Genomic DNA, 120,965 nt, shown 5'->3' with positions numbered 1-120,965 from the left:
AAGGCTTCTGAGAAATCAAAAAAATGTAGTTATTGAAAAAAAAAGACCATTAGATATGGCCATTAAAAATCAGTGATAATTTAGGATAGAGCTGAAACTAAATTATGGATGATTTAAAACATATTAAAAGGAGTGGAAATTGAAGTACTCATAGTAGATAACTTTCTTAAGGAGTTTATAGGGCAATTACCAGACTAATAGAATTTTTTTTTTAAGCATGGACTAGATATAGGCCTGTTTTTAGTGTCAACCCTGAGAACAAATGACCAAAATGTCACAGATGTTTTGCAGCTAATGTTAACAAACCACTCTCCTGAAACTCAGCAACAACAACAAAAACCTAGAGCGTTTATACTGTTAACTCCCAAAACCAAACCAAACCAAATCAAAGAACTAACAGTGGTTATAAGCAAAAAACTTTTTTTTTTTTAAACATTTTTTCCTTTTTTAAAAAAATTAAATTTAGTGGCAGCTAGATGACACAGTGTATAGAACACTGGTGCTGGAATCAAGAGGACCTGAGTTTGAATCCAGCCTCAGACACTTAAAATTTATTAACTGTGTGACCCTGGGCAAGTCACTTGACCCCAGTTGCCCCCCCCCCCCAATTTAAAAGTTAAATAGAAATAGAAAAAAAAAAGGCAGAAAAAGAGAGGAAAAAAGCATTCTCATGTGCAAAGCAGAACATGAGAGGATTCAGAACATGTAAGAATAAATTTCCACTTCAAGAAAGCATACATAATAATAGAACACATTATATTCAAAACTGTGCATATTCTCTTAGCTTCTTTGTAGATTTTCTTTTGCTCTCTGCTATGTATTTTTTACTGTACTTTTTCCCCTTTTCCTCTCTTCTTCTATACAGACTACTGTTGCACTTGAATATATTGTTCACATAAATAATAAAATATATCTACAAATACATACATATATACACACATACATAAATATATACACATATAGACATTATCTCTTTTTTCCTATTCCTACTAACTCTACTTTACTTCTACCATTAGCTTGCCTTCCTATTACTCCTCCACTCCTAATCTCCCAGAATCCCTCCCCTATTATCTCCCCACCTTTAGTCTACACAATTTATCCTACTCCTGTTAATTTACATACCCTTCTATACTCCACTTGGATATCCTTTTCCCTCCTCTCATTTCTTTATAGATTCTAGAGGGTGTTATACCAATTTGTGTATATGTGGGTGTGTCTATTTCCCTCTTTAACTCATTTCCAAAGTGAATAGGATCTCAGAATCACCAGCCCTTCTTCCCTAATTCTCTGTGTTCAGTCTTATTCTCAAATCTCATTTGTATAGCATACTACTGTTTTTATCTTTTCCTATGTTGTGTCACAGTTTCTCCAGCATTACACCTACAGCATCTTGCTTTTTAGAATCACCTTTATGATTCCAATGATAGCTTCAGAATATTTGAATTTTGTATGCCAAAAAAACTGAGCAAGACAGAGATTAGAGATCAATTCAATGGTTTATTAAATGGAGAGAGATACTGAGACCAATGGATCCATGGTTGGTCCCAGGGCTGGACAAGACTATCATCTCAAAGAATCCAGCCCTGAAGTACTCAGAGGGCAAGCCTTTTATGGGATAACAAGAACAACGACACAATGGGGGAGGTACCTGGGTGGCGATAACCTAATGGGGGGAGGCCCCTAGGATGACACAATGGAGGGAGGTTACTGTTATTCTAATGACATCTAAAATGGATAAAGGTTTATCCTGTCAAACATTAAGAAGGAATGTCTATAACCTAAAGATATAAAACCTTTATCTCATCAACCATTTAAGAGGGAAAGGTTATAACATGAGACAATTGTCCTAAATAGGACAATTGGAGAAACTGGGTCATGACATTAAAAGGGAATTTTGGTACAACAGTAAAATTTTCTCTTTGATCTGGGGTTTTTGAAATTTAGCAATGATGTTCCTGTATGTTTTTCCTTGTTAGGCTCTCTTTCAGGTGATGATTTGTGGATTTTTCCTATTTCTATTCCCCTCTTATTCTATCACTTCAGGACATTTTTCTTTAATTATTTCTTGTATTATTGTGTCAAGATTTTTTTTCTGGCCATAGCTTTCAAGAAGTGCAATTATTCTTGTTTTCTCTTTTTCATTTGTTCTCCAGCTCTGTTGTTTTTCTTATGAGATGTTTTACATTCCTTTCTATTTTTTCATTCTTTATATTTTGTTTTATTATTTTTTGGCCTCTTATAACTTCCCTGACTTCCTCTTGCCTAACTCTAATTTTCAAAGAGTCATTTTCTTCCTTAAGAGTCTGGATCTCCTTTCTACTTGGTTGACTTTCTTTTCATAATCTCCTTGTTTTTCTTGGATGGTGGTTCTTTTTTTTTTTTTTTTTAATTTTTCATCAATCTTTCTAATTTTTTTTCCTAATGTATAAAACAATTTAAAAAAAATTATACATGTACATTCTTTTTTTAAAAAACATTTCCTTATAAGTAATATTGGGAAAGAAAAATCAGAACAAAAAGGAAAAAGCATGAGGAAAAAAACAAGAAAAAGGAAAAAAGTGAACATGTAGGTTTAGATAAGTCTCTATTGTTTTCTCTGTGGAGATGGATGACATTTTCCATCTAAAGTTTATTAGAATTGTCTTAGAACACTGAACCACTAAGAAGAATCAAGTCTGTCATAACTGATCATCACATAATCTTACTGTTGCTGTGTACAGTGTTTTCCTGGTCCTGCTTATTTTGCTCAGCATCAGTTTTTTTTTTTTTTTTTTTTTTTAATAGCCTTTTATTTACAGGATATATGCATGGGTAACTTTACAGCATTAACAATTGCCAAACCTCTTGTTCCAATTTTTTACCTCTTACCCCCCCAACCCCTCCCCTAGATGGCAGGATGATCAGTAGATATTAAATATATTAAAATATAAATTAGATACACAATAAGTATACATGACCAAAACATTATTTTGCTGTACAAAAAGAACCAGACTCTGAAATATTGTACAATTAGCTTGTGAAGGAAATCAAAAATGCAGGTGGGCATAAATATAGGGATTGGGAATTCAATGTAATGGTTTTTAGTCATCTCCCAGAGTTCTTTTTCTGGGCATAGCTGGTTCAGTTCATTACTGCTCCATTGGAAATGATTTGGTTGATCTCGTTGCTGAGGATGGCCTGGTCCATCAGAACTGGTCATCATCTAGTATTGTTGTTGAAGTATATAATGATCTCCTGGTCCTGCTCATTTCACTCAGCATCAGTTCGTGTAAGTCTCTCCAGGCCTTTCTGAAATCATCCTGTTGGTCATTTCTTACAGAACAGTAATATTCCATGATATTCATATACCACAATTTATTCAGCCATTCTCCAACTGATGGGCATCCATTCAGTTCCCAGTTTTTAGCCACTACAAAAAGGGCTGCCACAAATATTTGTGCACATACAGGTCCCTTTCCCTTCTTTATAATCTCTTTGGGATATAATCCCAGTAGTAACACTTCAGCATCAGTTTTGAACTCTTTTGAAGATTTCTATGAATTCTTTTTGGATAGGTAACCATTTAATGTTACTCTCTGGAGTAGGAGAGATTTTTTTTTTTTAAATTTCACTACCCCCCTTTGAAGATGTTGAACTTCCCTATTCCCATTGTAGCTTTCTTTTGTTAAACTTTTTTCTTCTTTGCCAGCTTGTTTTTCTGTTTATTTTCTTTTGTTTTGAATAAGAGCCTATTAGTGTAATCACAACTAGTTCTGGGGTGGAAGAAATGGTGCCTCTAGCTTCAGATCTTCTTTCTGTTCTCCACTTTGGTTTGGAATTTCAACCAAGAACTTCACCCTTTTGTAAATGTCTGAAGCCAACCCTTGGAGGAAATCAGCAGAGCCTGGAATTTTCCAGTCTACTCTACCATCTTTTTAGAATCCTAAAGTCTAATCAAAAACTTTCTTTATTCATTTGAAGAAGGAACTGGACTACATGAACCAGAGCCTCTTCTGGGAGAGATCATTTTAGAGTGAGAATATTTCAATACATATAGTTTGCACAGTTATAAACCTGATAATGAGGGGCAAAAGCAACAATGAAACAAGTGTGATTCATAGCAAAACTTCACGATAGGAACATGAATAATAATACCTGCTTGTCTAAATTCAGACACTACCTGGTTCCGGTGTGAAGCAATTCTGGGGTTTTGTTATGACTGTTTTCATCTGGAGGGTGAGTACAAAGGATGGTTGCCCAGCTCAGGTTGCTTGCTGGAGAACAGGTTAGTTAAATAGTTAAAAGACTAACTAAAAAATAGTTAAAAGAGAGGAGTAAAAAAAAAAAAAAAAAAAAAAAAAAAAAAAAAAAAAAGAGGGTCGTTTAGATATAGGGATCCTGAGAAGTAAAGGAGCCAACTTATAGGGAGAGACTGAAAAAAAGTGAATGGAAATAACAGCGCAAAAAATCCGCCTCGAGTGGATGAGTTCAACGCTGGAATATAAAGGGTTTCCTTCTGCGTGGAGGAGAGCCATCTCCCTCTGTGAGAACTGAGTAAGTAAATAGCACAACTGAGTCATCTTTCAGTGACTGAGAAACGAGAAAAAGGGGAGGTTGTGCGAGTTTCAAGGTCCAACACCAACGCGGATCTTCTTCCTCCGAAGTTAGCGTTTTTGGTATTAGTTTGTCATTCTATGTAATGAACGCTTGTTGAGCTGAAGGGAATGGGGCTCTGACTCACAGCAACCTAGATGGTTGTATCGAGTGCTAATCAAGTTACCCCCTTCTCTGGGTTAATTGGCTTTTGGTAGGATGGAAGGAGGGCAAGATTGAAGCGTGAGGATGCTGTACAACCTTGGGCAAGTGACATTGCCAATCTAAGTCACACGAGAAGCTTGATAAGGAAAGCAAGGGAAGGGAAAGGCGAGCCGGAAGAGAGCATGCGCCAAAGCAGGTGTCGCCTTTTCCCAGCATTCTTCCTGGGTGTGTCTCTCTCCAGACGTTGCCCAACTCTTTGGTCTGGGGGGGGGGGCCGAGGGCTCGCGCCTCTCTCCCACGCACTTCGCAGGGTAGTAGCTCCTCGCCGGGTGCAAGGGCTGCTGGGAGCGAGCCTCTGGGGTCTCGGGGAGGGGGCGCCGGGCGGCCGCCATTTTGGATTGCGAATCCGTCAGGCGAGCGAGCTTTCCGCCGGGGGGGGACGAGCGCCGCTGCAGTCGGCTAGGGCGTCAGTAGCGACATAACGAGCAGCCGAGCGTGGAACCTGGCTTTTCGATGGGTAAGGGGCAGTGACGGGGCTACTCATTTCAGGGTTTGGGCCTTCTCCGGCTGGGGGAGCTGGGAATACTTCCCTGGAGCTTCGGAGGCGATTGGGGCAGCTCCGGGTTGACTGGAAAACCCTGCGGGGGTGGGGGTGGGGGGGTGTATGTGTAAGGGAGAATCCTCGGGTGCCCCCTTGTCCTTGGTCTTGAGGACGCTCGTCCCCCCTCCCCCCGCTTCCCCCGCGGGGTCGTGGCCTTTCGGCATCCTCCCCATCCCAACTCTGGAGTTAACCCGCGGGGGGTCCTCCTTTTCTCTTCCTCCCTTTCTACGGGCTTTTCTCTGGTTAGGGGAGGTGAGTGGGGGGCGGGGCGGGGCAGGCCGTGGCCTTAAGCACCCTCAGAGGCGGGGCGTTTGAGTAACAAATCTCTCTTTTCCTGCCCCTAGTTTTCGCTGTCACTGAAAACGCTCTGGTTTAAATCGATTTCTGATTTAATGCCAGTCGAGACCCTTAGGATTAGACCTTCCCTAGCTAGCTCCGATTGCTTGCCGGCCCTGTCCTACGATAAGATTCTTACGTGGGTAATTTAAATTGAAAAGTCTTAAAATGAGGGAAGGAGCGAGCATTTACTAAGCGACTGCTATGTGCCACTTAGTAGGTTAAGAACTTTACAAACGCATAGTGTGCTAAAAGAATACATGACATAAGATTCTGTACTAGATTGAAATTGCTTGTTACAACCGTAACAATTGATCTTCCAGTAGGATCGTTAAATTTCCTCGTTGGTAAACAAGAAGTTTAGCAGTGGAAAGGGGTTTATTATGTCTCATTTATGTCCAGGATAGTCATTTTAAGTATTGCTTCATTAGCTAATGGTAGGCTTACTTTTTTTCTAGCTATTTATATCTGCTTATACTGCTGAGTTAAATAGAAAGGGAAATTGTAATTTTATTGATATCATTAAATCAGTAGCAGAATTAGGATTTTTTTAAATCTAGTCTTTTCTAGGATCTAAATCCTTAGCTGTGTTTTAGAATTTTTTTTTTCCCCGAGTAAGAATGGAGTAAACAGAAAATAAGTACATTTGTTGGACAAAAAGGGAATAAATCTTATATAAAACAGACTTAAGGTACTTGATTATCATTCCTGGCATTTAAAAATGACTGTTTTATGAGTCATCAGGCTTTAAAGTACAGCCTCTCTAAAAGTTATATTACTACAAATGAAATTGCATCATTGAAATGAGTCATGCTCAGAGAGGATTTAGAGAAGCTGAATGATGTTAGTTTTTTTGATAAGATAGAGGATTGCAAACATGGATCAGTTAGTCCGGAAAGAGGAAAACGAGTAAACTGTTCTTTTCTTTTCTTTTTCTATTAATATCTTTATGTAGAAAGATCTTACCACAACTTAAAAATTTGTGTATAATTAGTGTTTTGAAAAAGGATACAATGAAATCTTCATTTCTGAAAAATTATTTACTATTTATTGAACCCATAACTATTAATTTATTTTACAATTATAAGATATCATTTTTACCCTCCATGCTGTTATGGTATTGTTAGAGATATAGGATCTGTACGTATGAAATAAATTGAGGATGACAATGTTTCCACTAAGAGTTTATATGTGTTTTGAATAATAATGTGGGTCCATGCACTATTGCTAAATACTATTACAACATGATTAGTGGAGATAGCACTGGAGTTGAAGTCACTAGAAATTTGGCTTTGAATCACATCATGACAGTAGGGATGTTACTGTGGATGAATCAAATCACTTAACTTCAGTTGAATTTCTTCACCTGTAAAATGAAGACAGTGGTGCCTCAAGTTGCTGTAATGCAAACCATATCAAAATCCTTAACAAACTGAAAGGTGTTGTATATGTTTGTTCTTAGAAGAATTCAACATAATTTACAATATAAATGGGCATATTTAATTTAGGTGAGATTTCACATGCATAAAGTAGCATTTGAATACCAGCTGTAGTAATAATAATTACCACTTAGATTGAACTTTAAGGGTTGTTAAAGCACTTTAATCGTGTTAAACTCATTTTGATGCTCATGATCCTAAAAGGGAGATCCTCTAAATTATCCCTTTTACAGATATGGAAACTCAAGAGAGGTTTACGGATTTCTTTCCAGGGTCACATAACTATAAGTATCTGAGGTAGGATTTAAACTCGTCTTCCTGATTCCAAATTCAGTACTCTATCCTGTTGCCTACCTTTCTCTATTCAGATGGTTAGTAATCAGGATGGCAGATCAAATGTCTTAAATATTTGATCTCTTATTCCCAAAATATTTGATTATATTAATCTAATTTTTGCACTGAGGGGAAAGCCATTGTTCTTGATGCAAACTTTTTATACAATGATTTTGTTGGACAGTTTAAACTTAAATATAACATCTCATTGTCTGGAGTTTCATCTTTGTGATTGAACTTTTTCTTCTACTAGATGCCATGGCAAGCCCAGGGAAAGATAACTATAGAATGAAAAGTTACAAGAATAAAGCATTAAATCCTCAAGAAATGCGTAGACGAAGAGAAGAAGAAGGAATTCAGCTTCGAAAACAAAAAAGGGAAGAACAGGTAGGTTTCTTTGATATTTACTTGTGATTTATCATGTAAACATTATTGTGTGTTGTGGGGAATTTTACTACTCATTTGAAGATGATTGATTTTGTATTTATTAAATGTAAGGATTATGCCTGCTTAACTTGATTACATTCTATACAGTCTCTTGGCAAACTAAGAATATGTTTAGAGTCTTTGTCCTTAACAAAGGAAAGGAAAGGGATGGCAGGATTGTTTAATCAAATCTCACAAACTTTCAGACTAAATGCATCAATAGAGAGAATTTCCACATCAAGAATTTCCTGTGTTCTTGAAATCATTTCTCCAGACTGCCATATCTTCTCTCCCTTTCCACAAAATGACTTGGCCAGTCTGAAATACAGAATATTTTAAAAGAAGTGAAGTTGTAAATTTTTTTTAACCTCAACACTTAATATAATTTTTTTTTTCACATTCACTATTCTTTTGTGTTACAAAGAATACAGATAAAGTCTGTACTTTCAAGGAGTTTGCCTTCATGTGGGGGAGAAAAGTACATCTGTGTGTCTGTAAAGAACAAATATATAAAAAGTAGTTTTGAGCTAGCTTAAGAAGGAAAGAGTTCATGTAGAAGCTAGGGTTTGAATTGTGTCTTGAAGGAAGAAGATTTGTAAATGAGAAATAAAGAGTGTATTCTAGACATATATGACAGATAAGTACCAAAACTTGGATATGGAAAATGGAATGTCTTGATGGAAAAACAGAGAAAAGGTCAGTTTGGTTTGATCACAGAGTGCAGGAAGACAAAAAGTGTCAGTGAGATTGGCAAGATAAGTTAGGCAAGGTTGTTAAGATCTTTAAAGTTTAAATTTCATTCTAGAGTCAGAAGAGAGCCACTAGAATTTATTAAACATAAAACTGAGCTAATCAGATCTGTCCTTAATTAAAATAACTTTGGCAACACAATGGAGAATGAACTGGAATGGGGGAAAGACTTGGTTCAAGGAGACCAATTCAGTGTTTTAATAATCTAAAAAGTAGTGAGAGTCAGAACTAAGATAGTGATCTGGTAAGTAGAGAGGAAAGGTTAGATAGAAACTGAAAAATTAAGCAGCTGATTGTATTTGTGAAGGGAGGATAGAGTTTGGGGGAGAGGGAAGAAAAGAGTGAGAAACCCAGGGTGATGCCAGCATTACAAATTTGAGAGATGGGAAGAATGGTGGTGCCTTCAACAGAAATGATTGATAGGCTTTTCTTCATTCTTGAAGAGGATCAAATAACAACACTCTATAAAAGCCAAGTTGCAATGTGTCTGATTAACTGATAGGAGACCAAGATGAACTTAGAATGCTCTACTACTACAGGGTGGACACAAATAGTCCATGTGAACATTTGATGTGGATTCTACATCTTGCATTTCTTTTGAATTTCTTCAGTTCTGCTTTGCTTATAGAGCATAGCATCTTCTATGATGAAAGCTTGCCATATTGGGCAGTCCTTTGTCAGTGTTTCCCATGTCATGCAATTGATTCCAATTGGTTCTTCTTTCTATAGCATTCTCTGTCTTCTTTCTTTTTAAAAATTCTTCTTAAAGTTTTTATTTTCAAAATATACATATGGATAATTTTTCTACTTTGACTTTTGCAAAATCTTGTGTTCCAAATTTTCCCACCTTTCCCCCCATCTCCTCCCCTAGATGTTTGCCTTGTTTTTACCCAGCCTTAATCGCCGATTAGGTGTTGCCTGAATCAGACTGAGATCTGTTAAAGACCTTAGCTTAAAAAGGCCAAGCTCTCCCACTGCATCCAGAGCCATGTTTAAACTCCTGTGCATATTTTATCATTGGACCCTGAGGACTCCAGAGGAGGAAGTGAGTCTGATGACTTTGCATAATCCTCCCCCACTTAAATCCAATTCACTTGCATGTATGGCATCACCTCTTTGAGACTGAAAGACAAGGGCTGGATATAAATTTGGGAATTATTGGCAATAGAAGTGAGCATTAAATCTAAGTGAACTGATGAGGCTTAAGAGAATATATAGAGATAGAGTAGTAATGATCTAGGATATGATGTTGGGGAATACCCTCAATTAGGGGATATGAGTTGGATAATGGACTAGTAAAGGAGCTTGAGAAAGAGCATTCATCCAGGTAAGAAAACCAGAGAGAATGGTGATATAAAAGCCCAGAGAGAAGAAAGTATCTTGAATGAAAGGATGGTCTGCACTGTCAGGATTCAATAGTACTGATAATTTGTGAGTTATCATTAGTAATTGGAGGGAGAGCAATTTTAGCTCATTGATAAGATTGGGAGCTAGATTGCTAAGAGTGTAGGAGTGAGGGAGAAGAAAGGAAGTAGAAGCAATAAATGTAGAGAGCTTTTTCTTAGTTGGCTGACAAAGGAGAAAACTAGGAGGATCATTTGAAGGGATGAGAATTGCCTGAGATATATGGAGTTTATTCAGAAACATTCTCTATTAACCCCCCTGCTCATTCCTTTCGGTACTGATTTTGTTGCTCTTGAGTCATATCAGTCTTGTCTGACTTCTCATGACCCCAGTTGGGGGAAACATTGGAATAGTTTGCCATTTCCTTCACCAGTTCATTTTATAGATGCGGAATAAGTGCTCTATTCACTTCACCATCTAGCTACCCTGTTTTTACAAGTAGTAGGCATATAAATAAATGTTGAATTGAACCACTTGAATTGAGCCAATGTTTACCAAATTACATTCGTTTTTTTTTTCCTTTGGCTTCATTTAGCTGAGTTCTAAGCCTCAGTCAAAAGGAGAACTTTGCTCATTTATTCCTATTCTCTTATACTTAGCAACACAATAACTTGGGGGTCAGTAGTGATGCCATTTGCCTAGACCTCCTTCCCCTTCCTTATTCTTTATTTCACATTGACTAGATGTCTTTAGGTCTCTGTATGCTGATGAATAGCAAATTTACTTATCCAGGTCTAACTTCTCTGCTGGCTCTCACTTCTCCAACTGGATGCTCTCAAGACATCTTAAACTCACCATGTCCATAACTGAAATTGTCTTTTCCCCTAAACCTTCCCTCCTTCCAAACTTCCCTGTTATTATCTACTTTTCCCTATCTCCCAGGCTTGAAACCCCAGACTTGGAACCTACATGTTATTCTTGATTCTTCACTATGTTCTCCTCTTTCCCTTCTTCCCATATCTAATCCGTTGTCAAGACTTGTCAGTTTTACCTTTGTGACATTTCTGAAATGTGCCCTCTTTTCCCTGTTCCTGCTACCGTCCTCATGTGGGCCCTCTTCTCACTTGTGGAGTACTGCAATAATTTTCCCAGTTAGTTTGCTTGCTTCAAACCTTTTCCCACTTCAGTCTATCCTCCACTTAGCTGCCAAAGTGATTTTCCTAAAGTGAAGGTCTGACATACAGTACTTCATTGTACGTACCAACAAAGTGCATTGGCTCTCTGTCCCCTCTAGGATTAAATATAAAATCTTCTGTTTTCACATTCAAAGCCCTTCTTTAACTTAGCACTTTCTTTCTTTTCCCCTTCACAATTCTTAAATTTTATATCATTCTTCCTTCCTCCACTTCATTCCAGTGACACAGACCTTGCTTGGACAAGATTGCAGAATCCTGACTGGCCATCCCTGAGTTCAAGTTCCAACTAAAATCCCACCTTTTAAAAGAAACCCTTCCTAATCCTTCCTTCTACTTCCTTCTCTCTGTTGATTATTTCCTGTTTATCTATTTATGGTTTGTTTATACATAGTTTTCATGTTATCTTTCTCATTAGACTGTGAATTCCTTAAGGGCTGAGACTGTCTTTTGCCTTTCTTTGTATCCTCTATACTTAGTCTAGCATCTGGCTCTGTGTAGGTATTAATTAATTAATGGTACTATCAGCTCTTCCTTATCAATAGTACTTAGTTGGATGGAGATTACTTAAAGAAAGAAAAGATCCAAAATTATATACACATAATTAAGGATGTTTGACAGTGATTATCTGACACTTCATTCCTTTATTTTATAACATGATCTAGTATTGAAAAATCATAAGTAGAAAGTGATCAGAAATATGACTGTCCTGTCTAGCTTTTTTAGTCTCATAATATTAGATTAGGTTCTACAAGGCTCTACAAAGCCCATTTAACTCCAATGTATATCTATCCTTTTTTACATATAATCAATTTGAGAAGATGATGTGTCACAGTAGTTCATTTACAATTTTGATTTTTCGAAGATTGTAGTGTGGCACTATTTGTAACCATACAGAATTGGTACAAGATTTAAGTGGAAAAGATGTATCTCTCCTCCTTTCTTCCCCTGTAAACCCTCCCCCCCCGCCCCCGCCCTTTTTTGGCTTCAGATCATTAAAAATACTATGCAGTTTACCAAATGTTATTCAGCCTATTTTGTTCCTCTTAATTGAATCTTACCCTGATTCATTCTTCATATTTAGCTCCAGTTCCAGATATATGAAATGAATAACTAAATATCATGGTTACATAATCAGAATAATAATCATTTTTCATCAATTCAGTTTTTTTCTCACCACACCTATTGTAATTTTCTGATCTTTTCTATCTCATCTCTTTATCTCATTGGTCTGCTTATATTGTTGAAGAAAATTTTAAAAATTTAAATTTAAATTTTTTTTTAGATGTAATCCAAGTAATTACCTAAAATAAGTTAATATTGTTCCATCCCAAAGTAGAGTTGTTCTTTTCTAATTTTTAATGAATTTAACAGATAAATTCTCTTTGAGAAACAACAACTTTGACATAAATTCTCTTTGACAAACAACAACTTCTGTTAATAAATTATCAAGCTGCTTCCTGATGGCACAGCTTCTCTGGCTACTTTTTCCAGTATTGGTTGCACTTAAATTCATACATCTGGGACTCACTGAGGATGTTGAGATATTCTTTGCTCCTCATTGTCACTTCCAGGATCTCCCTCTTACCATTATCACTCAATAATCTTTTAAAAATATATATATATTTTTAATATTCAATCTGTATCACCTAGTCAAGATTCTGATAGCTATTATTGACAGACCTCTAGGATATTTTCCTCCCAGGAAACATTAGGCCTACTGTTAGCTTGGCTCTTGTATCCATTATTGAGGTGAGGAATCATTGAAGATAGGGGCCCCATCCTATCTTCCGCATCAGTATAAGCAACAATTGTTGACCATCTGCCACCAACAGTCACATAGGCACAGAAACCCTGAGAGTCAGCACTCTCATACTAATCGTCCTTCCAGCAGAACCATTATCTGGGGAAGAAACTCATGTGGAGAAGGGGCCAGTCATCCCCACCAGTTGTCAATCAGCTGCCATGTACAGATCAGATAACTTGGATGAAGAAACAGTGCACACTGAGTCAGGAACAGAAAGCATTATGGGCCAGACAAGTCATATTTCTGCCACCATCTTGACCGTCATCTCTCCTTTGACCTTGATAGAAACAGCCCAGGACTTTGAATTCAGTAGCCTGAGGAGTAGCATTATTTGTCTTTGAGGGGAAATTAATATGTATGACTTTTCCATCTTATTTGCAACTTAAACCTTCCATATATGTTGTCTATCCCATTATAATAGGAGCTGCTTGACATTAGATACTGTCTAGCTTTTCTGTTTCTATCTCTAGTTCTTAGCTTAGTATTTTGTACATATTTTGTGCTTAAAAGATGCTTATTTCATTCATTCTTTCCTCAAAAAGTTTAGTGCTTGACTCACTGTCTTTATCTTTTCCCAATTCCTGCTCTTATATTAAATTATTTCATCACACATACTAATTTTCCCTCAAATACCCTAATCTTTTACTCAATTTATACATTTCCCATGACCTCATTTCAACTGTACACATTTGCCACCACCAACAGTTGTTCCACTTAAAAGTTCATGAATTTTGAGATTCTTTATCTGATCATATTCTCCTGTTGTTTTACCTCTTCCCCTGTCTTGCAACCACCAACCCTGTTCTTTATTTTCCAGTCCCTCTACCTCCATTTCTTTTCACCCTGCCCTAGCTACATTTTCTTAACTTGCTCAAGTCTTCGATGAACTATTTCAATTCTATATTATCCTTTTCTCTTAAATATCTTGCTTCCTTATTACTGGCCAAATCATAGTCTTGTATTAATTCCATAATCTTCTGCCTCATGCTGAATGAAGCTAGAGAAAATCATGAAACTGCTGACTGGATACAAATTTATGTAACATAATCTCATCTGGGTTCTCGTTATAGGAAGGCAATCCTTTTAGAAGCTCTGATATACTTACTATTCTACTTGCCCACAGGGCTTTTCTAAATTTTTTTTAACCTTTCTTAGGTCTCCCATGGCTCTCACTCTACCAACTTTTTAATGTTAATGAAAAAAATTTAACTAATTGACTAAAACCTCCTTCTCTTCATTTCAATTCATATGTCTTCCACCACTATTTTCTCCTTCATTAATGTCTTATATAAAAAAGTGCCTTTCTCTTTGCCATGGCAATATCTAGGAAAGGGAAGGGAAGTAACGAAAAAAAAAAAAAAAAAAAGGGGAGGGCTCAATTCATGTACAGGTGATTCCATGCAATATTGATTTCTCCTATTGTTTCCACTCTTAATAATCTTCATTCTCTTCCTGTTTGCTGATTTTCTTCCCATATTTGAAGAACATTTACTGTCCTTTTACTGTTCTCCTTGAGAACACTATCTGTAGTAGACCTTTATTTCCTTTCCTCTCACTCTCTTAATACTGTAATTTGACTTCCAGCCTCATCATTAGAATGAAAACTACTCTTTCCAAAGATGCCAATGATCTTATCTGGCCTTTTTTCAGTCCTCTTCATATCTGACCTCTCTGAAGCCTTTCATCCTATCAGTTGTCCTTCACCAAGGTTGTACTCACAAACTGTAGATGTCCTCCAGGATCTTTCTTGGATCCTCTTTTCTTCTCCCACTATGCTATTTCATTCGTGATCTCATTAACTCCCATGGATTCAGTTATCAGCTATGAAGGTGATTTCTGAATCTACCCAAACTTAACTCCTTTCTTCACCTTTATTCTGGAATTTCCAACTGTCTGTTGGACATTTTGAATTGAATGCCCTGCAGATTTCTTAAACTTACCATGTCCAAAATTAAATTCATCTTTCCCCACCAAAGCTCCCTTCCTCTTTTGAACTTTTCTCTTACTGTTAATGGAACCAATAATCCTCTAAATTTGTAATCTCTTAAGTGTCATTCTTGACTCCTCACTCTTATTTGCTTCCCCTTTCCCAATCCAATTCTTGCCAAATCTTGTCTTTTTTATCTTTGCAATGTCTTGTAATATCTTTTGCATCTCCGTCTTTCTTCCAATACTGCTACTACCATGGTGCAGGCCCTTATATACCATCTCTCATATGCACCTCCTTCTCTCCTTTACAACTGCAGGCTTTCATCACTTCATTCCTGGATTATTGGAATAGCCTGCTGGTACATCTCCCTGCCTCAAGTTTCTATTCTCTCCAGTCCATCCTTCACTCATCTCTCAAATTGATCTTCCTGAAGCACAGGTCTGACTATGTCCTCATGTTATATAAACTCCAGTGTTTTCTTATTACTCTTCCCCTCCCCCCCACATCAAATATAAAATTCCCTATCATTTAAAGATCTTTATAACCTGACCTCTTCCTTTTGAGTTTTTGTACACATATACTTTGATTCAATGGGATTGACCTCATTGCTGTCTCTTGGTCAATAGGCTCAATCTCCCAACTCTGAGCACTTTCACTAGTTGTCTCCTTTGCTTAGAGATTGGTATGAATTCTTCTTCATACCAATCTCTTAAAGACTCAGCTAAAATCCCACCTTCAAAAAGTTTTCCCCAATCTCCCTTTTGCTTACTGCCTTCCTTCTTTGATTATATCTAATTTGTCCTTTCTCTAATACATTGGTACATGGTAGTTTGCTTATTTTCTCCATTTATTTAGACTGAAGTACTGGAAAGGAAGAATTGTTCCTTGCCTTTCTTTGTATCCCTAGTGCTTAGCAAAGTGGGTGAAACATAGTAGACATCTAATAAATGCCAGCTGACATGATTTAACTATAAACATAATTTAGGATGTCAGAGTTATACCTCTACCTCTTTCATGAAAATGATGCATGGTGGAGGTGTATTGATATAGTGATTAGGTAGGAATGGCAAATTATGGGAAATATTTGGTAACTGAATAATGTCTAACAGAAGAATGACAACTGGCAGTGGTCATTTAGATGGGAGATTTAGTTATCAGTGTTCTTACCTGGTTTTGATTTGAGAGGAAGAGAATGTGTATACCTCTCTTCCCTAGTGCCCCATTATAGGATTTCTTTTAGGTCTGCCCTCTGTTATTATCTTATATTTCCTATCTTGCCCATTGTATCCTTCTTACTTGAGTGCATAATAATCACAAATTATCTTTTATCTCTGGGTCTCAGTCTGTTCTTTGTTAATTTGATAATCCACTTATTTTAATTGGTTGCAAAATATTAGTTTTTCAATATTTTTATGGGGAATTTTAAGGCAACTAGATGGTATAGTGCAGGGGTCCTCACACTATGGCCCGGGCCAGATGTGTGGCAGCTGAAGACGATTATCCCCCTCACCTAGGGATATGAAGTTTCTTTATTTAAAGGCCCACAAAACAAAGTTTTTGTTTTTATAATAGTCCGGCCCTCCAATAGTCTGAGGGACAATGAACTGGCTCCCTATTTAAAAAGTTTGAGGACCCCTAGTATAGTGGATAGAGCACTGGGCCTGGATTGAGGAAGACCTGAGTTAAAGTCTGACCTTAGGCACTTAACTAACTGATCTTGGTCAAGTTATTTATCTTCTGTTTGCCCTGGTTTCTTCATCTGTAAAAGATGATAATACATTTTTAAATTTTTGTGAGAAACACGTGTTATTTATAAAATCCTGACAATAGTAGGTGCTATATAAATATTAGCTGTTATTAGCTATTATTATTATTTTTATTATTACTCTTAAGACCTTATTGAAGATAATTTCTAGTATGTGAATTTTTGAGCCCCATAAAGTCATGTCATGTGGTTCCCCTGTCTACCTATAGGATTGATTCCTTGATTGAAGGGAGTGTGGGGAGAAGTAACTTTATCTTTTCAGAGAAGGAGCCAGAGCCACAAAATAATTTTGACTTCCTTTAAAATACTAATTCTTTTAAAAAATATTGAGACCTATCCTGGTACTCCCTGTCTTGTATACTTAGGGTTTTATTCTGGCACACTATTTGAGGATTAGTGTGATGGATCTATATTTTCATTGACATGCAGGTATTCTCTACAATATTGCAACCTTGCCTTCATCTTCTCATCCTGTGAACCTCTCCTTTTTTCACTCAGAAATCTTTGACAATTTGTCAACCCAATGTGCTGCGTGTCAGCCTCTAAATCTGGTGACATGTCATGTATACGAGTAGAATAGGGAAACGTTATTGATTATCCCTTTCACTAACTATATGACTAGTCTGCTTCATTTTTCAGTTATGCTGCTTTCTCTCATATGAAAAGTAATAATTTTAAATTGTAAAAATTGTGAAAGTGATACCTGTTTATTTCATTCTTCTTCAATGTTTTAGTGTGGTAGAACAAATTATTAGTATCAAGAACTTTCATGTCCCAGATGATGGTGATGGTGATAGTTTTTGCGTGTGTTTTTTTTTTTTTTTTTGCAGTTATTCAAACGTAGAAATGTCTCCCTTCCAGCAAATGATGACTCTATGCTTGAAAGTCCTATCCAAGATCCAGATATCAGCTCTACAGTACCAGTTCCTGAGGTAGATAACACAAAAGTATATTTTAAATCATTATTTACAGTATGTCGATGAAAACAAAATGTTAAGTAGAATGACAAGAGAAAAATACAAATGTTAAATATGCCATATTTTGTGTATTTTTAGGAAGAAGTTATTACTGCTGATATGGTGCAAATGATTTTCTCTGATGATGCTGACCAACAGCTTACAGCAACACAGAAGTTTCGAAAGCTGCTTTCTAAAGGCAAGCCTTTCTTTCCATAAAATATTCTATTGCTATTTCAGCTTTAAAGAGGTTTATATTTAGGCTTTGTATATTTATTTTTATATTTCTTTTCAGTATTTTTGTCTTATAAATAACATTTTAGTGTGGCTTTACTATTTTTGTATAGTTCAGTCATTAAAAATAAGCAATTTGTATCATAGCCTATTCAAACAGTCATAGTTCAAACATATTTTATCCTCCTTATTGAAAAGAAATAAATGTGGTTTTTAATTATGAGGTGTCAGCAGAATGATTAAGTTGTAAATTTATGTTTGTGTTACAACTAACAAATTCCTATCTCTCTTCTCTTTGAATTTTTGGAGTGTTTTACTTCATATCATATCTCCCCAAACAAATGATTAAGAGTCTTAAGTTAAGAGGGGGTCATAGTTAACAAGGTCATGGTGAAAGTCAGAAAGGACCATGGTAGTCATTTAATCCAGCAACCTCCTTTTACAAATAGGAAAAATGGGCCCAAAGAGACAAAATGGCTTGGTCTAACTCTATAGGTATTAAGTAATACAGCTTAATATCTATATATTTTCATACTGATTTCTCCAATTAACTGTCTTTTGTTTAGCTCAGGAACTTACAGTTTGAAAAAATTGTAACTCTCTACATTTTTTTCCTCAATAGTATTTTATTTTTCTAAATACACATAAGGATAGTTTTCAACATTCAATTTTGTAAAACTTTGTGTTCCTGATTTTTTCCCTCCCTCCTTTGTCTTCCCTCCCCAAGGCAGCAAACAATCTGATATAGGTTAAATATGCTATCCTTTTCAACATTTCCATATTTGTCTTGTTGTTTAAGAAAAAGGGAAAAAAAGAAAAAAAAACACATGAAAGAAAACAAAAACAGACAAGGTGAAAATACTGTTTCGATCCACATTCATTCTCCATAATTTTCTCTGGTTGTGGTAGGCATTTTCCATCCCAAGTCTGTTGGATTTGCCTTAAAGCAGTACATTGTTGAAAAGAGCTGAGTCCATCATATAATCTTATTGTGTACAATGTTCTCCTGGTTCTGCTCACTTCACTCAGCATCACTTTATGTAGTTCTTTCAGGCTTTTTCTGAAATAAGCCTGCTCATTATTTCTTATAAAACAATAATATTCCATTATTTTCATTAAATTTTTTTTTTTTTGAAATAAGTGGAAAGTGGAAGTAATATTCTTAATATGTGTTTATAACGTCTTACCCTTTGTTCACAATAGGGAAAAAACCTTGTTCAAAAAAGTGAGATGTTTCATGATCTCTTAATAGATTTCTTATTTGTTTTTACTTTTGGGGGAAAATTTTTTTTGTACTTTGAGGTTATTAAATATTGCTACAGTTTTTATCACGAAGATTTTTTTTTTTAAAGCATTTTTTAGTCATATTAAAATTTTACGACTATATATTATATATAACTATATAGGATCATAGATTTAGACCCAGAACGACTTCCTAAGCTGTGATTTCACAGGTGTGAACCAGAGCAGAGGGACAATGAAGGGCAGAAGGCGTAAAAAGGATTATCAGAATCAAAAGATTTTAATAAAGGAAAATGAAAAGATAGTTGGAGACTACAGCTTTAAGTAGCATCGGTATTTAATTCCAAGTTAAACAGTTTATTAAACACTTACTATATGCAACCATTGCTTATGGATATAAAATTGATAATAGATGCCTCATTCATAATGTATTGACAGGATGGGACAGGCACACAAATGAATGTAAACCAAGTAGAATATAATAGGAAAAAAGGTTTTTCTTTCTTTCCCCCCTCTCTCCCCCCCCCCCTTTTTTTTTTTTTTTTTTTTTTTTAAAACCGTGAGGCAATTGGAGTTAAGTAACTTGCCCAGGGTCACACAGCTAGGAAAGATTAAGTGTTCCAGTCCAGATTTGAAATCAAGCCCTCCTGATTTCGGTGCTAGTGCTTTATCCACTGCATCAAATAGCTGCCCCATGATAGGGAAAGTTGAGCAAGAAGAGAATATTTTTAGTAATAATAATTGTAACTCATAATAAAAACATGAAGATCTAGTTTTACATGATTGGATTCATTCTTGGGTGTTTTTCTTTAAGTAATTCTTTGCCTAGTACCCCCAACATAGCTTTTTTTTTTTCCCCCAAGAACATCTGTGTGCTAAAGAAATGACTACTGATCTATCTAAATCTTTTGTTTTCAAAAACTTACATGTATTCTATTGGAAGATATTTCTTCCCAAAGGAAGATATTTTATTGTTAAAGGTTAATAGGAAAAAAAATTGCTTTCAAATTAACTTTCATGATGATACTTATCTATTTTGCAAAGCAAGAGAAACCTGATCATTTTTTTCCTTACTGAAACTTATGACCATAATTTTGAGGATTTTTAGGAGTTGGCCAATGAAGACTTTCCTTGCTTTAGTGAAAAGGGACCAGAAATGACTTTTAAGATAATCTAATAGAAATAAATCAATTATAAAATTTCAGAACCTAATCCACCTATTGATGAAGTTATACAAAAGCCAGGAGTTGTACAAAGATTTGTGAAGTTTCTTGAAAGAAATGAAAACTGTACTTTACAGGTAAGTTTTCCTGTTATTTTTCTTTTTATATTTTTTGAGATGACTGTAGACTTATATTAATATAATCTCAATAATAACATAATTATATAGTGCTTTAACATTTAAAAAGGGCTGTCCTCACAGCAGCCTTGTGAGGTAATAATAGTAGTATCGTATAGTGCCTTAAAATTTTTGAAGTGCTAAGCAATTTTGTCTCATTTGATTTTTCACAATAATCTTATTATTTTCTCCATTTTAAGGAGAAAATGAGGCACAGAGCAGCAGTTAACTTACCTAGGATCATACAGATGAGAATTATTTGATGTAGTGTTTGAACTTGTTTTCCTAATTTGAAGTTCTGTACCTACTCTGACCTCTAATTGCCTCTAAATAGTCCAAGTACTGTTATCTCTTCATTTTACATATTCAAAAACAAGTTTTGAGAAGGTAAATTTGGATTAAAAATCAACAGTAGATAATATTAGACCTTGTAATGTACTTAAATAAGATTAAGTTTTAGTTCTGTGAGAATACAGCAATACCTACTTCCAGGAAAATGTAAACTTGAAGACGCTAACTTTCATTTTTATTTTAATATGCTTTATATCTTTCTTTAGTGCATGGTATCTACTTTACCATGCAGAGTGGTTTATCTTGATGAAAGGATTGTTGAAATAAAGAGATTGATGGAAAAAAGTAGAAATGATCTTTAATAATAGATGATGGGAAAGCCCTGACTATTAAAGAGTTTTTAAGGAAAATATTGTTTGGAAAATTTTCTCTTAGGTTTATACATGTTTCTTTACCTTCTTAGTAGATTTTACTTTTTAAAAATTTACTAAATCACACTATACAAAATTGTTCATCTCTCTTAGTGACATTAGAGTTTCTTAAAAGAAAATAATTGCTTTCCCATAATATCATCCTAAATAAGTCCTATTTAGATCCTAAAGATCTCATGATCTTTGAACTGTTGAATCTTATATAAAACACTTTCAGCTTATCTTCTTCTTGGCAAATCAGTGTTTTATTTATTCTAACATTACCCTTTCAAATTTTAAAGTTTCATCTTATTCTAAAACTCATGGACTTAAGTAAATAATTCCACATTCACCCTATTAGAACTATTCATAATTTTATAAATTTTGGTCACATCCTTCCTCATTTTTTGTTTTTCCAGGCATAACAATCTTTTTTTTTTTTTGGCCTTTCATAAATGGAATGTGTTTGATACCATTGACCCTTTTAAGTTGAATTTTTCTGGTTTCCTTGTTGTCTAAAACTTTTATCTCAAATTTTATTCTTTCTTAGTTTGAAGCTGCATGGGCCTTAACCAATATAGCATCTGGAACCTTTCTTCACACCAAGGTGGTAATTGAAACTGGAGCTGTTCCAATTTTTATCAAACTCCTCAATTCGGAACATGAAGATGTTCAGGAACAGGTAATTTTTCTTAAATTATTTGTATTCATTGTGTTCTGTAAATTTTCTTTGAAAAGTTTAGTTTTCTATGATTGTATTCAGTTTTGGTTTTTAATCACAGCTGTTTCTATTATAAAATTAGAGGACCAAATCTTGACTTTCTTAAGCCTCAAAATAGTCATGGATTAATGGTACAGTTTCATATAATGCTAAAGAATTTAATTAAACTTTTATGGCCACAAATAAATACTACAGTCTATAATGCTCTTAAGTAAAATTAAATTGGGTTAATTTTGTATGTATGTAAATTTGTTTATTTTTGTAATTATTTCAATGCCGTAATTGGAATTAGAAAAGTAGTAAAGTTTACGATTGTGAACATTTTCAAAGTTTATGATAATTAGAATAGATAATTTTACTTTTTTAGTTAGGTGAACACTTGTTTTCCAATGATAATCTTTTTTCTAAAATTAATCTGTGCTATATTTAATTAATAAACTTTTTGGTAAATGTTTTTTCCTATTAAGATAAGTGCTATAAATTAAATTTTGCTCTAATAACTAAAAAAAATCAGAATAAAGTTTTTTTCTGATAGTTAAATCAAGTTTTTAAATTTATAATTTATGCTTGTAAAAGACAGAGCACAAGGAGGTTAATGTTATAGTTTAATGTGACCAGGAATATAATTATTCAGGAGGTACAATTTTGCCATTTTGCTTTATTTTTTGTGAGTTTTTAATTAGCTATTTAGTCTATTAGTCTATTAATGTAAGCTGTCATATAACATTATTAGTACTTTATCACTATTAAGTTTATTTCTTCTTTTAAAGAAGTTGAAGTATGAGATTTCCTTGCCCATTATTTCCATAACACTAAAACATTAAATTTGGGTACAGAAGAAAACTAAAGTAGTTTTGGAAAGTGTTTTTTCTTGTCTAATTTGGCAAAAGACATTTAATCTGTAATTTTGATATTTTCTCTTACATTTTCTGTTTATGGCAATTTCAAATACTTTTTAAATTACTAAAACTATTTCAACTACATGTAACTTGATAGGTTGTACTGAAGCACAGATCTAACATGTCTAGTTTTTATTATTAGAAATTCTAAAATGGTCAATTCAATCTATGGTTGGGAATTGCAGTAAATATTGTCTTCATATTACCCACCTTTTTTCTTATATTCCTAATTTCTTTTCCTCATTCTGATCAGTCTCTTCCTTTTCCCTACTTCATCACACACAGTCCCTTTTATTTTCCCTCTGAATAGTAATTCACAAATTATTTTTGTCCTCTTTTCTTCCTTTGAGTATTCCAAGTGAGTTTAACTGTGTAAGTATGTGTGAACATTAGTGAGCCTTGAACTGGATTGTATTGGCCAAATCATATTCTGTACTGTTCGTTGCCAGCACACTTATAAAGTTCTTTAGTATAGTTTCAAAATTAAGGTGTCCTTTGTTATGAAAAGTTGCTTTTTTCTTTGTTTTTGTTTGTTTGTTTCTCTCTTTCTCTTTCTTCTCCCTCTTTTTCTCTCCTTTCCTCCCTCCCTTTTTCCCTCTTCCCTCCTTCTCTCCCTCCCTCCCTCGGCCATCTGGAAGCAAGTAGAGAAATGACTTAAGAAGTTTGCAATTATATTAATAATATTCAGATGAAAGTTATATTGTATTTATGTGCCTTGTGTTGGCTAAAATGAATCTAAAGTGTTATACCATTTTGGGTCCATTGTTATCAGAACATTGACAATTCAGTTTGTGAATGGTAATAGAATCACAAAATTCCAGAGTTTGAAGAAACTCCAGAAATCATTTAGTTCATTTCCTAATAGGAAGACTGCATTATCACTCTGAAAAGCCGTTATTAAGTGTATGCTTAAATCTCTCAAAAAAATGTTGAAGAAATCCTGAAGCACCCTATTCTGTTTTGAGGCACTTTAAAGCTTCTATTAATTTGAAATCTGTTGTTCCTATAGATTCCATATATTTGTTTTAGTTTTGCGTTCTAGAGCCAAGTTAAATAAATAATTTCTTGTACATGAAAGACCTTTAAATGCTTGAAAAAAGCAACCAGATTTCTACTTAGTGGTCTTGCATCTGAGTGAAATTTGATACACACTTTCAAATTTGGAAGGGTTCTCAGAGGCCATCTAATTCACCTCTAAAAATCAATAAGAATCTTTTTGGTAACATTTATGACTCTTAATAATTATTCTGAGTCTTATGGGGCATATTTTAGAAATTCCTTTATCACTTAAGACACTTTGTGATGTATAGTGTTTTTGTCATTGTTTTTTATGACATCTTTCCCAGAAGTGAACATAATAAGCAGATGTATTATGATGATGGCAGAATACACAAGAACTATCATTGCATTGGGTCTTGATATCATGGTTCTGTTAATACAGGCTAATATCACTTTTACTCTTTCTTTCTATGCAGTTGTTTCATATTAAGCTTATAGTCTAAAATCATACTTTTTTTTTTTTTACTGGCTAGCCTTATTAGGTCTTTTCAATCCTTTAAGCAGTTATTTTTTTAAACAAAATGTAGGACTTTACATTCATTCCTGTGAAATAGAACCTCATTAAATTTGGCCTACTTTAAAAAATTTTTTTGACCTATTTTATCCAGCTTTGAGGAAGATTTTTATATCTCATTTCTGTCATCAATTGTATTAATTATCTTTTCTCACTTTTTATTATCTTAAAATTTGATAACCACATTTCCTCCTGTTTACATCATTGATTAAAAACATTGAACTAGAAGGAACCTTGAATACTATACTATACTATAGACTTCCCACTAGGTTTGCATCAGTCCATTAAGTAACAAATTTTGTGTCTTGCCCTTCAACTGGTTGTAAATCCTTCCTATTTTACTATTATGTAATTTCTCTTTGATCCTTAATGAAAGGATGCCAGATATTTTGCTAAAATCCAGGTATACCATTTCTGTGACATATTTTACCAATCTGATAATTTTGTTAAGAGTAAATAGGCTTAGGCTGTCATGGCTTCCTCTTATTAAGTGTAAGCTGATTTGTATACCCTGCTGTTTCCCTTTTTAAGTTTTCATAAACTAACTCTTAATAATAGCATTCTAGAGTTTTGCCAGGGATTGAAGTTAAATGCACTCATAATTTTAGAAATCCTTCCTTTTGTTTGAAAATTTGGATGTTTGCCCAGTCTCTAGGCTCTTCTTTTATTCACCTTGATTTTTCATAGTTCAGCATTGCATTCACAAGCTTTCTGTACCCTGGGATTTATAATTTATCTTAACCAGATGACTTGGACTCTAAGAATATAAGGAGCTCTTTTACTATATCTTATCATCAGTATTAACATGCACATCTTTTATTCTATTTTGATTTCAGGGTATTTTGATATATAGCAAATGGGGGAGGGGAAAACTTTATCTTTTACCCTCTTTCTATCTCAAGCAGAGACCTATTCTTTCATTTTTTTTAGTCCTCATGTGGATAAATAACAGCATTTGCTTCTGCTTAGACAGAGCATTGCCATTCTTCAGAATTTTTCATTGATTGTATGTCCTTGTTACCATCTTTCTGAAGTCACAAAATCATATCAACCTATCTAGCTATCTTACATTTATTTCCTATCAGACTTACTTTAAACTTTCCATCTTAAGAAAACTTCCTTTTTTGAAGTCTTAGTCCAAAACATTGTACTAAACTTGAAAAATCTGTTCTAAATATAAGATTCTTGTGAGATTATACCCAGCATTTCCATTCTTTTGTTGTTGTTGTTTAGTAATTTCAGTTGTGTTCTACTGTGACCCTATTTTTTTTTCTCTTGGTAAACATACTAGAATGGTTTTCCATTTCCTTTTCTGGTTCATTTTACAGATGAGGAAATTGGAGGCAAACAGAATCTTGCACAGGTCATACATATTAAGTGTTTGAGGCCAGAGGAGTCTTCTAGACTCTATGCCTAGTACTCTATCCGCTGTATCACCTATCTGCCTTTCTTTATCAATTAACAAACATTTATAAATTGTCTACTAATGTGTCAGGCACAGTACTATAGCACTGGCAATACAAAAACAAAAAAGAAAGTTATGATTAAGGAGCTCTAGACAACATAATTTCCACCTAAGAATGTATAGAATAAATATATGGTAGTTAAGAATGTAGGGCATATCAAGGAAGTGAGGGTTCAGGGAAGTGATAATAGGGAATACATTCTAGGTATGGGAGACAGCCAATATAATGACATGGAGGTGGGAGATTGTGACTCATGTGTAACAGAGAGACAAGGTTATGTTGTTGGAACTTGGATGCAAAAAAGGGAGTAATATATAATGAAACTTGAAAATAGGGTAGGGTCAAGTTATAAAGGACTTAAAGCAAAACAGAGAAGTTTATGTTTCACCCTAACTGCATTAGAGAAGCCTCTGAAGTTTAAGTAGGGAAATGAGATGATCACATCTGTGCTTAAGGATAATCACTTTGATGGGGCTCAGTGGAGGATGGATTCAAGCTGGGTTTAGGAGAGACTGGAGAAAGGGCAAATAGACCCAATCAGGAGATCATTGCAATAGTTCGGGCAGCCTAAATTGAGGGTCTTAACTAAAGAGATTCCCATTGTGAATAGAGAAAAGGAGTCATGCAATAGTTAGATATGTGAGGTGTAAGAAGAATGAGAGTAGTGTTTAAGCCTGAGAGACTTGGGATAGATCATAAGGTTTTGGGAAAAATTATTGAACTCAGTTTTGGACATGTTGAGTTTGAGCTGTTTGAGTGACATTAAGTTTGAAATACTCAGGGGAGAAAATTGGGGCTGGATATATCAATCTGCATTGATGTCTGCACAGAGCTGACAATTAAGCCCATGTTAGTTGGTGAAGTTACTAAGAGAATGTATGTAGAAAGAATAGTAGGGGACTTAGGACAAAGCCTTGGGGGTATACTCAGCATTTAGAGAGCATGATATGATTGATGAATTAATAGTCTGCAGTCAGACAGATATGGGAAGAACCCAGGATAGAGTAGTTGAATAAGAAACTAAAGGGAAAAGAATATCAAGAAAAGGTCACCAGCAGTGTTAAAAGTTACAGAGAGTTCAGGAAGAAAGAAAACTGAGATAAGAGCATCATATTTGGCAGTTAAAAGATTTGTGAAAACTTTTGAGAGAGCAGTTTCAGTTAAGTGATGCCATATTTAAAGAAGTTGAAGAGGGATTGAGAAAGAGGCACTTGAGAAAAGAAATGTAGATAGCTTTTCTAGAAATTTGAGAAAAATGGGAAAAGATAGGGCTTAAATAGATGGTAGTGTCTAGTGTGTTAAGAAAGGGGATATTTAAGAGATCTTTGAAGGCAACAGGGAAGAAATTGGTAGATAAGAAGAGATGAAAAGAGAAATGAGGGAGCAAACAATCTCCTGGTGAAAATAGAAGGAATTGGTACAAGGGACATACTGCACAGATGACATGGGACAGTTTTTTCTAAGGTTTTTGTTATTTCTACTTCACTTACCCAACTCTTTTTTGTGGGATAGTAGAACTAGTCCCAAAGAGGAATTCAGTTTATTGATACTCTCTTTTTCAGTGACCACATCAACTCCTAAAAGTTTAATTATCATCTCTATGTAGATGAGACTCTAGTTGTAAGAATATGTTCATTGTCTCTTCCTTTTACTTAGGCTTTCCCATTCTCCATTTCATAGTATAGCCAGAGAAGGGTGCCTTTTTCCTCTTTCTTCCCTTTCCTCAGATCTCATCTGGGATGACTGAATGGGAAGGTTTGGATAACCCTGGGAATTAGCAACTACAATTCTTCTGGTGAGGAAGATTTCAGGGCCTTACCTTTGTCCTGTTTCTGCTTCCTGAGTCTTCTGGGTCTTATTATCTGCTCTGCCTCTACACCCTGCAGATTCCCATGCCTTGCCTTCTGACCTACCTATATACGCTGACTATTGAACTTTGCCGTTCCAGGCCTTTCATTGACCCCTGCAGTTGAACTTTTTATATATGTTGCCTCCCTCAATTAGAATGTGAGCTCTTTGAGAGTAGGAATTATTTTGCTTTTTCCATTTGGATTTTTAGCACTTAGCATGGTGTTTGCTACATAGTAAATGCTTTTTTCATTCATGCTTTTTCCAAGGGTTCTAAAAAGTATCACTCATCCTTGTGATGATGAGCCCCAGGTCTAGAACTTTATGCCAGAAGAATACAAGTTCAGATAGGTGGTTCTATTCATCCTGAAAAGTTGCAACTTAGAGACACAATGATAGACTTTGTTACTATTCAAGGACCAGAACAGAAGATTCTTACCAAAAATGTGGTCATTGGTTGGTGAAAACTTTTTGGTCATAATACCCCATGAAAAAGGAATTAAAGAAACTTCTCTTTCCAATGTTACTTCCTTTTGCTTCTGCCCTGACCATGCAGAAAAGTGTATAAAAATGTTTAAAACATCAACAAACATTCATATAATTGTTAAGTATTCTTAATTTGCAAACTTTGTCCAGTGAGCTGATGGATACTCTACCAGAGGAACTGAATCACATCCATATTGATGGCCTCTTTTATATATGAAACCAAGAGACACAAAAAAATTATAGTTAAATGAAGAGGAGTTTCTTAGATTATTCCAAGTAAAGGAATTTAATTTCATAAGGCAAGTATAGCAATAAGAAACATTTCAATGGGATACTTAATCGTCTTGCTATCTCTGATGAGCGTAAGAAAACAGGGCACCATGAAGTAATTCCTGTTTACATAATATAGTGTAGAGCATTGAATCTAGTATCAGAAGATAATAGGTTTAAATCCTGGCTCTGCAACTTATTGCTCATTTAACCTCTCTGGGTCTTAGTTTCCTCATTCAAAAAAAGAGGGGGTTGAACTTGATTCCTAAGGTCCCTTCCAGCTCTAAATCTATGATATATGATCTGTTGCAGAGGTTGAAGAAGTTGATAAGATCCTTCAAACTAAGTCAGCATCTACATTAATACTGAATAACTTGTTGAAGGTGGGCACAGGGGAGGACAGTGAAAAAACTATGTTGGAAAATACAGTTTGGGATCAAGAAATGAAAGAGACCGAAGGCTTGTCTTAAACCAGTACATCATGAATACTTTGTTCAAGAAGAAAGTCTGCAGGCCCTGGATATGGTGAGCAACAAAAACATATAGCAAAACATGAAACTGATTTTATCTTAAACAGATAGAATGATTAGTTACTGATTTGAGTGTCATTTCAGATGTTTGTGTGCAAACACTCAGATCATTAGCTGGTTAGAACAAAAATCAAAACTCATACTGAACTGTAAGAAAGGATAAGCATAAGAAGAAACTGTAGGCAGTAGTTCTTATAGTATAAACTATCTGTCAGTTCCAAAATATGGGAAATAAACAAAAGTAAAGACATTGACTCTCTCACCAGTTCTTAGTGAACTAGAACTACTGCAAAATGGTCATCACAACAAGGAGACAGTATGAGTCCCAAAACTGCCTCAGGTAGCAGATATTTGCTCTTACTAAGTGGAGCAACAACATGGCAGCCAAGGTCAGTACTGTTTTTAGAGTACGAACTAATTTGTAAAACCTGGAGGAGGAGGATGGAATATTGTAAATTGTATCACTTCACGAAAATCTAAAAAGCTCTTCAGGGGAAAATGAGCTTGCAGAGAACTTGGTGTTAGAGCCATCTAAGCCAGACCCTTTCAAGGCCATTTGTAGGTGAAACCAGGAATGAGGGCAACAAATGGATGTGAAATGGATTATATCCACTGATGTTCCTGTAAGAGTCTATTCTCATCACTGACAATAAGTTGAATTGCTGCATTTGGATTCTACAAACTGTAGTAAATGTACTTTGTGAGGAAGTGGCAGTAGCATTTGGGACCAAGAAGTTGGGAAGAATGGCTGCACCTAATTGAAGAAGAAATCTGCTGAAGGTAATAGACTTATATTATAGATTAAGTGCTAGGGGAGATCTTATAGGTCATTTAGTCTTAACCTTCTTATTTTATGAAGAAACTTGAGCCTCAGAGAAGTGAAGAGTATTATTACCCAGGATCACACAGAGTCAGTGGCAAAACCAGCATTTGAACCCAGAATTTCTTATTCCAAAGTCAACTTCTTTCCCCTGTACTAATTGCCTCAAGGGAACATAATTATTCATTTATCTGGCATTTAAAAAAATAAATTCCCAAGATGGAGAGATTCCAAAAGAATGAAAGCGTGTACAGATAGTAATTTTCATATATACAAAAGGCAAATGAGAAATACTGACCCCACATGCCTATTTCTTATCTTTGAAATTTTTAGTGGTCTTAGCATTTGTTAAGAGAATCCTTTATGAAAACATGAGAATGTTTCATAAATAATTTTCTATAGCAAACTACATCTTTATAATCACATATGTGATTGCTCTGTGTGGTGGTTCATTTTCTCTCCTTCCTTTCTTTCTCCCACCTCCCCCAAAAAGGAAAAACAGTTAAATAAAAAAAAAAAAAAAAGATTAAAAACTCCTTTCCAATAAAGAATATTCACACATGTGAAAAAATGTTATTCTGTGACAGATAATTTGACCAAGTTTTCTGTTGAGTAATAACATTAAGTGAGATATAAGTAAGTATACCCAACTAAAGTGTTTACCAGCATTATTAAAGCTTTCTTTCATGAAGTTCAGATGATTCCCTCTCTGGCAAAGTTCTCTAGAGACTCTTCTTTCAGGATGACACACTGATTGTATCTAATCCTGGAACCTTTCAGGTACAATGGTTCTTTGATAAAATCTACCATCCTGAAATAGAGATTGATTTAATTATCCATTGAAAAGAGCATGGATGAAAAATGCATACTGCTCAGATTGACATTCAGTTGGATATACATATACTTAGGTTTATAAGTAATCATAGATTTTGAACTAGATTCACATCAAAATGAGAGAGAATCAGGTAAGATTGCAGGTAGGAAGTTGTGTTCTCAGAAATCCCCCTTTTAATTAGTAACATCCTTTTAGTGATGGTAGTTGTAATTGTAAATCTTGGAGTACAGTGAAGTCAGAAAAAATCAGAATTATAAAGTGATCCAAAAGAATTGCATAGTAATGATAGACTAAAGCACCTTACAATTATTGATTTGAATGAAAGAAGTTGAAGTTAAATGGTGCTAACAAGGATGTGAATAATGAGACAAGGAGATTGGCTAGGCATGTAGCAAGAAATAAAATGAATGCTTACTGATAACCAGGAAATAATTAAGAGGACAGGACATTCTCCATTGTATATATCTCTGGTGGATTTATAGAAAGGATGATTTAAGATTAGGTAGTCTTAATTGGTATAATATGAACTGGTGGAGAAATTAGCAAGATCATTGAAATCTCTGATTTCATCAGTTTATTAATGTGTTAAATTCTAGCGCCTATCTAGTTGAGCTTTTTTTTTTAAAACAAAATTACCTTTTTTTTTGTTTTTTGGAGTCATGAGCTCTATGTACTTCCTTTTTCCATTTTACCAATTCTGTTTTTTTAAAGGAACTATTTTACTTGGTAAATTTTTGTATATCTTCTCCCATGCTATTGTTTCTTCATAATTCTCTTGCATTACTTTCATTTCTTTTTCCAGTTTTTCTTCTATTTTTCTAATTTGTTCCTTTTTAAGCTGTTTCAGGAAATTTTTGGGCCTCAGACTAAATTACATGTTTCTTTGAGGGTTTACATATAGCCATTTTGACACTCTGGCCCTCTTAATACATTTATGCCTTGATCTTCCCTTTCGGATTGATTAAATTTTTTTTTTTTTTTGACTAGGTAAAGGAGACCATTCTTTGTCTCATTTTAAAAAATTATTATTATAGCTTTTTTATTTACAAGATAAATGCATAGGTAATTTTTCAGCATTGACAATTGCAAATCCTTTTGTTCCAACTTTTTCCCTACTTCCTCCCACCCCTTCCCCCAAATGGCAGGTTGACCAATACATGTTAAATATGTTAAGGTATAAGTTAAATACAATATATGTATACATATCCAAACAGTTATTTTGCTGTATAAAAAGAGTTGGGCTTTGAAATAGTGTACAATTAGCCTGTGAAGGAAACACAAAATGAAGGCAGACAAAAATAGAGGGATTGGGAATTCTATGTAGTGGTTCATAGTCATCTTCCAGAGTTCTGTCTCTGGGTGTAGCTGGTTCAGTTCATTACTACTCTATTGGAACTGATTTGGTTCATCTCATTGTTGAAGAGGGCCATATCCATCAGAATTGATCATCATATAGTATTGTTGTTAAAGTATATAATGATCTTCTGGTCCTGCCCATTTCACTCCGCATCAGTTCATGGAAGTCTCTCCAGGCCTTCCTGAAATCATCCTGCTGGTCATTTCTTACCGAACAATAATATTCCATAATATTCATATACCACAATTTATTCAGCCATTCTCCAGTTGATGGGCATCCACTCAGTTTCGCTGTCACAAATATTCTTGCACATACGAGTCCCTTTCCCTTCTTTAAAATCTCTTTGGGCTATAAGCCCAGTAGTAACACTGTTGGGTCAAAGGGTATGCACAGTTTGATAACTTTTTGAGCATAGTTCCAAATTGCTCTCCAGAATGGCTGGATGTATTCACAATTCCACCAACAATGTATCAGTGATCGTTTTCCCACATCCCTTCCAACATTGAGCATTATCTTTCCCTGTCATTCTAGCCAATCTGACAGGTGTGTAGTGGAATCTCAGAGTTGTCTTAATTTGCATTTCTCTGATTAATAATGTCTTTGTCTCATTTTTAACTAACTTTAATTACTGAAAGAGCAAACTCTGAGACATGGGAAAGACCTTAGCCTTGGGATCATTTCCTGTTATTCTGATCTGTATATCTGGATCTATTGCATCCAAATGGCTCTAAAGGGGTGAGTAAGTCTGGTGACTTGCACAGTCCTTCCTTACTTAAATCCATTTCACTTGCAAGTCATGACATCACCTCCCTAATGTTATGGTCCTTCTTTGAGAACAAAGACCAACAACAACAATCAAACCTATTTGATGTGCTTAAGGAAATACTAATGTGTTTTGTCTGAAGAAGATTTAAGAAATACTAATAGCTGTCATCAATGATTTGAAGGGTCATCATAAAGAATGTGAAGTAGAAGGCAGAACTAGGTTAGATTGATTTACAGAAAGGGAGGTTTTAGTTTAAGAAACAATTTTTTTTTAAGCTTTTTATTTTCAAAACATATGTATGGATAATTTTTTGTTTTTTGTTGTTGTTGTTAAGGCAATTGGGGTTAAGTGACTTACCCGGGGTTACAGCTAGGAAGTGTTAAGTGTCTGAGGACAGATTTGAACTCAGGTTCCCCTGACTTCAGGGATGGTGCTCTTTCCACTGTGTCACCTAGTTGCCCCTGCACAGATAATTTTTCAACATTGACCTTGCATAGCCTTTTGTTTCTTATTTTCCCCTCCTTTCCCTACACCCTCCCCTAGATGGTAAGCAATCCAATATATGTTATACATGTTAAAATATATGTTAAACCCAATATCTGTAAACATATTCATATAATTCTCTTATTGCACAAGAAAATCAAAAAGGAAAGAAAATGAGTAAGAAAACAAAATGCAAGCGAACACCCACAAAAAGAGTGAGAATGTTATATTGTAATCCACATTTAGTTCCTACAGTCCTCTCTGGGTGTAGATGGCTCTCTTCATCACAAGATCATTGGAACTGGCATCAATCATCTCATTGTTGAAAAGAGCCACGAAGAAACAACTTTTTATTTTCGGCCATCTGTCGGTAGAATAGTCTGCTATTGAGGTATTCGGTCTCATTGGAAGTATTTATGTAAAGGCTGTAAGGTCATCAGTGATGTAGAAATTTTTTGTACTGGATGAGTGGATGAACTAGATCTGTGAAGTCTCAAATCTTAAATTCTGTGATGTCCCAAATATAGTAAGTGGTTCTGCATTTTTTGAGATTCAAAAATTACATTGATTTTATATACTTGATTATCACTTTTCCCAGCAAGTAATAGCATTTTTCTTGAATTCCTATATTTCTGCGTTCTCTACTATTCTCTTCCTTTCCTAACTTCTTGTTTACTCTCCTATCATAATACTCGATTCACATCATTAGTCCTAGCATATTGCAGATTTCTCAGTTAACATATTTAAAAGACTTTTAAATTTGGGGTACAGGGCTTGGGAAATAAGGCTGTTCATTTGAGAAGTAATTAAAAAAAACAGTTGACATTGTGATTAAAAAGCTAGCTATTGATTAGTATCTAAAAGAATATAGTTTAATTTTAGGGCTAAATATCACTTGATTTTCATTAACTAGTGAAAAGAATCTGTAAATGGATTGCATTAATACCAAAAATAAATTTAGAACATCTTCAAACATTATCTCATTTAATCTTTATTAATCTTGTAAGGAAGATATTGTTGTTGAATCTTGCCTTTCTCATAGTCTTCCATTATTGCAGAATAATTTGAAGGAAATCTAACATTTTAAGTATTTTAACTCTGGTTGATAGCTGTACAATAAAAGCCTCATATTACAAAGGTAAAATTCTTCCTTCTCCCAGAAATACATGACAACTTATTCACTAAGTCACCTATCTATCTTTTAACCCCTTGATTCAGGCTTTGTTCTTCCCTAAATGTCAGTCAAACCTAGATATTCTTAATTATTGTTTATCTTCATTATGCACCTTTAACATTATACTATGACTATCTAGAGTTCTAGATCTTATCTTTTGTCTCTTGGTAGTAGCTTTAATTCTTCTTCCTTATCATTTTTTTCTTCCTAATATCTGTTCTGTTTCCTAGGTAATGAACCATAAATCCTAAAATGTATTTTAACAGGCAAGGATTAGGAAGGAGAACAGAAGAATAACCTTCAAAGTTTCACTTAAGTGATCATGTGCATTTATCAGACTTTGAATTGGAAAAGTTTTTGCCAGGTCTTGATCAACCCAGTCCTAGTCGTTTAAATCCTTGCTTATATAATCTTTATAGAAGTTTTTCTGGACAAAGAAACTGAGAAACTTAAGGTTCACTTGCTGGGGAGAGAGTTTGGGAGGTAAGGATTCAGAGACAGAGTTATTGGTAAAACCAGATTGAAACAGGTTTCCTCATTCTTTGCTTTAGCCACCATACATGGTAATTATTTACTTTAGTAGCTACCTTATTATATTTGCTTTTCTGCTATGTAAAATCATGTGGAGACAAAAAACGGATTATAGGTAATTTTTAAGTATAGGCTATTCATGGAATTTTTAGTGCCAGAGTTAAATTTTTTTTTTCTTTCTTTTTCCTTTTTTTTCTGTTGTTCTATCATTTGAAAAAGGCAGTCATCTGCTGCTGACAGTCTATTCAGGCAATGCAAATTTAATCAATACCTTTTATTTTCTTTAAACATATATTTACTGTCTCCCAAGTGGGTATTAAATAATCTTGGTATCAATAATTGGAATATTGATTCTTGAGGTGATAATAATAGAATTTAACCTGTCTAACTCAAGACTGGGAAAAAACTCATTAACTATAACAAAATGAAATTATTTGTTAAGTTATAAACAAGTAAAAGGTACCAATTCATTTTGGGAATAATTTTCTTTTAAAAAATTCCATTTATTGTAGCTTTATCAAAAGAATAATGGTTAAAAAAAACTTAGGTTTGTATTTATTTTGTTTTAAAGTACTGTTCTTACGAGAGTTTCTGCAAGTAGTCAGATGGTAATTGGGATTGTAATTGGTTGATAATATGTAGCTAGTATAGAAATATTGATCTAAATCAATTTTTTATTCTGTTTTTAAGGCAGTATGGGCACTTGGTAATATTGCTGGTGACAATGCAGAATGCAGAGACTTTGTTTTGAATTGTGGAATACTCCCCCCTCTCTTAGAGTAAGTATTTTTATTTAATTTTTTATTATAGGTAAACATCTCATAAAGAAAATCCATGTTCCTTACTCTGGTAAATTTGTTTTTTATGTGTGTGTTTTTATAAGCTGCTTTTAAACTTAGGTGTTTAGGTTCTCTTACAGTTTGAAATAGAGTAATGAAAGTTGTATATTGGCGATTGATTTTTTAATGATTGTTGTTTATAAAATAAAAAAACTTAAAACATTTATCTTTAAAAATCTTATGGTTCATCATTGTGGGTACTCCTTTCAGCACATTTCCCTTACTTTTACTCCTCTCTTCTCCTTCCCCCATCTTAGTGATGTTTTCATCTGGCCAAAAAAAGAATAAAAGAATTCAGTATTAAGTGTTTAAAATTAATATTTTTAAATTATGGAGTTTCTTGACTATCTGGCCATGAAAAGCCTACTGGTAATTATGTTTTGCTGGCATAAAAGTAACCTTGGAGAATCCCAGTGTCATGATGCTAGCCACCTTAATTTGATGTCAGGAAAAAGTGTTTTGGATTTGGAGTAAAGACCTGGCTTCAAATCCGCATCTTATTATTTGTGTGACAAATTGTTTCATTTCTGTGGTTTGTAGTTGGCTCATCATGAAAATGAAAAGATTGAATTAGATTATCTCTAATGTTCTCTCTAAATCTGTGATCCTTTCCTTTATTGAAGGAATGGTGACTTTATGAAAATAAAAGTTCTAGATGAAAGACCATGTACAAAGGAAACTGAAAGGGGGATGGGGTGGAAAAAGAAGGTGATTGCTTCAAGGGCATGATGGAGAAATCCAGAGGAGTACAGCCAGGTGGGGAACAGTAGAGATGGCTATCTATATCTGTCATGTTGTGAAAGAAGAAAGAACAAAAGGGGAAAGCCACAAAAACAAACAAAAAATTATATCCTTCAATCTGCATTTATACATCATAGTTTTTTCTTTGAATATGGGTAGCATCTTCCATCATAAATCTTTTTTGAATTGTCTTAGATCATTGTATTGTTTAGAAGAGCTAAGTCAATTATAGTTGATCATCACCATGTTACTGTTAACTGTGTACAATATAAACCCAACTTTTACAATTTATTCTTTAGTATATAATACTATCTCATGTTCTTAAATATTAATTTTTTTTCAGTCTAGTTGCTACTATACTGCAAATTGGTCCATAATAAGTCCCTCAAAATTCATTTCATTTCATTGCATAAAGTAGGTAGTTAATAAAGATGAGAATTAAAAAAAATGATACCTGCTTTCAAAGAGTGTATGTTGTAGTTATTGAGTGAGGAAAACATACCTCAAATACTTACGAGATCAGTTAAGTACTAAGCTTCATAGTTGACCCTAATTGGAATTAGAATTCAAAAAAGGAGAAATCCTTATAGATTTTCAAGAATTGGCTATTATAAACCTCGTAACAGAAACACCATGAGGAAATTATCATATAAATAAGATGTTTGGGTATGTTAAAAGCAATGTAATAGGTGCTTGTTAACATTTTTACTTTAAGGTAATTTCTCTGCCATATTCTTGTGCTTTTATTGATTTGGAATATAACATTAAATGCATTTTTATGTGCCTTTATTTGATGTGAATGTCAAATGCTGAAAAATATTGTGTTAATGATTTCTTGACAGTAGTATGATTTTTTTATGTTTTTAATTCTACTGCAAGAAAATCCTATAACAAAATCACTTGTAGAACAAAGACACCTTTTAATTGTAATCTTGAGTATGTTCATCATAAATTACTTAACAAAATACAGAAAGTAGAGAATCCTGGTAAAATGAAACAAGAGCCACTTTAGATAAAGATCAGATGCTTCTCCTCATATTCTGTTTAAAATATGAGGTATTTTCCAGCTTTATCAGAGTTTTTTCTAAAGTCACTTTGTCCATAGAAATTCATTTTGGTTCTTAACTCCAACAATGTGCATATTGCCAAACCCTGTTTCCTAGACCCTTTATACCTTCTATGTGTCTGAACGCCAACAATGTGCATATTGCCAAACCCTGTTTCCTAGATCCTTTACCTTCTATGTGTCAGATGTAGAGAAGAAAAATAGGCATACTATATTTTCCATGTGTCAGGTTCAAATCAAACCAAATGAAAAGAGCATAGAATAGTATTTTACGTTTTTTTTTCCTAGTTTACTTTTTCTCCTTACTCTAATTTATTTAAGGCTTTGACTTTATCTGGATATTTGTTTTCATGATTAGAAGTAATTGTAGCACTTTAAACATTGTTAATTCAGAAATAACTGGATTGATTTCAGTAATCAGAAGTTTAGTTTAAATGTGCTTTATGCTTTTCATTATCAGTCTTTCAGAATCAATGAAATAATTAAAACTAAAATAGCTTTATATTTCAGAAAGTCTTGTAGTTGTAAGTAGGGATTGTTTTGTTCTTTGTACTTATATCCTTAGGACTAAGAGTACCTGGAGGGCTCTTAATAAACGTTGATCAAACAGAAGCCGCTACACCCAAAGAAAGAACACTGGGAAATGAATGTAAACTGCTTGCATTTTTGTCTTTCTTCCCAGGTTATTTTTTACCTTCTGAATCCAATTCTTCATGTGCAACAAGTGAACTGTTTGGTTCTGCACACATATATTGTATCTAGGATACACTATGACATATTTAACTTGTATAGGACTGCTTGCCATCTGGGAGAGGGGGTGAAGGGAGGGAGGGGAGAAGTCGGAACAGAAATGAGTGCAAAGGATAATGTTGTAAAAAAACTACCCAGGCATGGGCTCTGCCAATAAAAAGTTATAATAAAAAAAATAACAACAACAAAAAAAATGTTGATCAAGTGATAGATTCCCTTTCTCAGAAACAATCTAAATCTCTTTCCCCAGATGTGTTCAAGAATTATTGTTAAAGGATACAATTCCTTTTTGTCTTTGCCAGATTACTGACAAATTCAAACAGACTCACGACAACTCGAAATGCTGTATGGGCTCTTTCAAATTTATGTAGAGGCAAGAATCCACCTCCAGATTTCAGCAAGGTATGACTGATATAGACAGATTGATAAATGTGTCTTGGACTTTAAGGGAAAATGTACGAGATTGAAAATATGAACAGGAGTTCCATTCTTCTCATGGTAGAAATAAGGAAATTAAGGCTTAGAATGGGCCTATAAACTCAAATTCACAGAGCTAATTCAACATTTTGAAAATAAGAAATCCTGTAAGAGTCTATCAACTCTTATTCTGTGATACTTCATGTCTGTCCTATTCTGTAGTTTGCTGTTCTCATTCTAATTTTTCTTTTTAAAGTGTTACCTATATCATACAGTAGAATAACATTGCTGAATATTTTGACATTCAACAAAAGGACAACCAGCCCCTATGAAGACAAGTTATTTTTTTCCTCTACCTCTTCACATTTAGATTATTGGTGTCAGTGTTATATAATATCTCAAAAGAAGGAAAAATCATATCCTGTGAGTTTGAAAGTGTTTAGGGGGTATCTGGAAAGTTAAAAACCATATTTTTCCTCATAGTAGACCTATATGAAGGACTGTATAGGGTACATTTCATGAGTAAATGACCTATATGAGAATTTTTTAGAAAATTGCCAAGGCAGTAGATAAAGTTTTTTAAAGTTTAAATTGCATGTAATTGCAGGGAGGTATTAGTCCAATTGTATTCTGCCATGGTTAGATCAATTCTGGAATATTGTGTTGAGTTCTAAGCCCTATGTTACTAAGACAGTAAAAAGAAGAGTACCCATGATCAATGTACATAGTGGGGTGGAGTACCTGAAATTAATGCTGTATGAGAATTGGATGAAGGAAGCAGAAATAGTTACTCTGGAAAAGAGATCATGTGGGGGGGAGAATATGATACCTATTTTCAATAATTTGAAATTATTTCACAAGAAAGAAAAATTAGACCTATGCTTGACTCTAAAGGCTCAAACTGGAAGCAATAATAGGAACTTACAGAGGCAAACTGGCTTGATTTGAGAAAAATCTTAGAAATAGAGAGCTTTTAAAAAGTAGAATGGATTACCTTAGCAAGTCATGAGTTTTTCCATCTCCTCCTTTACCCCTCTTTTCTCTCTTCTCTTCTCTCTCCCCTTCCCCCCCCTTTAAGCAAAAGTTGCATGATTACTTATTAGGGATGCTTATGGCAGGGATTCTTTTTTAGGTATAGTTTGGATTAGATGGCCACTGAGACCCCTTCTATTTCTGAATTCTGTAATAACAGAGGAATTATTAAAATTTCTGGTTCTTTTTTTCTCCAGGTATCACCTTGCTTAAATGTTTTATCAAGGTTACTATTTAGCAGTGACCCAGATGTATTAGCAGATGCTTGTTGGGCCCTTTCTTATCTTTCTGATGGACCCAATGACAAAATCCAAGCAGTCATTGACTCTGGAGTCTGTCGAAGACTGGTAGAACTTTTGATGTAAGTATAATTGTATGATTAAGAAAGATAATAATTATACATTAATTTAGCCCTTGCTGTAGTGTAACAATAATAATTATACCTCAGATACATATATATAACATTTTGAGAGTTAGAAAAAGCTTTATATATTTACAAAGTTTATGTAGCATTTTGAGATTTACAAAAGATCCACAAGTTGACTTTTAGAGAGTAACCCTGTAAAGTAGGTGCTACTTTTTATCCTTTGTAAAATAAGGAACTGAGCTGAGAGAGGTTGTGACTGACTTATGCAATTAATAAGTATATGAATTTAAACTCAAGTTTTCTTGATAAATTAATAATTCTATCTTTGGCCTTAAACAGATTTGATCTTAGTAATAAAAAATTTTGAATATGAATAATATTATTATTGATAGTAATAATAGATATTTAAATATATGTATGCTATTTCTATATTCTAAAACAAACACAAAAATAAACATTAAAAGTTGAAATAAAAATGCAACACTAAATTTTCTTAATACAAAAACTTTCTCACTAAAATATTAATATTTTTACAGTAATATAATTGAATATGCTTCATCTTTTAAAAATCTTGGATTAAAACTTGGTAATAACAGTGATTTGAAGGACTGGTTCATTTTATTTTGATACTGGGTTTTAATGACTATCTTAGCTGAAAGAGAACATTTTACATTACATATATCCAAATGAAATAAATGCATCTTTGGATATAATCAATAAAAAATTCATTTCTATTCACCAATTATGCAAATACTTGATTGTTGTTCAGTCTTTTCAGTTGTGTCCAACTCTTTGTAACCCATTTTGTGATTTTTCTTGGCAAAGATCCTGCAGTGGTTTGCCATTTCCTTTTCCAGCTTATTCTACAGATGAGGAAACTAAGGCAAACAGGGTTAATTGACTTTCTCAGTCTTGTAAGTGTTTGAGGCTCTGTGAATCTTCCTGACTACAGGTCTGGCACTCTTATTTGTAACAACTCTTCAGGTTATCTGCTGCTATTATCCTCATTTAATAATATTATTATTAGTAATAATAGTAGATGATATTTATATATTACTTACAGTGAGCCAGGCCCTGACACTAAGCTGTTTACAATAATTATTTCATTTGGTCCTTATATAAACCTTATAAAAGTAGGTGCTATTGTTATTCCCATTTTGCAAATTAGAGTGAGTCCTAGGCTGACACAGCCACTAAAGAGTCTTCCTGACTCTAGACCCAGGACTCTTATTTTCTGTGTCATTAGCTGCTTCTACAAGAAATTGTGAATCTCAGTTTCATCCAACTTCCTTTTTAAAAAATGTATGATAAATCCTGCATATTTCAAAACTGCCCTGTTTGTTTCCTTCTGAACTTCTGTGCAATCAAAAAAATCTTATAATGATCCTATTTTTTAAACAATATCTATTGCTATCTCCTCTCATAATTGAAAAGAGAGAAAGAAAAGGGTGGAAACACTCTCACTTTCCTCATAACAAATAAACCAGCTCAATATATTGAACATGCCCAAGAAAGTATGACCTGTATGCTTTGTATGTTAAAATACTAGAAACTCATTGTCTTTGCTTTCATTTTCTTCTTTTTTTAAATTGGTGAGGCAATTGAGGTTAAATGAGTTGGCCAGGGTCACACAGCTAGGAAGTTTTAAGTGTCTGAGGCTAGATGTGAACTCAGGTCCTCCTGACTTAAGGGCTGGTGCTCTATCCACTGTACCACCTAGCTGTCCTGATTTTGTTTTCAGAGAGTTTATTTAGGTGGTATAGTACATAGAATAGAGTTTGGAATCAGGAAAATCTGAGTTTAAATCCAGCCTCAGACATTAGCTTTGTGAGTTACTTAACCTCTAACTCAGTTTCTTCATCTGTAAAAATCACTCTGCATCTGCTGCTTTAATTTCTATGTCACAAACCAGGGTAAGCTCATCACTTCTAATCTCATCATCTTGCAAGATATTTGACAGTGCCCTTACTTTGATTCTTCTCATTAAGCTCCCTTCCACCAGGGAACCCAATCTAGGCCAGAAACCAAATCAGAGCTGGAGCCCTCACAAAGCTCACTTTTTTGACAGTGTTAATCTAGTTTAGTTAAGACTACTTTACAATTTTCCCAGCATTTTTTGTCAGATAAGGAATATTTTCTTGGCCCAGTAATTTTTGTCTTTGAGTTTATTAAACATCACTACTATGTTCTGTTGCTTCTGCATCTTGTGTACCTTATCTACTCCATTGATGAGCTTTTTTTTTTTTTTTTTTTTTTTTACCAGTACTGAGTACTTTATTACTGCTTTGTAGTGTAGTTTGAGATTTAGTACTGCTAACTAAACTTGCTCTTAATTCTCAGTATGACCTCTGGTCACTTTATATCTTCTGTCATCATCTTTCATTTAATAATTATAGTCTTTAACTACTGGTTTCTCTGCAGAGTTAGATGTTGGATTGCTGCCTCCTCAATACTCTCTTCTTCCTGGGCTTTTGTGACATTTTTCTTTTCTGGTTGTCGTAATTGATTGATGTCTCCTAACTCTCCTTTACTGGATTGTCATATATAATTATCGGGCCCACCTCATGTAGAGAGACCCTCCAGATCAGGCCTGGTCCTTTTCTCTTTATGCACTCTTGGAGGACTTCATTTCCCATAAATTTAGTTATATCTGTGATCCTCTGATTCCCAGATAGGCATATCTATCTCTCATCTCTGTCCTGAGCTCCAATTCCATATAACCAGGTGCCTGTTTAAGGCATCTTAAACTCAGCATCTCTAAAACAACTCATTTTCTTTCTTCTTACTTCTGTCTCAGGCATCTCCAGCATTCTATTCACACAGGTTTTACCCCGTAAGTCATCACATTGTCCCTACTCTCTATTTCTCACATGTATCTAATTGATTCCTGAATTTTGTAAACTTTACATAACACCTCTCATATTTGCCTCTCTGAATTACTTTAAGAATCTCCAGATTGATCCCCTTGTTTTTGTTTTTTCCTTTTAATCCATCAGCCTTAAAGTGCCAAGTAGATGGTCCTCAAGGATAAGTTTGACTATCCTTTCTGTTCAAAAAGATTCAGTGGCTCGTTTCTTTCAGGATTAATTAAAAAGTCCCTTATTTGACATTTAGAGCGCTTTAGTCTTTCCAGACTTCATGGTATTTCATGTTATTCTCCATTGCAGATTTATAGGTTCTTATCCAAACTAGCCTACATTTCCATACCTGCAATGCTTTTCTTCATAATCTCCCCGTTAAAATTCTGAAATCCCTTTTAAGCCCAAAGTTCTACCTTGTATAGGAGCCTATTCCACTAGTTACTAATACTTCTCCCTTCCTCTAAATTATTATATTCACTTAGTATATAATTTCTATTTACTTATCCATTTACATGTTATCTGCCCCCAGTAGATTACAAACTTTTAAGAAGATCATTTGTTTTTGTCTTTCTATCCCTATCTCCTTAACACAGGTGTTAGGCACTTGTTCTTGGACATGAGTTGGAATTTGAGGCAGGGATTATTCTGAATCCATTAAAACATGGATTTCCATGTAATAGAAATAATTGAGTATTAATGGATTACATCTGTCAAATTTAGTTAGTATTTGCTTTTTAAGAGAGAGAGAAACAGTTCTTGTTTAGAGACAATAATACAATATTATGTAGTTTTATTTCAGAAATATATAATTGGTCTAGCTTGTTATATGTGAATTAATTTTTTATTGTCTTTAGGCACAATGATTACAAAGTGGTATCACCTGCATTAAGAGCAGTTGGTAATATTGTGACAGGTGATGACATTCAAACACAGGTGAGTTCAGACTTAAATAAGATAACTATTTAAATGGCATTAATAGTGTATAATACAAATTACAAAGTTATTTGTTTCATACTGATGATTCTTTCACATATATTCAATAACTAATCTTTCCATGTGCAAATAGATGTACTCTTGGTGACGTGATTAAATATTTGTTGGGCATTTGACTCGTTTAGTCACTGCATTTTGTTTTGGCGATAATAGATAAAGGACACAGTCCACTGAGGACTGGGACAAGTTCTCAAGAGAAGGAACATTTAAATATTATGGGAAGAGTATGCACATATAAAATATTAGCAATATAAACTATAAATATGCATCATACATGCGTCAGATTTGTGTTACATATGGCCAATTAAATCTATAGCAGGTCAGCAAAGGAAAAAGATGATGGAGCTGGAGAGATTGGGGAACAACTAATGCTAGAACTAGAACTTCATTTAGACTTTATAGGAGAAGTGTCTCATCTAAGATTGTAATGGGTAGTAAGCAGCAAAAGTAAGTAAGCATTTGAATCTAGGTTCTGTAACTCTAAAGTCAGTGCAACTACCTCATTTCTTATATGCTACCTGAGGGGTTCTGAATCAAGTCTTAGTGGAGCAGTAGCAAAGAAATGACATATAGATTGTTAGTCCCATCGTTTAAATGTTGGTGTGTATGCCTCTGCTTTTATCTTCCAAGTAGAGTATTCTCAGTTTGTTAAAGCAAGAAAGATTAAGAGGCTTATGACAGGTGCCTTCTAAGCTTTTTCAAATTTGCTACTTCCATAGACCCTTAACAGTCCGATTTTTTTTTTTTTTCAAGAGGAAATTGATGATTAGCATTTTTGGCAGCATGTTGTGTATACTGTTCTCTCATACTGCTTCCTTTGTCCCCTTTAAACATTTCCTTAAAAGCTTAAAACTTCATATTAATTCCTGATTTTTCTATCCAAATAACAATTGCTACCATGATTTTCAAGTGGAAAAATATCTTCATGAGTTTTAACTTCCATAATATTCTTCCCCCAAATTTACTTGTTAATATTTGTATTTAAAAGATTCTTTCAACCTCTTAACTTTTTATAGGTAATTCTGAATTGCTCTGCATTACCTTGCCTTTTACACTTACTGAGTAGTCCAAAAGAATCAATTAGAAAAGAGGCTTGTTGGACTGTTTCTAACATCACTGCAGGAAATAGAGCACAGATTCAGGTAAGGATCTTTCTATTTAGATATATTTTCCCTTTTTTCCATTGCCTTTAAGGTGCTTATGTTATAGGTCTTTATAGTATAAATAGTGCTAAAAAGCCTAGAAGACGATTGAGTTTTTAGAATAATAGTAGATAAAATTTAAAGACATGAGAAGATTTTGGTAAATTTCTTGTAGTCTGATATAATGATTATCTTATATCTCTTGTATTTCATTGAAATATATTCATTATCTAAATGTTAGTTGTAGTTGCTTACTTTTAAAATGATTGGTTGTTTCCTCTCTTTTAAAATAATATTCTATTAAGTATGCCAGTGTTTTCATTGGTTTTATTGTTTTGAAATGGGCAATTATGGCCCTAGTTTATCACTGCACATAATATTGATTAGTATTACCTTTAAAAAATATCCCCTCGATACTTTTTGGGGTTTTTTATATCTTTCCAATAATCTTCTTCCTCTACAAAAAAAGCCTATTGTATCCAAGAAAAGTATTAGACTGAGGTATTAGCTATGTGTTAGAACACACACAGTAATCCACATTTTCATTAATGAGAAGAAGAAAATATTTGTTTGCTAGTGCTATGGACTTGAATTCTCTTGTTTTTTTTTTTAGTTTGTATGCTTTAAAATATATTATCGTAGTCGGGTTTGCACTAATAATCTTTTTCTTGATCTGCATCATTTCATGCACATCTTCCTCAAGTTTATCTGAATATCATAATAATGTTTCAATATATTTCTTTCTCAAGTTTATCTGAATCTCATAATAATATTCCATAATATTTATGTTATATGGTTTGTTCAGCTGATTCCCAATCCCTGAGCACCCTCATTTTTTTTTTTTTTTTTAATCACAAGAAGTACATTACCAACTAATTGTCTTTTTCATGCCTTTTCTGGCAAGTGTCTTAAACAGTACATCCAAAACAGAATTCATTATATTTTCCTCCAAACTTTTGCTTTTTCTGGCTTCCCTATTTTTATTAAGGGGACTACCATCCACCCAGTTACCTGAGCTTCCAACCATGTTATCCTTGATTCCTCACTCTTACCTTATCCAATCCATTGTTAAATCTTATTGTTTCTACCTTTATAATATTATATATATATCATCTTCTCTCTACTCACAGCCACTGTCCTAGTTTATCACATTACATACATATACATTTGTAACATGTATCTTTAAGAAAAATGTACAGCTCTAGTTCTTCTTTGAATATGAGCAAGAAGATTGCCTTATTAGGGATTAGGATGAAAAGTTAAATCATTGTTAATATTTGTAATTGAATGAATTTTAGTGAAATAGTTTTTGTAAAGTAGGTTACATTTTTATCAGTTTTAGATAGTACAGGCATTAATTTTCTAGAAAAGAAAAAAGCACTAGATGAATTCTTAGTCTTTTTCAGCACTGTTTTTTCATAAATTATAATTTGTGAATCTCTTTAAAATTTTATTTTATTGTTTGTGAATATTTTCCTTGTGTTTTCATGGTAGTATTTAATAATATATAGCATTTTTAATATTTCAAAAGATCCATGATTTCATTACCAATTGGTTCTTACAGTGAAGCAGATTGCATTTTTGTTATACATTTCGTACACAGTTCTCATGAATTACCACTGTCAAATCTATTGGCTGGTTTTCTGGTTTGACCATTTCCCAACTGGTTCTTCGATAATGGATACCATTTCTTTAAACTATTCTTATAAGCAAAGCTTTTTAATAATAAATTTTTAAAGCTCTTTGTTCTATGATAAGTATTATATTCCTTTAATGAACTATTGAAATCTGATCTTTTAGGAAGTATAGATTGGAGAGATGAAGATCTTTCAGAAGTTCTAAGAATAAGTATCATAAGAATAAGTATAATTAGCATTTCAAGATAAAACAAAAATTGTGGAATTTAAGTATTACTATACTTGGTAATATTTCTTACAGAGTTCTATATTGACAGTAATGTGTTTGCTTTTCATTTCCTTCAGGCTGTCATAGATGCAAATATCTTTCCTGTTTTGATTGAAATTCTTCAGAAAGCTGAATTTCGTACCAGAAAAGAGGCAGCATGGGCTATAACCAATGCAACTTCTGGAGGTACTCCAGAACAGATACGGTATGATGTTGATAATGAAGAATAATGAATCTTATGACTTTATAACAATAGACTTTACTACTTTTAAAATTAGAAAGCATTAGGACATATTTATTTTATAATGGATTTTTTTTTTTTTTTTTGCTTGAATAACTTTCTTTAAAAATATCTTTCTTCCTTGTTGCTGTGGAATAATGAAAGCAGTAATTGTAGTTGTAGCATTTTGAGATTACAGCTACCTTTTAGTTTACTTCAAATTCTCAAATCAAAATGGATATGCTAAGCATTATGAAATGCCCGGTCTACTTGATGGGTTCTAAACCACACAATTGTTTTCTTACAAATCATGTATTTAAATTTTTACTCAAATTGCTTTAGACAGAAATTCATTAAATTAGTTTTTACATTGTAAACTTAGAGGAAATTTTTTTCAAACAGACTATGTCATACTTGTAGGCACTGGAATTTTTTTTTAACTTAAGATGTGTAAACATGTAATTTCATTTTACAGAAATTATAAGGGTTTAGTAGCCATATGCTTCATGGGAGTAATTATAGTTATTTTAACTTGAAGTGAGGTAGGTTAATATGTGTACATGGCCTGTATTAATGTTATAGTAGTTAGCATTTTTTTTTTTTTTTTTCCTGTTACATGATAGTTGATTACTATGGCACTTTTCTGATTATTTCTATATCATAACCCATAACTTGGATCATTATGCTGACTTTGAGATTCATTTTTTTCTTTTTTTGCTATATTAACAGACAGTTCTTTTTTTTCTCCACATAAACACTCTTATTTCTAGAGAATCGTTTAGTTTTAGAATCCTTATGTGGGTCAGGAATGTGTACAGCTTTCTTTGTGTTTCTTTTCTAAGAAATTGTACTGAAAGATAAGATAGTATGATAACATTTACACTTTAAAAAACAAGAAGTGAAAATTGAATTCTTTGTATGAATTGCACTGTGAGGATTTTGATTCTCTTTTCTTGATCAGATCACTGTTTATTTTTTAATTTACTGTTTTTTTTTTAAAACTAGCTTTAGTTTCTAGGATTGTTTTTTACTCCTTTCTGGGGAAAGGTCTATGGTTTTTAATATCTTTGTTTTTCCAGTATCTTTTGTTCTTGTTTCATCTTCTTGGGCCTTCATTACTTTCTCTCCACATCATTATTAAAAAAAAAACAACTGAATTTCTTATTGGTATTTGCATATTCAGTCATTAATAATATAGGATCTTTGATTTTATTCATTTTTTTATTTTTTAGTATAAGTTTGTTCATTTTAAGCTGAAATTTATTTTTGTAGAAAACCATCTTTATATAATTGATTACTAGCATAAGTTTTTTTTATAAATATGTCCACTATCAAAAGGAACACTTGTACTCATTAACTTTTAATAATTTCATTATAAATGTAGAAAGAACATTTCTAGAGACTATGCAACTTGTAATTTGATCTGGACAAAGTTTTTCCTTTTTTATTAATTAAAAAAATTATTTAATCTTTTCCCTCAGTTACATTCAAAACAAATCTTTTTTTACATTTATTTTAAAAATTTTTGCGTTCTAGGTTCTCTCCCTTATCTCCAATCCACAATCCCCATCACAGTAACTTGTGAAGTTATAGAAATTCCATAAAAGTCAAGTTGTGGGGGGAAAAAAATCATAGGTCTTCCATCCTAATGAAAATAAAAACCCTCAAGAAAAATTAAGTTTAAGAGAGAGAGAGAGAAAGAGAGAGAATGCTTCAATCTGTATTTGCATACAACCAGTGAATTTTTCTCTGGATATGGATAGGCTTTTTCATCATAAGTCCTTCCAAGTAATCATGTATGATTGTACTACTGAAAATAGCAAAGTCATCCCAGAAAATTTGCTTTTATTTTGTATACAGTACACAGTTTCACTTTGCTTGAGCTCATGGAGGACTTTCCAGGTTTGTTTGTTTGTTTTTTTCCTCAGAACCTGCTCATCATTTCCCATAGAGCAATAATATTCCTTATTAAAAACACACGATAATTTTTTGAGGCCTTCCCCAATTGATGGGCATCCCCTAAATTTCCAATTTTTTTTTGCCCTGAGAGGAGAGTTATTATGAATATTTTTGTACATATAGATCATTATACTTCCCTCTCCACACTCCCTGAATCTCTTTTGATATTCATGCAAGTAGTGGTGTTATTAGGTCAAAGGATTACCCATGAACTTATAATCCTTTGGGCACAAATTATATCTTTTGATTATTAATTGGGGCATGGCTCTTTTTGTAAATTTGAGTCATGAACAAAGTTTATTGAGAGAAGAAGCATCATCTATACCCAGCGAGAAGACTGTGGGAATTGAGTGTAGACCACAACATAGCATTCTCACTTTCTGTTGTTGTTTGCTTGTATTTTGTTTTCTTTCTCAGTTTTTCTTTTTTTTTTTTCCCTCAGTTTTTCTTTCTTCCTTCTTGATCTGATTTTTCTTGTACAGCAAGATAACTGTATAAATATGCATACATATATTTTAACATATTTAGCATGTATTGAACTACCTGCTGGCTAGGGGCAGAGTGGAGGGAAGGACAGGAAAATTTGGAACTAAAGGTTTTTGCAAGGGTCAATGTTGAAAAATTACCCATGCATATGTTTTTTAAATAAAGATTTAATAATAAAAAAGAGAAAAGAAGCATTTTCAGTTGTCTAATCTTCATATTGTAGTAAATTTTCTTTAAAAATATTTTAATTGCTATATTTCAGTAAAACTTTTTTGATTTGTAATAATACTATGTGCTCATTTAAAAACATTATTCTGAGAAAGGGTTTATAGGGTTTACATTGCTGCCATAAGGGTTCCAGAACACAAAAAATTGTTAAGAACTTTTGTTCTAGTCAATGGGGCATAATTTTTTAAACCAAAAGTCTTGTGTCTCAAGGAAACAGTACTTTTCCTGAATTTCCTAATTCTGGTTATGAGTCTCTTCTGCCATATTCATCCCAGAGAATATAATTCAGGTATGCTGTCTGTTACTTTTTGGTTAGTTATTTCTAACTTCAAGTATAAGTAGAGTTGTGTCTTTTGTGCCAAAACCTGAACTTTTCTATCCCTGCCTATTCTAATGAAATTAGACCACTGTTAATTATTCCTCTTAACACTTTTTACCCAAGATAAGGTCTAGTGTACCCAGTTTAGACTTGCTTTCTGATCAGATGGCTTGTTTAGTCAGATAAGCTTAAAGCATTTTTATTCCCTACCTAAAAATTTTGTCTGTATGCTCAGTCGTCTCTTGAATTATTTCCTTAAAAAAATTTTTTTTTTAAATAATAGATTTGGGGCAGCTAGGTGGTGCAGTGGATAGAACATCAACCCTGAAGTCATGAGGACCCAAGTTCAAATTTGGTTTCAGACACTTAACACATCCTAGCTGTGTGACCCTGGGCAAGTCACTTAATCCCAATTGCCTCAAAAAAAAATATATTTTTATTTTCAAAATACATGTAAAGATAATTTTCAGCATTTACCTTGTAAAACCTTGTGTTCCAAAATTTTCTCCCTCCTTTTCCCCTAATCCCCTCCCCTAGATAGGAAGTAATCTAATATAAGTTAATAATGTGCAGTTCTTCTATACATATTTCCACATTCATCATGCTGCACACAAAGGCAGAATCAAAAAAAGAAAACAAAAAGCAAGCCAACAATAAAAAAGGTGAAAATATGATGTGATCCACATTCAGTCCCCATAGGCCTCTTTCTGGATGCAGATGGCTCTTTCTATCACAAGTCTATTGGAATTACCTTGAATTACATCATGGTGGGGAAAAACCGCATCCATCAGAATTTATCATCACATAATCTTGTTGCTGTGTGCAATGTTTTCTTGGTTTTACTCACTTCAGTTAGCATTAATTCATGTAAATTTTTCCAGGTCTTTCTGAAATCATCCTGCTGATCATTTTTTTATAGAACAATAATATTCCTTTGCCTTTACTCCATTTTTACACGTGGGTCCTTTTCCTTTTTAAAATTAGCTCTTTGGGATATAGACACAGTAGAGACATTGCTGGATTGAAGGGTATGCACAGTTTGATAGCCCTTTGGGTACTGTTCCAAATTACTCTCCAGAATGGTTGGATTAGTTCATAACTTCCCCGATAATATATTACTGTCCCAGTTTTCCCACATCCCCTCCAACATTTGTCATTCTCTTTTGAATTATTTCTTGTCTCATAAGAACGTTGCAAAATAGTTGATAGGTTATTACAGTAGCCTTCTAATGTGCCTTCCTGTCCTACCAATCTGTCCCTCATAAAATTGACAAAATGTTATTCCTAAAAAGCAGATTTTTCTATGTCACTCTTTGGTTTAAAAGGTTCTAGTGGCTAGTTTTTGCATCTAAAAGTAAAATTGAAGTTTTTATTTGACGTATGAAATCTTTCACTATCTGACTCTGATCTACCTTCCTAGGGTTCCTTCCATATGGCTCTTCTTTACAAATACAGGATTTCAGCCAAACTGGACTACTTACTGTTCCTTGTACAGTCCTTCTCCTTTGTCTGTACCATTTACTTCTTCCTCATCTCCATGAATATCTAGCTTTCTTCAAAGCATAAATGCAACTTCTTAATAAGGCCTTTCCTGATTATATTAATAAGCATATACAAATTATACTACCTATTCATCTTCTATTGCCTCCCCATTACTTTAAATACAAAACAAAGCTTACTATATGAACCTTTGATTTTTGTCAGACATCAGAATAACAAATAAGTACTTAAGATTAAGGTAAAATAGATGAAAATTATGAGACTTTAAGGAAATAAATAATCTGTTTCTTAGTTTTTTAAATAGAAATATATTGATAAGTTTGTTGTAGTATTACAATGTTGGCTTTTGTATTACATAAAGAGATGTGTATGTGTGTGTGTGTGTGTGTGTGTATATGCATGTATGTATGTGTGTTTTTCTATAGAGTGATGATTGATTTAAAGATACTCATACTCTTGACTTAGGAAAAGATGCATTATTTATAAGATAGCCTGTTGGAGTTGGAAGCATAATCTGAGGCTGTGGAAATGAGCAGTGTAATCGAGCCTGCTAAGCATTCTTGCCACTTTAAATTAATTTAAATTCTACAAATGTTTTATTTATTTTAGTTATATTTAGAATGTCTTTATGGGGTAGTATTTTTATGATTTAGTGCCATAAACTGATAAAATACATTAAATTCTTCCTTTCCCTTGTCTCCTTAATTATTTTAAAGGTATCTGGTAGCATTAGGTTGTATTAAACCTCTTTGTGACCTTTTGACTGTAATGGATTCCAAAATAGTCCAGGTGGCTTTAAATGGTCTTGAAAATATTTTACGCCTTGGGGAGCAAGAAGCTAGACAAAATGGAATGGGCATCAATCCATACTGTGCTCTTATTGAAGAAGCATATGGTAAGCATTTATAAATTTATAATCCTACTCAGTCCTTAATTCTTCTATTTAAAGATGTTTTTCTTCCCTCCCTCTCTCCTTCATTCCCTCCTTTGCCCCTCTTTTCTCCCTCCCTCGTTCTTCCCTTCATTCCCCAGGCAATTTCAGTTAGGTAACTTGCTCAGGATTATACACCTATTAATTACTAAGTGTCTGAGGTTGCATTTGAACTCAAGTCCCCCTGACTTCAGGGTTGGTACTCTATCCACTGTGCCATCTTGGTGCCCCTGTATAAAGATTTTTAACTATCATTGGCTTTTTTCTGGAATCTTAACACATTTTGAGTCACTTATTCTTGTTGTACAAATCTGCATTAGGAACTAAAAACATAACTTTATAAACTAAATGAAATATATGTCCTTTATATCTTCTTCAGTCACCCTGACACATCCCAAACCAAATATATCCATTTGCTTATTCAGTATATGTATGTGTATAAAATTATTTAACAGCAAAATGTCAGTAATTTTTTTGATAATTGAATCCATTCTTGAGTTGTCTGAGGTTAAGAATGGGAGTAAAAGTGACTCTCAGCCTCTCAGTTTGTATTTAGTCCTTTGTAAAGTAGTGTAATATATTTACACTGTATCTTATATACTTTAGTGTTATATAAATTTGGGTTGTTATTGTTAGTAATTTGAATAGGTTTTCATTGACTTTTAAAATTAACTAGTGTAATATTTTGGTAAGTTAACATATTTTGTTAACTTTTTTCGTTTGAATTTTTGTTCGAATACGGTAGATTATTTAGTTTTATATTGATCCTAACTAAACTTTTGTATTAGGATACTCTGATACATTTTGAAATAGTCTTATAGGATAGTTAATCCTAGAGAGACTTAAATAGTAAAACAGAAGTGTTAGCTGTCAAAAATACTGCCAGGATAAGGTACCTAATTTTCAGTTTTTTTTCTTCTGAGTGTTTTCTTTCTTTATTCTTTCCTTCTTTGTGTCCTAATTCATTTTGTTGATAAGGATTACTTTGCACTTCTTAAAATAATTTTAAGGTGTTAAACCTTTAATTTACTTAATTTTAATGATTAAGACAATATATTGTTGACTTTATTCATTAAGGAAGGAACACAACTCACTGTATTAGAGTAAATGAATATAATCGCTATGAATTAAAGCCAGCTGTATGTTTAGATGTGATTGAGTCTTTTTTCTTTTCTCTGTCTGTGCCCAATACATAGGCCTTTTGATAGATAATTCATTTCAGGACTTTATTAAACACCATACAACCTTACCTCCAAAATTAACTCCTAAAAGTGAGAATTAAAAAAAATATCGAAATCAACACTTACCACCAAAATGACTATTAGTTTTCTCGTCTGTGGTAGCCACTGTTAATGGGGAGTGGAATTATACATAGGCAAATAGTATCTTACACGTCTTTGTTTCTAATATGTAGATGTAATCTTCCCTTGAACATTGTGTATATTTTGTAATTGAGCTGTTATAGTAAAAATCTGTAATATACTATTATAATCTTTTTAAAAAATCATGTCACCTGCTATTTTAAAGATTGCAAAAATTCAGATGTCAGAGGATCTCATTAGTCACAGTATGAATGACTTTATGTTGATTTATTATTTTGTGGCAAATATATTTTGAGTTTTGATATTGAGTTATCTGATTTTTAAGCCTGTGCTTTTAAAAATTTAGGTCTGGATAAAATTGAGTTTCTTCAAAGCCACGAGAATCAAGAGATCTACCAAAAAGCTTTTGATCTTATTGAACACTACTTTGGTGTGGAAGATGAGGATGCCAACATTGTCCCGCAGGTGGATGAAAACCAGCAGCAATTTGTTTTTCAACAGCAGGAAGCACCAATGGAAGGGTTTCAGTTATAAATAGCTAAGTGAAAAGAAATATGTTATTAAATGTTAGCTTCGCATAGCTCCTCTTTTTGGCCAGTCAGAAAGTTTGATATGGTTTTGGAGAGGGCAAAAAAAAGAAGCAGCTGATGCACTTTTTAAAAAATACAAAAAGAATTCTGTTTAGATGTACCTCTCTTCATTTATAGCTTTTGTCTTTTGTATTTATATATTTTATTGTTAGATTTTTTTTTTTTTTGTAACTGACTTGTGAGTTAAGTGTGCATTAAACATATAATTTAAAAACTTGAGCTTGAAAGGGAGAACCTTAGTAAAGTATTAATTAAATAGTGGTTCTGAATTTTTCAGGCATTCTTTGAAACTGCTTATCAGCAGTAACAGCTGTTGATAATTGCATTTTGACAGTAAGTCTGACATGCCCAGTTTCTTAAATCTACCTCTGTTCTGAAGCAAAAAGTGTCATTGCTTCAGAGCAAAAGCATAAAATAAAAGACAAACTAGTCAAAGCTGAATTAGAATGTGAAAATATTTATTACTTTAAATTGTTAAACACTGTGTTGTACATTATACTTTGCAGGAAAAAAAACCGTGAACTCTATTTATGAAAAAATTTAAAAAATATCATGTGCTGAAAAACAGACTTGTCTTTAAAAGATGGCAGTTAGGAAAAGAAGAGCTATTCTGGTTTATGTTGAGCATACACTACAATATTTGCTTTTCTTGAATTATTTACTTATTTCTTTTGGAATATATACAATGTTCCCAGAATCTCAGATTCTATTAGTGTGACTGACCAAATATGCTGCCATTTTTTTGCTGCTTTTTCCCCCCTTCTTAATTTTAGACTGTAGTACATCATGACAGATGTTTAGTTATGAATGTAAAGTACAGCTGCATAGCAAAAACAGTACAAATAATTATTTCTCTGATTTTTGTCAGAACAGTAATAGAAAAGTTGTGCTTTTCTTTGTAATAATTAAACTACTTGAATGCCAAAATTATTTTAAAGAAGTCAAATTATTCTATATTAACTTGGAAAAATGTGTTTAATGTTGTTTGGGCACTAAATGACCAATATCAATGAGAAATGCTAAGGATTCTTGACTGTGTTTGAAATCTATATTAGATTTTATGGTATAATACTCAAATGATCAACACTGCTGCTTGATGTATATGTTAGATAACTTAATGATTCAGTGTTTCAAATTACTCTTATCATTTTAAGCCATGTTTCAAGTTAGATTTCATGTATTGAAGTTAAAAGAAAAAACCTTCAAAATATAAAACAAATAAAATCATGCATTATTTACTTTGTGAAAAGTGTTCTTCCCTTGGTACTGTGCTTGATAAAAATTTTAAGGCAGATGTAGTACAATTGAATTCATTTTTTATTTATAGGTACTTTATAGTAGCCAGCTATTTGCATTTCCAATTAATATCTACCTAGAATGTTTTTAAATGTACTTTACAGCTGTTTTAAGATGGTATTTGATGCAGTTTTGATAAGATTCTTAGTCATTTCAGAGTACTACACAGAAAGACTTGATTTGATATGTAGCAACATTTACAATTTGATTCTGCTGAAAATCGGAGGCATGTTATAGGACAAAAATGTTTCATGGGAGTGCTATTAATACTTTGTAAATTGCAAATAATGAAACTAAGCTTTTTAGCAGGACATTTAAAACTTAATACAAAAAATATAGGTGGGGGGAATAGGAGATGGGAGGGCGATGACATGTCCATAAAATTATAATACATCTGCCAAACTTTTTTAATAATGTTATTTAGAGAATTGTATTTGTGTCCTTTTTTGTTATGGTGGAAATCTGAGGTTTAGTACAAAAAGTATCTCTTTTGCATTATATATATTATATATATATTCAAAAGAACAGGGTGATGACATTAAAGAGTACCAAATTAATGATGAATTCATCAGATAACAACATTCTTTTGTTATTAAAGCAGTTCTGAATATCAGGTAACAGGGTATTCCACTGTTTCTAACTTACTTTGATAATGTTGCATGCAGCATAATACATAAGTAAAATAACCAGCTGTGCCTGCTTTTATTTTGAGGACCCTGTAGAACACTGTAATACACCTCTCTAAGCCAAATCTTTCAAGCAGAATAGTTCTTATTGAAGGAAAAAAAATGTGTAATGAATTTCTTGAGGGGGATTTTACTTTCTGCAGGTAAATACAGAAAAGTTTCTGGACAGTGAAGTGACTGCACTTTACACATTTCAATACAAACCCTTTAGTCCTTGGATCTGTTGTTTGAGTAGCATAGCTAATTTGGTTGGATTTGGATTCATTGTGTTAATTTGAATAAAAGGGGCACTATCTAGTAGTTTGGGACCAAAGTTTGAACTATATTAAGAAGTATTAATCAATAATGAGCTCTTTGGATTAAGGACACAAACATCTTAAATATACCACTATGTCATAGAAATTTTGAAAAGGTGGCCTCTTTTACAAGTTTACATTTTAAAATGCCTAGATCAATGGTGTCATTCATCTTCAGTGATCTTTGTGGGGGAAAAAATTGTACCAGTCTTATTTTCCTCCAGTTTACTATATGAAAGATGAAAAGGGGGAAATGCTTTGCCAAATGAGTTTTTAGAGTGTATTGAAATTATTTTAAGTCTTTTTAAAGGGCATGCATACATGGAAAATGAAACCAAAAATCAGGCAAAAGTACTTGAAAGTGCCCCTTTTTATTCATTTAATCAAGTATACTGTTCTGTCTGAATTTGAATTTTGACTAGTTAATCTATGCAATTATGCAAATTGGCTTCTGTTTCCTTATGTACTTGACTCATTGATCATAACTAGTTTTCTACTAAAGTTTTTCATTATTACATTTGTTTCCTTTTAAGAATTAATATTACTGTTTAATTTTGTAGTACCATATTTTATTTTATACACTGTTGCTGATAGCAACCAGAAAGCAAAAAAAAAAAAATCAAAATTTTATTAAAAATGTTGGCACAAAACATAACTCATCTTTAACTGTAAAACATTAGCAGTTGGAGAATGATCTGTTTGGTTAGATGAGGGACTAAAAGAAGCACTACTCCTTTTCCTTCATGCTATTTCTTTTCTCATTTAAGAATAAGCACTTAAGGTAAAAAACGACAGATTTAGTGTGATTTAAAACAAATTCAACAAATTAATCTTTAAAAATACTTACTGCTTACTTGTGAAACTGTGAAATTAAAATAAACATTGGTACTGTTAGCAAAATAACCTTTCCTTGTTTTAGTTCATGGCATTCTTGTTTTATGTAATGTGTGAAGATAAAAAGCCTGTATTATAGGGCTTTAAGGGGATAGTGCATCTTTAAATCCTGATTTGGGAGTGGGATGGGGGTGGGGAGAGGTAAGGGTATTACATGTAACTAAACCAACACATGAGCAGTATGCAATATTATGGAATGTTACAACACATTACTTATTAAAATAATAAAAATATTATTTTATACTTTTGTGTTTATTGCATCTATCAGGCTAATTTGTAGCTTCAGTATACAAAGAAGACCTTAAAGGACCAACATATCACCTGCTTTTATTTTATTTTCTGCTATTTGGAATTACATATGAATGTTTGACATTTTTGCAACCTGCACATGAAAATTGAGCTTAAAATATGTAATATACATTTTTGTTGTGTTTAAAAAACTTTTACTTGAGAACCCAAATAGAAATATGATGAATTATTTCATTCAGACTTCCTGTCACCAGAAGGGCCAGATAGGTGGCACGGTGGATAGAACACCAGCCCTGAAGTCCGGAGGACCTGAATTCAAATCTGATTTCAAACCCATAACACTTCCTTGCTGTGTGACCCTAGGCAAGTCACTTAACCCCAATTGCCTCTCCCCTTTTTCCCCCCAAAAAAAGTTATCACCAGAAATTAGACCATGTGTGAATGAATGTTTTTGGTTACAGAACTCAGAACTCAGGCTTAGATGGTGTAACCATATTGTTGAAATCACTTCTTTTGAAGTATTTAGGTTAACTATATTCAGGTTGCCACAGAATTTTCAATGTACATTAGCCAGATGGTGATTTTGTATTTCAGTTGTCAGTATGTCAAAACTATTTGAATCAGCTTTTTGTTTTTTGTTTCCGAACTGAGCTGTTCAAATTAATTTTTATGCAACATGAAAAGTCAATTGAAATTAAACCATCTCCCTTTCAATTTTGTTAAGGCCTTTTAATGACTGCTTTCATATTTGCTATTGTACTTGTGTCTTCTGTCTTAAAGCCCTTTTTTTTCTTTTTGAGTTTTTTAATACAAATATAGTGGTTTATTTTATACCTATAGAGTAATGGATTTTAAACCACAAATTCATTTAAAATGGTTAATGTTTGTATAAAATCTTTTCTGAAATGATGGAGAGTTTTATCTGGATGAAACTAACCAGAAGTCACAGAGTTTATCTAGTAATTAGATACTGTAGGAAAATTAACAGTTTTCCAATAAATATTTCCAACCTTTTGAATTATAAGATAGAGCTAGATATGATAAAGGAACTTTTCTGAGATTAAAATTTATTTCATTTAAAAATGCATAATACTTAGCACTAATAAAAGAAAAACTGATACTGTCCATTAAATTTTATATTTTGGTTTACATTAGATTCGTGTCATTGGTAGTGGTGACTAGTTGAATATTTCTTCCAACAAAATTATGTCTTGAGCAGTTATTCCAGCCTCTTTACCACAGTTCTCTGTGCTCAGTTTTGATTTGTTAGGCATTTAAGTCTTTCAACAGCTTGCAAAAGAATATCACAAAATCTTTTTGCCTAACTGACTCTTTAAAATGGTTTGTAGTTTTAAAAAGTATATTAGATATATTTTTAAATATTTAGGGAAAATTAAAGCTAGTGTCAAATGCAGACCCAACAAATATGTGAGAAAATGTGTGATGTAAAAAGATAGACTTGTACGACCCCACAAGGAGTCTGATCACATAATGAGAAAGAGGAGCAGGAGTCTTGGTACTTCAGGATGTTAGAGCATTATGTGAAAACATCATCTAGAATCACTTTTAAATATGTATGCCATCATAGGAGGAACCAGGGGTCTTTCTATCTATACAAAGTGGTTTTAGAAACAGTACTTGGGAAGATAGTAAACTAAGCAATTTACTTAACTAACACTTAACATTTCATTGAAGTTAAGTATTGCTGGCATGATCTGCTGTTCTCCCATATACCTATATTAATTAGTTCAATTAATATTCAGTTGGTTCAATTGAAGAAAATATTCAGCAATCAAAACTGTTATTGTGGCATTTAGTAGAAACGTAAAGAGATGAGCTCTTATAGCACAGGTTTGTCATATTAAAGTGAGATTTACTTCCAATTCCAATGTAATAGACCATGACTATTATGCAGAGTATATTTGGAATTGATTGCCAGATAAGTAGTGCTAAATTCAAAATTGGAATGGAACCTTAACTTGTACATAAGAATCCTTGCAAGCTTTATATTGATTTACTTTTGAAATCTAACTTTATATCTTAAGGCTTTTTTATTTTGTTTCATATTTCCCTAATTGCATTTTGGTCCGGTTCAAGCAGCATTTGGGAGTATTCTGAGTACAGTATTTGACACCTCTATGCTAAATGACTTAAGTATAAAAGATATTTTCATGTGGCAACCGTTTATGGGTTTGGCTTTTTTTTTTTTTTTAAGTTTGGATAAACATCTGTTTGATTATCCTTGTTTGAATTTTAATTTTCAACCTAAATAAATACTTAAATATTGCAAAGATGATCCAAAATCATTTCCTTCATATGAAGTGCTCCTAGTGAGTAGCTGTGGAAGGAAAAAAATTACCAATGATTGATCCTGTCAAGCATTTATTAAGTTGCCCCAGGCACAAAGTCCAGTGGACAGGGGAACATGTAAGTAGGTGCACAAATAATATTTACAGAGTAGTTCAAAGGTGGTCTGAAAGAGAAGGGCAATAGATAGATGGAACTGGAAAAGGCCTGCAGGAGTTGAGATTTGAGTTTAGTCTTGAAGGACTCTAGGGAAACTGATGGATATAAAGTGATAGAGCAGGTTTGGGGACAGATTTTACAAAGGAATTTAGTTGGAGTGTGTTGTCGAACTTCAAGGAGGAGACTAGTAGAGCTGCCTGGTAAAGTACATGAACAGGAATAAGGTATAACAAGACTATTTATTACAAAGAACTTAAAATGTCAGAACGCTAGAAGTAATATGGAACCATTAGAAAATTGGGGGTCAGATCTACATAGAAAAATCATCTTGATAGCTGTGTTGAAGATGGAATGGAGTAGAAATATAAGGCAGAAAGACTAACTTGATATTAATATTCAACCTAAATGAAACTGAACTAGGAATGTGGTTGTATGAGATGAAACATGGATTAGATATGTGGGATGAATGTAAGTGAGCAGTCGAGGATTTACATAGAACATTGAAAACCTGGTTAACTGGGAAGATGGTGCTCTTTAAAGAATAGAAAATTTAATAAAGAGGGAGCATTTGGGAAAAAAAACTGGTTTTGTGTATGTTAGGTTATCATGTCTACATCCTGTTCAAGAGCTATGTGGTGTCCAAGAAGCAGTTGAAGATATATAAGACTAGTTCAGCGGAGAGACTAGAGTTGGATATAAAGATTTGGTAATTATCTGTATGAAGAAATAATTTAACCCTAACACATGAAATGATTAGTGATTAGATCACTGAGTGGAAGTATAAAGGGAAAAAAGAGTCTTGGTAGGAAACAGGCTATCCATAGCAATGGGCAAGACATGGATGAAGGACAAGCAAGCAAAAAAAAAAACAAAAAAAAACTTAAGAGGTTAGACATGAGAATCAGAAGAGAACTGTATTTTAAAACCTTAGGAGAGTATACAGAAGGAAAAGTTCTGACAATATAGAGAAATGGGAGATTCAGGATTAAGGAAACAGCTATTCAATTTTGCAATGAAAAGATCTTTGGTAATTTTGGGGAGGATATTTTCAGTTGAAGAATGAGTTAGAGGGTTGAAAAGAGATTGTGAGGGAGAATACAGTGATTGCAGATTACTCAAGGAGTTTAGCTATGAAAGTAACAAGAAAAATAGTGCATAGATAGTGGGTACAATTGAATCAAGTGAGGATTTTTAGAAGATGGGCATATACATAGGCAACAGGGGAAGGACCCAATAGATTGAAGATAATAGTGGAATAGGTTCCACCAGGGCCTTTATTAGTTTCTGCTTGGGCAATTGACGACAGGAAACAAAAAGCAGGTTGCAGTTGCCCATCCATCCAGGTGCAGGGGGCTTGGGAGGTGGTATAAAATTTGGGACTGCAGCAGAACCTTTTTAGTTTCAAAGTATTGGTGAGTCCTCAACCAATGGTTGAAGAGTAACCTGCTGTGAAAGGAGATAACTATTTTCCTATAAATATTCTTATTCAAGCAACCACCTCTGACCAACCAGTTCCCTGATGCTATTTGGTTCTGTCTGCTTTTATACAACAAAGCCCCTTTCTTTGAGAAATTGCTCTTGGTAGTTCTTACTGATCGCGTCTGCAATCTCATGGCAATAGGATGTGATAATCCTTTGATGACAGACCTCGGAATTTAACTAGCTTGTCCTAAAATATACCATCTGTTGTTGGGCTCAGCAATCAACCCTTTCAGCTCTAGGTACCAAAAACCAAAGGGATGTTACAAATAGGCCAAAGCCATCCCAAAACCAGAGAGAAAGAGTCTGGTCAAATGGAGGTATAAAGGGCCTCAAGCCCCAACCAGTATGTCTCTGCCTTTTCTCCTTGAATCCCATCCCACATTGGAGCAGAGTGGAATGCAACTGAATCAGTAACCCAGTAGGCTTTTCACATGGAACTAAAAGCTTGGACTCAGTTCAGGCCTCTCCTTCAGTGTCCTCTGCTCTTTTCCCACAACCTCTTCAGTCCACCAGTACATCTTGTCCTCCCATCTATGCCCTGACTTTTAATTCCTTTTGGACTTTTCTAGTTTTCCACTCCAAACCATTCTAACTGTTCTTGGTAAATTCATCTTTGCTCAAGCATCTCATTTTATTTCTGGAGAATGTTGAGTTGAGAGACATTTCGGGATATCAAAGCAGTTTATTTACATAGTGAGGAAAAGCTATAGATTTGGAGCTTGATCCTAGAGATAAGGTTCAAATTGTTCCTTGAATTCTTAGCCTAGTTGGTTATCTCTGCACGTTTCATGATATTGATCTTCTGAAAACAAAGGACTACCACTACTGATGAGTCTTAACTTCTGTTGTCATCAGGAAAATGTGGATACTGTTATTTCATACCTAATGCATAAAAAAGTGCTTTTTAAAATTTAAAGTATATTATAAATGCAAATTATAACTTTTGGAGAAGCTGGAGAAAGTAGATTAGAACTGGTTAAGTATTTAATATCCCTTATAGCTAGGACTATTGGTGTTTTGCAAGTGCTTCTATGTTCAGCTTGCTTCTCTAATTCTCCCAGCTAGTCCACATTTTACATTTACTCTTTGTATATATGAACATTTGCATATAAATACACACGTGTATACATGCTGGTTTTTTTTTTCTTAAATTCAGAGACTTACACATTTTTGTCTGTTTACTGTTTACTTCTACCCTAGAATTTCTCCCTCTTACCCCAAGAAATTATTATGTATTGGTAGAGAGGATTCTATCATCTGAGTGTTCTCCACGCTAATGAAATCACAGATCTACTACCTAAACTTAGTCTTATCCCTGTGTTTACTAGCACATAATAGCATCTCAATAAATTCTTGTTTATCAATCTAATTTATACGCTATCCTTTTATTTTACTTTCCTTTTTCTTCATCTCTGAACCAACTTCTGTTTCTCCCATATAACTTATATTTGTCTTCTCTGTTCACATTTAGATAGAAATCTAATAGACTGTCATTTGTTGTCTTTGGTTGCTCTACCTGTTTACCTGGTAGTTGTCTATCTGTTGTCTAAGGTGTTTGAAAAGCAAATAAGTTTCTTCAAGTCTGGTTTTAATTCTAGAAGTGCTTTGAACACTTCATTCTTCATTGAATGTCATTTTTCATTAATAGTTAAGCTTAGATTTGCAGGGTATGTCACCTCATTTTGCATCTTAAGCACATTTTCTTTTCTGAACATAATTCCTTTTCCTCTTGATATTTCAGCATAGTGCAGAATTGTCTTGTGATTTGAGTTTCCTTTTCTTTGTTTGAAGGTTTTTTTCGTGGTCATTTATTGCTTGTCCTTAAGAATTGTTAAATTTAACCACTACTTATTTTGGAGTTTGCCTGATAGGTCTCCCCTCCCCCTACCTCCAAGTCAATCTGTGGATTGCTTTTGTCATTTTGTTTTTGTGTTTGGACCTTGGATTGGCATTTTGTTTTTGTGTTTGGAAGTTCTAGGCAGTTTTCTTGTATTTTTGCATTATGGATCGTTAAACTTTTTTGGCTTACTTCTGGGAAATCTATAATCCTTAAATTGTCTTTATGCATTCTGTATCCAAGAACACTGTGTCATTTGCACGAAGATCTTTTTATGTTACTACTTATTTGTGTCTTCTTCCACATCGTCCTTGACTTCTATATATTTGTATTCCCGATCAGTTATTCTTTCTTTTGTTTCTTTGGTGAGACTTATCACCATGGATTCAGGTTTTGTTTTGTTTTGTTTTGTTTCTTTCCTAAATTCTACCAATTATTTCTGCTACGTAGGCCATAAATTTGGCTTTTATAATTCTTATTTTTCTTTTGAACTAGTGAGGAAAACCTGCCATGATTCCATTCTATCCTGAAAGTCCACAGGTTCCCTTGCTTCATCAACTATTAATTTGTTTTGCCTTATCTTGCAGTATTTATTCATAGGTGTATGAACTCTTACATAATTTTTAGGACATAGTTCCTTTTGTTATTAATATCTTCCTGTTGTTTTATTTGTTTAAGTCTAAAATCTTTAGTTGACTTTTCTTCTTCCTGAGAGCTTTGGTAATTTTAGTCTTAAGATAAAATTCCCCTGTTAGTCATTTTCTGACTTTCTCCCATTTGATGACAGTTTCTTTGGGCACTGAATCTACAAACACTGTCTGCTTTCTCCCATACTGGACAATTCACTTTTCACTGTCTTCAGTTTCTACCTGAAATGACTTCAAGGGGGAATAGACCTGACCCTTTTAGATCTGGGCTTTCTTCTTCAGGCTTAGTGGAGTGGCAAACAGATACCCACACACATTCTGCTCCAGTTCCCTGTTCTTCAGCTTTTAGTAAGCTTCTATTTTTGACTTTCTGCCACTAGACTTGGGGATGGGGGATTTGGAGGAGATGGTATGTAGACCATATTGAGTTTTGTTGCAGACCTGGGGGGAAATTTGTGCAGCCTTGCTACTTGCCAAAGTATGTGTGTGTGTACAGTAAGGGATGAGGTGCTAAGAGAGCAGATAGGATTTAGGAAGTTTCCCTCTTTACTGTTATTTCATTGAGCTGTTACCACATTATAGCTTGGTATCCTAGACTATTGGAATAATAGAAATTATTTTATCTCTTGTGCATAATGCTTATTTTGAAGATATTTGAGAGGATTCCTAGAAAATATCTAGACTATCTTGTTAGGGTCATGTGAACTGGAAACCTTCTAAACTTCTTTAATAGTTCTGAGGTGGTATGTCACTACACTGTATATGAACAGGGTTGTTACTCCTTTGTTCTCTGTCTCCAGAGGCAAGGTATAGATTAAGATGCCTGGAGAAGGCTCTGGATGAAAGGGGAGACATTGTCCTTTTTAAGTTTAAGGTCTTAACAATTCTCAATTTGACTGAGGCCATACCTATGTAGTGATTAAAGCTAGGTAGCAATTGAGGCAAAGAATCTCCTCTTTCACTTAGTCTCAACCTCTCCCGCCAAAATCTAAATAAGTCTGGAAGAGGAGGACCCTCAGGATTTCTGGCCAAAGCAGAAATGATTGCTATTTACATTTAATATGAGTCAAACCAGATTCAAACAATGACCAAATGGTTCTTGACCTGGGACCTATTGATGACCAATGATAATCAGATTGGTTTTGATTTAAGGCATGGTCCTCAAGAAAGAAATCTGGCCAGTAAATCTCAAGATATCTTGCCACTGGACCCAGATGGCTCTGGAAGGGAAAATGAGGCAGAAGACCTTGCACAGCTCTTCCTCCCTTAAATCTAATCCACTTTCATGTCATGGCATCTCCTCTCTGATGTCATGGTCCATTTTTCGAGAGCAAAGGACAAACAACAACAGCACTGCCTCCGCTGTCAGTCATGAGAGATTATGGAAAATTATGTCAAAATTTAGTTACCTGGAGTTCATCAGTATCACATATTAATTTGATGATGGCATGCTTGCCTATGAGATGATGCTCCACATTTTCTCAGACACCAGTGGAATGAAACAAGGCCCCCATGCCTTTTTGCATGTTGTTTTCAGCAATGTTATTAGATGCCTTCACTGCGGATGAACATGGCATCAAGGTCAGATTCCACACTAATGATAAATTATTTAAGTTGAAATGGCTACAGACCAAGACTAAAGTGGAGGGAGAGTCGGTGCATGATTTTTTGTTTGCAGATGTTTATGCACTTAGTGCAGGTTCTGAAGCTGAGATGCAAGAAAGGTACTTGTACTTCTCTACTGCTTGTACTGAATGGCCCAATAATAAACACCAAGAAAATTGAGTTTCTCCTCCAAACAGCATTACATCATCCATAAAGTTATAGCAAATGTAGAAAATTTGAATTCTGTAGATAAATTCATGAACTTTGGCACTATTTTTCCCAGGGATGTATACATAGATCAGTGATGAGGTTGACATACTCATTGACAAAGCTGACTCAGGGAGGTTTTGAAGGAAAGGGTGGGACAGAAGTATTAGGCTGCCCACCAAACTGAAGATCTCACAAAATTGATGCTAACCTCATTGTTGTATGCTTGTGAAACCTGCATAGTCTTATCAGTGCCATTGCCAGGAAACGGAATTGTTTCCAGTTGAATTATTTTAGCAAAATTCTGAAGATCACCTGGCAAGATAAAGGACTGAGCTAAATTGCAAACATTCAAATTCTATTGCAGAGAGTGCAACTGTGGTGGGCTGGCCATGTTGTTTAAATGCCAAGTATATATTTGTGTAAAAGATATATTTTACAGAGAACCCCTGCAAGGAAGGTATAGCAAAGGAGATACAAGGACACTCTTAAGGTCTCTCTGAAGAACTCTGGTTGCGTTATATGGGAGACCTGGCATAGAACTACCCAGCATAGTGTACCCTATATCAAAGATGCTGTGCTCTGCGAGCACAGTAGCTCAAAAGAAATCTGAGATGCCCAAATTTTTAGACATCTTCAGTCCAAATGTTCATATGGACTATTTATGCCCAATCTGTGCTTTTTAAGGGCATTACTGCTGAAATTTTCTGACTTAATGGAACTCTTTCCCTCCTTCCCCCATAGCTCAACCCTTAACCCAACCTTAGTGTCTCATTAGGAATCTCGAATAAGAATCTTCTGATTTTCTTGTGGTATTCAAAATTGCTGACATTTATATAGCTGATTTCATGTTAGCAAAAGGATATATATATATATATATATATATATATTTATTTTATTTTATTTTATTTTTTTTTAAAATCTTATTTGAACCTCCCAGCAACACTGGGACATTCTTATTTCTTATCACAAATAAGGAAGCAGGTTTGGAGAGTTTAAATGGTAGTCACTCAGCTAGTAAATCTCAGAGGCCTAGAATTGCAATATCTGACTAATTGTTATTCCTGAATCATCCTTCACCTGTTTATAATCCATCATCCATACAACTGCCAAGAATATTATTAAAGCACAACTTTGCTTATGTCAAAAAATACAGGGGTTAAAAAGATGAAAGACACTACTCATTTTTTACAGGCTTTCATGCTAAATTATTGTTGGCATTTATAAACTCTACTCTGAGAGGTGCTCATCATGCTAAAAGAAGGGTATTTATGTTGCTGACAGGATGGGCTATATTGATTGAGTGTTAAAGATTCTGGTTATATTATACAATAAAGATTAGGTGAAAATGGAGATTTGTGTGCTTAGCCCTTAAATAATCATTTACTTCTATTACAACTACTATGTTCTTGCCTTAAGTGTTTCCTAACTTCCTCTGAAATTGGTATAAGAGCTAAAAGGCTAGTTCATAGACTCTCCCAGAAGATTGTTAAAAGTGTTGAAGCTTTTGTTAGCTGTGCTTTATAGCAAAATAGAATTCTGAGGTCATGTTATATATGCAGAAGTGAATTGTTGTTTAACAAATAGGCCTTATAAACTGTTTGCGTCAGTGAGATGCTCTCAGTTACCATAAAACTGAATAGTATTCTAGTTTTAGCTTTGAGAGGGATCTCAGTGGCTATCTGACTTACCTAAACAAGAATCTCTTTTATATTATGCTTAAAAAGTGGAAATCTAGTCTTTATTGAAGATGTCTAGTAAAAGTCAACCTATTACTTCTTGATGCAGTTGATTATACTTTTCAAACTTTTAATTATTAGGAAGATTTTCCCTACATTCAATCCAAACATGTTCATTCCTCAATGATTGCACCTTCTTCTCTAGTCTGCCCCTTGGGACCATGTTGAAGAAATCTACTATCTCTTCCATCTGACAATTCTTCAAATATTTAAAAGTGCTTATTGTGCTCTTAAATCTTTTCTTCTTCAGGTCCAAAGTTCTTGTTCCTTCAAAGGACTGTCATATAGCATGAATTCTAATCCTTTAACCATCTTGGTGGTTCTATAATAGGTCAATGGTTTTCCAAAAATGTAGTGCCTAAAACTGAGCACATCTGGACTGATCAGTGGAATTGTTGTCTCTCCTGTCATGGACACTGCAACACTTAAAACAGATGTAGAGATAGACACAGTTCAGAAGCCAGCTAACCCAATCCCCTCATTTACCAAGGAGAAAACAGGCAGAGATTAAACAGGTAAGGGATTAACTTCAGACAGTTGGGATTCGTACCCATTTTCCCTGATTCAAGGGTCAATGCTATTTACATTTGTTCACACTGCCTACCTAGTTTAACAATTCACTTTTTTTTTTTTTTAACCATTTCATACTGTTCTTCTCCAAGTACTTTTTCATCCAATAATACTAAACTTCTTGTTCCATAAACAAGACATTGCATCTCCACTCTGAGCATTTTTTCCATATATCTCCCATATCTAGATCTCATCTTTGTAATCTTGGCCTTCTAGCTTCCTTGACTTTCTTCAAGTCTAAACTAAAATCCTACCTTGTAAAGGAAGACTTTCTCAAACTCTCTTAATTCTAGTGCCTTATGTTAATTATTTCCTATTTATTCTACATATAGTTTGTTCATATTTGTTTGTTGTCTCTTTCATCAGATTGCAAATTCTTTGAAGACAGGGACTAACTTTTGACTCTTTTTGAATCCATAGCACAGTTAATACATATTGATTGATATAGCACTTATGTCTAATATTTTTCACCTATTTTAAAGTAGATGATCATTGAATAAAGATATTGAATGAATAGATAGATACTTATAAAGTTGTACTAGAATTCTAAGGACAGAGAGCTCACTCTTGATCGGTGGTGGTGGTAATGAGGAATTGGAATGATGAAATTTGTGTGTTAGGAAGAGTCCTCATGAGAAGTAGTATTTGAGTTGTGTCATGAAGGCTGAATTACATTTCAGCAAAAGGATAAGGGGGGCAAGAAGGGTAGAAGGGAATTCTAATTGTAGAGAATAATGTGAGCAAAATCTAAAAGAAGACCACAAAGTATGGGAAAGGAAGAACTGTAAAGTAAAACTAGAAAGATAGGTTGAATTCCAATTAAAGACTTTTGATTTTATTCAGTAAGTAATGAGAATCACTGAACATTTTTGAAAAGAAGAATGATATAATTATAGCTATGTATTGGGAAGCTTAAAGTGGCAGTGATGGTTAGTTTAGACTAAAGGAGAAAGATGGGACTTAGGGAGACCTAGTAGACTAAAGATAACCTAATAAAAGGAATAAAGCATAAATACCAATTAATTTCTAAAAAAATTTCCTAAAATTTAATTACTGAAAAACAGATGGGAATATGAGGAGGTGATATTTATTAATATGACACTTTAATATATTTATGTAACATTTTAAGGTTTGCAAAATACTTTGCATATGTTAACTCATTTGATCCTCACAACCTAGGCTGTTGATGCTATTGTCACCCCATTTTACAGATAAGGAAATTGAAGCTTCTGTAAGTCACAAAGTTTGGATGTTTTTCTTCTTGCAGGATTCAAATCCAGATTTTCCTGACTTTAAGGATTATGTTTTATTCACTAAACTACCTAGCTGGTAGTTTGAAATGTTTTTATTAGCTGACTGAGAAAATGAAGTATTGGGAATTGTAACTTCTTAGATTCCCTGTTATTCCTTCCCCCTTAAAAGTCTTTCATGATTTGAATATTTACAGTTGTAGATTAGAAAGACTGATTTCTGACTGGTTTATAGTTGATACCAAAGCATGCATCAAGTCAGATGATATGATATGGCCAGTAGACAAATTAGTTTTATTTAAGAAGCTTGAGAACTGTCCATTGATATTTATTGGGCAGATAATTTATAGATCACTATTCTCTTATTTCTATTATGATTTATGAACTTATTTTTGCAAATTAATACCCTTTCTTAAAACATGATGTTCAAGATTTGGAAGAGAAAAATAGGGTTGGAGGCTCCAAAGGACAAGGGTATCTGATAGTAATAGGGACTGGAATTGGGTCTTGAATTCTGGGTTCCATTTCAACAAAAAGAGAAGGAAAGGGAGGATGGCAGAGAATTCCAGTTGTAAAGAATGATGTGCAGAAAAGTGTAGAGGACTGAAACTCTTGAGTTCATGCACTGAGGTCAGTTCGTGCACTTAAGGCTAATTACTGATTGGACAATACTCTATAAGTATATACTTGGAAAATGGCCCCACCCACTATCCTGTGCTGGCTCGATAATTGGTGTATACAGAGAATTTAGGAGGGAGTAGGGGGTGGAGTAAGACTTGTGAGGGTTACTCTGGGTGGGAGACCAAGAAGGAAGGTCGCGGAGATTCTGCTTCCTTCCAATTCACTCCTACCTCTAAAGACCAAGAATAAAGACTATGGACTTTTGCTTATCCTGACTCTGGCTGATTCTAAGGTATCCCGGGTGCTAATGCGGTCATCACATTTGTTGCCCAGCGTGGAACCAAGGACCCTAATTTCACTGAAGAAGTCTACAGTGACAAGAAAATAAGGTGAGTATTTTAATAGACAAATAGGGAACTCACTTTGTTAAGGGCTAAACTAATAACTTTTTCTAGCTGAAATGGGGCACATATTAGGAAAAGATTATTTCCCAGCCCCACGCCCAACTCCGTCCTGAGGGGGTGCTATAGTGTAACTTGGTTGCAGATAGCTAGACTTTTGGGTACATTAGAATGCATATCCCCTTGGTTCTTAAAGGAAGAAAAGATAGGGCTAGATAATTGGAAGCTAGTAGGAGATCAACTATGTGAATACTACAATGATAAAGGTCCTCATTCAATTTTTTTTTTTTTTTTTTTTTTTTTAAATTTAATAGCCTATATGCATGGGTAACTTTACAGCATTAACAATTGCCAAACCTCTTGTTCCAATTTTTCACCTCTTACCCCCACCCCCTCCCCTAGATGGCAGGATGACCAGTAGATGTTAAATATATTAAAATATAAATTAGATACACAATAAGTATACACCTCATTCAATTTCTAAGGAAACATTCTATATATACAACATAATACAATTGGCCTTAAAGAATTCTGCAAGGTATAGAAAAAAGAAAAATTTTCAGAATAGCCAGATGAGGAAGTGTGAGGAAAAAGAGGACAAAGAACAGACTAATGGCTATATCACTGGAGGGCAAGTGAGGATGAAGGGCATGATGAAGGGGATAGTCATTCTCACTCTCACAAGGCAGCTTCAACCCTACTTAAACCGGAACTGTTCTTGACATGCCCCCATCAACTTCACCTTCCAGGATGGAGGGGAGAGGAGGAGGAGTGGGAGGGGCAGTGACAACACCAGCATCTCCCCCCCAGCAATCACCCCCTCCTATGACTAGATTGCAAAAGGCAGTAGTTAAAGCCAGGGAAGAAGGGCAGAATTTAGGTGATTTGAAACTGGAAATGTATCCTGTGATTCAACAGTTTAACTCTTCAGATCAAGAAAGTAGAAAATGCACTCCTTTTGATATAGAAATCCTCAAAGACCTGAAAAAGGCTTGCACTCTTTGTGGGGCTACATCAGCTTATGTTAAGATGTTATTACAGAATTTGGCTTATGAAGTCTTAACCCCCAGGGACTGGAAATCTATAGCAAGGACATGCTTAGAACCTGGACAAAACTTGTTGTGTCTTTCTGAATATAGTGAGCTCTGTAGGATACAAGCCCAACAAAATAGTCATAGTGGAGTTAATCCTCCAATCCCTTATGACCAACTAACAGGGGTAGGTTCTTATGCAGAAATTTCAGTACAGCCATATGAGCAAATTGCTGCTGCTGCTATCAAAGCTTGGGCTTTTCTCCCCAGTAAAAATGACAAGGGTGAAGCCTTCACAAAAATAACACAAGGGCCAACCTTGCTGATTTTGTGGGATGTTTGCAGACGTCATACGAACTAATGGTGAAAATGCAGTAATAGACATTATGATAAGGCAACTTGCTAAAGAAAATGGTAATGAGGTTTTTAAAGAATTATACTAGGACTACACAAGGATGCTCCTTTAGAGAACATAAGATGCTGTGCCACAGTGGGCACAAATATCTTTTATAACCAGGCTATGATACAGACTTCCCAAGATCTGAACATGGGAAGACAGGGTCTCTTTTGGCAAGGGACTTCCAGAGAGACTCATCAATGCTTTCAATGTGGTTAAGTAGGGCATCTGAAAGCTCAATGTTGGTATAGAGACAAAGTGAGAAAACAGGGTGGGAGAACAAGACCCAAAACCCCATGTCCAAAATGCAACAGAGGCTTCCATTGGGCATCAAAATGTAGACTGATTCAGGGAAACGGGATGAGGGACCCAGCTCCAGGGCCTAAAACAAAAAATACTTGGGGCATGATGGCAGCCGACACTACACCTAGAGAGCCTTTAGAAGTTCAATACCCAGACGTGACCAATCAGCCAGGAAGCAACCTGATGGGAGAAAGGGATTACAATTGGGGAGAATAGAGTTGTATGCAGCTGGGACAACTGAGATACCCCATGGAGAGGTGGAATCTGTTCCTCTCCAGTCTATGGATCCCTTGCCTCCAGGCACAGTAGGTTTAACCATTTCACCTCCTGAGAGTACATACAAAACAGTGTGCATCCATACACTGATGTGGGAAACTGGAGAATGTGTAGATAATATTCCAGTCACTAATACAGGTAGACAATGTGTGATTTAGCAACCAGGAGAAGTAGTAGCATCAAGTTTATTGATACAGACTCCTAATAGGCAATCTGGTGATAGTCGCCCAGATTCTGATTCCAAGCAACAAAATCTAGGAATATACAGGACAACAGCTGTGACAGCTGACCGACCTATGCTCACTATCTACATAAATGGCATACAATTAGAAGGATTGGTAGACATTGATGCAGATCGTACAGTCATTAGAGGTGCCAACTGGCCCAGTCACTGGCCAAAGATTAAGGCAGACACCTACACGTCTGGTGTGGAAGGATCAACAGCAGCTGAAGTTAGTGCTACCCCTTTGAGATGGATATTTGAAGGTGAAACAGGAATTTTTACTCCTTTTATAGTTGAAAAAAATCCCCATCAATCTGTGGGGAAGAGACGTTTTACACCAATTAGGATTAAAAATGAGCACTTCGGTTTTTTAGGCAGGGCTGCTGTTGAAGGCCTGCCAACACTCTCACCTGTTTCTATCCAATGGAAAACTGATACACAGTGTGGATAGAACAGTGACCCTTAGGTAGTGATAAAATTCAGGTCTTATTAGATATAGTACAGGAGCAACTTGACCAAGGACACTTACAACCTTCTCTAAGTCTTTGGAATTCCCCAGTATTTGTTCTAAGAAAGAAATCTAGAAAATGGAGGATATTGACTGATTTAAGAAAAGTAAATGAACAGACGGAAACTATGGGAACTCTTCAGCCTGGGCTTCCATCTCTTACTCAATTGCCTAGAGAATGGCCTCTTTGGGTTATAGCCATTAAGGATTGTTTCTATTCTATCCCTCTAAATAAGGAGGATATTGAAAAGATTTGCCTTTTCAGTGCCCAGCATTAACTTAGCTGAGCTTATAAAAAATATGAATGGACAGTTTTGCCATAGGGAATGAAAAACAGCCCTACTATGTGTCAAATGTATGTTGCTGTTGCTCTTACTCCAGTAAGAAAAGCATTTCCAAAAGTAATGTTATTACATTACATGGATGATATATTGGGATGTGCACCTGAGGAACAAATGTTAGAAGCATGCCTACAAAAGACCATGGAAATACTAAGGTACTATAAATTGCACATAGCTCCAGAAAAAATTCAAAAATTCTCCTTTTCAATATTTAGGATATGAAGTATATCCTAAGGTGCTTACAGTACAAAAACTTTCCTTAAGAACAGAGAAGCTAAACACCTTAAATGACTTTCAGAAATTGATAGGAGATATCCAATGGATGCATCCAGTGTTAGGCTTGACTACCTATCAATTACAACTGTTCTATGACATTTTAAGGGGAGACAGTGCTTTAAATTCACCATGCCAGCTTACAAAAGAAGCTCAAGAGGCTTTGAAAGAAGTTGAACTGGCATTATCCAATGTGGTTGAAAGAGTCACTCAAAAACCCTTGGAAATATCTGTTTTTGCTACACAAGAGACACCCACAGCAGTCCTTCATCAAGGAGACAGTATGATAGAGTGGGTAAACCTCCCGGCACAATCAGAACAAAGCCTTAGTCCTTACCCAGTGCTTGTGGCTAGAATTTTATTAAAGGCCCAGAGTACAATTATCTGGAATAAGACCTGACAAGATACACACCTTTTATACTAAAGCACAAATTAATGTATGCTGTGAAACCATCCCAGAGTTATTTGCCATGGCTCCAAATTTTACACATGAGTCTCCATTAAAGATAACCAGACTATTACATAATTGGCGATGGATTCTTGAAGAAAAGGTTTCTAAAGTTCCTCTTAAAGGAACAACTATCTTTACAGATGCATCCAAACATAATATTTGTGCTGTATACTCTCGTGACTTAACTATAAAGAGAGTAGTCAGAACTCCTTTTCAGTCCACTAAGCAGAATGAATTGTATGCAACCATTCTAGATCTTACTTATTGTCCAGGAGATATAATATCTGATTTGGCTTATTCAGTAGGTGTGGTACAAAGAATTGCCACAGCCCAAATAAAATTTGCAGCCTCTAATATATATCAGCTCTTTAAGAAAGTTCAAGAGTAAGTGAGAAAGCATCCAGGTAAGATTTATATCTTGCATATCCACTCTCATAGTGGACTTCCAGGTCCAATTTTGATGCAGTTAAAAAAGCCTTTTAACGATATTGGCCAATACTCCTTTATTTCAAGAAGCCCAAGAATCTCATTTTAAATATCATCAGGCTGCTTGAGCTTTATGTTTACAATTTGGAATAACAAGAGAGGAAGCTAGGAGCATAGTAAAAGCCTGTATGGCTTGCCTTCCTTTTCACGCTCCTACACTGCCTCCAGGGAAGAACCCTTGTGGTTTGAGACCCAATGAAATTTGGCAAATGGATGTGACCCATTATAAATCTTTTTGTTGTCTGTCTTTTATCCATGTTGTGATAGACACTTACAGGATTCACTTTTGCAATACTGGCAGCAAAAAAGACAGCCCGAGTGGTCATTGAATTCCTTATCCAAGCATTTGCAATTATGGGTGTGCCACAAGCAATAAAAACAGATAACGGACCTGCATATACTTCTAAACATTTTACACACTTTTGTGCACAGTATAAGATTTTACACATCACTGACATACCCTTTAATCCTCAAGGACAGGCAATAGTAGAGAGGAGAAACAAAGACATTAAGATGTTCCTCCAAAAAGAAAAGAAAGGGGGAGCCACAGGTAACCCTAGAGAACTTCTAAATCTCTTTATACTATTAACTTTTTTATTTTTGACAAAGATGCCCTGGCTCCAGCAGACAGGTTTATAACCCATCAGAAGGGTAGTGTCCAGTGCGAGCGGCTCCACTATCTTTAGATAATTGCCAGGTGATGTGGAGAGATCCAGAAAGTGGTGAATGGAAGGGACTAGATAGGTTAACTGCTTGGGGGAGAGGGTTTGCTTGTATTTCTACAGATGGAGAAGAAATCAGATGGGTGCCACGTATTTGCCTTGTCCATCGGAAAGAGACGGAGCAGACCCTTGAAATGAAGGAGAAGATACAAAAAATATAAAGTGGTTCCATTGCTGAATGTGCCCACCACTGAATGAGCATGACAGTTATGGCGTTTGACTCATGGACTTTGGAAATTGTTAGACTTCAAAACCTTCGGGAATCATTGGAATCCCTAAGACATGATAAGATTGTTGTAGGACTTCAAAACCCTCAGGAATCATTCATTGGATTCTCTGAGACATGATAAAGCTGTTGTAGGACTTGAAAACCCTCAGGAATCATTCATTGGATTCTTTGAGACATGATAAGACTGTTGCAAGACTTCAAAATCTGCTGGAATCATTGGATTCCCTAACACATAAAAAGACTGTTGCGGACTGCAAAAACTTGCGGGGATCATTGGATTCCCTGACACATGAAACAATGGACAATAGATTGATTTTGGACTATCTCGTGGTGCTGAAGAAGATGTATGTGTGATTGTTGTATACATACTCTCCTTCTAGGACTTCTGGAAATCTTTTACAATATCATGTTGATTCATATTTGTTATATCACTACTTGCATGAACAATTCATGTTTGTTGCACCACATCGAGCCTGCACTGGCTGTGGGGAGAGCCTGTGCATTATTGCTATGTGCTTGTGTAATACCTCCCCATGCTGATGGGTTTGTGCATACCTGTTTCTAATAAGACCCTTTACCCCAGAAACCTGCTAGCAATCCCCACTTTCCTTTTGTGCTTTTCATCTCCCTTGGGAGATGAAAAGTCAGGGAGGGCATGACCACCTGTGTTCTAAAACAAAAGAAAGCGGGAGATGTAAAGGGCTGAAACTCTTGAGTTCATACACTGAGGCCAGACAACCGAGCACTTAAGACTAACTACTGATTGGACAATACTCTATTAGCATATGCTTGGAAAATGGCTCTTCCCACTATCCTGTGCTGGCTCAATAATTGGTGTATACAGAGAATTATAGGAGGGACTAGGGGGTGGAGTAAGACTAGTGAGGATCATTCTGGGTAGGAGACAAAGAAGGAAGGTTGCGGAGATTCTACTTCCATGCAATTCAATCCTACCTCCAAGGACCAAGAATAAAGACTAAATACATTTGCTTATCCTGAGTCTGGCTGATTCTAAGGTATCCAGGATGCTAACATGGTCATCACACAAAAGGAGAAGGATCCAAGAGCAACTATGGGATTATAACCCATTTTGGTTGGTGTATTAAGAAAGCTTCAGTCCAGGTCATGAGGAAGATTTGCCTGGGGCCCAGATCAGACCACAGAGTCTCTGAGCTAACCAATTATGGCAAGAGTGGCTTTGTGGGTTTTGCTTGATGGGAATATCTATAATTACAAAGCAAGTGCAATGAATGTTTGTGGCAGCCCTTTTTGTAGTGGCTAAAAACTGGAAACTGAATGGATGTCCATCAGTTGGAGAATGGCTGAATAAATTGTGGTATATGAATATTATGGAATATTATTGTCCTGTAAGAAATGACCAACAGGACGATTTCAGAAAGGCCTGGAGAGACTTACACGAACTGATGCTGAGTGAAATGAACAGGACCAGGAGATCATTATATACTTCAACAACAATACTATATGATGACCAGTTCTGATGGACCTGGCCATCCTCAGCAACGAGATCAACCAAATCATTTCCAATGGAGCAGTAATGAACTGAACCAGGTACGCCCAGAGAAAGAACTCTGGGAGATGACTAAAAACTATTACATTGAATTCCCAATCCCTATATTTATGCACACATGCATTTTTGATTTCCTTCACAAGCTAATTGTACAATATTTCAGAGTCTGATTCTTTTTGTACAGCAAAATAATGTTTTGGTCATGTATACTTATTGTGTATCTAATTTATATTTTAATGTATTTAACATCTACTGGTCATCCTGTCATCTGGGGGAGGGAGTGGGGGGTAAGAGGTAAAAAATTGGAACAAGAGGTTTGGCAATTGTTAACGCTGTAAAGTTACCCATGCATATATCCTGTAAATAAAAGGCTATTAAATAAAAACAAAAACAAAAACAAAGCAAGTGCAAGTCTTATTAAATTTTGCTCAAGGTCAAAACAAAAGTAATCGATGGAGCTGGCATTGAAGCATAAATCCAGTGATCTTGTCACTATATATATAATTTTGTAATAATTTTTAGGTGATCTGTCTTGAAGTTTCTAATTTGTCAGGAAACTTCATGAGGTTTGAGATTTTCATCATAAAGATATATTAACCAGGGGTTAATTTCACATGGAAATGAGTATTAATATTGATGTCCTTATATATGACTGTGGTCCCAAGTAAGACCTTATTTGTTTATGTGGCTGAAGTGTTTGTTGTTTTCTTAAATTTACTGTGGAGGGGTCAAGGTCAGTTCTCTCTCCAGGAATATTATTTAGCTGATTGAATTATTTGAATTGTCCACTAGGTGTCAGTGCTCTACTAGGCACCTATTCGGATGTCGTTAGAGTCTCTTTCATACACAATAGGAGAATAACTCTTTCTTCAGAGTCTGCAAAATATTCCTGAAGGCCACCAGAGCTCTCAGTCTGCGAATGTCCAGGTTGCTATTCCTTGCGTAGTTAAGCCTAAAAAGAGGCAAAGGTCCTAGAACAATTTTTATTAACGCTTCCCTTGTTGCAGAGTTCCAGTTTAACTTGGGAGGTGCTCTAAATATGAAAATGTGAATATATAGCTAGATCAGAGATCTCATTCTATTGTACATACCCTTCAGAATTTTCATGGATATTTTTATTCTTTATTCACAAACTCTAATCATTGATTTTAGTCTTTGCAAAATGACATAATTGCCACTAGATGGCAGTGGAATCTTCAAAATGTTCCTAAAGATAGTTAAAATGGCCATTTATTGTGAGTCAGACGCAGGATGGTCTCAGTATGTCAAAACCAGTGAGTATAATCCCCGAGGCTCCAAGTATGTTCTGACCCCTCACCTCTTCTTTTGAAATACTAGTAATCCCCTCAGTGACTTGAAAAAGCCAGAACTGATGTTTTCCCTATGCAGAAACTCATTGCACAATGGGTTTTTATGACAACCCATCACATACCTTTTTGTAATTAGAGTAACAGAACTCCAGGAGCTAATTGAAGGACAGTTTGTAATTATCAGAGAGTCTTTGATATTCTTTCTAGTAAAATTTTATGTTATCAAGAAGAAGATATTTCATTTTTTTCTTCCTATAAGGAGAGATGAGGCAAGTACATAATTTAACTCTATTATAAAATAGAACACAATATGAGACTGATCAATCATAAATTATTAAGCACCTATTTTGCATCAGGCACAAAGGGTATTGGAAATATAGAGACAAAAATGAAATATTCCTTGATCTGGTAGCATTAATATTATAGGCAAGAAAACAATATTACACTCTTAAATGACATATTTACTTGGATATATATACCACAATATAAAATACAAACATGCGCACATATCTACATATGCACACGTGAGCAGATACAATGTAATTTTGAAAGGACGATATTAGCCATTAGTAGAGAGTCAGGAAAGGCTTCATGGAGGAGATGACATTTGAGCTAGACCTTGATAGAAAGTTAACTCTAATAAGTAGCAGTGAAAAAGGAGTGCCTTTCAGGCATGGGGAAAATCAGTACAGAGGCATGGAGCTTGGAGATAGAATGGTGGATAAGGAACAGTAAGAAGGCTAATTTGGCTAAATTACAATGTATGTGAAGAGAAGTAGGATATAACACTAGTGAATAATATAAGGCTGGAAAGATAGGCTAGGAACAGATTATGAAGGAATTAAAGTGCCAAACAGGACTCTCTATTTTTACATGTAATTGGAAAAACTACTATTAAGTGCCATAAAATAATTCAGTAGGGAAAGGACAGAGTCAGAGATGAACTTTAGAAAGATTACTTCGGTAGCTATGTGGATGGAAGTGAGGAGAGACTAGATGCAAGTAGGAGGTTTTTCTGATAGACTAGTGATACAATAGACTAGGTGATGAAAGCCTGAATTAGAGTGATGATTAAGTGAGAAGAGAAAAGGGAACAAATGAAAGAAATATTTGGGGGATAGAAATGACCTGATTTGACAACTGATTAAATATGTAGGAAGATTTTTAAGAGTGAGGAGGTGATGATGACAGGTTTCAATAGCATCTGAAATGTTTTTCAATTCTAAGATTAGGCTTACAAGAAAGGCTATTTCAGTACAGTTTTTGGAATATAAAGTAAGACAATAAGAGATCTGATTAGTGAATCTGAAGCTTTCCCTACAGAAGAATCTAGAGATACTTGAATATGCAGCTAATCTTTAATAAAAATAGTTAACATTTACATAGTACCTACTATGTGCCAACTAGTGCTAAGCACTTTATTATAATAATCTCATTTGATTCTCGATTCTGAAAAGTAGCTATTTTATGGATTTTATAGATGAGGAATCTGGTGGAAAGACAGGTGAAGTGACACGTCCAAAGTCATACAGCTAGTAAGTATCTGAGGACTTCCTGACTTCAAGCCCAGCACTCTATCCACTATCCCACCTAGTTGCTCAGATCACTTTTCAAATTCACATTTATAGTGACTTGCATTTTAGGAGTTAAGCCAATACTTCACTCTTCTAGTGTTCAAAGCAGTTATGATATTTATAAAAAAAATTATACTACTAGGCAGCCTGATATATTAAAAAAACTGTACAAAATATTGGGAAGGGGATATGGCAACATGTTAGGACCTAGAGGAACCCAGAAGATTGCCCACAAACATCCCAGCAAAACTCTGAAAATATCCTTGAAGGAAAGGTGTTTAAAAAAAGAAAGACCCAGAGAATAATTTTAAATTCCTTCATTCTATCCAGGACTACACAAAAGACTGTCAGAATCTTGTAGAAAGAAGCATTGTATCTTTTCCGTTTTGTAATTTTATTACTTTCTGTTACATATATTATAATTTAGCCAAACTTTACATATATTATAATTTAGCCAAACTGTCTTTCTTACTAGTTCCTTATATACAACATTATATCTCCAATCTTCTTGTCTTTGTACCAGCTATTCTTTCATGCCTTTTCACCTCTGCTTACTAGAATAACTATTTTCTTTCAGAATCTAGCTCAAGTTCCATCTTCTCCATGAGGTCTTTCCCAATTCTCAATCTCTTTAATAGAAATAGTAAAAACAACATGACATAAGTGTAAGGGCAAATACAAAACAGCCTGGTCTCACAGCAGATGAAAGAATCAAACTAGTAGCTAAAATGCACAACCCCAATTGGTCCATTCCTATCCTTGTCAAGAGACATAGCCAGAGTAGCATCTTTTTTAGCTTTGTCTATGGCACTTGAAAACTTTAAGACTCTGAGAGGACAATTGTTTCTTCCTTCCTTAGTATTGGGTAAATAAAAATTATTACATAATCTCTTTCAAGTGATCAAATAAATATGCATACTTTTCTATGCTCCTCTGGTCCTCTACATTTCCATTTCAAAGGCTTTTTTCATTCTGGCTTTTTCATCAGGAAAACTTGAAAATTATCAAATGAAATAATAATTGTAAAGAGCTTAGTCCAGGGCCTGGCACATAGTAAACACTATATAATGGTTATCTTCGAGAATGAAAGACAAACATTAACAACAACATTTGTTCCCTATAAGATTATTTGCAATTTTGCCAGGTGGATTATATTTGATAGTAAATTTATCTTTTGTCTTTTGGAATATTTTTCTCTGATCTTAAGGGAGATAAGCATTTTTTCATGTATAATTTCTTGAAATATGACACGCAGGCTTTTTTATTGGTAATTATTTCTTTTTTTTTATTGGTAATTATTTCTAAGTGGTTCAATAATTCTTAGATTATTCTTAAATTATTAATCTCACTAGTTGTTTTTGATAATATATATCTTAAATTCTCTCCCTTTTTTAATGTTAAGATTTTAATTTTAATACTGCATGTTGTCTTATGAAGTGATTTTCTGTTTTGCCTGACTTCAATTTTAGGAAATTTCAATTCCAAATAAAAATTTATATTATATAACTTAAATGATAAAATATGGGATTTATTCTACCTATAATTGTGAAAACTAAATATAAAATTATAAAACAAACAACAAAATAATTATGAATGTTTTTACATGGGACATCCTGTAAGAATTAAAAGAAGTAATCCAGCAAGAACTCATGTGCTTACTATTATCTCCAATATTTCATGTTAATTTTTTTACTTGACAAGCTTTATTGAATATAAATGACATTTTTAATGACATAAATCACAACTTGGAAGATGTTTAACATAATATGGTACTCATATATAAATTTAATTTCAATATTGGATTTTTTTACTTGAGCAAAGGCTTTAAATATTTGGTTCAACACTGAACACAGTCTTAAATCTGATTTAGCATCAGGTTTATTTCTGTATTTTGATTTAAAAGAAGAATAAAGCAAAAGTACTTGCTTACATCAATGTGTTATAGAAAATGGTAGGAGAAATGTACAAACTTTCTTGCTATGAGATGGGAGTTCATTAATTTTTTTTTTATCTACCTGACTAAATGATAAAAATGAATAGCTAGTTATGCTGTAAAGTATTTATTTTTTCTGCTGGTTAATGGCAAGTGTTTTGTTAAATGATCAATGTACATGAAGCAAAATTTCATATCTTCATTTCTAACTGTTTATAATTAAACTAAACTCTGTTTATGAAAGAATCTTTTCAGATATGACTTCATTCTCTTTTTCCACTGCCATCTTGGTTACACTGTCACAGATATTGTATTGAACAATTGACTAGTGTTGCCGATCAGTTCGTTTGAAAATTTGCCAGATGGGAGAATGGTTATATCAACAGAGGATAAATTTAAATTAGAAAACAGCATTAAAACTGTAATGAGAGGCAATATACTATTTGTTTCTGCAGAATATTTGTAGTGGTCCATGATGACTTTAAGATGACTTACAACAAACATGCTCAACAATCATAGTCTTCAGACATCCTGACATTTGCACTGCAAGATCATGTAGTTAAAAGCTGATGATGAATGATTACAGAATAACAGAGAAGAATGAGGGAACTGCTCTGAAGCAGTGTGCAAAATACAGATAGGTGCATGTGCATGCAACTATTTGTTGGGAATTGATTTGAATGTCATACTTTTGTCACAGTTTGGAAACCATTTGATGACAGATTAAGAAACTATATGCTTAGTCAGAAGCAGTCAGAATTTGACATAATCATTGCATAAACATGAAAAATGTTATACACATAGTAGTAAAGTAGATGGAGCACTGAATCTGGAATCAGGAAGACCTAAATCACTTAACCTGTTTGCCTTAGTTTCCTCATCTGTAAAATGGACATAATAATAGCACCTACCTTCCAAAGCTGATCTGGGGATCAAATGAGATAATAATTGTAAAGAGCTTACCACAGTGCCAGGCAGATAGTAAGTACTATATGAATATTAGCTAGTATAATGGTGGTTTTAAATCACTACGGAAAAAGAAACCTATAATGTTTCAAACATGTTTATGCTTGTTGTCATGGAGGAAAGCTATATTTGTAACGTAATTGGGAAGTTACTGACTGCTAAAAGTGCCATTAAATGATCTCCTTGGACCATAATCTTGAATTTCCTGGGTGACTGTGTACCCTTAAATAGGAATTACTACTGCTTTACCATGGTACCTTAGAATTGATACTTTAGTTCTGATAAAGGCCTCATTTTCAAAATATATAGAGAATTGACTCAAATTTATAAGAAATCAAGCCATTCATTCTCCAATTGGTAAATGGTCAAAGGATATGAACAGACAATTTTTAGATGAAGAAATTGAAACTATTTCTAGTCATGATATAATGCTGGAGAAACTGAGGCAAGATAGAAATTAGAGAGTTTTTAATATTTTATTTGGATTTCTGAGAGGGAGAGATTATGTTGGGGGCATGTTGCCCCCAGTGCTGATGTCCAAAGCGAATGTGAGTTCTCAGTGACATATTTATAGCTCTTAGTTCAGGTAGCTAAACAAAGGCGGGGGGTGGAGTCCAAATTCTGGTGAGGAGGAATCTCCAAGCAGAGACCATCAATCTGGTTCTGACAGATTGGGGGTAGGACCATAAATTCTAACAAATTGGGAGTTAAGGAGGTATCCAACCAGAGCCAGGGAGTCTGGACTTAGAGGATGCAGACAATGCCAATTAGATATCTGAGATAGGACATCTGGAATCTTATCTTCTGGAATGTCAGATCTCTATAGCCCTAATTGTCTCAGTTCTAATGAGCAGAAAAGGGAGGTTGCAACCAGAGAAACTGGAGCAGAACAACTTAGGGAAACTGAGGCAGGACAATAAAAGGGAACTGAGGCACAACAATGAAAAGGTGCTCTAAATCACTATTGATCAGAAAAATACAAATTAAGACAACTCTGAGATACCACTACACACTTGTCAGATTGGCTAAGATGACAGGAAAAGATAATTATGAAAGTTGGAGGGGATGTGGGAAAACTGGGACACTGATACATTGTTGGTGAATGGATCCAACCATTCTGGAGAGCAGTTTGGAACTATGCTCAAAAAATGATCAAACTCTGGGTACTCTTTGATCCAGCAGTGTTACTACTGGGCTTATTTCCCCAAAAGATCTTAAAGAAGGGAAAGGGACCCACACGTGCAAGAATGTTTGTGGCAGCCCTCTTTGTAGTGGCAAGGAACTGGAAACTGAGTGGATGCCCATCAGTTGGAGAATGGCTAAATAAGTTATGGTACATGAATGTTATGGAATATTATTGTTCTGTAAGAAATGATCAGCATGATGATTTCAGAGAGGGATTGGAGAGACTTACATGAACTGATGCTAAGTGAAACCAGGAGCAGAACCAGGAGAACATTATACACGGCAACAACAAGATTTTACGATGATCAACTCTGATGGATGTGGCTCTTTTCAACAATGAGATGATTCAAACAAGTTCCAATTGTTCAGTAATGAAGAGAGTCATCTACACCCAGAGAGAGAACTATGGGAACTGAGTGTGGACCACAACATAGCATTTTCACTCTTTCTGGTATTGTTTGCTTGCATTTTTGTTTTCCTTATCAGGTTTTTTTTTCTTTCTAGATCCGATTTTTCTTGTTGAACAAGATAACTGTATAAATATATATATATATATATATATATATTGGATTTAAGATATAATTTAACATATTTAACATGTATTGGACTACTTGCCATCTAGAGGAAGGGGTGGAGGGAAGGAGGGAAAAATTTGGAACAGAAAGTTTTGCAAGGGTCAATATTGAAAAAAATTATCCATGCATATGTTTTGTAAATAAAAAGATATAATAAAAATAAAAAAATAAAAAAAGGAATTGATACTTTAAAATTACAGATCAAAGGAAAAAGTCTTGCTTGCAAAAGTGGTTGCAAACTATTTAACCAGCATAATATTGTCCTTGTGGTTGTAATGAAAATACTTGTATTTGGGGAAGCTATGATAAATTCATTGCTATGTGTTTGGCTTTGGGTGTGAAGGCTATTCAGGATGACCTTTAGGAATTTCTGATATTATTAATCAACTTTCTGGTAAGAAAATCAAAGAATGGCATAGTCACTACAAGTAAGGGCAGGTTCGTATCTCTGAAAAATGGATTTGCTTTGTTTAACATCAGAGTGTCCCTGTCAGAAAGGACAACTCAAGAAAAAATGAATAATTTCTTCTCTAAGATAGTAATTTTAAAAAAATACATGTTTTTATAGTAATCTCTTTTCAATATATATTTTAAAAAACTTATTAGTTTTTTTTAAATGGAGAACTTTCTTTCAATCATTATAATCTTGGCTATGTCTATACAATACTCAACCAATAGTATATGAAAAACTCTGCAATTCCAAGTTCTTGATTCCCATGATGCTAAGCAATCAGTCTGGCTGATTATCAGTTAATCAATAGACCAATCAATCAAAAGGATTTATTAGGAGGCTATTATGTGCCTACACCAGAAATACAAGTCCAAAGAATAAAACAATTACTACTATATTCACCTTGCAGGATTGCTGTAAATTGCTGTAAATCAAATGATATTATAGATTTTATAAAGCACTTAGCACAGTACTTAGTACATAACAGGTGCTATATAAATGTATATTCCCCCTTCCTCCAAAGTAGCTTGCATTCTAATTTCTTTTGAATTGAATGAATTAGCCTGTTTGGGAATTATATAAATTAAGTACTTCTTAGAAATGTGATTTATGAAAGTTAAATAAATGTGATTTCATTTCTCAGAGTGAGCAAATTATTCTACTTTGAATTGGATGTGGAAAGATGTGTAGCTGATAGTGTTAAAGTACCAAGCTTTTCCTGGCTCAGGCTGGACCTGTGCCTTCCAAAGAAGAGGTGTTCAACAAATATTTGTCAAATGACATTGATGGTACAGTATTTACTTTATTGACATAACAATGCTGTTTGTTGATATTTTATATGACCATATCCAAGGGGCCTGGAAACTTTCCCACAATTTTACCTCTTGTCAGTAATAGAAACTGTTTTAATATCAACACAAATATAAGGGACAGGGAAACCAAAAACAGAATAGTAACATAAACAACTTTTTATTCACTCAAGGTTTAGTTGATAAATTACATAGTTGTAAAATATCAAGTTTAAAAACAAAAAGGATATATATTCATTAAATTGAGTATATTCCATCAAAAGTTATATATTTCAAATGTTTATAGCTAAAGCACATACATTTGTCTAATATGTATAGTACAATATTTAAATTTACTTGGACAGGAAATATGTATGTGGATTGATACTGATCCTGGCAAATTAGGGGAGGGAAGATAGAAGGAAGGATACATCTATAAAATGGAGAAAATAGTAGTAGCTACCCTCCCCCCGCCCCCCAAAGCCGATTTGAGGAGAAAATGAGATAACACTTTTTTTTTTTTTTTTTTTTTTTTGCTGAGGTAATTGGAATTAAGTGACTTGCCCAGTGTCACACAGCTAAGGAATTATTAGGTGTCTTAGGCCACATTTGAACTCAGGTCCTCCTCACTTCAGAGCCTGTGCTTTTGTCCACTACACCACTTAGTTGCTCTGGGATAATATTTCTAAAGTGTTTAGCATAATGTCTGGTACTGAGTTGGTATGTAATAACCGCTTATTTCTTCCTTCTTTCCTCCATCTTTCCTTCCTTTCCCTTCCTCCCTTCCTCTCTCTCTCTCTCCCTTCTACCCTCCGTATTAACACCTGAACTGAACCTTACTGAAAGCTCAGGATAATAAGAGGTAGAGTAAGGAAGGGACAGTCACAAGGAAAAATTGATGTGAGAAATGATTCATTTGGACCCTTACTCTATTCCAATCAATCTGATATTTTATACAAATAATATAGGGATAATTAGATAAGATAAATTCTTATAATAGCCTCAGACTTTAATCCAACATAAACTACTTGTTTACTAGTAATGAAGCTCACTTGTACAAGCACAAAATACTGACAAAGATCTTCATCCTGTTTTGCTCAAATTCCATGTCCAAACACAGAATGGTTAGGATGCCTTGATTCTTTGGAAAATCCTCCAACTTATTTTTATACCTTGCCCAAAATGAGGGGATGACCATCTTATGATTACTTAGTCATTGGAGACGGCCACTACTTTGCTCAACCCATGACTCTTCTATTGATACATCATTTTTTGATCTTAATAGGTCTAACAACCAATGTGATTATGTATTCTACCATGCCTGTTTTACATGTTTGGGTACCAAACCCTAAAAATATCAGGCCCTGGGAAAGGAGGCATCTCAGATCACGAGAGAGATCTGAGGTCCACTTTATCAGAAGGGGCCATGGACTCTATCTCAGTGGCTTTTCTTAGAGATTGGACAGTTTTGGACCTCACACTGCATGGGGGCTGAGAATGGAAAATGGAAGGAGAAATTCAGGAATCAGCAAATGAGTTGAACCAATCTCGTTTTGTTACAAGAAAAGCCTCTTATAGAGCAGAAATGTTAGTGATGCAAAAATATCATCAATAAAATATTTTTTAAAATCCTTTTTAACTGCACAGAAGACAAAAAAGTATCAAAACCACAAATAGAATTTTATTAAAACCTTGCTAAGTTTTCTTTTAAATATGTATATGTGCCATATGTTTTTTTTAAAAAGTAACCGGCATACAATAGTTCAGTTTGTTATATCTTTTTTCTTATCCATCTTTATCTATTGAAATGGTTGTATTTGTGGATAATTAAAATATTCACAATGAGAAAAAGAAAATAAACAAGATTAAAAAAAAGAAACAGAAAATGGCCAGTTGCCCTGAACCCATTCTTGACAAGTTCTGTGATCATAAAAATCTACAGCCTATAGATTGCTTAAATAGTGTACCTTTTGGTCTTCATCACAGAATTGTTATAAAAAAAACTAGAATATAGAAAATCACAACCATAAATACACAACAAGCTAAATTTTTTTTATAGAAGTTGTTCTCTGCCAGATGGGGTGGGATACCAAGATAATCCCTGTTATAGGGAAGACCCATTCTGGTGGATCATGAGTTCTGGAGTTCTGAGCTACACAAGGGAAAGCTGATCAGGTATCCATGCTAAATCTGTCACTATTATGGTAAACCTTGAAAAACAGAGAGCCACCAGATGGCCCAAGGATGGGAAACAGAGAAGGTCAAGGCCTCTGTGAAGGATGAGATTGGGACCATGAGTGGTTACTGCAATTCTAGCCTGGAAGACAAAGGAAGACTCGATCTCAAAACAAACTAAATTAAAATAAAAAGTAACTTTTTACATTTTATGGGAGGAGATGAAAATCATGTGTTACTTAAAGCAAGCATTAATAATTTAAATTTCTTTTTCTCTTTTAGCTACTTTGGTTGTGAAGTGGATGATTCTATTATCAAGCCATCTCAAAGAGAGCTACAGTAAATATTCTGGGAGGGACCATCCTGGAGTTCCACTGAGGAGTGGGCCAAACCTCTAAAGGAGGGTAGGAAAATATTGAGTCAATACAATGATTCAGTGTTATAAATAGAGTAAGAGTTTAATTTATCTATGATAGTGATTTTTGACTTGGAAATGCCCAAGGAAAGAATTTTTAGGAGATTAACCACAAGTGGTCCAGTTCTTTCTTCCTGAAAGCAATTCATTCATACTCTGGGAAGTTCTTCATTCATATGCTCGACATTCTTTTTCTTGGGAGTGTTCCAGTTGTATTTTTAGCAGTTCTTTTCCTTGCAGATTGTATGTATCCAGCCATCTGTGATTGGCTGGACTTGCGTTGCTCAAGTGTGACTGAAGACTTGAGACAGAAGTTGTGGTTCGGAAGAGGGACTTCACTGGGCCTGGAATCCAGTGAAATATGACTCACGTTAAGGCTGCTTGCACTTTGGGAGGAGTACATATACAATGTCTTAAGGAAGGCAGATTTTGTATTGGTTTCTTGCTTATAGAGAATAATATAACATTTAGGAAAAAATGTGCAACACAGAATTCCATAATTAGATATTAAAATGACAATGATTTCCACAGCTGGTAAGTATTTGCCAAAAGTTGTGGCATAAATGGGGATAAATATTATCCATGCAATGAAGTAAATGAGCATGCCAAACGTTATGAACTTAGCTTCATTATAATTTGCTGGCAATTTTCTACCTTTAAAAGCAGATATGAAGCAAATAAATGCCAGAATAGCTATGTAGCCTAGCATGGTACCAAAGGCCATGATAGAGCCCTCATCACACTCCAAGATAATAACTTGGGGTATGGAGAAATTCTCCTCCACAAAAGGCTCTGCAAATATGAGCCACATTGTACAAATGATTATTTGAACCCCTGTGCAAATCACTATGATGAGTACAGGCTTATAAAGACGCTTCAGACATTTTTGTAATCTGGGGTCAAAGCTGAAGGCTAGCAGAATTTTTAGGGACTTTGTCAGGATGCAGGAGATGCACAGGGCAAAGCTTACACCAAAGAGGGTCTGCCTGGCTTTACATTTGAAGTCTTGTGGTTCTCCCACAAAAAAGCTAGTGCTGAGAAAGCTGAAGAAGTGGCAAAGGAGGATCAAATAGCAGATAATCAAGCCCCCAGATGATTTGACCACAGGGGTATTTAGGTTTCTAGTAAAAATTATTCCAACTGCAAAAGTGCAGACAATCCCTAGTGCTGAGAGGGTTAGGAGCAGAATGGCGAACCAGTCATTCCAACTGAGGTATTCAACTTGCTTCTCAAAGCACATGGTACTATTCACTGGGGCCCAGTGGGTCTTATTGTTGCATAAAAAGCAGTGATCCATATCTACAATAGAGAAGGAATCATTGAAATTAGGAGAATCCAAGTGGGCATTAGTAAGATAGACCAAGTTAGCAGTCCTGATTCTAAAATGAGAGGTGACTACTCAGACATAGTAGTCAAGAATCAAATATAAAAGTATACAGTGGTATTACAAAAAGGAGAAAGAATCATCTGTAAAATGAGAAGAAAAATAGTATCTATTTCACAAGGTTATAATAACATGTAATGAGATAACACACCGTGCACTTTGTAAAACAATGCATTATGTAAATGCTAGTGAGTAAATTGTTGTTTTTATTGTGTAGTTTTGAAATTAGAGGAATTATGTCGGGCTACTTCAAAAGTACTTGTGGCCTTTCCCTGTCAGAACAGCGGTTGTCACCAGGTCATCATCTGATCTATAGGGGACTAGATTTATGATTTTATTGTAGAGGGAACTCCCAGGTAAAGATATTCTCTCTACCTCTTGGCCCTGAGACCAGTTCTCTTATCTGCTATGTTGCAATGTCTCTTATATCTCCTTCTACAACAGTTAAATGATAGAAATGGAGTTCATTCCGAAAATTTCAGGATGCACTTACTGGATTTCATACATCAGGATATGCAATATAAATGATTTCTATTCCCATCCCTGCCAAACTAGAAAATCAATTTCATTAACAAAGAAAAGGAAAATGTCTTCTTCTTTCCTTACTTCACCTTCTTAATGCCTCTTGAATCTGTAATTTTGTCAGTGTGGGTACTCCTCCAGCAATGGAAACTGTAACCCTGTACAACACAGTTGACAGTCTTCTTGGGATATTGTAGATGGAAAATTCTTTACTTAATGTCTTCCTGGTGATGAGGTCTTTGAATTTAGCTGAGCAATTCTGACACTACCTGCAAAATCAAGTACAGATTATATCTGTACTTGAAGACTTTCTAGTACTTTCTGAAGCCTTGGAGAGCCCATGGTCACCGCCATACCACAAGGAGACTTCCAAATGGAACCTTACATATAGTTCCCTTGTACCTTATTAGACATTGCAAATTGCTATAGAGCAATTCTGTAATGCAAACTTGAAAAGAAGCAGGGTCCACAAACTTGTATGTAAGGATCCCTGCAGGTGTGTATTGACTTAATTTTAAAGATCCATATGTATATGTATATGTGTGCACACAGACACATACACACACATATATTTATAATACATAAAATTGTATTTTTATTTATTTTATTAAATATTTCACCAATTAAGTTTTAATATGATTTAGGCTCCACTAGGGAATATTATGGGTCCAAGAGTCAGTCTTCATATTTGAGACCTCTGCTATAGAGGATTGGTTTCTAGGCCTGGAATTTTTTTCTGATTAGACATTGGGCAGATACTTCTTCACATCTTGCACTTAGTAGTAGCACTTAAGTGCTTAAGTGCTTATTAAAGTTATTTAGAGTGAATTAAAGTGGTGGAATGTGAGAGCTGTTGGTACTTCCTACTGTAGAAAAAGGGAAGAGATCATAAAGTAATTGTAATATGTTATTTAAACTGGTATGATAAGAAAAATAATAGCATTTTTATAGGGCTTTAAGGTTTGCAAGCAATTTACAAATATTATTTCATTTGATCCTTACAACAGCCTTAGGAGGGAGGTGCTATGATGTCTTATAGTGCCTCAGGTTAAAAAAAAAAAAAAGAAATGATTTTGATGTCCCTCTTGCCTAAAAGTAAGGGTAGTCTGGGCCACATTATCTCTTCATGTCTAGTCCAAGTCTCAGTTCTGGGGCTTAGTTGCCATTACAAACAAGATACAATGGGCAACAGGATAATGCAGAGCTCCTCTCCTGGGTTCAGCTTCTGGGATCGTGAATTGTTGTCCGTTTAGAGCTCTGATGGCCGCTGACTTTACTCTAATCCTTTAATTTGCATTCTGGTCTGATCACCAAGATATTATTAAAGATAGGAATGACAAACAATAAGTTACTAGCAACTCTCTGCTATCAGGAGTCAGCCTCCTTGTCCCTGTTGAAAGTTCCTTCTTTCAAGTCTTAATTTTTTACCCTTGATAGGTGAGAATGATAAGATCTCCCACGTACACCTGCCTGTCCATCCAGGTGCCTCTCCACTGCTCTCTTGCTCAGCCCTGTCATTCAGGGGTTGCCAGAGAGACAGTGGGATCTAGGGAATAATAATAATGATTATAAAAATAATAACAATTGGCTTTAACATAACACTTTAAGGTTCTCAAGGCACTTTACAAATATTATTTCATTATCTTCGTGACAATTCCAAGTAGATTGTGAAATAAGTACTGTTATTATATCACTTTAACATCTTGACTTGGCAGTTATATTTCTTTCTACCCTTAAATGGATATGTCTCTATTCTAAAAGAGAGCTATGGCCAAAGGAAAATACATTTAACTGGGGTTTTAGGAGAGCTAGAAGAAAGTGTTAGAAATGTCAGACTTGAAAGGAGTATTATAGGTTGAAGTCTTTGGAAAATTGACATGTTTTTCTTACCTGTCTGATTGCTGTAATGATTTTCAGGGCAGCTCACACATTCATAACAGCATGTATGCTGGCTTTGGGTGGTTTTCTTCATTTGACCAGGACTACATTCCTTAGAGCATTTAGATTGAATTTGCTAGGGAAAAAAATAGAAGGAAAAAATACTTTCAATGCTTTAACTTAGGATATAGGTATGATTACTGGAGATTTAGACATGTTTTTACATCATTTTCAAGACAATTGGAAGACTGAAAACAAAGTTTAAAAGCTAAAACAAAATATTTGCTGAGGAAGATTTTTTTTTAAAGGAGGAATCTAGTTTCTCACATATTTTAAACTTTGTGTGCATAATTATTAACTTCTTTAAAAAGCCTTGCAAATGCAGAGAAATAAGGGCAGATGAAATGGTGCAGGGGATATAGTACCATATCTGGAGTCAGGAAGATTTGAATTCACATTTGATCTCAGACAATTACTAGCTGTATGACCCTACATAAGTCACTTAATCCTGTTTGCCTCAATTTCCTCATCTGTAAAATGAACTGGAGAAGGAAATGGTAAACCACTCCAATATCTTTGCTAAGAAAACCCCCAAATGGGGTACAGAGTCAGATATGACTGAAAAATGACTAAAACATGGAGAAAAAAATAAAAGTGATAATGGAGATCAAGTATATATATCCCTGAGCCTCACTCTCTCTTCCTATTCACTTACAGTGTGGTGCAGTAGAAGGAATGCCAGGTGTGCATTCTCTCCTTTGGTACAAATTATCTCTATGACCTTTGGCAAGTTAGTTAACCTACCTTGCCTTTGGTTGCAGTATTTGTAAAATGAAACAGTTGGACTAGATAGCCTCGGAAACCCTTTTAGTCACTACAAGTTATTTTCTAGTATAAGGCCCTCTGATATAGTTTGCATATATATCACTTTAATGTTTATCATTATAATCATTTTAAACCCATTTCCAAATTAGTACCTTGTGAAACAAAAATCCAAACTAAAATCAGAAAAAACACAAGAAAGAAGAAAATAACAGCAATCACAAAGGTGAAAATACTAGGCTTCAATTCGCATTCAGTCTCCATAGTTCTTTCTTTGGATGCAGATGGCATTTTGCATTCAAAGTCTATTGGAATTGTCTTGGATAACTGTATGCCAACAAAAGCTATATCTATCACAGTTGATCATCACCCATAGATCAGGGATTTTTAACCCTAAAGGTCTGTGAATAGATTTCAGAGGGTACATGAACTTGGATGGGGAAAAATTATAATTTATTTTAATTAATTTCTAATTAGAATTTAGTATTTCATTTAATTATGTAAAAACTATTCTGAGAAAGGGTCCATGACATACAAAAAAGGCTAGAACTCTCTGTGGTATAAACTTTTTTTGGGGGGGGGAGATAAAGGAAAGAAGAAAGGTTCTGAAGATAGAATATGCACAAATCTGGTGAATCTTTGAAAATGGTCAAGATTAAAATGGTGAAAGTACCCTACTCTAGATTCAAGTTGGAGTTACTTTCAAAATTTTGTTCCCAACCCTGAAGATAATGACTATTTAAATATATATAATTTATATATATATATAACTATATAAATATATATATATATATATATATATATATATATTTATATACCCCTTGGGCACTCTGATTTTGGAGTTTGAAGATACGAGTTCATGTCCCAGGTCAGACACAGGCTCAGCTCACAAAGTTCCAAGATGTTTAATCTCTCTGAGTCTCAGTTTCCTCATTTGTAAAATGGAACTAAAAATACTTTTATAACTTCCTTTCTAGGGTAGTTGGGAGGAAAACACTTTTTAAATTTCAAAGTTATTATTGCTAAAATATTAAGGATTATAATAGCTAACATTTTTGTAGCATTTTTTTTTTGTGTGCGAGGCACTGAGCTAAGGACTTATTTCATTTGTTCCTTACAACCACCCTGAGAAGTAAGGTGCTATTTATCACCTTCATTTTACACCTCAAGAAACTGAGGCACACAAAGTGACCTGCCTAGGGTCACAATGTTGGAGGAGACTAGATTCAAACTTTTTGATTCTAGTCCTGGTGTTCCATCCATTGTGCTACCTAACCAATCCTATTTTTTTCCCTTGAGGCAATTGGAGTTAAGTTACTTGCCAATGCTATATATATATATATATATATATTTTTTTTTGCTGAGGCAATTGGGGTTAAGTGACTTCCTCAGGGTCACACAGCTAGGAAGTGTTATGTGTCCGAGATCAGATTTGAACTCAGGTCCTCCTGACTCTTCAGGGCTGGTGTTCCATCCATTGTGCAACATAGCTGCCCTTAGCCAATCGTATTATAAAATGAATTAGAATAGAACTTTTTAGACATATTTTTCTTTTTATGGTATTATCTTAGGCACCAAGAGGTAGAATGATCTAAAGGATAAAGGCCTAACTTTGGGTTCATGAAAGCATGGCTTTAAATATTTTTTAAACATATTTCCATATTTGGCATTTTATGCAAAAAATAATCAGATCTAAAGGGAAAAAATCCACTAAAAAGAAAAATCAAACAAAGGTGAAAATACTATGCTTCGATCCACATTCAGTCTCAATAGTTCTCTCTCTGGATGTAGATGGCATTTTCCATATGGGTTTAAATTTTGCCTCTGATTCAGACCATGGACAAGTTACTCAATCACACAATCTCAGGAAACTGATAAAAGACTATAAGTTAGGGTAGCTAGGTGTGCAGTGGATAGAACACCAGCCCTAGAATCAGGAGGACCTGAGTTCAAATCCAGTTTGACACATAATACTTCTTAGTTATGTGCCTTGCAGAAAAAAACAAAAACAAAAACAAGAACAAAAGACTGTAAGTTACAGTTGAGTTTCTGATCTGTAACGAAGTCATAAATCCAGGAAGGTGGAAGAGAAGGAAAGAAAGGGTAGAAGGAATAGGAGAAAGAAAAATTTCTGAATTTGGATATTACTGTAAGTAATTTATTATACATTAACTTCATTGGATACCATATCATGTTGCTGACTCAATTTGAGTTTTACTTCACTTAAACTTCCAAATATTTTTCAGGCAAACTAGTATTTAACTTTATATCCCCCGTATAAGAATTTATGTGTATTGACTTTAATAAAATTAGATTTAATTCAATGCTCTGATAGTCTGTTGATATTCTTTAACTTTTGCAATTATGCCACATTTTATTCCTAGAGTCTTTTTATCATTTAAAGTCATCTTCCATGTGCTAATCTATAAATCTTCATGTTAACTTGCTACAGGATAAATCAATCTCAACATATTAATTTTAATTTGAAAATAGTGACTAGAAGTTAAACACAACTTTTTCAAAGCTATCTAGAGATTCTTATTGCTGTAACCACAACTGTACTAGAATAAATTTAAGTCTGAATCCATTCCACTGATCACTCACCTGTTTTTATTTGGAGAAGAATGTGATCTGACTGTAGAAAAAAATATGCTTAGATTTTTAGATGATTTCTTATTTCAGTGACTTCATACTGATTGATAATTTCTTTTGCTATTTTAACACAGTTATGGTAAACTCTAGATTATCCATGTTAGGAAATCTAATTTCAGGATTACTCATGACATATTACTCATAACTAAAATATCATCCAAGTGTTGTATGCTTAGGAAACAGAAAATGATTTTTCAACTAACTAGAGCAAAAAATTATTGAGGAAATAAGTTTGATCATTTTCCTATTCTTATCCTTATGTTTAGTTTATTCAGCATGTATTGGTGGCCTTTCAATTGTTTATTGCTTGGAAGAATTATTTTGGCAAATTGACAGAAATTTTGACTTCCCAACTAGTTGATGAAAATTGATAGTTGATCCTGAAGAGGGTCTGTTCTAATGCCTTATTGTTGTTTGGAGGTGACCCTAGATTTTGAAGACTATTTCTAGCAGAGTCTAAAATCTGGCAGATTCTATTATGTTGGAGAGGCTTTGAGTATATCCCCAGCAACAAACAATGTTTGTTTTCCAAGGGCCAGCCTAGCTAAGCATAGAGAGACTTATTACCTTTAGGATGGCTACTTGGTGTTAAATTTTTTCACTGTGACAACCCAAGGAACAAAAATTCATACATACTGCCTTGGCCTTGTTCATACTTTCAAGATATGTTTAGAAGATATGTTATTCAAGAATAGTTGAAGATGATCAGAATAGGGAGAGAAGATATTGCCATACTCCTTTTTCAAGTAACTACCATCACTAACTAGTTGTCCAAGACACATTCCCTGCACCCCAGAATAATCCCTGATTTATATTTCACCCTTACCTCTCAATCATTCAGTAAATTTAAAATTTCAGGAGAATTAAAGATAGATTACTTTCTGGAAAATCCTGCTTAAAACAGTAAGAGGAGGGGTCAAAGGATGCTTACAAAGATAAGATTAGTTTATCTGGTGGGCTTTTAGTTACTTAAAAATCAATTGCTATGTACTTGACTATTATTATCAGAAAACCATAATAAAGATAAATCATTCAGAAGCACATAGACTATTTACAGAATTTTAGAAGTTCTGATTTGGAAGGGACCTCAGAACAGCTAGACCTACCTCATATGTTAATAGTAAAAGTTAGTATTAAAATAGTTTCCTGAAGTTGGGAAAGTGCTTTATATTGTCTCAGAGTTTGAAAGGTTAAATGATTTACTCAAGGTCACATAGCAAAGTGTCTGAGACTGCATTTGAACTCAAGATTTTGTGATTACAGATCTGGAACTCTGTCCTCTATCTAGGTAGGAATCTACCATAGAACACACCTGATAGGTAGTCATTTGTTCTTTCCTTGAAGACTCCCAGGGGTAGCCTGTTATACTTGGTAATAACAAACAGTTAAGATTTTTCCCCCTTTTGGACCAAATCTAAAATTTTGGTGAATGAATGAAACAAATATTTTTTCCAGTTGTAGCTCTTGACCCTCTTCTTAAATGCAAGTTTGGAAAAGAAAAATACAATATCAATATTATATTGGTTTGTTTTGTCTGTGTTTTTTTAAACATTTGGAATTAGGAAGACCAGAATCTACCTGTGGGCAAATCATTTAATCTCTCAGAGCTTCAGTTTTCACACATGTAAAATGGGGATAATGATACCTATAGAACCTATATCACAGAATTACTATTAGGACATGAGATGAGGGATGACTAGTGAGCATATCATATGGCCAACCACCTTTAGTTAGCCAAAGCCATGAATCATTCCAGGCAACTTCTTTACATTTGCCTTACTGCACTGGGAGTATATCTCTCACTCCATCTTCTTTACTTTCCAGCTCTGGAACTGTGATCAAAATCAATACTACCATTGTTACTGGGAAGGGATGTTAATCAATTCTCTTATGGTTTTCCTCATTATCCAGATAACTTCCCAAACCAAAAAATTCCCTTCCTTGTAAATCTCTTCTTCTCCCTCCCCAATTATATGTTTTATTTCCCTCTATTAGAATGAAAGCTTCTTGAGAGAAGGGGTTACCTTTTGTACCACCCCCAAAACTTGGCATAGCATTTGCCACATAAGACATTTCTTTAAAATGTTTTTCTTTTTTTCATTTATGGTTGTAAGGTACTTTGTAAACTTCGAAGAGTAATATCAGCATCAGTTATTATTATAAGCATTGTTCCTAATATTCCTTAAAGAAAATAATATCTTTTTCAGTTGTATTTTCATAATGGAACATTAAATAAGGAAAATTGTTTAAACTCTAATGTTGTTTAAAACAGTCTATTAGGTATAGAATTCAATCTAATAGGTGCTATGGTATAGAATAGCATTAAAATACCTTTAGATTGCTGAATTCCTTTTCAGTTTCACTGTCTTTAAAAATGAAAACGTCTTTTTCTGAATCATATTCTGCCATATTGATAATGGTCATGTGTCCATTGATTTCCTTCCAAAGCAGAACATCATATCCAGTGTTAATGTCCCCTTGTGAATCAAATTGAAATTCACTATCTCCATCAGTAAATTTCACATTTTGAAGTGCTTCAAGTAACTATGCAAAAAAACCCAAAATGGATAGCATTTTAATACCTATATTATCTCAATGTGCAATACCAAAAATTTTTAATAAGTATAGTATGATATAATAAAGTGTTCTAGATTCTGAAGATGAAGAAAATTAATCCCAGAGAGATGAAGAAACTTGCCTAGGGTCACATATAATTAGTAGTAGAGCTAGAAATAGAATCTATGTCTTCTGTTTAACTCTCATATTGTGCCCTTGACTTTGTCTTGCCACTGGACTTTGATAGCTCCAGAAGAGAGAGTGAGATTGATGACTTTGTGCAGCTCTCCCTCACTTAAATCCAATTCACATGTAAGTCAAGACATCACCCTTGTGATGTCACAGGGGCTCTTTGAAAATGAAGAATGAATAACAAGATCACAGGATACTGGTCATAAAAGAAGCAATTTGCTAACTTTAAAGCACTTGTATAGTTGTGAATTATCATTGTAAACATATAAATTATATATTTCTAAACCATATTCTATATTGTAAGAGAGAATAAATTCTCATTTCATTGTCAGTAACTAACATATATTTTTAAAAGGTCTTTAATCCTATATAAAGATCTCAAAATTATGTTCTTCTGAAATGAAACATATGATGGAATAAAAGAAATATGAGCAACATAATTAAATGTGACTATTTTGAGTAAAACCATATCTGTGGTACTATTGATTATAATATAGCTTTACCTTCAAGTATTTTAATACATAGCCACTTCCAAGTCTACCATCTGGATTGTATTTGTCTCAATATGGCAGCAAACTACTGAGCAGCTGAGCAAGGGCTCATGAACAGATACATAGACTGGACAGTCTTGCCAATGATCTGTTAAGAGCTTGGGCAAGTTGGGGGCCCTTGCTCTGTCAATTCTGAGTTGTTTCCTCATCGGGTAGATTTGTGACATTATTAGTACCAATCTAGAGGAACAATAGATCAGATCTGAGATGCAGAACCATAACTACCTAATAAAAGGACCCCTAAGTGTCAAAGTTAGAGAGTACTGACAGCACTTGTATTCCTTCAGCAGAGTAGAAACAATGGCATTTAGCACCTATTTCGAAAGGAAAAATAGTTAAACTAGGAAATAATCAGATGGAAAGTTTGGGGTGAGAGCTTCCTCCATCCCATTTTACTCATCCCTTCACCCTCTCCTATGGAAGGCATGGTTTGTGGTACTTGCCCTAAAAAAAAAAAAAATTTCTATTTGAAGTTCTGGTGAGCCCTTAGAAATAGCAGACAAAATCTTATTCAAAGAAATAAAAAAAGAGGAAAAGACTCTGCCTTCAATACTTGCTAAAATCTGGGCATAAATTTTCTTCCTTTTTCATTCTAAAATAATAAATACACACAAGGTCCATTGACTTAGTTGTTTGCTAATCATATTCGTTTCCACTTTTTTGTTTGAACTGTAATTGTTATTGTTTTTCCTGAATTTAATTAGGTTTCAAGGAGGTAAAGATTTGATTGTATGTTCTATAAATAGTGATAACATTTATGTAATATAAATAAGCTAGAGTAAGTATGTTGCTTGTTTTATTCCATGGGAAAAAATATTTAGGTGAACAAAACATATTACTTCTCAGCTATATACAGCATTACTTATGGTAAATCCTGATTATTAATGTTCTACATATTACAGGTAGTTATTTTCTCTTAAATTTATGGTGCCAAATTTCAACACTTGAACTATGTATTTCAAAACCATAAGACATATACTGATATAAATTATATCACTGTATGATTTTCTAGGGTATATTAACCCCTTTTCCTCACAAATTGCTTTTCTCTGAGTGAGAAGACAGATATAACACCATTAAACCAGATATAACACCATTTAATTCATGGTATTTTTTCTTCCCAACATTCAATATTATTTTCTAAAACAAACAGGTATTTTATTTCAGGGACTGATTAAATCACCAGATCCAAACAGTTATGATAATGAATCAGTGTTGTCATGGAGGGGAGGTCTTCGGTAAAATGCCTTGGGCATTTTGTCTTGAATTTGTGCAGTTCATGTTAGTCAGTGCCTTAGATAAAGGAATGTCTTGCACCCAAGTGGGGTGGCCCATTTATGGTTTAGCACCTCACACCTTTTGGTAATACAGTTGGAATACAGTAAACCAACTCAGAGAATAAGTTATTATCTCTAAATCTAGAGATTTACTGTATTCCAACTTGCTCTCACAATGGCAGGTTTGTGCTCCCAGAGGACTATCACCTGGTGATTAGATTCAAATTTTTTTTTAGGATTCGAATATTCCTTTTAATGGGGAATCTAGACATATCATTTTAGCTCTTGAGTCACTACTGATGCATTTCTGCTGCCACATACTTGCAATGAAGACACTTTTAGGTTTTAAATATAACTTACATATCAATAAGTCAGAAGAAATAATTAAAACATCACAGACACCCATATTTGAATGACACTCATATGTCAATGGCATGAGCAATAAAATACATTACAATATATGCATAAATCTGGACCACACTCTCCCATCTGAGTATATCAGTGAAACAAATGAGAGAAAAACATGTGCTCACACCTCAGACTTCAGACTTTGATGTCATTGGTTCATTCAGGAACATTTTCATCACTTGGAACTACTTTTCTGGTAGGTGCTTGTCTGGATCTCCATCACTTTCTCTCTTCTATATCTGAATCTGATACAGCATTTATAAGCTTTTTCAATTTATAATTATCTTTGAGAAAGTATTACCTCTTAATTTTGATAGCAGTGGCCTTTTAGTCAAAGAACTGCTCATCTGATTGGTTATTGGTGGACTAAACAAACCAGTTCAATGAGAATTCTTAGTTGTCTAATTTCAACAGAAGTCTTAGAAAAGATTTTTTGAATAAGATAGAGAAGTCTAACCACCTTTCCATTCACCACTTATATTGTCAACATCAACAAAGTGACTGAAAAACCTTTCACTTCTATGCCTTTTGTTTCCAAACCAGATGGGGGCAGCAAATAGCAACAAGTTTGTTTAAGAGGTTTTTTACCTCCCTTAAACTAAAGTGGTAGAGAAATGCGCTATCTGAAACCGAAGCTCTTGTACAATGAGATTTTGCTTCTCATCACCAATAGAGAATTATGGAGTCTTAGAACCGAAGCCTTCTATCTACTGACTTTCTGATGCAGCTCCTTAATGAAAATCTTCAAGCTGCTTTTGATCACATGCTTGTTCTTCAATATTTATAATAATTTTGTAATTCTTCCCTCTTCGATCTCAGTTTTCTATCTCTGATCTTTTCAGAGTCCCCTGGTCCTCAGTGACTCACCTTTTGCTAAATGTTAAAAAGTCACAAAATTCTTCCTAAGAAATCAGCAGTCTGTTAATGATCACAATTCAGACATTATATGATCTCTTTCTCTCTCTCCCTCTTCCTCTCTCCATCCCTCTCTCTCCCTTTTCCTTTCCCTCTCCTTTTCCCTTTCCCTGTCCCTCTGTCTCTGTCTCTGTCTCTCTTTCTCTCTCTTTCTCCTTTGATGTTATTAAAGGTTTATGTAAATATTCTGTATAAATGTTCTGAATGACCACGAGGCCCTGAAACTCTTAAATTCTCAACATGACACTCCATCTCATTTTGTATCCTTGAAACTGTATTTCTTTGTACTCATGTATACAGTTTATAATAAATAAAAGTTCTTTTTCTTCCCTTTTAAACCATCAAACTGTTCATATATAAAGAAGGCATCAGCCTGCAACTTTTATAAAGCAATTGACTGATATTTACGTCACAATTTATTTTCTGTTTCAAACTGCTCAAATCCCATCTGAAAACTATTTCTTCCTACACATGTTTTAGAAGTTTTTATTAAACCAAAATCCTTTTCCTACTCCTTTCAGACATCAAAATGTTCATCTGTGACAGAGACAATACTACCTTATATCCTTTACTGGTTGGTTTAATTTTTTCTTTTCACCAAACACTTTTTTGGTATCCCTTTAACCCAAAATATTGCATATAAAAAAGAAAATTTCTTAAAGAAGTGATAGTATCCTACAGATGTCATGCTTAAAATTTGTGGATGACCCAAAGTTGGAAGGAGTAACTATTATATTGGATGACTGAATTAGAATTCAAAAAGACTGTAATAAGACAAGAATGATTGGGTAAATCTAACAAAATGACATTTAATGAAGATAAATATGAAGTTTTACATTTGGATATTAGAAACTAACTCTATAAGTATTGGATTGGGAAGGTCTGGCTAGATAATAGTTTCCAAGGAAAAAAAGCAAGTGATTTTAATGGACTATAAATTCTTCACATTCTTAGAAATTTCATGGCAGCTCAGAACTTACATGGACCTGGTTGCCATTTCTATGGGCATAACTGCCAGATTTCCATATTTAGTTGTTATCTGATTCCTGACCTCTAATTCCACATCTTCAACTGCTGGACATTTTTTACCTAGACATCTATAGGTATTTCAAACTCAACACATGCAAAATACAGCTCATTTTTCTTTTTCTCTAAACTATCTCTCTTTGTGACCTAGGCAACCATACTGACCATGGAGTTTCTTAGGCAAAGATATTGGAGTGGTTTGCCATTTCCTTCTCTAGTGGATTAAGGCAAACAGAGATTAAGTGACTTACCCAGAGTCACATAAAGCTAGTGTGAGAGGCTGGATTTGAACTCAGATCTTCCTGACTCCAGACCCCCTCTCTTTATCCATTGAGCCATCCAACTGCCTTTACTCTTCCCTTCGACTTTTTCTGTTGATTGTACCACCATGTATCTAGGCACTTGGGTTGGTAACTTAAAGGCCGTACTCAACTCTTAATTCTTAACTAACTCCTTTTAGTTGTCAAGTATCATAGATTCTACTTTCTCAATGTCTCTCAGTTCCTCTCCTCTCATTAAAGCCACCATCACTTCTCTCCTGAATTATTGCAATAGATAGACCAATAATAATTGGTCTATAATAGTAGAACAATAATAACTAGTTTTCCTGTTTACAGTCTTGTTTTTATAAACCATATTCTACATAGCTCTCAAATTAATATTTTTAAAGCATAGGTCTGATTATTGTACTCATCTGCTCAAGAAACTTAAATGGTTCCCCATTGCTTATAGAATGAAATGCAAACTTCTTAGTTCGAAATTTAAAGTCTTACATAATCTGATTCCCTTCTGTCTTTTCAGGTTGCTTAAACATTTCTCTCCCTTATGCTCTGTGTACCATGTTACCTGGACAATTTGCTGTTCCCTTTACATTATATTTAATTTCTTTCATCCATGGCTTTCCATAGGTTTCCCCTCATGCTTAAAATACTCTTCCTCCATACCTCCATACCTTTTAAAATCTCTAGCTCAATTCAAGGCTCAGTTCATTTATCTCCTTTCCTGCTTCCTCTAGTTATCATTCCACCCTTCATAGTCTTACATTTACTTATCTGAGAACTTTTCTAGCAGAATGTAGGTTCCTTAAGGACAAGGACTATCTCACTTTTATTTTTGTACTACCAGCACTCTTAGTATTGTGCCTGGAAGATAGAAAATGCTTAAGGAATACTTTTTGATTGATTAATTATCTAGTCTCTACATTATTATGGCCCCTTGTCTCACCTTCCTGCAATTGTTAGAGAATATCAATATTTATTAGCACTTTTTACTAAAGAGGAAGAGAATCTCTAATCATATCATTATTGTAACCATACATTTTGTTTCCAGCAGCATTTTATCAGAAATTCTAGTGTTGCTTCAGGACCTTTAATTATAACCTAAATGTTCTCATAAAATAGTTGTCTTCATCAGAGGCAGAGGAAGGAATTCAATATGGAGAAATGGAAGGAGCCAGAGACTAGAAAATTGGAGGCTTTGGAATCTAGGCTCAGTTCTAATACTTGCTAATAGGTATCATTTTGCTTAACTTCTGGGTCTCTGTTTGCTAATCATATAGGGAATGAAATGACCTGATCCAACTGTGATACAGAATTGTCAGAAGGATATATAAAATTTCTGTGATGAGAAAACAGATAATTGTGCTGTGCAAATGGCAGCTATACTATGCTAGAGGATTTGTTAGAGCCTCCATACTCACAGATGATTCTTCTCAACTCCAGGTGCCTTGTTATCATTATGCACATTGGAGAATTCCAGAATCACAGTGTAGTAAGAGAAGTTGTTTGTTCCCCCCCCCCTTACATGCATGCTAGGCTAGTTTTTCCTTAAAAGGTAAATTTCTTGATACTTGATTGGTTCAGTAGGCCAGTGCTTTAGTCTGTTGACACTTTCTTATCCTTAGTATGAAGCAGCCACGAGGAATATCTGGAGGGATTCTTAGATTCTTAATTGGTGGATGTGATAAGAGCTTTGCTTGGCCAAATCAACTCAAGGAATTCCAACACCTATTCTGTTGAATGTCCTCTAGTTATGGCTAAGTGAATCTCCTTTCATTAACTATTTAATGATCCAAATGTTTCTCATTTCCCCTCCCAATATTGGACATAAATCACTAGGGAACTGACCTGGGCCAGAATGGTAAAGAATAGCTACAATTGTCTTGACAATTTGGGGCTATTGTAAGAGATTTCAGTGAGAAAGTCTCTTAGAATTGAGAGTCTCCATATCATTAGAGTTCCAGTATCATTATAGCTAAGTTTTAGTTAGTTCAAATAATGAATTTCTTAAAGTAGTTGAATCATTCAAGTTCTCACTATCTATTTACATTGGACTGGAACCAGTGATTATATTTTATTTATGTAATTCAAATTTGAATATATGCAACTACTTCAGGGGAAGTCATTAATTGTACTAATCACAGGATTACTGTATTTAGACTATCATTAAGATAATAATTTATACTTATGATCACTTAGGAAATGACATGGTTTTATATTCCCAGATTCTTCACTGTCACCCTCCTTCTGATATACATAGATTTGTCTATGTACCTTTTAGAATGTGATACTTACAAATTTAATGTATTGCTAAAGATGGCAGCTAATGTGCAAATAATATTATTAAGAGTATTATCCAGCCTAATGGCAGATTATATTTCTTCATTCTCCATATAATCCCATCAAACTAACCTATTGCTGTTCCTTATGCATAGTTTCATTTCTTATTTCCAAGTCTTTCACTAGCTGTCCTCCAGGAATGGAATATACTTCTCCTCACTTCTCGTCTCTTAGAAACTCTAGTCTCCTTCATGGCTCAGTTTAAATTCTGTATTCTCCATGAGATCTTTTCTTATTCTCTCACTTGTTACTTTCCTCCTCCTGAGGGAAAAAATCACCTTGTGTCAGTTTGATACATAGTTTTACATATCTGTAGATATATATGTTGTCTCTTCTGATATTGTAATCTCTTTGTTGAGAAGGATTGCTTTATTTTTGTCTTTATAACCCCATCACTTAGCATGATGATTGGAACATAGTAGGTGCTTATTAAATACTTATTGCTTACTGGACTGATTTATCTATTTTCTTGTTTTAACAAAGCATTTCCATCAATGAAACCTAAGGCTGCATGATCTTTTTTTCACATAAATTGCTGTTTGGCCTTTTATTCCCATGAATTCTTTCACTAAAAGGCAGGGTTTTCCATTTATGCTTAGTATTTCATTTTATTAGATTTGGTATATTGTTTCGGTCTCAAGATCTTTTTGGGTCATGATTTTGTCATCCAGAATATTAAATATTTTTCCTTTGTGTCATCTCCACATTTGACAAAGTTTTATTCAATTCACTGTCAATCTATTAAAAAGAATAGGTCAAAGACCAGGTCCCATAGTATGTCAGTGGATATCATTCCTTTAATCCATTAATCAAACTTCTTTGGGTCTATTTGTCCAAATAGTTTAAAATGTACATCACTGTACCATTATTTGGATCATATCCCTCTATTTTGTCCATCAATATATTATGAGTTCACATGTCTGTTGTGGACTTCATTCTTAAATGCTTTATTATGTGCTCTTCCCATACTTCTTGATTTTTTTCCCTCCCAGATCACTTTGTTATGCTGCCAGGAATCTTGTCAATTAGAGATTCATTTGAGTTAATGAATCATTAGCAGACTGACTCATTCAACAAATATTTATTAAAGATCTACCATGTTAGGGTTAGAGGCAATAAAAAGGTAAATAAGCCTTTCCCTGTCCTCAAGGGATTTATAATTTAATGGGCAAGATATAGTTTTAATATCATTTAGAATATGACAAAGATATAAGTACAAACAAAATGCAATATCACCGGGAGGATTAAAAGGTCTATTTATCATTAATACTTTAGTGTGAAAGGATTGGTATTTGTGTTACTTTCCTTTTCAGTTTTGTGTAATGTTCACAAATCACACGTTGGTTTAACACAATTATATTGAACGAGGCAAATCCAGTTCTAAATTTTGATTAAAATTGGGGGATTGTGAATTGCAGTGATCAAATCAACACCATTCTCTTCAAAAGTTAAATACCTCCAAATGCACTGCTTTGAAGCATTCATATTTTATCATACTCATATACATACCTACAAACAATCATGGACACATATATACATATGAACTAGAAAAACTGGATCTATCTGAAAGCAAAGCATGGTAATAATAGCTAGCAAATATACCATGCTTTACATATATTAACTTATTTGTTACTTATGATCACCCTGTGAAGTAGGTGCTATTTTATAGATAAGGAAACTGAGGCTGAAAGAGGTTAAGTGACTCATATAGGTTTATACAATGAGTCTCTGAGATGACATTTAAGCTCAGGTCTTTCTAATTCTATATTTGTCACACTATGCTACCTAGCTACATCTGTTGTTTGCTTTAGTCTGAACTCTACCCACATTGCAAGTATCAAGGAATAAATGAAGGAAAATATAAGGGTAAAGGTCAAAACCATTTTGGGCCCTATTATTATAAGAAGTTGTTTCTCAAGTTATTTCCCCATGATAGGCCCAATTCCCCAAGAATATTGGCAATATAATACTTCAAATAATTATCCTCTATTTGTAATTTTATATATACAACTATGTATCACAGTATATTAGCATGCCCTGAATTTCTTCAGGTATCCCATCCAACTCTTTTCCCACACCATAATTCCCAATTTCTACTCCACTTTCCATATGCTTCCTACACTTCTTTAATTCACAATGGCAAATCAGTATGTAAATTTGCCTCCTTTGCTGGAAATCTTGGGGAAATAAATGCAGAAGATGACTCTCAAGGCTTTAGTAATGAAGGCCAGATTTCTGGGAATTCTACTTTGTTAGCAACTTAAATGTTTAGTGTATCTAGTTGCATCATGGCAAGGAGTGTGATGCCATTAGCAAAAATTAAAAAAAAAAAAAAGTTGGTTGAGAATTGAAAATTGCTAGGATGAAATCAAAAAATGATCTGGACTTTTAGCCTTAGTAATTCCTTCTTATTTTTAATTTCATTCTCTAAAAAGCCTTATATTTGTAAGGTGAGAACAAGGAATTCAAGCTAGTTAATTCAAGTAAGTATAATAATTTTAATATTTTCCTTTTACTCTTCCGTGTCCTGATTTACGTAAGCTGCTGCTCTAGGATGCTCAGTCTGGGATTTTGAAAAATGAGTTTAAATGCTAAAGTAAAAAGCAGATAGAAAGAAAATGGGTGATTGGACTCTTCAGGTTGAGGTCAAAAGAGTTAAAATATCTTATTTTCATTTTAAAGTTTTTTTTTTTTTTTATTATTTTTTTTTTTTTTTTATTGCTTAGTACCTTTTTTTTTCCCCAAAAGGGGACATGAGTTGAATCTTGAAGAAACCCAGAGGATTATTGTATGAGAGGGAAGCTAGGAGGAGCAGCCTTTCAGATACAGAGGATAGCCAGTATTCATAGAAGATAGTATAATTCTCCAGAGAAAGGAGATGGAATTTGTATGGTGTAAGGAACAGCAAATAGGCCAGTATGATTGACTTGTTGCATGGTGGGGAGTAATCTACAAGGGTAGAAAGTTAGGAAGGGCTATGTGTATGAAAAGTTTTAAATGTCAAACTGAGGAGTTTGTATTAGATCCCAGAGCTAATACACATTGACATTTATAGAATGTGTTGTTATTTTTTTTGGGGGGGGTCAGTAAAAAGGAGGGGAAGATTTTTTGTTGAAAGTAGAATACAATAGAATATGAAAAGTGCTTTGCAAATGCTAAATCAACCTATAAATGGCAGCTATTTTTATTCCAAATGTTGTTTACTCTACATAGTGCTTGCTAACTTGACTTACCAAGCTAGAAAGGTTTCAAAAATGGACTGATGATAGATTAAGTGTGGAAGAGCTTATCATCAAAAAGTTGCACAACAATGAATTAATTTGGCCACAGCAATTCATGAAGACTGTCTACCACAGCTTAGAGGGTATGTAATCTGTTCTGGTAGAAAAAAAAGTATCGTCACTGTTGTATTTTGGATCTTTTAAGGTATTCAAGTAAATTCTATCCCAAGACATACAAGTTGAATCCAAACACATATAGCTGGAAATATTAGAGAAAATTGCTGTCATTTTCCAAAGACACAAGTTACATTGTCATGCACATTCATGTATTTAAAAAAAAAAATCAGAGAGTTTCATAATTGAAATTAGATTCTAATTTTAATTCCTCCCAGTTAGACATGTTTTCAGAAAGGAAAGACAAATGTATATTTCTTCCGTGGCTTATTTACTCTTTTGAGATAGCATAGTAGATAGAGCATTGAATTTGAGAAAACTTGTGTTTCAACCTTGTCTTGACACTAAGTTTCCAATACCAATGGAATTACAAGTTCAGTCTCTGTCCCTATTCATGTGTCTCTATTAATACTAAGACAAAAAACAATTATGGGAGATGATTCAACCATGCAAAATATATTTTCTTTCTCTGAAGGGCAAAGTACCAGAAAACCTAGACCATAATAAAATAAGGGGAAAAAAAAACCAGAAGCAAGAATAATTGTGAAGTAATTGAATTGGACATACAGTTACAGTACCTCCCAAGGTTGAAATGCAGCTGGATTCTGGCAATTTCGGTCTCTACATTGATCCCGAATAGCATAAGCAAGAGCAGATACAGCAAGCTGAACGCTATGGACATGCCCTGGCTCAGCATTATGCAATAGGAAACTGTTTCTCAGGGAGAAGTTGCTTTCCACCATCCTGTAGTCCCAGTTCTCCTGAGAATAATTGGCAATACAATAATTCAAATCATTGTCCTTGACATGTGAACAGGATGACAAGAGCATGATATATTCACTTAAAAGTTTGTTGTTTTCATTAGGCATTAAGTGTAGATTTTGGATGAAGTCATGGAAAGAGGACATGTTTCCACCTTTAAATGCAAACCCTACTACTTTGCCAACGCGTTTGACATTTGGAATGGTGCTGATCTTGACAGCTGCTGACCAGGTATCACTGGCAATCCAGACCTTATTTATATTCCTTTCAATGGCCTTATTAAAAAGGTTGAATACATGGAACTGCCTTAGGAAGACCACGATGACATTGACATGCCTTTCCTCCATGATTTTTTCAAGTGTCTGATTGATCCTGACCTCAATGGTACTATCAGAGAGGAAGGCTGGGAGGATCTCCCTGAATGCAATGCACAGGTTGTTTGCTGAGGCTTGTGCTCCAAATGTGCCAAGTGCCAAGCGTCCGTAGTCATCGTCAGTGGTGATGATGCCAATCCAGTTCCACCCAGACTTCTGGATCAAGTGTGCCATGGCCTTGGTTTGATAGAAGTCACTGGGCACAGTTCGAAAAGAAGAAGGAAAGCGCACCTTATCGCTTAGGATTTCTGCTGTGGAAGCATAGCTCACCTAAAAGCAGACCAAACAATTCAGTTACAGTGAGTAGATGGTGAGTCCCAAGTGGCTGTTAGATGCTCTGAAGTCACATTATCTCTTCCTCATCTTAATTTTCTCATCTCCTCCATCAAGGTCTTTTACCCTAACTAAACTCAATCTTTACTGAACTCTTCCTCTGAAGGCAGAGGCTACAAACCATTTAGCACCTGAATATCTAATGTAATTTCTTAAAAAAAAACTTATTTTCTCTGTTTGACAAAATTATATGTGCTAAAACATTATCCCTCATTAGGTTTTAAATTCCTTGAGAGAAGTGACTTTATCATTTACTTTTTCAAAATATCCTTTATAGCAAAGCTTCCTAAACTGTGGGTCATGTTGTATAACTAAATGTGGGGGTCATCAAAAATTTGGCATCAGTAAAAGATATAAAATATTCCCCCAAGATTTAATTAATTAATTAATTAATATTTTGCTGAGGCAATTGGGGGTTAAGTGACTTGTCCAGGGTCACACAGCCAGGACATGTTAAGTGTCTGAGGACACATTTGAACTCAAGTCCTTCTGACTTCAGAGCTGGTTCTCTAACACTACACCACCTAGCTGCCCCCAAGATTTAATTCTTTATGTAAAAGTAGACAAGCACACCTCTCATTAGTATACATCTTTAATAAATAGCAAAATCATATGTATACCAAACAATTGTTTAAAAATAAATTCCTTTATGATTTATTATCAGTAAATGTTTGACTTAGACATCTATTTTATATGCCTATATTCCCGGGATGCATAAAAATTTCTTGCGTGAAAAGGAATTGTGAGTGGGAAAAAGTTTAAGAAGCCCTACCTATAGTATCTACCAGAGTGTTGAGCAAAGGATATGTAGATAGTAAATCCTTGCTTTTTTTCTGATTCTTTCCATCTATACTGTCAAATATATTTGGTTTTATACTTATAATGTATACAAAATACTAGCCTTGCTTTAAAATTTTGATAATTTCATTTTATGAAGATTTTTAAACTTTAGTTATACTCATGTGTATGCGTACGTGTTTGTGTGTATGTATGTATATATGTATGTGTTTAGGGAACTTTATTTGATGAAATCTTGCAAGTCAATACATATTTGTTGGTGCCTGACTTTTTTTTTTTAAACATAAGTGATTCCTGAGTAGAAATACAGAGAAATCTTTCTCTTGGTGGTTCCATAAAAACAAAAGTTAAATAGAGACTAAAGTGCCCATCAATACTTCTTTGTCAAGGAAAATGTCATGGCAATGTCAAATACATGAGAAAATGTTGTCATTCCAGATTTAGTACATAGCATGAAGCACTGAGCTTTTATTGAACAAGAAAATAATGTGTTTCCATAAAGCTGTTTATGAATAATGCATTTTAGGTAAAATAATTTGTTATTCTTAAAATGTTTTAAGGAAATATTTAAAAGTTTCTCTCATATTTTAGTCAGGATATATTTGAAATTATATCTATATCTATAGAAATATCTATCTATTTATATATAAATCATATCTTGGTCTAAATTAATAGTCCAAGTGAATAGCATTTAAGCAGGTGCTTTCACAGGAACATTGTCTTGCCTTAACCATCATATGTCCCTTGAACTAACAAAAACCAGAACATCCTGAGCAAGATGAGACTGAAATGTTCACATCTTGGAACATCTAGTTATACCTAGACCTTCTCCTTAATACTGTCTTGTGCTCCTAGTTATTAACATAGGATTACTGAAGGATTTGGGGAAGAGCTGGGTTTTATTTTACCCAGACATTCATTTCTGGTGACATGTGAGTATGTAGGCATAGAAGGTAATCATTACAATGGAATCAGCCCTCAGCAGACCATGAAAACTTGCTAACTAGGAATAGAGGTTTAGCAACTTTCCTAAAGAAGCATATTATCCTTAAAGTATATGAACAGGCAGTTCTGAGACAGAGAAATCAAAGTTATCTATAGTCATATAAAATGCTCTATTGATCAGAAAAATGCAAATTAACACAACTCTGAGGTAACACCTCATGCTTATCAGAGTGGCTAATATGTCAAAAAAAAGGAACATGTTGGATATTGGAGGAGATAGGTGAAAAGTGGGAAAGTAGAATTGGTAGAATTGTGAACTGTCCCAACCATTTTGGAGAGCCATTTGGAACTGTGTCCAAAGAGCTATAAAATTGTGAAAATCAAGACATCCAAAAAAGGGAAAAGATCGTACTTGTACAAAAAATATTTCTAGCAGCTTTTTTTTTGTGGTGGATATGAATTGGACATCAAAGGGTTGCCTATCATTTAAGGAATAGCTAAACAAGCTGAAGAAGTATATGATTGTAATGGAATATTATTGTACTATAAGAACTGACAAGTTGGAAGATTTCAGAATAACCTGGAAGGATTTACATGAACTGATGCAAAGTGAAGTGAACAGAACCAAGAGAATATTATACCCAGAAACAGAAATATTGTTTGATGAAGAATTGTGAATGACCTAGCTATTTATTCCCAGCACTACAATGATCTAAGACAATTCCAAATGACTATGAGGCATACTATCCGCCTCTAGAAAAAGAACTATTATTTTGACTACAGATCTGAGCATGCTATTTTTTGCTTTCTTTCATTTTTTTCTTTTATTTGAGTTTTTTTGTACATATGGATTAATATAGAAATGTTTTACTTTATTGCACATGAATAACCTACATCTGATTGCTTACTATCTCTGGTGGGGGGCGGGGGAGAAGAGGAAAGAATGAGTGAGGAATAGAATTTGGACTTGAAACTTTAAATAAAAATGTAAAAAAATTGAAAAAAAAAAGGCATATTGTCTCCAAGCTTTAATTCATAGTATATTTAATTTTAAGGCTAAGTAAGCCTTAAACAACTATGGCTAGGCCTGGGTATTTGTTGACTAGAAAACCAAAGAAAAGATTGTAGAAAAAAAAGCTTGAATTTTCCATCTTAAAAGCTGGAAGTAGCCAGAAAGTAGAATATTTAAAAGTGAAGAACTAAGATTTAAAAATAAATTTTCTGTTTTTATTCATGAGGAATTTTAAAGAAAATCAGCAGCCATAGGAAAACATAACCAAGCATAGCCTGGTTTATCATTCCCCAAATGCCCTGGCACACAAGGATTTCTATTTTCTTCAGTGGTCAAGTTATTCCCTAGTTATTAAAGTGGTGTACCATTTCGAACTATATTCTTCTTGGTATAATTCAGTCTGGTGCACTTTGTCTTATTTTAGCCCCATATGACTTCCTTACTTATGCATATATTATCCAGAGACTCCAAACTTTCATAAGAACTGGATTTGAACTCAGAAGATCTGGATTCAAATCTCTCTGTGTGACCTTAAGTAAGTCCTGAAATGTATTTAGGTCTCAGTTTCTTTAACTGTGGAATAGGAGGTGAGGTGGACTAGATGCATTAAGAGTTCTTTTCCAGCTCTAAACACTAGGATGTTAGATATTTCTGTCTATGCCAAATATCTTCTTTCTTATTGATTCTGATATATAGTCTGATATAAATTTTTATGCCATCTTATAATCTTTAGCTTCTAGTCTTTGTAATTTTTCTAGTCCTTTCACAGAAATTGATAATCACAAAAAGCCCATATTCAAAAAGCCTTCCATATACATGCTTAAACAGAAAATAGTCACTTAATATGTTATATTAATTAAAATGAATATAAACTCATTTTAATTCCATATTCCAACTACTATCAACCTATTATCCTTGCATCATAGATTTAGAACTACAAAGGACATTTTTACAATTTAATTTTATAAATGTGAAAACTTTGCCTAAGGAGGTTAAGTGATTTTCCTGAGATTTCATAAGTAGTGTGTGACTGGGTTGGTATTAGAACCCAGAATCTTCACTCCCAATCCCCTTTTGCTTCCATTGTACCACACTGCTGTTGTACCATACTGCTTCCCATGATATGTCAATTGTCAGATCATATTATCACTGTCACTTCCATTCAGTTCTAGACTCAGCCCATTGTCTATGATGTCTTTCCAAATTGTATGTATTGATGGACCAATCAGCTTAACAGATTGTATATCTTCTGGACCTCATTGTTTAGACAATAGTTATCCCCTATTTATTTTTGGTTTTTTTTTTCTGTGAGGATTATTAAACTGAACTCTTGAGAGTTTGTGTCTTTCATTTATTAGGCTCTGTAATATTCTAGAGCTTCAAGCAATTAACAGAGTAAATTCATGATCTTTAGATGGTGAACCATATATTTAGACTTTATGTTAAACATACTTCATGACAATGAGTGATGATAAATATCTTTGATGAGAATATCTCTATTTTGTATCTCACTTGATATATATTTTTAAATAATAGCTTTTTATTTTCAAAATATATGAAAAGATAGTTTTCAACATTCACCCTTGCTAAACTTTGTGTTTCAGATTTTTCTCACATCCTTTCCTTCATTTCCTCTCCTAAACAGCAAGTAATTCAATATAAGTTAAACAAGTGCACTTCTTCTATACATATTTCCACATTTATCATGTTGTACAAGAAAAATCAGATCAAAAAAGGAAAAAAATAAGGAAAACAAAAAGCAAGCAAAAAGCAACAAAAAGGTTAAAATACCATATTGTGATCCACACTCAGTCTCTACAATCCTCTCTCTGAGTGCAGATGATTCTCCATCACAAGTCTATTAGAATTGGCCTGAATTACCTCATTGTTGAAAAGAACCACGTCCATCAGAATTGATGATTGCATAATTTTGTTGTTGCTGTGTAAAATGTTCTCTTGCTTCTATTCACTTCACTTAGCATCAGTTCATGATTGTTTCTTATAGAACAATAATATTCCATAACATTCATATACCATAACTTATTCAGCCATTCCCCAGCTGATGGGCATTCATTCATTTACTCAGTTTCTAGTTCCTTGCCACTATAAAAAAGGCTGCTACAAACATTTTTGTAGGTGTGGGTCCTTTCCCCTTTTTTATGATCTCCTTGGGATATAGACCCATTAGAGACACTGCTGTATCAAAAGATATCCACAGTTTGATAACTCTTTGGGCATAGTTCTAAATTGCTCTCCAGAATGGTTGGATTTCACTTGATATTATTAATTAGAGAACCACTAAACAAAAAAAATTTCTTGTTATATGTATCAAAGAATTTTGTATTATCATAAAACAAGGGTATTATCATAAAAAATTTGCTGGAAGTTAAGGTTTGCAGCTGTAGCAAATGTTTGATCTTTCTCAAGAAAAGAGACATGAAAAACAAGGGCAAAAACTTGTTAAAAACTTTACTGAGGAGGATAGTGGAAAAGTATGTGCAAATATTTTCTTATAAGATCAGAAGGGAAAAAAAAAACAGTGAAGAAGGAAACAAGTTTACAGAAAACTTGGCAAAAGACCTAATTATATCAGATAACTATGGCCAATTAAGGCCAGGACTGTTTAAAGATGAAACTGCAAGAGAAGATGAACAATGGAACAAATCTGTCAGCATCTTCCATGTATAATGTATTTTAAATTCATAGATTTAAGTTTCAAAATCCTATCGTCTTCATGCTTCATGCTACTTGGCCCTCTTGGGAGTTAGAGAAAGCCTTTGCTATGTGAAATTTCCATAGAGTAGAAGAAAAATTTTGCATTAGAAGAGAACCCTATCTATCCCCAGTATTTGGTAAATGAGGAATTTCATATTCCCCAAACCATAAAATGACTTAAGATCACATGTCTAGTGAGAGACCAAGCCAGATTTGGAAACAAGGTCTTCCAATTTTTTACCACAGTCTGCAATGGCCACACAAATCCCTTCCTAAACTAATGAGGAATCAGAATTTCTATTACCTCAAAAATTGTGTATTGGCTAGGTCCTCTTGCCCAGGAAAGATCTAGATTAGCATGTTCAAAAGTAAACTATAAATGAATGAAAAAGTACTTATTAAGTGCTTACTGTGTGCAAAGTGCTTACTGTGTGCAAAGTGTTATGCTAATCATTGCAGATGCCAATAGAAAAGCAAGATAGATTTCAAGAAAAGACATACCTGTGGAATAAGTTGCAAATTCAACATCCTGGAAACAGCCATGGTTATTTCTGAGTAGCTGGCTCCTATGACAGCTTTAACTCTTGGTGTGTAGTTGGAATAGTTACACTGAAATTCCACGATGTTTTGGGAGCAGTTGAATTTAGAGAGGAACCTCAGAGTGGCTGCAATTGCTACTGTTACTTCAGTGCATGTGTCATAGATCTCATACCCTAGTTTAACTCCAGGTAGTAGTGAGGAATTGTTGATCATTTCAATGCTGTGTATCATGGCAAGAGTTTGAAGAAACATTGAAATTTCAAAGCTGCCAGGAAATAAGTATTTTAAAATGGGACATTATACTTTGATAAGTTCTAGCAATGCTTCCAGGAATGAAATATTCTACAAGTAAAACAAGTAAATTGTCTAGATAGCTGGTCTATTTTTTTAAAAAACTTTGTCCATTTGAAACATTTTTTTGGGGGGTGATGGTGGAAATATTTCTCTGGTGCATACTCTTGAAGCAGACTTTTGAATTAGAGAATAAGTTTGCCTTGACAACTTTGGTTTATTGTTATGTCAGTCTGCTTTTTTAATGTTTCTGTCTTTTCTTTATAATCACACTCCTATGTTTTAAGGAAATATGACATATTAGGCTTCAGATCTAATAGCTGTCACTCTGCTTGCCCCTCAATCCCCACTCCCATTCTGGTTTATTGCTTCTAAACTCCCTTCAGCTGACAAAATAGTTAATCAAGCTCATTTGGAACTGTTGTCAATTATATGCTATCAGGAGACACACCTATGTTCTAAAGAGATTTGACTTATTAGACTGTCAGAATAAAAACTAGAGGGATTAATAAGGAATAATACTGCATGATAAAAAATTCCCAAAGTTTACTTCTTATTTAGTAATTTTTTTTTTTTTTTTTTTTTTTTTTGCTGAAGAGAGAAAAAATATGGGAGAATCAGATCGATAAAATCTTAGGGTTTGCCTAACTCAACTTATATTTAAGAAATGACAATATTTCCATCAGATACAAGTGTCATGTTGTGACAGATATGTCATCTAGATATAGCTTGAATATCGCTAAATGATAGGGCAATTGCTATAAATTTCCATTCAAATTTAAAATAACTCTAATAGTTGAAAAAGTTCTTTCATATATTGAGTCAAAATTGAATTGTTTTCCTGAAACTTTTGTCTATCAGTCCTTGACCTGCCTTCTCTTCACCCAAAGAAGACCACAAAAGCCTTTTTTTCCATAGAAGAGCTTTCCAAGGATTTGAAGACAGCTACTTATTTGTTTATTTATTTATTTATTATTAAAGCTTTTTATTTTCAAAACATATGCATGAATAATTTTCAACATTCACCCTTGTAAAACTGTTTCAATTTTCCCCCCTCCCTTTCCCTTCTCCTATCCCCTAGAAGCAAGTAATCCAATATGTTAAACGTGTAATTTGAAGACAGTTATTTATGTTGGAGGTAATGCTTGGTTTAAGTGATTGTTCAGGTCTTTTCTCATTGTAAGATTCTAATCTTTCTCTAAGTCTTTTTCTTTCCTGGATAAACATCATAAGTTTGTCAATGTTCTTTAAGTATGGAAGTTAGATCTGAACATGATAGACTTGATATAGTTGGACTATAGTAAAACTATCACCTTTAGACACCATGCTAGGCATTATTTAGATATGGTTAGATTTTTAATCCACATTATAATCCTAAAACATCTTAACTTTTCAAGCCTCTAAAATGAATATCCCTTTTCTAGCAAAAATTTGTGTTTGACTTTCCATATTAAATGTGTTTAGTTGAATTTAAGTGTAAGACTTTATCTTTGTTCTCATTACATGTCATCTTATTAGAATCAACCCAACATTCAGGATCTTGCCAGTTCTGCTACCCAATTATTTAGTGAACATGCTTTTTATGTCCATAAATTATGTCCATAAACCCAGTCCACTGATTAAAAAAAAATTTTTTTTTAAGTTTAGCAGAGTAGGACCAAGGACAGAGCTTTTCTATTAAAGATCTCTCTTCAGGTCAGTGCATTCATTTTAGTTTTTATTTAGGATTTAACATATATGCAAAATGCTGTACCAGACTTTGGGGATATAAAAACAAAACAGCTTCTACAAAACAGCTCAAGGACCTTATATTCTATTCCTTGGAATAAGGAATATTCCTTATATTCCCCTTGCCATGGGAATGGAATATATATATATATGATAGATAGATATGGACAGAAACTACAAGATTTATGCAAGGTAAATGTAATGTAACTTGGCAGCTAACTAAAGGGTACAGGAAAGGAAAACCATGGCACAAAAAGCTGTGATACCCTTGAAAGAAGCTGAGATTATAAGGGGCAGAGGTGAGAAATAGAAACATTCTAGATTGATGAACAGAGTATTTAAAGATATAAAGATGGGGGAATGGAATGCCATGTTTGCAAAACAACATGTGACCTAACAGTAAGAATCAAGGGTACATAATGGAAAATCACATGAAATCAATTTGGAGAAATAAGTTCAAGTCAGATTATTATGAAGTCACTGAACTTTATGAACATGATAATGATTATGATCATACCTGCACTTTTAGTAAGATTAAAAGTTATATGGAGGGTGAATTAGAGAGTGGAGAAACTGGAAACTAGCAGTTCAATCATGAGGCTGTTGTCCAGATAACAAGTGACTAGAACCCAAACTAAGATAGTGACTAAGTAAGTAGAAAAAGGGAAAGATTAGAGAGAAAAGAAAATAAGTAGAACTTGTCATCTGCTTGGATGTGGAGCTATGGTAGAGAAAGGGAAGACTCAAGTATGACTTCAAATTTCTTTTCAATTGCTTTCACTGGTGTCTCTTGTTCTTTTATCATTCTTATCCCTTTTCCCTTTTCTCTCTGGATATACATTGATCCTAGATGATCTCATTTAGTCTCATAGCTTTAACCATTACAACTATGTAAAAGATTCCAGCCCTCAAAATTTCTTCTGAGACAAGACCCATAACACCAACCACCTGTGAGACTTCTCCAGCTATACTTCAGCTTTGTTATGCCCCAAACTGAGCTTCCTTCTTAATATATAGTTTCCCCTTCTGATCTCACTCCTTAAGTTAATGGCATAATCATTCAATCAGGTTCTCATGTTTGAAATCTTGATATTATGTTTAATTTTTTAATATCCTTCACCTCTCCTGTTCAAGTAGCCACCAGTTCCCTCTGGAACCTCTTGCATTAATTCCTTTCTTTCCATTCTCAGTGCTTTTCCTGTATTGAGGTCCTACTTACCGTGTCTCTACTGCTGCAATAATTTCTTTTCAGGTCTTCCCATTCTCCTTCCTTCCTGTCTTCATTTATATATACATACTACTGCCAGACTAATTACTATTATTCATATTCATATTAACCTTTGGTGACTTACTATTGCCTACAAGATAAAGTTTGAAATCTTCTTTTGAGAAATAATTAAAAAATATGCACTGCTCAATAATCTGTGCTAACATAATAACAGGTTAGGAATCATTAAGACACCCAAATTTACTTTATGTTCTTGTAGTGTGGGATGGGCTGTCTTATCTTCTCATTCTCTTCTTAGTCTTTCAAAACATTTGCTCAATAAAATCCAAAAAATTATTCAAAAGTACAGATTGTTCCTCACTTTGGAGGATTCATTGAACTTCGTAGCAATGAATGTTTCTCACAGATTCACTGGCTATATGCAGCTAACCAAGCATATGTAACATTAAAACCAAGGCCTTCATAGATTTCAATTTTATGAGAGCTATTTAGATGTCAATAAGATTAAAACAGAACAATTTACATGACTGGTTCCCATGGTCAAATCTTGATATCTAATATGTGATATTGTAGCATTACTTACCCCTCACAAGTTTGAATTTCTGGTCTTCTGTAATATTTTTCTGAATGAATAATTTTATTGTGAACTGCAAATAAACCTCCAATCATGATATGTCCTGGAGAACTGGCAGCCACAAAGTCATCAGGAATCTGGCAGGGCTGGGAGAAATTTAAAATGGTCAAAAAGCAGAGAAATAATATTCTTAATAACACCATGCTTCCATTCCATTTGCTTGCTTTATGTGAAGCCCGAGGAATCAATTAAGCTCACTGGAGGGTCAACAACCTGGGTCTTATTTCATCTGTAAACACAAATGAAAGTATAGGGAAAAATCAAAAGGTAGAATACTAAATATCCATGTGCCTGCTGATAGTAGAAACTGAACTTGTTTTTTTCACCTAGAGTGTCTCAAATACCAAAATGAGAAGAAAAATGTGGAATAATTTGCAGATGGTCTTTGGATATATCTTGCTTTGACAAAATATTTTTACTAGATTAAGGAAAAAGGCAAATGTTTTGAGAAAAATGTGAGTTC

The 120,965-nt window shown here is 34.3% G+C and overlaps 2 protein-coding genes across 5 annotated transcripts; one reads left to right on the top strand and one right to left on the bottom strand.

Annotated features, from left to right (window-relative positions):
* Nucleotides 1-4,466: 4,466 nt before the first annotated feature.
* Nucleotides 4,467-57,457, top strand: KPNA5 (karyopherin subunit alpha 5). Of its 3 annotated transcripts, none has more exons than XM_031964370.1 (14): nt 4,467-4,533; nt 7,700-7,833; nt 17,492-17,593; nt 17,717-17,816; nt 20,299-20,393; nt 21,684-21,815; nt 35,583-35,671; nt 38,591-38,690; nt 39,935-40,098; nt 43,820-43,898; nt 44,975-45,100; nt 47,083-47,210; nt 52,434-52,612; nt 54,317-54,504. In XM_031964370.1, exons 2-14 carry the CDS (start codon nt 7,705-7,707, stop codon nt 54,502-54,504), a joined length of 1,611 nt encoding a protein of 536 aa, XP_031820230.1. In that variant the 5' UTR covers nt 4,467-4,533; nt 7,700-7,704. The 3 variants fall into 3 exon arrangements, with proteins under 3 accessions (XP_031820230.1, XP_031820228.1, XP_031820231.1); XM_031964368.1 differs by lacking the exon at nt 4,467-4,533 and adding an exon at nt 5,034-5,254 and having other exon boundaries at nt 54,317-57,457; XM_031964371.1 differs by lacking the exon at nt 4,467-4,533 and adding an exon at nt 15,213-15,334 and having other exon boundaries at nt 7,746-7,833; nt 54,317-57,457.
* Nucleotides 57,458-86,935: 29,478 nt separating this feature from the next.
* Nucleotides 86,936-120,724, bottom strand: GPRC6A (G protein-coupled receptor class C group 6 member A). 2 transcript variants are annotated; one of them, XM_003769393.2, is made up of 6 exons: nt 120,452-120,724; nt 116,583-116,886; nt 109,721-110,548; nt 98,536-98,748; nt 92,743-92,866; nt 86,936-90,245 (listed from the first exon to the last, which is right to left on the bottom strand). In XM_003769393.2, the coding sequence occupies exons 1-6, from the start codon at nt 120,643-120,645 to the stop codon at nt 89,119-89,121; spliced, it is 2,790 nt and encodes a 929-aa protein (XP_003769441.1). In that variant the 5' UTR covers nt 120,646-120,724; the 3' UTR covers nt 86,936-89,118. The 2 variants fall into 2 exon arrangements, with proteins under 2 accessions (XP_003769441.1, XP_031820227.1); XM_031964367.1 differs by lacking the exon at nt 98,536-98,748.
* Between the last annotated feature and the right edge of the window lie 241 nt (nt 120,725-120,965).

The sequence above is a fragment of the Sarcophilus harrisii genome, chromosome 4 (assembly GCF_902635505.1).
Source record: "Sarcophilus harrisii chromosome 4, mSarHar1.11, whole genome shotgun sequence".
NCBI classification, from domain to species: domain Eukaryota; kingdom Metazoa; phylum Chordata; class Mammalia; order Dasyuromorphia; family Dasyuridae; genus Sarcophilus; species Sarcophilus harrisii.
Note: the sequence above shows the minus strand (reverse complement) of the source record. Positions and strands in the feature narration are given on the sequence as shown.

Bases quoted from the DNA above. Each gene is read 5' to 3' on its own strand.
- KPNA5 (XM_031964368.1), top strand. The intron at 17,594-17,716 runs GTAGATAACACA...GTGTATTTTTAG, and splicing joins CTACAGTACCAGTTCCTGAG to GAAGAAGTTATTACTGCTGA. The intron at 52,613-54,316 runs GTAAGCATTTAT...TTAAAAATTTAG, and splicing joins TCTTATTGAAGAAGCATATG to GTCTGGATAAAATTGAGTTT.
- GPRC6A (XM_003769393.2), bottom strand. From the start codon at position 120,645: ATGGTGTTATTAAGAATATTATTTCTCTGCTTTTTGACCATTTTAAAT. The intron at 98,749-109,720 runs GTACTGTAACTG...TTTTTTGCATAG, and splicing joins CTGCATTTCAACCTTGGGAG to TTACTTGAAGCACTTCAAAA. The intron at 90,246-92,742 runs GTAAGAAAAACA...TCTCTATTGTAG, and splicing joins TCATTACAGCAATCAGACAG to ATATGGATCACTGCTTTTTA.